Here is a 115,997-nt window from a genome sequence, read left to right as displayed (position 1 = left end):
AGCAGCTCGAAACTTGCAGCGCGCTGCTCAAGCACAAAGGGCGCACGAAAATAACACACACACACAGGACGAGCGCGAACTAATAACTGTCACATTTGTTACTTTGGTATATAACAAATTAACGAAACGGCCGCAAGAGCCCCAAGACCGTGGCATGTAAATCATGCTGTTCACGACATGCATGTCATGATTTATGTTATTACCTGTAATTTATGTTAGTAATATGGTCATGTTATGTCATACCAATTTTGGTATACATCCCATCAAAGAAACGACCAGGAGAGCTCAAAGTCGTAGGCGGCTAGATAGATAGATAGATAGATAGATAGATAGATAGATAGATAGATAGATAGATAGATAGATAGATAGATAGATAGATAGATAGATAGATAGATAGATAGATAGATAGATACGCTCAAAGTCGCAGAAGTTCGCTAAGAAATGCTTCGCATTTAAAAAAGCGGCTGAGGTCTCGGTCCTTGGGATGACTTTTATATTTTTCTATCATACGGAGCGCGCGCTTTTGCAAGATATATATTCTATCGTAATTGGTCTTAGTTGTTGTTCCCCATACAAGCATTCCGTACAGAGGTTTGGAGTAAAACATGCTATAATACAATGATTTACATAACCATGAAGGAAGAAGGAAAGCGATCTTACTCAAGCACCCTACAGAACGAGCTATATATATGCCAAGAGACTATTTACGTGCGGTGTCCATGATGAGTGCTCGTGAAACCAGACTCCCAGGAATTTTTGTGTGCTGACTTGTTCGAGTCGCTGATCGTAAAACCAATTTACTGTGTTATCACTGATGCGCTTGTTAATGGGCCTGAACATAATAAATTGAGTTTTTTGTTTGTTTAATTTTAATTTGTTTTTTGTTAGCCAACCTGAAAGTTTCGAGAGGTATGTATTTGAGGAAGCTTCTACTTCCTGAATGGTGGAGCCTGTAAAAAATATACTTGTGTCGTCAGCAAACACTAATTTCGGGTGTATACTGAACCTTTGTAATATCATTTATATTGAAAAGGAAAAGCACGGGGCCTAAAATGGACCCCTGTGGAACTCCTTTCTTTACGCTTAAATACTCGTATTTTTTCACTGTCTATGCTAACACATTGTTGTCTGCATGAGAAGTAGCTTTTAAATAAATAAAAAAACTACTCCACAATTCCATAGCGGCTAATTTCAACGGTAAAATATCATGGTCAACAGAATAGAACGCTTTACTCAAGTCAAGGAAGACACCTAACGTGAACATTTATTTTCAATATTTTCTATTATGCGGCTTTTTACGCCAATTAGTGCCTCTTCCGTTGTTTTATTTTTGCGAAAACCATATTGATGCGGTGATAAGATATTGTATTTCTCAAGATATTTCATAAGGCGCGTATTTATAGATTTTTCATAAATTTTTGAGAAGACAGGTAATACGGATATCGGACGATAGTTAATTAATGCACTAGTGTTGCCACCTTTATGAATGAGTGCAACTTTGGCCACCTTAATTTTTGTTGGGAAGATTTCAATCAGAAAGGAATAATTTATAAGATATGCTAATACGAGGCTAAGTATAGATGCGACGGCCTTAACTAGAGCCATCTTTACGTCATCATAACCACTCGCAATTAACGTTTGCCCTTCGTTCTTTTATATATCGGTAGAATTCCTCTGGTAATACTTCGTGAGAGTTCATGACGCTACTGGTTTCATTTTCATATTGTGTTGTCACTTCATCACTAAGAGCCACATTTACAAAGTATTGGTTAATTGCGTTCGCCAGTTCCTTGCCCTCTAGAATGATATTGTTGACTTTTACTTGTTTAGGTGTATTAGATGTTGCTGTTCTCCCAGTCAAGGAATTAACTTGTTTCCATATTTTTGCCAGTTCTGATTTCATACGCGAGAAGATCGCTTCATAATAGGCAAAGCTTAGCCTTCCTAGTGTCACTATTTAGCTTGTTGCGGAATTGCTTGAATTCACGCAGTATTGCAGTATCTCTAGTAGCAAGAAACCTGTGAAAAACGTGTTTTTCTGCTTGATTCGTTTCAAGAGGTCGCTGTTTATCCATGGTTTTTTTTCTGTTCTTGCCCTTTCGTGTTCTGATCTGTTGTATCGGGAAAGCAATATAGTAGCACTCAAGGAAGATAACTGGGAAAGTATTATATGCGCTATCTGAATTGAATTGCACATACACAGGTGACCAGTCAGCATGTTCAATTAATTCGGCAAACTCAAGCAGTGATTTGTCATTCATACATCTATACCACGCGAGATTTGGGCGTTTAATTTTATGCAACAGGTTTTGTGTAGAAATGTAGATAGGTAGGTGGTCACTTAGGTCTGAGCACAGTACGCCCGAGGTGTAATCGCAGCTATTTAGGCTTGTTATACAGACGTCAAGTGGCGTGGAGCTATTGTGGGTAATACGTGTAGGATATATAATGGCATTCTGACATCCATATGATGCTACAAGGTTCTTCAAATCAAGCGCCTACAACTCTTCACTCATCATACTGATATTCACATCACCTACGATAAAATATGTTTTTTTTTTATCTCGTTAAAACAATTCAAGAGTTGTTCCATATGACTGAGAAAATGCCGCTTATAGCCAGTTGAGGGTCTATATACCACGGCAAGTAAAAAAGAATTTGTTTCTATTTCTAGGCACTCTATGTCACCATTACTCACAGACAGATCATCAAGCATTTGAAAACAATATCGCTGCCGGAGGTATATAGCCAATCCTCCACCTCTTCCTGCGCCATCCAAGCGTGCTATATTATTATTAGTGAACTCGGGAGACATGTCAGTAGTACACAGCCATGTCTCTGTAAACAATATTGCATCGATGTCCGCGTGAAAAGAACTCAAAAATACGTCAAATGCTTCATTCTTGTTCCTATAATACTTCTTATATTTTGATGTAGTGTGGTAAAGGAGGCATCATTAATTATTGGTATTGTTGTTTCTATAGTCGACATGGTGAACTCAGAAAAACTCTTATCTAGAAAAAAAAATCCGCCTTTCCTTTCTCTTTCCCTTCCCCTTTCTTTACATAATGAGATCTAAATCGATTGTGCTTGTTATCCGGATTACATCAGACGTTTCATCTTTGCGCGCAAGAGTTCTTCCTCCACTAGACCATACAAATTTCCATTTTGCAGATGTTTTTTTGCTATGGCTGCGCCAAGATGTTGCTTGTTCTGTCGCGTCAGGTGCTCGTTAACATAAATAACACTTTCCGTTCCCTCGTAACCGAGGTGACTAGAAAGGATCCTCTGTTTCTTATCTTTTGCGAGCACCGCATTACGTTTGTTTGCACGGGGGGGGGGGGGGGGAGGCTTCAACTACATCCCCCTTCCCGAAATTCTTACGTTTTGTAGTGTATAGATACACGCACGAACATACATAAAGGACAGATGAAACTCCTCCCGCCCCCGTGCCCTCTCCCCCCCCCCCCCCAAAAAAAAAAACATCTCGCCCTGAGGCATATTTCACAAGCACAGCAGGTAATAAGTGTGCCAGCTGTACCTCTTTGGTGCCACAGGAAAAATAAGTGGCGTTCTTTTCTAGGAATATTGGCATGTGGATGGATTGATTACACAATCTCATGCTTGAGGAGCAGATGCTTATACAATCTACTGTATGATGATGTTATGTGGCATACACCTGATGCACAAGTGTTCGTTAGAAATAAGCGCCAGCTGCAAGTTCAGCGCCAGTCGTGTTGTGACTGGTTCTTTCGTCTTCGTCGTTCGCGCGTTTTATGAACACTGTTGTGAGCAGCCTTCGTTTATTGTGTCAACGCCCAACCTTCATTTCTCCACCATTAGCCAACGTGTGTCAACACAAGCCAGTGCTAGAGTGTGCGAGTAAATAGGGTAGTTGAATTGGGTCAGAAATGATCGTACATCGTGCCCCGTCATTGGCGCAGCAAGAAGAAGGGTTCACCCCCCCCCCTTCCCCTGCCAACATAAAGGTTGGTCGACCCCCTCCCCCCCCCCCCCACCAGTAAAGTTTCTTGCTTTACTCCTGTTCCCCGTTACAAAATACAATACAAAATGGGGGTGGAAGAGGGTAATGAGGATACTTCATTAAAAAAAAAAGAAACGTGAAATACATGCGACAAGTCTGTCACTGGCGAAGAGAGGATGGCGGATAGAAGGTCGGCGTTGCCGGGGGGGAGGGGGGCGCCCTGTCCCCCGGAGAAATTTAGGGGGTGGGAGGGTTAACAACTTAACATTACTGTCTGTATACCTACCTGCGATACATTAGTGGTGCAGGTGGGCCCCCAGGCCCTTCTCACATTCTGTCTGTATACCTTTACGCAGTACATGCCGTAACTGGTAACGTATAGATAATAGAGTAGCTCTAGCTCGGGCCACCAAGTGCCCCTGTAGTCCAACGTTACTAGAACAAACTCAGTTTAAAAGCTCCGCCGGAGAGGCGGTCCGCGTGGTGGTCGCGAGAACTAGTGGCGCTGAGGTCACGTCTAGCTCCCGCGGCTGGCGCTTGTTGTGATCGGCGCCGCCGATGTACGAGCGCACGTGGGTTACAGCGTCGTCTGCGCTTTGTTAGCTCGCCGTCGGTGATGATGTACTGGGCAGAATTCACGGAAGATTCACGGTTTACCGATGAACCTCCGCAGCTTCGCCCACTCATCATCATTCACTCCGTGGATATGCTGTGATTTTTTTTTTTTTGCGACTGTTCTTGACCAGGCTTAGCGTCTTGTACGAAGACACGTGCATGATGTAACGAGGGCGAACAGATTCACAGTGCGGTATGCCGACTTGCTTTGCGCCGGGCTGCAAGAGCGGCTACCGCAACGACGACTCCGCTTCACGACACTTCTTCGGACCTGCAAAAGTCCCTACGCCATTCAAGCTTTGCATCGCAAAGATAGAAGGCTTACTGCGAAATGCAAGGTCTGTGACGTTTATTTTGAGAGTGACGACATTGTAAAGCACTATCGTCGTGTGGTTGCGGGACAAGAAGTTTTGATCCCACGTGGAAAGTGGGAACTCGCGCCACGTGCCGTGCCGCGCTTGTTCCCAGCACTTCCACCCCACATTTCAAAGGCAAAATGTTAGGGGTTTAGGCGCAAATCCCCCCCAAAACGCACGGCGTCCCGCGAAAGCCCAGTGCCCAATTTGGAGGAGCCGCCAGAAATGGAACAGCAAAACGAAAGGCTACTGAGACTGAGAGTTGCATCACACTATAACATTCGATCAGTTGTCAGCTGTCGCTATGCCTTCAAAGCAGTGAATTTTCGAGAGGTTTTTATGACGAGGTATTGAACAAGATGTGCGGAATATTTTACACTCGCCGGCTCGGGAACGGGCTGCTCAGCGCAAAACCTTGACACGGTACACATAGCAAAGACGAGGACCAGCGCTGGTCCTCGTCTTTTCTATGTGTACCGTGTCAAATTTTTGCGCTGAGCAGTTTAATGAAGGAATACCAACTAGCCCAATACCACACTTTGCTTCGAGAACGGAGACTTGCTTGTGCAAAAGATAATTGTAGTTGACGAGCAGTTTAACTGCGTAGTGAACGGCTACAGCACGAAACGCAAACGGCTGTCGTACAGTGTAAAGTGCTGCGGGCATGGAACATCTGCTCGTTGAAGTTGAAAAACTGAAGTTGAATACTGACGACTCTTCTAGCGACAGAGTACGCGCGAATAACTGCTCGGGGCTCACATCACGGCCGATCTGTTCGAATTGTTTAAGGCACCGTAGAAGGATGCCACGTAGAAAGATGAGACACTGAAAATACAACTATCCGCTGAAAAGATTGCTCAGAGACGACATCTGCTCGATGTAATCGCGCACTGAGATTTCATTTACCGAGTTCTCGTAAAATTTTCCGCTTTTGGGTCAGTATCTCTAACCGTCGCGAAAACGTGTCTTGTAAACATTGCAAAGCATTGGTGATGTTTTTCGAGAAAGTTTTTTTCAATAAATTGTAGAAACATGAGTACTGTTTTTCTAGAACGTTTTTGTATCTCGAGTAAGTACGCTTCTTTGTGCACTATAAAGGCTTTTACAAACGTGTTGGGTTGTTCTTGGTCTAGATAAGACGGCAGCGGCTAAAATCGTAGTGGTAGATTTAAAAATTACTCTGAAAACCCTCATTCGCTTAGAAACTCCTATGCTTGGAAGTTAAGCGCAATGTAGACAGCTCAAATATTGTCACAGGGTCGTGACGTCGACGAAGGCAGCAGTCAGCAGGTCCGAGATGAAAGTCTTTATTTGGCCGAACTTGTGGCCGGGAAACTGAAAGTCAAACTACAGCAATACACTGATAGCGGCGAACAGAGCGTCGACCGTCGATCAACTGACAAGCGGTCAAGCGCGTCGGCTTTTATACAGGCGCTATCGAACTTTTCAGCGATATCGCTGGTGGCGGCGGTATCTCTCGACAAAGCTGGAACATTCGCGTGCGGCGCGCAGTCTTAACAAAACGATCTACTAAAATCGCGAAGCTTCTCGAACACTGCTTCGCGGACAGCGTCAAGCGTTGATAAGTCTTTGCTGGTCAAACCCAAATACATCAAAATAAAACAAGAAGTGGGCGTGGCAATATAGACCGAACATCGATTCTTAGCCAATCAATGAACAACGCACGCGGGCCAATGCATACAGACGACCTTATGCATATCCACCTAAGTATCCACCTAACTAGTATAATAAGAAAGTTGCCGCGCAGTTGCCGCGAGCAACTGCGCGGCGGACCGCATCGTTATGCCGTGGCAGCAGACGACGCGCCGATAGTGGCGCAAGACGGAACTGCAGCGCCGCTAGTTCTCGCGACCGCCGTTCGGACCACCCTCCTCCGCTGGCGGAGATACGGAGCTGTGAAACTGAGTTTGTTCTAGTAACGTTGCTGTAGTCCGTGCCTATTGCGTGCATCCTTATCATATGGCTGTTTTGGACCGGAAAACTGCAGGATATCTAATTCTGATTTAACAACGCGCCCAGCAGTTCATCGTACATATCAAAGCGCAATTGCCAGACATTTGCGCAATACAGCGCGGAAGCACCGCCACACATATCTGCCATAGAGTAATATAAAAAAGGTTAAGAGAGGACACTCCCGTAGGCCCCTGCGGCTGATTTGGGTTCGCAGCGCACCAAACGGATGTGGGGAATCCTAACAGCCGCCTCAGAGATCAGAAATCGCAAAAAAAAATTAAAAATGCGAATCTCAGAGGCCATTATTTAGCTATAGGTAAAATTACACGGCCCCCGAGACCACTTTTGTTCGTGTGATTGTCTCGGGGGTTATATATATATATATTTTTTTTCTTTTAACGCGTTACTTGCATGCATAAGTAGCTTCGTGTAAGCCACACCGCCAGAGCGGCGAGCACACAATGCCATTGTTTATGCAGACATGACAATCGTTGGGAGAGACGAAACATTTATTTCAAGTCACATTCTCACTAAGCACATACAAAAGATGGGTGCACTGCACAATGCAAGACAGCTGCCACATGTTGAGAAATTGCACAGTAGGAATAAATAGGCGATATTTAGAAAATTCTTACAATACAATAAATGTGCAGAAGACAGCATTAGCATCACAGAGGAAAAGGGTACTTCAGAGAGAAAAGGGGCCACTCGATTTAAGCGAATGAAGAATATGTATGACCATCCAAACACTAACTAGCTGAACGGCAAAATAGTGCGAAAGATACGGACATACTTTGATAGTTAGCTAATGACAACCACAACTTCAAAATTACATCTTGGAAAGGTGCAAAGGGCTACCTGTCGTCTCGCGGAATCCTGAACCACTTAGTCGTTGCACCACGCAGCGCAGCAGTAGCTGCCGTAGTACTTGACTCCGGACGGCATGACCTGGAAAAAGAGAAAAAAGTTTACCGTATTTTCTCTGGCCTTCGCGCAAATTGTCTCCGACGCACTTCTCAGCGCCCTTTCGCGAAAAACAGTCTCAAGCAGTTGCCGCAGTGAACACAAAGCAACCTTCGGTGCATGAACTACTGAGGCAGTATTTAACGAGAATATTACGTCGTAGCCACGGCCAACGAACACAGTTCTCATTTCTCAAGTTCTCTCTTATTCGGCTCTTAACATAGGCGTCAAGCAAACTGTGAATACCACAAATAACGATTCTAAGCACAACTGCACTCTTTCACACGTTTGCACACCCATGCAGTGAATTAGAACTGCGTGTAACGGCATTGAATGCACAAAGAAAACCTTACGACGCAAGCGGCGACTCATTTTTGGCGCCAAGAAACGATTTCTTCGCTAACGTGCTGCACAGCATTTCAAGTTGCTATTTCTTAATGCAAAGCAGTTCACGAGCATCATACGCGAAGCGTGAAGCAGAAAGAAGCTTTCGGCGCTAAAACACAAAGTGCGTCAAATGTCAACTTAAAGCTGGGCAGGGTTCTGTTTGGTGTCGCAGAAGTCTGTTGACAGACTGAGGAGCGCGAAGCGGCTCGTGGGTCGCGCCCCAGTGACACGGGCACACCACGGACGCTGGCAAAATACTGAGGAGGGCGAAGCGGCTCGTGGGTTACGTGCGCCCCAATGACACGGGCATACCACGGACGCTGGCAAAATACTGAGGAGGGCGAAGCGGCTCGTGGGTTACGTGCTCCACAGTGACACGGGCATACCACTGACTTCTGCGACACCAAACAGAACCCTGCCTAAAGCTGTAGCGACAAATACATTGCAAAGTAATGAAGGGAAAAAAGAACCTAATGAAGGCGTTCTTACCAAGCAGCCGCCAAACAGAGTGAGTTCCCGGCAGACGATCCCAGCGAATTTCACATGCGTCGCCGCTCATGCCGCGTCGTCTTGCCATGCCGGCAATCCCTGACCATATATGGTCATGACAGCTACCAATCGATGATTTCGAACTGTCCAATCGCAGATGATAAAGACGGATTTAGAGCCGCACTACGAGCCAGCGGAAGCCACTGCCGCAGCCACATAGTCTGACAAAGACAAGTAGATGTATCGTGAACCAGAAAAGGTACTGCAGTGGATAACTAGTACGCGCGTTCTCTTGGAAACAGGGAGTGACGTGCTGCCGTCTAACGGCTGGCGTGAAGCTGCGTAGCTCCGCCGCTTATAGGCTCGTGTGTCCACTCTTGTCATTTTCTGTTACTCTATGTATCTGCCTCCAAGAGCACAGCCGGCGGACGCGGCAGAGAAGGAGGCAGCGGCGGCACGGGAGGAACGCTTGTGGCATGTGTTTCTGCCTTGTTTGTTTCTGAAGCGTTTCTTACGTCACGAAGAAGAAACGCCATTGGATGAGAGAGCGCAAGTGGGGGAGTGGAGAGGGGTTTCTTTTCGCCGTCTGCCTCTACGATTCCTGTTTCGCGCCACTGAGACGCTGAATGTGAGAGCAGCGCGTGACAAACTCCGCGACGAAACCGCCGGCAAGCGAAAACACGCGAGGCTGATTTTCGATGCAGGACACCGCAAAATTGTCGAACTGAAACGCACGAGACCTTGAGCGATAGATCACGACAGTATACGGTTTCTGAGAGGGAGCACCGGATGCTTTCGGTTGGAGTTAGAAGGTCACCGAACCCGCCTCAAGCCGCGCCGAACGAGGCACACTTTGTTTCGTGACGGCCCAGTATCATACACTTTAGTGCGTGCGCTTGGAGACCACTTAAGTTCATGTTACAAGTGAACCTCGGCCTAAGGAGTACAAGTCTGCCGTATTTCGGTAAGTCACGCTGCCTTCCTATACTGTCGCGTCCTGCTTTCTTGGCCTTGATTTGTAAACATTTTTCTCACGCGAGAGCATTTTCATATTATTTACGCATAGCATATTAGCAAGTGAGGTCCGTAGTACAACACAAAGCCGCCATCAACGAGGCCAACAAGACGCCATCACATTGCTGCGCGCGCACTTACTGGAGGAATCAAATAAATCAGAACGGTACTAAATCGTGTGAAAATGTTGTTCGCGCTATTAGCAACCGGTACAATTGGCTATATGTTTGTTTTATTTTTGTATTGGTGCAGAATTTTCTGAGCGAGCATAACAGAAAAGTGCGCGAGTGTTGTTCTATATGTCTTTGTGTAGTTATGTGCTTGTTCGTTACTTTGCGACGGTTACTAGTATTACGCAAGCGCCATCTCTTGGCCCGGTGCATCACGAACCCCAAAACCGGGATACGAGCGTTAGACGCATTCGTCCGTGCCTATACATTTGAAGGTAACCAGGAATTCCCATTGCTCATTATATTATGGCTCCTTCCCCCACTCTTTGGAATGGAGCGACAAAATTAAGGCTCATAAGAAAGGAATAACACTTCTTATGTCGATGATGATGTTCATTTAAAAAAAGAAAGCATTTGGCCAGCTCAAAATGACGTGAAGTCATTATGTCATTGTTTGTGCACCGTCGTCATGCAATACACATTTGCGGACACGCGAATCCTCAGAAATGTCTCGAAAGACCACACCGCACAGCTGTTCGAAAGACCAAATAGCACAGCTGTTGCGACCACACGGCCAATGAGAGAACTCTGACCACAAGCTCTTCGTCACGACGTGGAGCCGCCGATGGGCTGACTATGGCGTAGTCGACCAGCGCCAGGGAGCCAATTTACGGACGGGGGGGGTGGTTTAGCAAGACTTGTGTTTGGGCAAGTTGGTTCATACATGATACGGACATACGAGCGCTATGGGACGGGGACATAGACAAGAGGTACACAGGACAGGCGCTCACTTTCAACTGAGGTTTATTGAGCAGACATGTAAAATTTATACAAGCAACCAGCTAGGGCGATAACAATTGTGAATCATCCACCCGATAACAAAAGAGCACCTGTCCTGTGTACCTCTTGTCTATGTCCCCGTCCCATAGCGCTCGTATGTCCGTATCATGGGGGGGGTGGTGGTTCAGCGCCCCCCCCCCCCCCCGGTAAATTTTCATGTTTTCTTTCGTATATATACACGCACACATACAAACGTACGCACGAACACATAAAGTATGTTTGAACCCCCCCCCCCCCCCCCCTCGAAAAAATTTTTTGCCTACGCCCCTGACCAGCGCTATTCGCTTTGAATAGATGGCTTGCATTGACGTCACTGAAAGCGCCATGTTGGAGCACCAGCATGTGGGGACGCGACGTTTCCGGTGTCATGTTAATGTTATCAAAACATCACATGCAGGTTTTTTTATCATTCACGCACAGAGACGTTCCTGCTGCGTCGTTTTCACATAGACGCAACTTGTTTGTCATCAAAGAAGCCATCGTGGAGTCCCAGTTACTTTCAGAAGCTGCGTCCATGACGTCACGTGCAAGCGGGGTGTGGAAGCTCTAGATTTCAAACTCAAAGTGAATGCAAACAGCAGCAGAACCAACGCGCTATTTTAGATTCTATGTACACTGTCGTCCACCTTTAGGGTAAAAGGCTCGACGTGCCCGCAATCCGCGGAGCCCAAATGCATCCGGCGCGGCTGCGCATCGAATCGAAGCGGCGAAGGCGCACACGAGCGCGCCGCTGTAGCTCTACTACATCCTAGCAAGAGTGGCGCCACGGCCATGGTGACTAATGGTGACTACTACGGAGCGGCGCGCTCCAGCGATGTAGCACCGTAGCAGAGCAGACGTGAAGCGGATCCCATGGCGGGACCCCGTGGGTCCGTGTGCGCATGCGCCGCTACACTTCGCATGTGGCCGTGTAGACAAGTGTAGAGTCGTAGAGTGGACTGGTGCTCCGCGGAGCGCGGTCGCACTTAGCCGTGTTAACGACACTGTGCATACAGAGAAGTTAAAGGGACACTAAAGGCAAATGTTAAGTCGACGTTCATTGTTGAAATAGCGTCCCAGGAACCTCGTAGTGCATGTTTCGTGCCGAGGAAATGCTTATTTTGAATGAAAAGCTCGTTTTAGTGGTCCGCACAGCGTTAGCGCAATTCAAATCGCGCGCCTGGAAAGGCCTCCTGACGTAGCATTTACCTTGTCCAACGCTGCCCGCCTTTACTGCCCGGCAGCCGACGATGTGGTTTTTGCTCTGAAGGGAACATTGCACAATATCACATAGACACGGTATTTTGTCGAACTTTCCGTTTGAGCGACTTTCGTGAGCGTGCAAGGCACACGCAGCAGTACGCGATAACGAAACTACCACTTAGACGCGACCGCGCGAGCGGAGCGCAGCCCTGCGAAAACGGAACTCTTGTACAACCCGCGCCATTCTCCACTGTAACGTCACGTTCTTTTTTTCATGAATCAAACAGAAACGCACAAGCAGCATTTTATTACGTCTTGCAATGCTCGGAATGTTCTTTTTTATCATAAGTAGATTAATACTAGTGATAATTTGTATACTCGGGACTCTTGATGTCATCGGGCTCGTTCCAAAACGTTCCACTGGTGGCGCATATAGTGTCCTACATTTACCTTAATTTCTCGATTACTGGAGCACTGCTATTGATAATATTCACGTTTTAGACGTTCTGAAACATTGATCTTTCACTCTGTCATAAATTTTTATTTGCCTTTAGTATCCCCTTAAAAGTGCCCTGATGTCCTCTTCGCCCGCCGCTCCGTACAGAGTGGAGACAACCGCGATGTCTACTATGGTGTCCGCCATTTTCACGCCTGCTCCGATATAGGGACCAGTGTTGCGGAATGGGCGCCTCCATTCCATTCCAATTACATTCTGGGGAATTAGAACTTACCACAATTTCATTCCTTTCAATTCCTCGGAATGAAAAAAAAAGCCCATTCCCACTCCGGGAATGGCCGGACAGCTCAATTCCATTCCTGTAATTCCTCAATATAGGAAAGGTACCTTGATAGTTTTATCGAGTTAAGAATGAACATAAGGCTGATGTTATCAGATGCATTAAGGACTGGAAAAGTGCAAAACACGTTACCAAGGTCCAGTGATAGTAGCTTGGTGACATATCTCCTGCATTACAACCACTCTGCTAATTCCCATAGGGGCAGTTCTCCCGCTACCTATAGCATTTGCTTGGTCAGCAAGTTTGAACGAATGGTAAAAATAACATTGTTTAAGCTTATTTGTGTGAATGCTAAAATGACGACACAGTGTATTTTTATGCTGACAAAAGTAGTGTTTAAAAAGACTAAGCAGTTTTGTCATGCGTCTGGAGCGCCTAGACAGGGGCACAGTATTGCAAAAGAGGGGGGGGGGGGGGGGGAGTATGAGCATTACCGCCCTTGTAACGCATACGGAGCCTCGATAACGGCGACGGCATATGTGCGCCTCCAGTGTCCGTATATTTGCTGTCACAATAAAATTGTTTATTGTGAAAGCAAAGAGCACGTAACGTTTAATGATCAATTTTGTACTGAAGCAGCACGTAGTAAGCTATTTCTTTTTTATGATTACAGAGAAACAAGTTTTATTTATCTTTGAAAACTGCGCCGATGTACAATTTTACGAAACGTAAAAAGTAACAAGCGGTCTCTGAAGTTGGAAGGTAGATGACAAGGTCGGCGTTCACTCTGCGACTGTTTGTCGCCTCTTTGTTTCTTTTGTCATTTGGTTATGCCGTGCATGTGAGTGGACCTTTATTCTAGAATACAATACGCTTGAATGAGATGCGTTTATAGAGGTTTTGTTTTATAGAAGCCTTATTTGTGCAGCCGTATCTACGTTTGAAGCCAAGCCTCGCTGAACACAAGCCTCGCAGACATGTATACCGTCATTCCCTTGACGGCCCAGCGTCCCTCAAGAAATTCGCATAGACGGTGGCGCGAGATTTTATTCTGGATACTATTATGAGGAACTCTATGCCTCACGGCGACGGCAACGGCAAAACCCCGCCAAGGTTGTCTACATCCCTGCTATCGCAATGAAATGTTGAGGTTATCTGCAAGACCTGCATTTTAATATTACGAAACGAGATCTTGTTATGGTGGTTACTGGGATATTGTTATTGGTTAAGACACAAGCGAAAAAAAATTTTGGCGAAGCTTGCACTAAGCCGCGAAAAGCTTGAAGCAGCGAAACTGTACGATACTGAAGACTAATCTGGTTGCTTCTAGGTTGTTTCTAGGCCTTAGCTAGGTGATGCAGGTTCTAGGTTGCTTCTAGGTTGTTGATAGGCTTTAGCTAGGTGATGCTAGGTTGTTTCTACGTTGATTTTCAGCGCACAAAGGTTCGAGTTAAACCACAGACAGTCACAGACACGACACGAATGTCCTAACTCCCGAAACTCGCGCTGAAACCAAGTGTTCACACCTCTCATAGATGTACGGGGTACGTCGTCGTTGGCGTAGGCCTTCTATGGCTTCGGGCTCTTCTCACAGCCGCCGTTGTCTTTCCTGTTCCCTAGTGTTCTCTCTTTGTACTTACTCGGGATCTTCGGCTCACCACCATCGCTTCGCAGCCATTTGCTGGGCTAAATGTTGCCTTCTTCATTTTTAATGGACCAGTGGTGAGTGGTGATGATGGTGAATGGTGATGCAGAAACCTGCATCACAGAAATTGGGATTTACCCAATTTTTGTGGCACATACCAGTTTATGATGATGATAGTTTTTTGGTTCGCCGGACAAGAAACGATTTGCTAAACAGCTTCGCTTTTCAAAGGCAGTGTCTTGTTTAACAAAGCAGATTACGCCCAATATATCAGTCGATGTTTATATATTATTCTGAGGCCCAAAACAGCCGTTCAAGGCAGCGCTCAAATTCTTGAAGACATCAGACTTGCACACCAGTGGCTATAGACCAATGGCTATATCATGGCAGTGAGGTGTGTAACTTTGCGCGTGCGTGCTCTTCCCCTCTCTCGTTCTCTCTACTTCTGTATTTAAAGCTAGCCATCCGTTTCTCCAGTGTAGGGTAGCATACTAACATCTCTGCCTTTCCTTCCTTTTCTGTTCCTTCCTTCCTATACCATTCGCTGCGTATGCAGGGGCGCCGTCATGTCGGACCGAGTTGACAGCGGTCAGCCGCTGAACATCCTCAACGTGGACGGTCGCAGCCTGGAGCTGGACGAGCACGGCCTGGCGCGCCTCCTACTGGACGAACGCGTGAAGGACAAGCCCGTGGTGGTGATTGCGGTGGCCGGGGCCTTCCGCAAGGGCAAGTCCTTTCTGCTATGTTTCTTGATCCGCTACCTGAGAAGCGAGGGACGGGCGGAGTGGCTCGGCGACCCGAACGCTCCGCTGGAGGGCTTCGGTTGGCGAGGAGGCAGCGAGCGTCACACTACGGGCATCCTGATGTGGAACGAGGTTTTCCTGGTGAGAATGAAAGGATACCACAACCTATTTATTACAAGAGCCAACGTAGAAGCTACCAAAACTTGAAAGGAAGTTTATGAAATGCTCGGCCGCTACTATATTCGGTAGATTTGCATCAGTGCGTCTTATACAACACATGCCTGTCAACACATAGCGATGGTCTCGTTCTAGCAGACTTAATGCTTTCAGGTAGTATGCGAGGGATTATTGGTCAGCTGCCAGCTCGTAAAAAGATCACGTGCTACGTCACGCCAAAAGGCAGAAAAACAGTGTTCCACACTCGCCGCCATGGCTGCGATCGGCGCTGACTAACACTTCTAGGTTTAAATGCACATATATACCCATAAAGTGGACGAGAGGATGACCGCCGCCGTAGGTCAGTGGTAGAGCATCGGACGCGTTATTCGAAGGTCGCAGGTTCGGTCCCTGCCGGCGGCAAGTTATCTTTTTGTCCACTTTACTTTCTTCACATTTATATCCTAATTACTAGAAATAACACCCCCTATACTTTCCTAGGCATTATTGTCTGTTAGTTCTAATTAATGCCTGTCTCTAGGTAAGATAAGACAATATAAGGATGAATTATGTGGTTGTGTGTCGAACAGCAGCGTTCACGTACATTCATTGGCCATTGGAAAACCAACCTCCGCCTTGAGGAGCATCGTGGACAGAGTGCTTTCCATATATCTCGCTTGGGTTTGGTTGTTGCTGTGCTGATGATTTTGGGGCTAGTCCTTATTCTTTATGAAATAACTTCCTGATTATTTCAGAACAGTCACTTTCCTCAGACGGCCGAAATGTCGCGCATGTAGTAATGTGTACGGCCATGCAGACGTGACATCCCATTGAATCTGATGGTAGTGATGTAACGACTTCACGGCCGTACACACTTGTGGTAACGTCATAGGCCGGCAAACTTACTCATGAGTCGACTCACCAGACTCACTCAGACTCGGATCGGGCCGTGAGTACGGGTGAGTAATATTTTGGTGAGTTTGAGTCGGAGCGAGTACAGTTGAGGAAAATTTTATGGAGCCTGAGTCCGAGTGAGTCCGGTTGAGGAAAATATTGGTGAGTCCGAGTCCGAGTGAGCACTATGCGCAAAATATATATCTTGAGTTAGTCTGAGTGAGCTCCACCTGTTATTGCCGACATATGGTTCTATGTACTCATCTTCAGCATTATTATCAGCCTCCCACCGCGAACTCTTTCAAGGGAAGTTCTTGATGAAAATATCTCGTGTGAGTCGCTTCTTTGACAAAAATGCCCTTACTGGACTGAAACCACTGATAACTCGTATTTGAAGGTACAATATCAAGAGGTGTATCGTGGAGTACCGATTATGAGAGATATTCGCGTGAAAGAGCACTGCCACCATAGTCGAAAAAGCTAATTTTACGCTAACGGACTCATGAGTCGACTCACTCAGGCTCACGCAGACTCACGCCAAGCCGTGAGTCTGAGTGAGCCGAGTGAGCAATGTTACGGTGAGTTTGTGTTCGAGTGAGTCCGGTTGAGAAAAAGCTTAGCGAGTCTGAGTCCTAGTGGATCCGCTTGAGAAAAAGTTTGGTGAGTCTGAGTCCGAGTGAGCCCTCAGCAGGGGCGTAGCCAGAAATTTTTTTCGGGGGGGGGGGGGGTTCAACCTTACTTTATGTATGTTCGTGCGTGCGTTTGTATGTGTGCGTGTATATATACGCAAGCAAAACTGAAAAATTTCGAGGGGGGGAGGGTTGAACCCCCTTCTCCCCCCCTTGGCTACGCCCCTGGCCCTCAGAGCAAAATATATTTCTTGAGTGAATCTGAGTGAGCTCCAGTTTCTTGCAGACCTACGGGTAACGTGCCTACCTTATATGTTGGCTGCAGCTTTCCTGCGCATTAATGCTCTTAGTATGCGCAGCCCTGCTGATGACAAATTGTTGAACAGCGAGCGTTTTACCCAGTGCACTTGTCTTCATCAAGACAGTTTGTGGCTTGACGAAGGCAATTCCACTTCTCGAACCGCTTTCTCCTGCGATATTCTCTGTTAAATGATTCATCATGCCTTCAAATATTCATTTTCCCCTGAACATCTGTCCTTTTTGTAATGTCCTCTGAATGTGGTTTTCCTGCTTCTTTCGCTGTCCTGAAACTTAAGTGCGGAGCACTTTTGGTGGTCTTGCTGTTGTCGTCTCATGTCTCGTGTGGTAGCTTGGCGTGACGCTCAGTGCTAAACAGCTCTTCGCATAGAATAGCGATGTATAGTATAGTACAGCAAGGGGGTGGGAAAGGGAAGTCAGGATGAAGAGAAGTGATGTGAGGGTGAGGAGGAGGGAAAGGGGGAGAGGAGAGAGCGCCACTGCATCACAAATTAAGGTTTCTTTTCCCGCCATGGACGCCGAGCAGCCTGCACGTTTGGAATGCAAGTGCGCGCTTGCCCATGAACGACAAAGGACAGGTGAATCACTGCTCCGCACTTCCGACAGCTTTTACGTTGAGTGGAACTACAATGATTTTTTTGTTTCAAAGGTTTCCATTAGGCGTATAGGCGTATACTATAGTCCAGGGGTCGACAACCTTTTGAGGGAGGTCGAAGTTGCATAAAGGCGACACGGTGGGGGCTGCACGGCAACTAAAAGGGGTGGGCTTTGCAGGTAATGAGAAAAATTGGCGAATTGAGAATAACGTGCCCAAATTGAACAGAAATCGTGTTTGTTTTGAGCACGCATATCACAAGGTTGCAATTTACACACGAAGGTTACAAGCAAAAATAAACTCTTTCAATACGGCTTTTGGTGCTGAACATTCTTAGCTAACTCGCAAATATCTGCATCAATGTTGCTCACCGACAGACGCAGAAAGCCGTGGAAGTGTCCATCGGTTGGTCGGGAACGCAAGTTTGATTTGCTCTTAAGTTGTTAAGGTTTAGTTCCCCAACAGTCGTGTCCACGAAGAAACGGCATGTCGAAAACAAAACTCGAGCCAATTCACCGTCGCTCTCACTCGCGTACAACGAGGAAAGTCTCCCATTGTGTTGGGGGAGAGGAGCAACCCTTGGCATGGAGATTTCGGGATGTAGGTCCTTCCCTGGAATAGTGTTTACGTAAAGAGTGCCTCTTCCCCCTTGTTTGGACATCTGCAATGAAAGTGATGAGGTCATCTGGCTAAGTGTGAAGATGGGGGACAATGGTAACTGGAAACAATCTTTCTTTGTTCCTGTCGAATCCCATCTAAAGACAAAACTGCCATGTCGGCCGTCAAGTGAGAAGCGACAAGGGGTGGGGGGGGGAGAGGATTGTGATGTGGTGCTGGGGGCGCAGGCCTAACGCGGCCCGCGGGCCGCTGGTTACCGACCCCTGATATAGTCTAAGACAGTACAAAAAAGGCGCATGGCACATATAAAAACAAGGCTGCTTCGAGAATAAGGTCCAGTTTAAGAACCGAGAATCTAGCATATGTGGCAAGCGATTCCCTTAATGCAATTCAAGAGGGCGTCTCTGCCAACGAGCCGTTGCCCCGAGGTGGGTCTCACGCACTTGCTGTTGCCCCCGGTACAGCCGCGGCAAGTGTGTCACGTTCACTTCATTGATAGAAATGGTATAAAGCAGACAATCGGGCGTTGGCGCACTCAAATTGTGTCTCATAAATTGCGCAGGTAAAGACATCTCAGGGGAATGAGCTGGCAGTGTTACTGATGGACACCCAAGGGACCTTCGACTGCGAGTCAGCGAGTGTAGTACATGCCTCTATATTTGCACTCAGTGCCATGATAAGCTCCGTGCTCGTTTACAACGTCTCCCAAAACATCCAGCAAAACGACCTCCAGCATCTGAAAGATTTCATCGAATACGGCATGATGACGATGTCTGAGCAGCAGCAGCAGCAGCAGCCCACAACGGCAGAGGTAAGTTCTCTTTTCACACGTTACAGTTGAAACTCGATTTAGTGAAGTGATGACCAAGCTCGAACTACTTCGTTAAATCAGGAAGCTCGTAAAATTAAGAAACATATTGTTCGGTCATTCAAAATATATAATTGTAACGTAGCGGCCCCCGAAGGCTATCGCTGCATATTATTTGCCACTAACAGACGCCTGCGCGTCTAGAAAGTCCGCGAGGATATCCCGGACAGCTTCCAAAGACCGGGCGATGCAGGGAGGTTGATGTTCACGTGACATTATGACACGCTGCCGATGAGCAAAGACGGGGAGAACGAATGCAGTGATTGTGCGAGCAGGCAGCGAAAGAAATGTACTAAGTGGAAAGCTGGGCAAATTGGTCAAGTTGTAAAACAGCGCAAGGACAACGGACGGTAGAAAAGAGACAGGCAGTGCCTGTCCTGTTCTCTTGTCTACCGCCCCTTGTCCTTTGCGCTGTTTTACATCGTGAAAGAGAATGAAAATTGGGAGGAGCCAATCAGTGACATCTTTCGCACAAACCACTACATAACGAATGTTCCGGAACCACCGTGTTCCTGTGGGAGAATTTGCAAGGACAAAAGCCACCACCACATTCAGCGCCATTTGGCACGTAAAAACGCTATACAGACTTTTTAAGTCCGTTGTGCCTTCCATTGGCCCTGCAGGCGGCCTCGTCAAAGTAAAACCAGAGTTGTAAAACTAAGGTTGTGACTAGGGCGGCTAGATGTTTTACCGCGATAGCATTACAGCGCACGCCTGGTGAAAAACGCGTCTGTGTAAAAATATAAAGAAACTACTGCAATTTTCGCTCATTTACTTCCGCGAAGGCATCGTTAAATGGAGTTAAGTGCCATGACAGCTTCGTTAATTCGAGTGATTAAACCCCATTGGACAGAGGTCAACACATTTGTATAGAACGCTAGGATGGCGCTCTCCAGACTGCATGATTCGAATTTGTAGGCGCAAAGAAGACACGGACGAGAAGGGAGACACACACACAGGGCGCCTGTGTGTGTGTGCGCCCAGTTGCTCACCCTCACATCCAGACTGCAATGACAACGTATTCCGATTGCTTGATAATAGCTCTAATTATAGCATGCGTGGCCGCTAAGGATGAGTACTCAAGCGTGGGCTATCCCGAAGTACTTATCCGTATACACTGTGCCGGAGCGTGCCAGCGCTCTAGACGAGTGTGTTGACCTCTATACCTGCTGGGGAATGGGAATTTTGTCACTAGATAAGGAAGTTCGTAAAATCGGCTTTTGTTAGATCGTGTTTTAACTGTGTGTTCCTGTAATGGAGCGCTGGCCACCCGTTATACTAGCGGTTGGCGGGTGGCCAGCGCTCCATTACAGCAACATACAATTATATAACGAGTGGCGCTGGCCACCCGTTACCAAGTTTGGGCGCTACGAACAAACAAGCATGGCCCTTACATTGTGATCACGTACGCAAATTCTAATGCACCTGTGCGACTCGGGAAAAGGCAAAATTTAGAAAGGAAGGCCGCGAGAAAAGAGAGAGAGAGGAAAAAAGGACGCACGCACCTATGCATACGTCGCAGGCACTCGTTGAAATCTCCACGGCCCATTTGTTTGTGGCAAGCGGCCAGTCTGAACACTTGCGTATACGTCCGAATGCTCAGACGGGGAGCGGATCGTCACTGACCATACCACGAGAGTTCGATTTATTGTCCAATGCAAGTGGAGCTGTGTCAAGAATCAAAAGAGAAAGAGAAAAATTTTAGCAATGTGGGAATAACTTTAACCACGTGGGGTTCTATAACATGGGCATTTTTGCCAATAGTACGAAGTTGGGCATGTTGATAACGCATAACTAATCACGTAGCGCAAAATTTGACACAGGACAAGATAAGGAACAACACTCTCATATTTTTAAACATAGCCTTCACTTTTCACCAAGACCACAACTGATGGGCGTACCAGCCTAGGCGCAACAAACCTCTGCTTCCGTACCACTCCGACCACACAAAAGTCATTAAAAGAGGTATTGTAAACTTGTGCTCGCAATGCTTTACAAAAGTCCTGCCCACATCTAATGGCCGCTAGTTTTAAAAAAGCAAGCAGAGCGGCTTTCGAATGCCGGTTACCCCTCTCACATACAGGTTTCAATCGTGGAAGGCTTGGTCAAGAAGCTTCAATTCTCGGAACAAGCTCTCCCGCATGTTGAGCGAGTAAGGCCTCAGATGCTTGCTGTAGTTCCGTATCTACATCGAGTCTCCCACAGCTTGAAAAAAAGTTGGGGAGCGGGCCAATGAGAACGTGGTTTTTTCTGCCCCGAAAGAGCTGTCGTACTTGTGCACTAACTATGTCTCAAATGCAAAACGAGGTTGTTCAAAAAGCACAAAATCCCGTTCGTCACGAGTACAGCAAATGTAATCTATCAGATACACGCGGCAAGTAGTACATATGACAAACTGGCTGCTGTATTAATGACCGGCTCCGGCAATGCGCTTGTAACGTCAAGAATGGTCGCGATGGGTTCTTGGCATTGCACTGCGGCACGTGTGGCTGCAAACCGCTCTTGCATGACACCGTTATCGTTGAAAAAAAAAACAGAAATAAAACGACAAGAGAAATGATCGAGGCTGAGAGCATTTGTAGATTAGGGCTGAACTGCGTCAGCACTCCCTCTCTCGGGCTTTGTCAAAAAGAATTGTCTTTCCTGAGAATCTTCGCGCACGGCAGTTGTGGGCTTCTTGAATGATTTGTTTGTTTTTCGCATTTCGCATATGTGTGCGCTCTCGAAATAAACCTTGCTGGAAGTAAGCGCTCGTCTTCGTTCCTTCTCTTGAACTGTGTCAAATTTCGCGCTACGTGATCAGTTAGGCATTTTTGCATTTCGCCTCCGTAGAAACGGGGCCGACATGGCCGGGAAACGAACCCGCGTCCTCGAGGTCAGCAGTGGAACACCTCAAATGCAAGGCTAGCACGTGCGGGCTGGTGGAGCTGCCATAATTCTTGTTACCGCATGCACTGGATGACGCCACACTTTCGTGTGCATTAACATCTGTGGGAAACTCTAAGGTTTCCATTTATCAGTGTTTGAGTTTGGTTAATCCAACTCCAAGTGAAAAGCTTAGCATGGTTTCTCACTACAGTCGGCTCGAAACTCTGTGATGTGCAGGTGGGTTCTACGCGGCCCTTCCAGAGCTTGATGTTTCTGGTGCGCGACTGGCAATTTGAGATGCCGTACGGCTTGGCGGGTGGTCAACAACTCTTGGAAAAGCGCCTCAAGGGCCCACCAAATCAAGACAGGGAACTGCGGCAGCTGCGGAGGAAACTATCCAAGTGCTTCAGGAAGATGCACTGCTTTCTCATGCCTCACCCTGGCTTAACGGTAAATGTTAGGGGCATTTTCTCTTGCATCACGCAGCAAAGATGCACAGAGGTCCTTATTTGGTTGTTTATCAGGAAAGGGTCTTTGTCATGCCTAATTTCGCGCCTATTTCGTGGTCCGCCAGAATCCTGCTGGCGGGAGGTTTCAGTTTTTAATGAATGTTTTTTTTTATTTCGAAAGCCTGCTCTTAGGCATAGTAGCCTTTGATAAATCGTTAAGACGACTCGAGCGCTTTCCTCTTGGAATCGTCTAAGCGATAGTGTAAGAGACCCTCAGGTTATTTCTGAAACCTCCTTGGTTATGTGGCGACGCAGTAGGCTGCACTTTTCTTTCTTTTGTAAAGTGGCCACGCAGAAGGGAACATCGGGGCAGCGCAAATAACGAGAACACAACAAAGGAAGAAACACAGGACGGCTTTGGTCTGTGTTTCTTCCTGCCTTGTGTCCCGGTTTTCTTTAACACGATCGCATTAAAGAGCTTGTTTCGCTGAAATTCCGGCGCCGGCGTCGATGTCGGCGCCATTGGTTGTGAGCGAAAAATCAGCGTTGTCCGCGAGCGAAAATTCGAAATTAATGTAAATAAATAAACAATAAAAATCTAACCTGGGACTTCTGCGTGGCAAGCAGGCCTTATACCGCAGAGCCACCCAGTGCTTCAAACTGTTCCGGAGAAAAATCCTATACGAATCTCATGTAGCGCGAGGAGCCTCCATAACGGATGTAATATTGCGTTCCTGATGCCCAGGCGTCAAAGCATGTGAATTACGCCACGAGTGGCTAGTTTAAAGGGTCACCAGTTACACAATGCACAGGCATAATTAGTCATCATTGTCGGCAACAGCTTTAACAAAGTGTGCAGCTGCGCGTGTTGCCTTACGGACGCGTAGTGGGCACTTCGCCAATTTGCAAAAGGAACAATTATGGCGTTGTGTGCACTTCGCGACTGTATGTGCAGTAGGCTTTCTAGGACAGTTTGACGCGGCCAGTTTTACGTGCACAGACGTTCGTTTCCTTCCGGCACGGTTGAGGTTCCCACTGAGAACCGAAGCCAGGCTGTAGCGAGGCTGTAGATTGAGAAGGCGATGCGAACGAGTAGTAGTGTTTATTGTGGAAATTACGCTTGATTCTGTAGCCCAATAGGGAGCATGGCGCAGCGTCAGGGGAAGGGGAGGTGGGAAATAAAGAGGAGAGCAGAAGAGAGAAAGAGAGAAGGATTAACAGCCAGGGTCTCGTCCATTCATGGGGGAGGCCAGTTGGGAAAGGGAGTGTCCAGGAAGCAAGTTGCGGGCGCTTAACGGTAGGCGGCGATTCCGGTCGTCCCCACAAACTCCAAGAGGCTGTGGAGAGCCCGGAGGTTGAGAGGCGAATGGAACAGGAAGTCATTGGTAGTCGTAGCAGGGAGGCCGCGTTGCCTGTAGCCAGTAGAGAGCCTTGAGCGTTCCTGCGCCAACGCTGGGCAAGCACAGAGAAGGTGCTCAAGACGCAACGTTCGCAGGCTGGTGAGGGGGAGCGTCCCTTGGCGTACAAGCGCGCCGCTGTTCACACACAGTCCGTGCGGAGGCGAACCGGTTCCCGATTAGATTACACTGTCGCGCTCTACTCTTGAAAGCGAAAGTCAAGGCTCCTCCACGTTCTTCCGCTGTCCTTTCAAGACGATTGACCTGTACCGACTCGTCGTAATAGAGCGGAGGCGTGACGCGCGCGGGAGTCGCGTCTCGTTTTTGGTCCGGCTCGTGGCCTCAGGGATCTGTTACGGCAGCGCAAAGGCGCGCCGTGCTGATCGCACACACCTCTTTTTTATTTAGCGGCCGTGGCACGGCGCTGCCAGTGCGCACAGCGCTGCCAGTGCTGATCGCGGATGCCAGTTCAAACGCGGCTACATGCATATAAAGTGAAGCAAAACTTCGTCCCAGTGTTGCATCAACAAATGGTGTGCATGCGTGGGTGTTACGCGAGGACGGGGTTGGGTATATAATTTTCTTATGCTGCAGTAAAACTTGCACTTATGACCAAGCGCCCTCCCATGCCGTGTCAGCGCTTAGATTTTTTTTTCGAAGTATGTACACACATATAGGTTCTAAAAGGCGCACTGAATCATCTGGATTTTTTTTACACCGAAGCTGTCTAGTGCTATGATCAAGGAGTACATGTAGGCAAGAATCATGGTGGTAACAACTCTGGCAGAACCACCATGTTGTTTTGGAGCATGCTGGTGCGCGCTATGACATACACCTTGAATATATCGTCCGAGTCCGTTTTACATTACGAGGAACTTCGAAGCGTCCAGAAGCGCGAGTGGGCGTTCGGCGTCGAGGCAATTCGACCGACGACGATCGAGCAAGAGAAGCCACACGCACGCGCGACGCCTAGCGCCGTCGGAACGCATCCGCAGCTTCGCTGGTCTTCTTTATTCACAAAAGCAGATGAGATACCTACAATGGCGTTGGCAGGTCTTCTCATCACGCCACTGACTCGCGACGTCTTCAGAGGAGCAGAGTGCCAAATTTAATTTGCCCTTTCTAAACTCTCCTTCCGGTCGTACAGGTGGCGCAGGAGGGGTTTGACGGCCGCCTCTCGGACATTGGCGAGACATTCAAGCTGCATCTTTCTGAATTTGTCCGGCTGTTATTGGAGCCAGACAATCTGCAGCCAAAAAAAATCAACGGACGAGAAATAACGTGCCTGGAGCTGTTGTCTTACATCAAGGTAAGTTCGCTCAGCTTCCTCTTTTGTGTATATATGTGGGTTTTTGACTGTAGGCGTTATTTGTGTGTATATGTGATCATTGTTTATACCATAGTCAACACAGGCCCCTGGAGTAATCACGCCAGGCGATAAACAGGGCTAGCACACTGAGCGTGAAACAGCGCGCCGAGGCGGGGCAGCCAACGAAAAGGAGCACACATGCACATATGTGTCAGCTCTCCTTCCGTTGCCCTTTCACAAAAAGAAATATGTTTCCTCGAAGTCTGAGTGCAAGAGTACCGGTGAAAAACCTGACAGTGAGGGCGTTTCGCTTTGCTGGTGCTGTGACGTCACATATATTTTCCTATTTATTGCTTGTCTAGTGATAATAAACTCAGCCGTTAGTCAGCGCTGTGTATGTGTGCTCCTTTTCGTTTTCTGTCCCGTCTCGGCGCGCTGTTTCACGCTCAGTATGTACCAACTGGCCCGCCAACAACCAGGGCTAGCGTTGCTGGGAATATCATTAAAGTTTGTTATCTCTCTCTCGTATACCCCCGCTTTAAGAGCAACTTATTTTTGCAGGTTTACGTGGGCGCAACCAAGAGAGGCCTGCTTGACGATCCGTCACAAATGCTAGAGGTTAGTGCTCCTGGTTTTATGCAGCAAGAAGAACCCTTCTTCCGAATTTTCCCTGACTTCCTCTATATACGAAACATATCAGCAATAGCTCACGTGTGTAGGCAAATAATTCCACTTTCATTGAATTTTCTTTGTTTTTTTTTCAGGCGACCCATGCGGGAAGTTGCCGCGCAGCCATGGACAAATCTCTAGACTTCTACACAACCAGTATGCTATCAGTGAGTGAGTTGTGTCTTTAAGGTGTGAAACCTGAACAAGTTCGTATTTTGTTCGCTCGCCTTGGTGTCATTTTTTCTGGCCAGAAAAGATATTTCACTGTGATATATCCGTATGTGGTGCTGCTAGTAAGGAACTCCACGCTGTTAGAAATATGGGAAAAAAATTAAGCAAATTAGTTTGCGTACGCTCGAACGCACGTTAATGTTAGTGGTTAACATTAGCATTAGCTAATGGCTAAAACTCATAGACGGTTAATCTATTAACGGTGTATGAGTCATGCATGCAACGTGGTACAAGCTATTAGGTAGCGCAAACACAATGCACAATAAGACAAACGAACGACAGATAGAGCTCGTGTCGTTTGTTTCCTTGTTCTGGTTCATGTGTGCGCTGTTCTAAACCTTCTAGCATGAACCACACCCAACTACCAACTCGCAGATGGTATTAAAAATAACTGCCGCCCAATACAGTCAGGCCATGGGGCTTTGTGAGGCAGCGCCAAAGAAAGTTTTTTGCACTGATCCCGACATTAGCCAGTAGCTACCGAAATATGTTGAACGCTTTAAAAACAACGCTGATTTGGAACTGTAGGGAAGGATTTACACGCTTACACCTGCCTGCTTTTGCTGGTGTAACAAGGTGACATGTCCTCGACCGATCGATCAATCACTGAAAACTCCCACCGAAAAGGGAACAATTCTTGCCCACTCCTACTGCAGAGGAAATGTAAATATAAATTGAAGACTGGAAGTATAGTAAAAGGGAATGAATGAATGAATGAATGAATGAATGAATGAATGAATGAATGAATGAATGAATGAATGAAATACTAAATGAGTTTCTCCAGCGCTTGCGCCGGATGGATGTGGTTCTCACTAAACAAGAACTCACATGCTGCTCTCGCTGCCTGGCCCTTGCATACGAGTCGCATCTGGTCTTCCAGGGCGGGGCTGGACAGAGGACAGCAACATCTCCAATCGCTCTCTAAGGGATGTGATAGAGTGGTCATGTTGGTGGAACCTGCATTCTCCTTTCATGTGTTGGTGTGTTCCTGACACACGGGGCACTACTGCCCGTGCTGACTCGGGTACATGCAGTTGAGTATGACGACTGAATCGAAGCCATTTAACCACTCCCCAAGAACATGAGCCGAGCGCACAGCTGCGGCAGACGGGCGGCCAGAGCAAAGACTTACAACAGTAAAAATAATTTTTGGGATATTACGTACCAAAATCGCGGTACGATTATTAGGCGTGCCATATAGTGGAGGGCTCCGGAAATTTCGACCACCTGGAGTTCTTTAACGTGCACCTAAATCTAAGTACACAGGCCTATAGCATTCCACCTCCATCGAAATGTGGCCACCGCGGCTGGGGGTTCGATTCCGCGACCTTCAGATCAGCCGTAACCACTTTGCCACTTTAACACCGTAGCCACTTTACCACTGCGGCGGCCGCATTGAATTGGGAGTGGCATGCATAGAACTCCCGCAGGCTTCGATTTAGGTGCACGTCAAAGAACACCAGGTGGTCATAATCCGTAGCCCCTAATGACGGCGCGCCTCATAATACGTTTTCTGCGCGTAAAACAAAAGGAAAATTGTATCGTAAGTACGAAAAGACGAACAGGACGGACTGTCCACACATCCATGTCGGCATAAACATCCACACACCAACAAATTGCCCAGAAATTTCGAGCAGGCTTGACGAAGCTCGTCTGCTTCCAGCACATGGCATCATCGACACGGGCATGTTACGAATGTGTCGCCTCCTCCCCGTGTTCCTGATCGTGGCTTGCGTTCATAGTGCTAGAGTGCTGTTGCGGAAGTCAAGGGTTGATGACCACGTTCAGAGTGACGTGATAGATAGCAGTAGTGGTACATGTATTGTACCATTCATGCAAGCACAGCTAACCATGCTCTAAAGAAGGAAAATGAATTTGCGCATTGTCTGCGCACTGTATGCATGGCCTACAAATGGGAACCGTGGTTTCATGAGTCAGATATTCTTGGCATGTGCGAGCATCAGACGGCTCATGAATTATCAGAAGCCTTTCATGCAAAGAAGTTTGATACGGACGCGACACGTCTGTACACCTGCACAATTTAGAGATTAGATTCGTTGCAAGCTAGTTGTCCCGCAGTTGTCATTCTGCGCATGAGTTTCTGTAAGCATTCAGTCACGGTTTTGCACCTCAAATAAATCACTGGGAGCGCCGCCCGTATTGTCGTGCTTGCATCTATTTTGCAGATTTGTATCTTTTAACGGCAATTGATTTAACAGATACGCAGGGACAGGATGTAGCGCATTAACACCTGTCGCATGTTCGCAGCTGTGGCAGAACTCCCCTGACGACGACGCCGACCGCGAAACCATGCGGCGTTACCACAATGAACTTCGTAAAGTGGCAGTTGAGCAGTACTCGGCAGCACCAAAGATGGGCGGAGAGTTGCCGGCACAGCTGTACTTGCACAAACTCAAAGAGGCAGGTTGCTTTCACTTCATATTAACACGAGAGCGTTTCATGCCGCGTCCCGCTAAGAATTTGCTGATGTCATTTTTATTAGGCAGTTGTTCGTGGAGGCCGTATATGTCGGTGGAGGCAGATGTAGAAAACAGGCGTGCTCCATTACTGCCGTCATTTACGTGACGGAAATGATGTAAGTAAAAGGGCAAGTTAGTTTTCAACATCCGCGCGAGATGTCTCTTTACTGTCTTTCGGTCCGCACTTTCGGTATTTACTTCAAGAGTAGTAATTAAAACTGCACAAGCCTAGCTGAAAATTGCCTGTAGAAAAGATTGGACATAAATAATCGTCAACGCTGGAGAAATTGTGGACATGGTATTTTTCGATGCCTGACGTCATCGCAACTAGCTATGCTGGTGCGTGACGTCACCAGATTTGGTACTGTAGCCTAACGACACGCCGATGTCGATGTCATAGGTGCGCCACGTTAAAAATGGTTTCAAAATCAAAATAAAATATTTCATCAGCATTTGCTGAACTTCACGCGGGCTGAGAATTGTCTCTGTATACAGGGTATTCGTGTGGCAGAGTAACTTCAGCTTTGAAAATTGATGTTCATACCTCTTCAAAGGATTTCACGTCCCAAAGGAACTCAGGCTGCGAGGGAAAGCGGTGTGTAGGGGTTCTGATAATTTCGACCACCTGGGGTATTTTAAAATGCACTGACATCTCACAAGACACGGCCCCTAGCATCACGCCTCCGTCGAAATGTGACCACTGCGATCGGAATCGAAACCCCCTCTTCAGTGTCTGCAGCCGGTTACCGTAACCACTGGGCCACTGCGGTGCCTAGTCTTAGCTTATGGGCTCTCAGCGGCGCTCTTTGTCAAAAACGAACCTCATTGGGCTGGACTGGTAATGTCTAGGTCTTCTACCAGAGCATCTTATGAAGATAGAACACCAAAAACTGTCTTTGCGTTTATGAAAACTGTTAGTTCCGGCAAGCCGAGGTAGCTATTGCATATTTCAAGCTGTGGATGCTTGGTTCCCAGTTTAGTTGGGTTCTTTTTCCCACAGAAATTCACCGATTATTGTTGTGAGACGCTTTGCAACGTGTTCTGGAACTACGTCATTTCAGAAAATGGACGTTACTTTCGACGTTTACTGCGAGTATCTGAAAGAAAAAAAGAAGACATTCGTCAACGCCGCAGTCTTCAAGCACGTGGCATTTAAAGTTGCCCACGGATTCCTCACCACCGGTCTGGCGGCTGCTGCCATCGCTTTGGCCGTGGTGGAGCTGCCCGTTGTGGCCATCGCACTCGGAGCCTTTGGAGCAGCGTCCCTGTCCGGGCACTTAGTCCAAGTGATTGTGGAAATGGAGCTTGCCAAACGCAAGGTGATCATCATCATCATCATGATAATTATAATTATTCGCAACAGCACTGGTGTCGGACTCGCAGAGTTTCTGGCTATAATATTAGCTTGAGGAAACTGTGGCACCACTGTCGGTGCCGGTCCTCGTTAGGCATCCGATAATGTTGCAGTAATTAATAGTTACATCTTGGTGCATAGTTAAAAGAAGTGAATCTAATAGAAGGCGTGGTCGGCAGAAACGTATGATTAGCAGCGTGTTCCTTTCAGAGAAAGGAGAGGCATGAGAACTCAAAGGCGGCTGCGGAAGCAGCCAAACGCAGGGGCTTTGGTGGCGCTGACATCGAGGAATTTGACGACGAGGTACCGCTGGTAAGTAGTGAACGTGCTACAGCAATCTGCAAGATTGAGCTTTTATTGGAGTCTCTAAATGTAGGATTTTTGTACTGGGTGAAGGGAGAGGGGAGGGGCACCCACGACAAAGTACATTCCTTAGAATGGGGGGTGGGGGACTGGGACATGCAGGATGGTGGGACCTTATGTACGTGCGTTTTTGACTGTTGCTCGTGGAGAGGCACGGGAGGAGAATCGAAAATTGTGTGTGCCCGTGTATCCGTATCTTTCGCTGTGCTTGTGGCCTTGTGTGCTGACTTAATGTAGTTTGTATAGTTTAGTTTAATCATTCTAGAACTGGCAGATATATAATTGTCCTCGCATCAGTTTTAATTTCCGATTTACGTTACGTAAAGCATAAAACGAACACTCATGTCCGCAGGGATGAAATTGAATAAGGTCGGACAAGACAGGGCTTATTGGAGACCATTGGAGACCACGGTCATGCGACCAACAAAGAAGCTTTCTTGAGTTACCATGGTTACTGTTGAAAGCAGCATCCCTGTGTGCGTAAAGAAGCCATCTACTCATGTTCCGAGGAACTGGCAGTGGTATCGCTTTTGTTGGAATATGCTACGATCTAGTAAGTAGCAACTTGTGTTTGTCAAAGTGATGGTCTACGCCAGTGCGATTAGCGGCATTGTATATGCAAAACGATAACATCACCAGCTGCTGCGTAATTACTATGCCGACCAACAAGTAACGTGTACTTAACTAGGACTGCCGTATTCACCGAGTGATGGATTCATGTTTGAAGTTTGACCGTCTCTTGTGCGCAGTTTGCTGCCGAAGACGACACTGGCAGCGTGCTGTCCTTGGAACTAGCCGAGTCCGCGGCGACATCGCCTGAACCACCTGTTACAGTTACCGATGGAGCGGTAAGTCCGGGAATAATCTCATCTCGCTCCTGTCAACATCGCCTTGCCCCTCGACTCAACACGTCTCGAAAAGTGAGATACCTCTACCTGAAGCATCAGATGCTTGGGAAGGAGGCACGTAGCCGGGGGGGGGGGGGGGGTACTTGTGGCCTCGTATCGCCCCACTCCCCCGTGTAAACTTGATGGTGGAGGGGTGTTCCCTAGCAGGGATCCCGCCATCCCACAGCACAAAGAAACGAGAAATTTGTGAACAGCTGCTCACCATGTGCAAGACTGAGCAGTTATTTTTGTGTCCATGTTCACGGAGTAAAGCTGTTTCCTTTTTTATTAATGATATTTATTGAAACGAATCGTCCGTAAAAAAATAATATAATGTTGGGAAAATTTATATCAGAACTATAGATATAAAACTATTAATAAAATAGTATTTGAAAAGTTCATAATTTACATACTACGATTTTTAGCGAAAATGATTAAGCAAGAAGGGAGTGCTTTTCTTAAATAAATAGTCAAGGCCTTCAACTAGCTTTTGGCTACGGGTCCGACAGGTGTCTGTTATCTGTACATGTAATATGAAGTAAACATTATGATATGATTTTGATTGGATTTGAAGTGCCCCCTCCCCCCGCGAAAGGAATTCCTGGCTGCGGGCCTGGTGGGAAGCCGGCGCACATGAAGCAACCCGTCATCTAGGCTCACTCAGCCTTTGCGGCCACCGCGGATTACAAACAGGGTATAGAGACGGTTTTTTAAGCTAGCTCGCCCAGAAAACCACTTTGACGGAATTGAAATCCCTCGATTCCGCAACCTGTCTTGTTGGCGTGCTACGAGGATTGTGTGGTTAGGCTAGGTGGTTTAATGCACGAAAGGTGAGATTACTGACCGATGTGTTTTTATTACTATTCCTAGAGCACTTAGACCACCCAAGTTACACCAAACGTTGCAAAATCAAAGGATTCTAATAAGAGCGCTGGTAAGCTGAATACTTTGTCAACAGCATGCTGTTTATTTGCAGGAAACGACACGGGGTAACCGTTCATCGACGGCTGCAGGAGCCTCAAACGGGAGAGATGGCTCGGACGACTGCATACCACTTGTCAGTACCCAGCTTGTTTACTACGGAAATCTTCAAGGTGTAGTTAGGTAGCGCAAATCGTCAAGAAGTAGCTAGGTAAATACTGTTCCAGCGATGCGTTTATGAAGGGAAAGCCTACGCTCTCCCATAGTAGAATATATAGTACTTTGAATCGTTCACCTTTTTGTTCTAAAAAAGGTAGATTTCTGAAAAAAATGCTTTCCTAGGCGCATTGCTAGACCTACATCTTTCCCTTCTATGTGTATCGGTCCTGCAAGTGTGGCCGTTCATCGGGCATGCATTCCACTCTCCTGGTTTCAAAAGGTTTAGTGATCTCGCAAAGGGATCATTTCTTATGACCACGATTTGTGGACATGTGCACGTAGCGCCATCTCTCTCCGGTGGTAGCGGCGCCCTGCCATAACTGAATTGCAATAGGTGAAAAAAAATCATATCTGAAGAAAAAAACTAGTTATCAAAAAGGACTCTCGGTTCTATACACGCCCTGGAAAATTCTGGTAGAATTGCAGTATGACACTGCAAAGCGAGTGGTTTTCCAGAATATCTTATGTTTGACGATGCGGCCCCATGTGTTTCTAAGAGGCGGTGTTCAAATTTTGAGGAAAAACCACGACTTTGTAGTGCGATACAGCAATTTTGAAGGCTGTTCCAGTGGGTCTATGCTATATGTAAAAATGGAAATCGTTTTTGATAACTAGCTTTTTTCGTCAGCTGAGATTCTCTTCCACCTCTTTGCCATTCAGGTGCGAAAGGGGCCGCAGCCGACACAGAGAGATGACGTCATGTACAGACGTCCAAAAATCCTGGAAATGACCCATATATATTCAGTTGTAAATGTAACAATTCGCAATAATTATGCCTATAAATCAACACTTATTATTTTTGTGCAACTGGAATAATATTTAAAGGAGTTATAGAAATTAAACCATGATGGACACCACGAGAACATAACAACCGACAACCGCTTCATCAATCATTGGCGAAACATCCAACCATGATGGTTGGATCCATGGGCCATTTCATCGGTCGCTGCCAGACTTTCTGCAAGAATACAATTTGTTCGTGTATCTAGGACACCACATTTTACTATACCTAAGGGAAAACTATCGAAATAAAACTATCTATCACACTATCACCGATGGAAAGGTAGGGATGTTCACCAGAACATCCATCTGGTTTGATCGAAAAGAATTGGGGCAGCTACGTTCTAGTGCTGCGAAGGCTGAGGAAACAGCAGAGTTGGTGGCTTTCCACTCCTCCTTTCCTTCCACCTCACCCTTACACAACTCCTCGGCGCCGTCACTTCCCTTTCCCACCCCTTGATATAATATACCATAGAAGGCTCTGCTATGCTTTACTCCCCTCATTTTCCTTCTCCTGCTATAACTCCTCCCCACCCTCACGTTCCTTTCCCACCCCTTTGCTATAATATACATGGCTATGCCATGCCTTACCTCCTCCCCTCACTTCTCTTTCCCACCACTTTGTTTTGTTACTATACAGGGCTATGCTGTGCTTTACCCTCACGTCACTCATCCTCACTTGCCTTTCCCACCATTTGCTTTACCGTACTATACATGGCTATGTTGTTATACCCTCTCTACATCCTCCTTTTCATCCCCCTCACTTCCCTTTCCCACCCCTTGCGATACTATCTATGCCTGGCTCTGCTATGCTTCCACTTTGCTTCGCACAGAGAGCACTCGATCACTGCTGTTCACAGCACAGGATGCCATTACTCGCCATCGCTTTTAGACTGATTTCCACGTGTTGATCTGGCGATAGTGTAGGTGAACGTAACCGCCATATAGTGCCTGTAGAAACCATCATTTTATCCATGGGAAGGTTGTAACCTTTATTAACCGTTTATCTGTGGCTTTCATTGTGCTCGCAGTTTGATTCGTGAACTCTTTGAAATTATTGTACATCAGCTATACATTGATCAGACTTGTAGAGAGACATAATCGCTTGCGCAGCTTCATGCCTCAGACGACACGGACAGCGTGCAGTCCGCGGATTTCCCCGACTTTGAAAGAGTGTCACTCGGCCCATCTGTTATGGTTTGCGACGATACGGTGAGTCCATAAACCACACCAGAGTGAAACAAACTTCTCAACAGGCTAAACATACCGTAGTACCCAGCTAATAATTAACGAATGGTACTCGCTGAAGTCCATACTAGCGCCTTTACTGCTACGAGAAGTAAAAACAGACATCAAAACTGCAGAATTTTAAGACATACATTTATATTGCAAATAAACATGTCATACCAGAAATGCCATTACATGTTCGAATGCTATTATAAAAAAATAGCAAAAGTTGTATTGTATCATCTCAATTTGTAGGCCTAAAGTACAGCGCTGTGCTATCTCTGCAGTGTGGTGATGAATTGGCTAGTAATCAGTGGCTACAGACTTTAATACCGCTGTCGGGGAATGTATTGCTGCAGCTCAGCCATCGCGGCCACCACCATCGGTAGCACGTGGCATTTTCCCCGACTCGGAGCGCCCTCAGCGGGAAGTAGGGTCGTACAAATAGTGCGTTTTGAGACCGAATACAATACAAACGGAAGAAGTGAATCTAACGGAATACTTTGAGAATATTAAACACAAGTGTCACAATTATATAATGCGACATTTACGTTCTACGGTGTTCATAGTGTTAGAATTAAAAGCACGAATGGAACGTCAGCAAAAAATGAGAACATATTTTGCATGTACAAAAATTTTCAATGCCATGGAGTAAGCGTTTTGTAGCTGGTTAGTTACGGCTTCCCACACGAAGTAGATTTCCAGAATACGCAAGCTGCCATGTTTTCTGCCATCGGGGATGAAATTTATTGTGCCGTTTCACAAAATCTCTATTTATTGTGACGACGCTTCCATATTTAAAAATTGCTACGCTACGGGAAACATATTCGTATTTACGAATAGCGGCTATACGATTACGAATATGACACACCAGGGCGGAAGAAGTCGTGCTTAGGATTCTTCTGGCAGGTGTGGCTCTTACACTGGCTGTCATCTCAACGTGGAACTGGTCGCATTTAGCACTGGGCGCTACATGTCCGTACTGCTCTATTGCAGTGATGCAAACCAGCTTATATATGGACATGCCAAGGGTTACAGTCGGAACGCTCCCGTCACCGCCTGGAAGGCAGACTTCGCTACGGTGACTTGACCAGTTAGGACCGCTGGATACACGATAACAGATTCCACAACACACTGCCTCACTTCATACAAGACATCGGTCCGACAGCGCACACCTAGAGTCTAATTCCCGACTTTTGCATTTCAGGCAGCGACCGAAGCGACAAACGCAATGGCGTTTGCTCGGGCTATTAAACATTACAGTGACGGAATGCAACAGGTAAGGAGCTGAAACGCATGGACAATGAATATACATCGGTGACGCCGACATATTTTACAATTGCATGGGAAGTGCTGGTTGTTTTTATTAAGACGAAAGTCTTATATGTTTCATGAGACCCTGACCTTGAAAGATAACTGCGGCGATGACACGAAATGGCCACAAACTATATCACGTCACTACGCGGACGTTCGTCAGCAGCCGGGAGCACAGTTAACGCACCGGTTTCTGGCAAAGACAGCGTGACTTCTGTTCGTACACAGCGCGGCCGTTAGGCACGGTAGTTTTTGAAAAAACACAAAACGTATTAAATTCATTATTTTCCGCTAGTTTGTACCCACAAACATCGAAGCTGTGCCAACCTCTCGCAGAACTCAAGCTTTCATTTGAGCTAGAAGTTTCGGCAGCAAAAGTTTTGTTTCGTCACCCTTTAAGGAGCGCGCTATCATTGTTATCAGCTGCAGAACTATTCAACTACTTGCGAGTGTTACACCATATCGGCAGCTTCAGAATAGTTATTATATTTGAGGCAATCTCACAGTATGCGAATATGTTCCCGGTTTCTGATAAAAGTCTATATGCAATTTGTATAGTTTATTTTGCCGCCAACCTGGCTACACAATACGTTATTGTGAAGTCCTCACAATTTTTTGTATGTTCACGATCTTTTGCATGTTTTCTCTTTGTCAAGTTATTCAGCGTTTTACTTAATGCCATAACACTATAATGCTGTACGAACTGACTGACTGGCCTCGCTGCACTGATGCACTTCAGGGCCTACGTAGCCCAGGGCTCTTTTTAAGAATAAACGGATAAATCTTTTTGTGAATAAAGCAGCGATGTTGTTTTGTGCGTAGGTGTGCGGCGATTCAATTCCCCGCCTCAGCGAGGAGGACCTGCAAAAATACCACGACCTACTTCAAGTGTATGCCCACGAGATCTTAATGAGAGGCTGCTCTTCCGCCGGCAAAAGAGTGCTACCACATTTTGTTGATAGGCTCACGAATGTAAGTTCCTCCCTGCGGCAACGCGAATGTTTATCGTCTGCATTTTTGTAAGGCTTTGTTGTTGCCCCGGAGTTCACGTAAGTTTTCAAGGAGGCGCACGCACGCGCGCACACACACACACACACACACACACACACACACACACACACACACACACACACACACACACACACACACACACACACACACACACACACACACACACACACACACACACACACGTGTGTGTGTGTGTGTTATATATATATATATATAAAGAAGTGTGCGCTAAACACGAATACCAGAAAATGAACATACACGCGTCTAAAAAACGAAGTTCGTTTTATATATATATATATATATATATATATATATATATGGTGATTTGCACGCTTTTGCGCCCGCCTCTTACAGCTCGCCTTCTTTATCCCTGTAAATTGTGTTTTCTGTGTTACTTTCTGTGTACACCGGCGTAAATTCATGCGAGCCGCGCCTGGGCATTTAATGAATGTTTTAGCATAAATATTTTTATAGAAGTGCATGACTGTTTAGTATGCTGGTTACTTCGATTATCTTATAAACAAACCACAAAAAAGTGCCTCAGACTCGGATGTTTCCATTTGCAGGAGATCGAGGAGCAGTTGAAGAACTTCGTAAACCAGAACCGAGAAAAAACGACCGTGATGACTTAGACTCAATGCCGTTCCGCGACCAATCTGGAGGGCTCAGCGGGGGAGAAACACGCTAGCTTACAACCTAAGAATGAACACAAGCTCCGCCTCCGGAACTGCGGCGCGCCTGCCACTCATCTGTGCAAGTGAAGCTGGTTTCCGTTGAAACCATAAGTGGTTTCCGTTGTAACCATAAGTAACATAAGTAATGCAGATACTGCGCATTCAAATAATTCAAAGTGCGTCGTCCGTGCTTAAAATATTATGTTTCCCTGAGCAGCGATGTCGGAATCTTTGCTGAAGTTTGCAAGGAAGTTCGAGCTTTTCGACCGAAAACCAGTGATACGAACATGCTTCTGTATGGAAAAATAGCCTACCTGAAAATACGGGAAGGTGCTTGACGTCACGGAAATGAGGAAATACAATTGTATGGGGCAAGTGTTTCTCTGTGTGGGAGAGCGAAGGATACGGGCGGAGCTTACATGTATTCCTAAGGTGTAATCGACTGTACTCTTTTCAGACTCAGGGAAACGTTAAACAGCTGCAGCTGGTCCGTGTTATACTGGACTCGCACACTGTGGTGTGCTACATACTCATGCCGTGGTATCTGCACGTAAAACTCAATAAGTTATTCAGTTAATCTTAAGAAGCGATAAAAATAGGCCGTATGTGCTTTCGCTCTCGCCACAGTAACCAACTGTTGTGCAAAACTCATCAACATGGACAAAACAGTTTTATCAAGACAAGACTCAAACCAAACGTTTTTATCAGACGCGACGACTATTGTCCGATGCTCAATACTGAACCGAGCTTAGGCTACAGATGAAGGCTCAAGCAAGGACTCTTTTGTCACATCTCACTTGATTTACTCACGACTTGCTATTTAAGGACACCGGAAGCTTTTGTGAAGTGTCGCTGCCCCTGGGCTACTGATAATTTGCCTAGTCGACTGATAACGATCGTTTTCACAAGCCTTTGCCTCGTGTTGTCTTGTTTACTTTGCTCTGGATTATTTTTTATCATACGTGACTGCTGCTGAGTATACCCATCAATAAATCATTTTGCAGCGAGCGCCTGCATAGAAAAGCTTTAGTAAATGTGTCGTTGCTTTCCTGCGGAGTTTGTGTATTCGTAACAGGATGAAGCGGCTTTCTTTTGATGGTTGTTACTTTCCGCTACATGCAAAAGTTGTCCTAGAAGCGCTTGTATCGTTTCCCACACGTTATTTCTCACTTTTCATGGCGCAATGAATGCGAATTCCGAGTACACCAAGAACGGCTTCAAGACGCTCGCCTTCAAGACGGTAATGATCACCAATGGAACCCATGGATTCTTGTAGAACGCAGTCGTTTGTCCAAAGTCTGATTTTAGATGAGGCAAATCAATAATGTATAGTAAAAATAATGAAGGATCTATATGGATCCCTGATGAACACCAGACGTGGCGTCCTTGAAAGTTGATTCACGCCGAGTTAAAAGACACAAACTGTGCGCCACAACGAATAAATAATACGAGGGTTATTGAGAATGGCGTGTAGTTCTAGCAATAGCTTAGAATGAACCACACAGTCAGAATGTATAGAGAAATCAATATAAATGGCATCCACTTGATTACCTATATCTAAGTTATAAGCGACGTCATGAAGAAAATTTACTAATTGGGTTGCAGTGCTATAACCACGATGGGAACCATGGTGATCTGATGTTGGGAGATCATTGGAGTCAAGGCATTCGATTATATGTTTGTGAACAATGTGTTCTAGCCCCTTAAAGGAATGAGGTAAAAGAGATATCGGCCGGTAATTAGAGAGAAGGCGTTTATCGCTTCATTCCTACAAAGGAAGTACTTTGGCCTCATGGCTTGAGCGTAATGTCAGGCTCAGTCCATGATACTCGGTCCGCAACCGCTGTATAGACTCCGTAATAAAAACCTTCTTTCGTTCTTTGTTGTCCCCTTTCTCTCTGCTTGCTAAAAGGAGGAAACCAGAAAAAAAAGACATAGCAGTCAGGCCTTGCCAATGGCTTCATCATACGGTTACTTGTGACGAGAGCCTGTCAGTGTGTGGGACATGCCGAAAAAAACTATCCCCACTCGTCCACACACCATATGCACTTCGAATGTTGTGTATATATTGACACTCACTGCAGCTATAGGTATATTGGAACACGCGAAACACTGGCCGTTTGTATTGGAACAAACGGCCAGTGTTTGGCCGACAGGGCTAGACAACACAATAATGATATGTGGGAAAGTTAGAAAGAATAGATAGATAGATAGATAGATAGATAGATAGATAGATAGATAGATAGATAGATAGATAGATAGATAGATAGATAGATAGATAGATAGATAGATAGATAGATAGATAGATAGATAGATAGATAGATAGATAGAAACGCTCAAGTGTCTTGGGTTCGCTAAGAAATGCTTCACATTAAAAAAAAAACATTTTTGCCAAGGAATTTTCCTTCTTTCTATTTCTTTCTCTCTCGCTCTCTTTCTCTCTCCCTGTACCCGTTCTCTAGCCCATAAAGTTATTGCATGCCTCACCGGACAAATCGGCGCATGTCTTCTGGTAGCGAAGAAGAAGGCGATGACGAAGATGGCATGTGCCGGTTAATGATGATGATAATTTTCTATCTACGACACACGGCCAACCTCTACCTTAACAGCTCGGCTGTTAAGAAAATTGGGGGAGCTACGCGGTGCGAAGACAGAAGAAACAGCGGAGCTTGTGGCGTTCCCCTCTCCTGGGAACGTTCAGGGATGGGGGGTTCGGGCTAGAGTCACTGCGTGTGCTACCTAAAGGCGGCACATGCAGTGGCTGGTAGGCCGTACGGTAACTCTAGCTCGGGCCACCGAGTGGCCCCGCAGTCGGTGCCCAAGGCCTGGGCTCAGCGCTTTGGCAACTAGGTCCACTCATGAACGGCGGCTAGTAGCCCTTGAGCCTAGAGCTGTGCACGGGCCGTATTTCCGAGGCCGAGACCGGCCCGGCCCGGGCTGACTTTGTCGAAGGCTCGCCCGAGCCCGACGGCAAAGGGCTGCGAGCCCGCCCGGCCTGGCGTGCTGGAAGACAATTCCCGCTCATTCTCTATGTTACCCTCTCCATTTACGACTGCTACAACCATTCTTCGTGCATGCGGATATTTCGCCGCGTCCTCAGTGTTTGCGTATCTAGTTCCGAAGGCCTTTACCCTCACCGCACGCCTTTGCGCCTCGTTCTCCGGGTGCAAGTTTCTGGAAAACGGTAGAACTTTTAGCCTTTCGCGTATTTCTCACGGTATATCGAGCTTGATTTGCGTTGCATAGCCTATATAGAGGTAGTCAAGTATCCTCCTGTCAGTAGGAGCCTGTGCTAGTCGTTCATACTGGGCCGTTCAGCGGAACTGTTATGCTTAGGTAGAGCCCATCCGTGACACTACCAGTATCACGGATGGGCTCTAGCTTTCTAGCGCGTGCAACGCAATAAATCGGCCGGCGCGCGCTCTGTTCGCCCTCTTCTTCATCTTCTGCTTCGCTCGACGAACACGTGCACCCGGCGCGCGCTCTCCCGCTGCACCGATTTGCCCGGCGTGGGAGACAATAACTCGAATATGAGCGAGAGAACGAGTACAGAGAGAGAGACAAAAACATAGAAAGAATGAGAAAGAGAAAAATAGAAAGAAAGAAATGGAACGAGGAGAAAAAAATATAGACAGACAGAGAAGGAAATAGAGAGAGAAAGAGAGAGAGAGAAAAGCTGAGAGCTAGGCAGAAAGAAAGATAGAAAAAGGAATAGAGAGAGAGAAAGCGATGGAAAGAAAGATGAGGCGAGAAAGAGAGAAAGGAAGGGGAGAAAGTGAAAGAAAGAAAGAGCGATAGAAAGAGCAAGAAAGAGATAGAAAGAAAGAGACAGACAGAAAAAGAAAGAAATATAAGGAAACAGAGACAATCAAGAAATAGAAAAATAGAGAGAGAGAGAGAAAGAAAGGGTAAAATTAAGAGAAACAAGGAAGGCCGCCCAGCTTCGTCGTTCTTTCAGGCTTATCACCACTACACTCTAAGAAAAAAAAGAGTATGCGTGACTCTTTTCGGAGAGTTCTGACTTGCCACGTATACGACTCTCTTTAAATAGTCACGGTGACTCTCTTGGTGGGTCAGGGTCAGCTCGCTCTAGGAGAGTCCCCTGATCCTCTAGGAAGAGTGCAAAGACTCTCATCGGGAGGATCACGGTACCACTTATAGGGAGTCAGACGACTCTTGCCGGTAACGCTCCTAGGGGGGTCAAGGGACCCACACCAAAGCATCAAGCGACTCCACAAGTATTTTAAGCTACTCATTTGATCCTTGCTCTACTTTTGCGCGACTACTGTTTAAAATAGTGGAGTATTCATTTTAAGCAAGTCCAATAATACTTGCCGTTCTGCCCAGCGACTGTAAAAAAAGAATAGTTCAGTTTTAGCATTATTTTAATAAAACTCGTCAAAACAACACATATTTTCCAGCAAAGTTATATAGAAAGCGCGAAAAGATGGTCTGTGATTTCCAATTAAGAAGTTTGGGTATTCTTCATTTACATGCTTCTATGAGTAGAGCCAACTAAAATGTGTGACTGGTGTGCATAGTGCCATATAGTGCAAAATTAACTGCAGAAATAGGCATCATGTTTCAATCTTTATTCCTCATGATTAAGAATAAATAAAAAAATGGTGACGGCTGGAGGCATCAGACTTGTGGCTTGCTAGGTTGTCGCTCCTGTTCAGCGTGAGCACCGTGAAAAACGGTATCTGAAAAGCAGAACGTGATATTATGATGAGAAAATGAAATTGCAGTAAAGGTTAGCGAAACCTACAAAATAAGTGGTTCACATAGACACAATGAAAGCTCACAACAAAACAACAAATGCAAACACGCATGGTAAGGAGCCAAGTTTTTTGCCGTTATCGTGTAAAACACAACTTGCAAATAGTACCTTTTGTAACACGTCACTTTGCGACAAACTTGTAGCACAAGATGATGTGAGCCTCTTTTAAACAACAAACGAAATTGGTTTAGGCTCCTTTGCGTGGGTGCCACTCACCTCTTTTCCGACGTCGTCTTGTCCAACCAAAAGAAATGTAGGACCGACTGCCTTGTTGACACGGCGAACGCCGCTGTTGATTTTCCCATCGCGAGCGGTGAGGCGCCAGACCAACGGGGCACCTTCGTTTCCCCGAGTGTGGCTGTCAACTGGAGTGAAGAGGCGGCAGAAGTGATCCGGGATTCTGGGAATAACCAAAACACACACATTATTTGTATTTAAAATCACCCTTTGTTCAACACACCGTTATTGTACACACCTCTGCCACGAGTGTTTCGTTCAAATTTCGCAACGAAAACAAATTTTCACGTAAAAGGCAGCGGGAACCTCGTGTCGCAATACGCACTGGCTATACACGAATGAAAGCACTTATTTTCTGAGAAATCGCTTCAAAATTTGGTTTCAGAATAAACACGGTTTTGCGCCGGCTTATCCCGACACCCAAGCACATCCTCCGGCAGTCAGGGGCACGCCGTGAGCGGTTACTGACCGCATGTTTTACAAACGTAACCCATACTCAGATAAACACATGCGAGTACGCGGGCCCGAACGACACCCAGCGCGTGCGGACGCCGTCTACGTCGAGATCAGACATGTCACATGCTAGAATTAGCACACATAACTCCCACAATCACGTACACTCACTTGATTCTGTTATAGCGTCATCGCAGATGTTGGCAAACCATGAAAATAGCGAACAGTAACGAAGGAAAAAAAGTGCACGGCGGCGGGCGCAACGGGCGCCGTCGAAAGTCTCTAGCATTTTCAAAAGCCTTACCGGCGAGGCGTGTTCAACTTGAATGACTACCGAGTACGTTCTGCAAGCCACCGTACTATATCTGCACCTCAAACTACCGTCTTTAAGCCAACAAAAACCATTATATATAGCGCGTGTGAGCGTTCTGTACACAGGCTTTCTTTTTTTTCACGTTCCCACGCGAAGAAGCACGCTGTACACACAAGGTCGATGGAAATGTTATTATGAAGTAGACTAAAGTGCATCTCAAAACGACATCTTGCAACTTCAGTAGTGCTGACACAACGTGCGATCAGCAAGAAATGATCCTCGATAATTGTTTGCATCGCTCACTTTATGGGAGCTTGAACAGCAACGCGCATAACGGTGGCAACTCGTTAACTGACAGCTTTAGTTGGGCATCCGCAACAGCCCCGCGGACACAGGCTGCTGTTGGAAATGGCTGGCAGATAACTTCCGCAGAGCTGCTGCAGACGCCCAGCTAAAGCTGTATAATTAGTGCCTACGAAAGCAGTACACTCACCGTTAACTGGCGCCCGTTGTCCGTATCCGCACCTCCATGAATATTCCGCCCTCCAAGCGTCACTTCGTGCACGGAGCCGACCACCGAAGACGCGCATGAACATGAAACTGATGAAACTTCAAGACACGCAAGCCGGACTGTCAACGCAACCACGCAAGGCATTCCAATAGACGAGGACACTGAGACTGAGTGAGACCAGTGAGACGACTGAGAGAGAAGCCAGAAGCGGCGCGCCACCCCGGCGCCAACCCCGTCTCCGTCGGCGAGCAACGCGCCACAACGGCGCCAAAGGGCAAGCGCGCGATATGTATGGCGTATCGGCGGCTCTTTCATGACGGAAGCCATTCGAAACGCGCTTCAGGAGCGTCCAGTGACTCCTTGCAAAATGTTAACTCTTTTTCTCTGCCTGTACCTTCCAAAAGGGGTCACATGGACGCCCGAAGAGGGTCACGGTTCTATGACCCTCTTTTGACTCTTTTTTTTCTTAGAGTGTAGTGCAAAGCTGCCCTCTTTTTTTTTTTTTTTGGCACGCAGCGCTACAGGACGTCTGATTTCGACTTAACAACGCGCTCCGCAGTTCGTCTCACATATCAAAGAAGAATTTCAGGACATTGCGCAGTACAGCGCGGAAGCACCGCCACACATATCTGCCTCCAAAAGCACAGCCGGCGGACGCGGCCGAGGAGGCGGCGGCGGCGGCAGGGCACGCGCTCGCGAGGAATGCTTGTGGCATGTGTTGCTGCCTTGCTTGTTTCTGGAGCTTTTCTTACGTCACGAAGGAGCAACGCCATTGGATGAGAGAAGGCAAGTGGGGGAGCGGAGGTCTTTCGCTTCGCCGTCTGCCTCTCTCATTCCAGTTTCGCGCCACCATGGCGCTGAATGTGAAAGTAGCGTGTGACATTATTTTATGTAATGACCTGTCGTTTATGTTCGTCATACAGTCATGGCATGCCAACTTTCGTATACAGTAAAACCTCGGTTATACGATCACGGCTCGTACGAATTTCGGGGTGATACGAATTTTTGTGTGGTCCCGGCCAAGGCCTATTAGTATGCATTGTATTGAAGTACGGTTGTTGCTAACCGATCTGCACTCCGCGACGTTTGATACGAACGTTCACTAGAGCACAGGTACGAACAGGTGCTACCCGCGCTGTCGCGGAAGACGCGGCAGTCACGCGCGGGTGCGTGCATGCGCGCTGCGCGACCATCAACGGTGCGTCGTTGCCTCCGAGGTAGTGTACGCGAATCTTGGAGGCCTTTAGGCGCCTTCGCGTTTAGATTAGAGATGACGTTGACGTCACGCTTTTTTTTCCGACGCGTTGACGCGTGCTCCTGTGCTCGAGGCAGCAGCGCCTTTGCACTGTGTTAACACGTGCGTGTCGCGTCGATGCAAGCCATGTCCCCGCAATCAGACGTTCTATGAAACAAGACTAACACTTGGGCTGCGGGTCTGTCATGAAGTCCCATTAAAGGTGGACGAAGACCCCAAGAGACGCAGCGGAGGGTCTTGGCGAAGGAGCCTGGCTGCTATCTATCGTGTGCAAAGCGCTTCTTAAGTCACTTTCGCCGCAATACTGTGGTGTCATGCAGAAAAGCGTAGTAAGATTAGGAAGGGACTACTGGCGGTCACGGGGCACAACACATTTGGTTCATTAATTACACACGCGCATGCACCGCATATTTATGAGTACAAGTATGGTCGCTGACGTCTAAAAACTTTACTGGCAATCATTCAGAGCTGTTGATGACGTCGCTGCGGCCCTGAGAAACACTAAATCAAAACGCATTGCAACTTTCTTTTGTCGCATAGTAATTTTCCATGTTTTTTGGTGATATGAGTTTCGGATCATACGAATATTTTCGGTAACCCCGCTATATTCGTAACACCGAGGTTTTACTGTATATCAATTTCGTGAAACGGCTGCGAAAGCACCAAGACCGCGTCATGTATATCATGACGAAAATGACATGCGTTACATGATTTTAATGTAATGACCTGTCGTTTATGTTCGTCGTACACTCGTGCCATGCCAATTTTGGCATATATCAGGATAATGAAACGGCCGCTAAAGCACCAAGACCGTCTCATGTACGACATGTAGATCACGAGGAACTTGACATGAATGAGATGAATTTTATGTAATGACCTGCCGCTTATGTTCGTCGTAAACTCAGTTCACGCCACTTTTGCGATATATAAAGCTAATGAAACGGTCGCGAAGGCACCAAGACCGCGTCATGTAGACCATTAGGAATGTGACATCCATTACATGATTTTGACGTAATGACTTGTCGTTCATGTTCGTCTTACACTGATGTCATGCCATGCCAATTTTGGTATATATCAAGCTATGAAGCGGCCGCGAGAGCACCAAGGACGTGTCATGTAGATCATGACGAACATGACATGCATGACATGATTTTTATGTAATGAACTTTAATTTATGTTCGTCATCCACTCATGTGGATCATGTCTTGCCAATTTTCGCGCGCATCAATTTAATGAAACGGCCGTGTCATGTAGATTATGACGAACATGACATGCATGATACGAATTTTATGTAATCACCTGTCGTTTATATTTGCACTACACTCATGTCATGCCACGCCAATACTGGCATATATCATCAAGCTAACGAAACGTCGCGAGAGCTCAAAGACGTAGGCGGCCACATGATGAATAGATACGCTCAGAGCGATTTTGGCCCGCGAAGAAATGCTTCGCATTTGAAAACATCCGCTGAACAGTAGACGAAAAAGTTTGCACCGTAGAACACCGGCAACGGGGAAGGAAGCAGGAAGAGTTCCAATCTTGCTCTATCACTCTCTCTCTTACACACACAGAGAGAGAGAGAGAGAGAGAGAGAGAGAGAGAGATGTGCCCTATAAAGTAGACGACAGGACGACCGCTGCCGTAACTGAATTAGTAGAACATCGGACGCGCTGTTCGAAGGTTGCAGGTGTCGTCCCAGCCGGCGGCAAGTTGTCTTTTCGCCCACTTTAATTTATTCACATTTATATCATCATTACTACAATTAACGATCCCTATACTTTCCTTGGCTTCGTTGAGTGCTGGTTCTCATTAAGGCTGTGTCTAACAAAGAAAATACGAGCAGCTGAAATCCACTCTCCCTCTCTGGCTGTGTGTGTTTGCATATATATATATATCCACTCTGCTTGCAGGTTGTTTGGTGCTCATACGATAGGCCGGCGGATGCCGGAGGCGGATGCTGTATTTCTATTTCCTCTGCAAATGAGGAACAGTGCTTCAGTTTTTTCCCGGCTTGGCTCAAGGAGTTGCCCTCCTATTGCACGTCACGAGACCCATTACAAGTACCACATTACAGGAAGTAAGGGGCAGCGGAGACTGAAGGTGCTGACCATGCCACAGCGATGGCAACGCAATCTACAGAAGTCGAGTGGGCGCCTCAGAGCGGAGGAGGTTTGTGAAAGGGCTCATGCTTCTTTTCCGAATCTAGTGTTTGGAGCGTGCACCGTGACGGCCGTGCCGGGCATCGCAGCGCGGTGAGCGTACGAACCAACCGAAAGGAGCGTGCCTACCACTTGCTGCTGTCGGTGATAGGACTGTGTGTATAGGAAGGACAGCTACCCGTTTGCTGCTTCGTAAGAGCACAGCCTGGCTGGAGCCGAGGTGCTGCTAATACTTCAGCGATGGAGGGCCCGTGTTTCCATGCCGGCTGGGTTAGCATAACTGTCCGGCGTATCTGAACGTCTAGATCCCGTGGTGGCCAACCGGTCGTCACTCCGAGAGAAGACATCAAGAGGCATTTGATTTGAAAGAAGATGTCCTGGTAAGTCTTGAAACCTTTTTTTTCTTTTTACCTCGACTGCGATTAACATCTAAGGTGCAAGTTCCAGCGCCTATGACTTAGCAATGGTCCGCCGTAGTAGGGAAGTGGTTACGGTGCTCGGCTGCTGAACCGCAGGTCGCGGGTTCGACTCCGGCCACGGCAATCGCATTTCGGTGGAGGCGGAATGCCAGAGGCCCGTGTACTGTGCTATGTCAAGGCACGTTACAGAACACGAAGTGGTCGTAGTTTCGGCATATGAAACCCCAGAAATGAACTTACTTAGCAAAGCATTAAGCTAGAAATGTTGCTATATCCGTTTAGAAACGTTTCCTATCGGTTATACGATAAATAGCGATGTTTTTAGTTATCTGTGGTGTTTACGAGAATATGGAAACATTTAGAGCAGATGATTTACTAGTTTTTGTGCGTAGTGCTGAGGGGGCATTAAGGTAGTTCATATTTCCAGCCAATTAACAGTGAGCGGATCTGCTATATCTTGTCAAAAATTCTATGGTTGTGTATATATGCCTCTTATTTTAGTGTTGTTAGCAATTACAGAATTATTCATTGGACCGTCATAACTTCCAAAGTAGTGAAGCTCATTGTCTCATAGCGCTTGCAACATTTATTGCTAAATAGCTGCTGTTAAGTCCATAGAAAAATTTATATTTAATATGTACCTACAAATGGTGCAGTCACTATGATCTTCCTCTCGATCTTTGCATTCAATAAGTATCCTTTGGTCAAACTGAAACATCTATTTTTCCAAAACACTTTGTGAGGTTCTCTAGAAAAAGATTCTGAAATCGACATCACTTTCAGATACCCTGCAGTTACGAAGCGCATCGCTTCTTATTTAACAAGAAGTGAGCCACGAAAGAAGGGGCAGTTATGGCGGGGCCCATTGTTATTAAGCACAACCATACGAACCCAAGAATGAGTGGGAAAGGGAAAATTTCAGAGAGTGAAATGGGCCAGGTATGGCCATGTCGGAATACGGTCAAATTGAGGAAACGCAAGAGCACGTGTTACATCTACCTTATTCAACGAATTGGCGTTTGCTTATGACATCAAGATGACAAATATTTAAATGCTGCATTTACCAGAATATTACGATGATATACCGGTTTACGCGACTCAAGGAGGGCATCGAAGGGAGTGATATGCGCGGGGCTATCACGTTTGTATAAACAAGCGGCAATGAACGAAGAACATGAATGCGCGCATAGCTTCGGCCACGCATCTACACAGGAAATCATGCATGACCATGCAAAAATAAGTGAGTAATTGAGTGTGTTGGCGGATATTCACTTCTGTAGACATTTTCGCGGTATATGAAAAAACACGAAATCAATGCTTTGGTTACCTCTTCTCTCCATGGTCCATTAAATGCATGAAGTTACTGAAATTTTAAGAGTACTGATATTCTTAAGAGGATTCCGCCTAACACCACTTGAGTCTGATCACTGCAAAATCATTAAAAATTGGACGCTCGTTTGTTCGAAGAGTGCCTTTGGCCAATTCCACCAGATTTATACGATTATAATGTCCGTTAGTTAAAATTATGGGCCGGTGCCGAAGACAATGCAGCCAACAGAGCCTCTTACCGAGTCACGTTATTTCAACTACCGTATATGCTTGCCTATTACCTGCAATTGTTAGTATGGGTTGATGTTGGCTGAATTATGAATATGTCGGCTATCGTTAGCTTTATTATGACTAATGTTGCCTAAGGCTGGTGGATTTTGAGCTAAATACAGCTAAATGATTGCTGATGATGGCTATTTGTTGTTATAGTACCAACATTATCTTCATTCAATCTCAAATAAACTATTGCGTTATCTACCACTACTTTAAGCGAAGTGAGCTTGCGCGTGAAGTTATGAGTTACGTAAGTTTCTTGAAGTCTTTCAGGCAAGGCGTGTATATAAAATACACAAACCTCACATTCATCTCTGATCGTGCTCCCTACCTTTTCTTTATTTTTCAGGTAGCCTATAAGGAACACCATTTTTACAGGCAGGTGCAGAAATGCCAATGGAAAATCAAAACCGGAAAAGTAAAAGGCAAGTTTTGATATATGAACGAAACGGCGCCTATGGTAGACTGATTGTATTCGACTAAGGTACATATACTCTTGTACAGACTCCAAGGGTTGGTTGCCAGCGGCGAATTCTTTTTCTTTTTATAAGCTATTAATACTTACCTTTGTCCTCAGCATATCAACTTCTAGTCGTACTTGAATAATTTCTCTGTTTAAGTCTTCAGTCATTCTCTGCGACTCCACACCACAATTGCCGAAGATCATTGTGCCATATGCAATCGTTAGGCGGATGAGATATTGCAGTAGAACTGAACGTCGGGGAGTTAGTTACTATTCAGTGTGAAATTTCAGCGCGCACTAAAAACAGCGGAGGGGACAAACGCGGACAAACGTTTGTCCCCTTCGTGTCCTTGTCTCCTGTGCGCACTGAAATTTCACCATTAATGCTGAGATTTTCTTTCGCTGTGTGTTCCCACTCCAGCCGTTGGAATGGTTCTTCTAGGCATGCAGTGAATAGCATTGGATAGATCGCATCTCCTTTTCTCTCCCCGTTTTCGCTATAGCTATTTTATTGTTCCTTTTGTGGAGAAGCAGGGTGTACATGGCGGAATATTTGTAGATGTTAACTAAGGCGTTTGCATGTGTTTCGCGTACTCCTTGGTGACCGAACGATTCTAAGACTGCCTATATTTTTTTATGAGTCAAATGGCTTTTCGTAGAATATGAAATCTATGAAAAGACATTTTTGTAAGTAGAATATTTCTAGAATACCTGATTGATCACGTGATTGATACTTACTGATCCTGATTGATACCTGACTGATCAATGATGATGAAATGAACTTTATTTGGTCCTGGAGAACCCCGATCAGACAACCCCCGAAGGGTGGTCCACCGCAGTTGCTGGCCGCGCCCACGCCGGTACTGGAAGACCATGGCCCTCCGCCCGTTCGCAGGCCTCCTGGACTGCCGACAGCTGGACTGAGAGCTCGCGGCTTTTAAGAGCCTTCTCCAAGTCCTTCAGAATACCTGATTGATGACGTACATTCCATTGTAGACTACACCTTCCTACAACAGGCTCTACGTTGCTGAACCTCCAGTGTTTCTCTTATACTTTTTGAAGTTAACTTCGTAATCATCTTGTATAGCACTGAATGTAAGCCGATGGCTCTGTAATTTTACAAGTATTTAACATCTCAGTTATTGCGTATTAATATAATGCCATTTTTTAGCTCACTGGCACATTTGAAGTTTCACCTGACTTAATGCTCCTCGATAATTTCCACCACTGACCTGCGCCAGACGATGGCGTCTGCATTATCTGAGCTTATTGTTGCAAATATGGGGAGTGAGATGACAATGACACATACTCTGGTACGGCGAGACATGAAGCGCTCAGTGTTACTCAGTCCCAATGTCCATACAAGGCCAGAAGTCAAGGAAAAATGGAGGCTTGAAGAGATGAGAAATTATCGAATAAAGAATGTCGCTCAAGCCGACGTTTCAACAATATGATTAGCCTCGATCAGGACATGAAGTGCTTTCCGCCAGGAAGGAATGCAGTTTCTCTCATGACGATGGCAAGTCCCCTTATCGAAACGTTGGCTCCAGCGACATTCCTTGTTCGGTGATTTTCCACCATTCCTGGCCTCATCTGCATTTTGCTGGTGTGCGCCGGGAAATCAGCGGCAGTCAGTCAGTAGTACGTGCAGTTGGAAAACTGCGGTCGGTTAACCTTTATGACTTCTGTATCTCTTTTTCGAAACTGTCTCAGCCTACCCTGTGCCGTCGTCGTCGTCACAGTAGGAGTAGCAGTAGCCACGCAGGTCACGTGACCAGGGGGGAGAGGGATTGAAAAAATAAATAAAACTAAATGATGATCATGATCGAAATGATGATGGTGTTAAATTATGACGATGATGAAGCTCGAAACGATGATGATGATGCTCGCAATGTGTAAACGCGCGTATTTCAAATCAAGTGGTGGATTTACGACACCGCGTGATCTCGCTAGCCAATCAAATATGCGCTTACGCGCTTACAGCATCGCTGTCCGACGGTATTAACGGCGTGGAACTAGCCGAAAATTTTTTTACACGCACCTTCTGCGACTTGTGCAGGGGCTCCGTCTCGGATGGAGTTGGCAGCGGCCACGAGCTGCAAATCGTCCGCACCAGTGACGAGTGCATCGAACTTGACGAGAGTGCGTTGAAGCGCCTCCTGCTGGATGAACGTGTCAAGGACAAGCCCGTGGCGGTTGTATCTGTGGCCGGCGCCTTTCGCACGGGCAAGTCATTCCTGCTGGGATTCTTTCTCCGGTACTTACAGAATTCGAATCGAAGCTCCTGGCTTGGAGATGAGAATTCCCCTCTGCGAGGCTTCAAGTGGCGCGATGGATGCGAACGGCACACAACGGGCATTCTGGTGTGGAACGAAGTGTTTCTGGTGAGAAGGACGCACTGTTGATCTTACGTTCAAACACATACACGAGCCCCGTTCAAAACCTTTACTGACAACAGCTTTTTTTTTTTCATAACGTATAACGTAAGTTTGGGCATGTTGGTATTACATTTCCCCATCTAGTGTACAACACAAGACAACGACGAAGTGAAAGCCGACGAAGACAAGCGTTGGCTTCCGAAAAAATTATGTTCAGAGCGTCACTCTCATATATATGGGGATGGATTCGCGAAGGCTTTTACTCATCCCCGTATATATGAGTGAAACACCCTGAAAAGAAATTTGTTGGGAGTAACGGTCTATCTGCCGATTATTACCATGGACATGTGCCTCGAAGGCGCAGAAGACAACAAAAGCGTTACTGACGTACTTAATGTCAACAGGTCTGCGCTTGATGTGTTGCCTCAAGTGTGGCTGTGATTCTGTTCATCCTTCTCTTTTCGCCTCTTTATCCCTCTACCCCAGTGCAGGGTAGCAAACCGGAGGTGCGTCTGGTTAACCTTCCTGCCTTCCTTTGCTTCTCTCTCTCTCTATAGCTCATTGCTTTGTGTAGTGCACTAGACGCTGAAATTTTTATTTCAATGTAGATAAAAGGTTACAGAGAACCGACTCTGGCTGCTACCCAAAGCGGCAATTAGCATGATTTGTGTCGCTCGAAATACCGGCATACGACTCCGGCATATCGGTATAAGAGATTTTATAAATACTGGATAGCGCAGCTTTAACGCAGGACAGAGAAAAATCACTAACGCACAGGGCAAGCTCGACTCCGTGGTACACGTAAAACGCCAATCATGTGTTCTGACGGTGGTCTAGTGGTTGTGGTGCTCGACTGCTGACCCGAAGGTCGCAGGATCGAACCCCGATCGCGGCGGCCGCATATCGACGGAGGCGAAATGCTAGAGGCCCACGTACTCAGATATAGGTGCACCTTAAAGAACACCAGATGGTCGAAATTTCCGGAGCCCTCTACTACGGCGTTCCTCATAATCATATCGTGCTTTTGGGACGTTAACCCCCACCATTATTGCATTAGGCACCTGTTCTGAGGCCGATTGAAAGACGCCATCTAAGAATACAAAAGTTTCACAATGCATGCAACGAGGACGAGCACAGAAGAGGCACACACAGCGCTGAACTTACACCTGGCTTTTTATTTTCCTGCCACGGCAATGTACCGGGTGTCCCAGCTATCTTTAGCCAAGGGTTAAAAAATACAATATTAGACGCAGGCGACTGAGATCAGTTGCAAATTGTTGACAGCCACCTCGCACGCTACATACATTTTTTTGTTTTGCAATTAATTAGTTTGTTAATTAGGATTATTTAACTAAATTGCTAAATATTGACTTTAGGCAAGAAATGCGACTTACAAAGTTCGAGAGCGTCTTCAGAAACCCCCATTGCATTATTTGCGATAAAGAAGGTCTCACGTATACCATTTTTTCCAAGCTGCAAAGAAAGCCCGCAAATTACAAAAAGAACCATGTGACTAGTACATTCTCGCGCAGCGAACATGCTGCGTTCAGCCGCGGTTTGAGCGAACGAAATCAGCTGCAGCCACGACTCGCCGGCTCCATTGCAGCGGTAGGCCGATGAGTTGACAGTGGTTTCTTGACCCGCGTCAGCCATTTGGCGCGCCTGACGGTGCAAGTTGTAGCGCGCGCGGGCCAAGAAACCACCGTTAATATTCCACTATCTTGTCACAGTGAATATGTCGGTCAGACCGGAAGGTGCCTTAGTGAACGTCTTAAGGAACACAGGTAGTACAATGTATGTAGGGCTATCAGTGAGCATGTGGGAATTCATTGTCGGGATTGCGGGTGCTGGCCTCTTTTCAATCACACACATGTGCTCGCAAGAAACAAAAATAGGACAGCCCGAGAAATCATAGAAGCCCGGGAAATTTTGAAACGCGATAAAAAGTGCATCAGTGTTGCGTCGCTTGCTCTTTCGAGCAAGGAAAGTGAATTTTTATCGCAAAACATGTGATATCGATGATGGGTTGCTGTTTCCTTTGACTGACTTTTGTATACCTTGTCTGCTCTGTCCTTTTTTTTTCCTGTGAAAATGCGCATATAGGTATATTGCCGTGGCAGAAAAAGCCAGTTGTTTAGTTCAGCGCTGTGTGTGTCTCTTCTTTGCTCGTCCTCGTTGCATGCGCTGTGAGACCTTTGGTTTATGCGGCACCAACTATCCCAACGCTCAACCTCAGCAAGCCATCTAAGAAGTTGCTAAGTGTATTGTGCCAAAGATTATTATTCTCACATAATATGAAAACCTTGTCACCGTATCCAGGTAGCACAATTATGCAGAACGTTTTTCGTACGTATATATAGAGAAGTCGAAAGCGCACGCGCTTCTAGCCCGGCTGGCGCCTTTGCAGGTCAAGACATCTCAAGGCCAGGAGATCGCTGTGCTCTTGATGGACACACAAGGAATGCACGACGATCACTCGACAATCAAGGAATCGGCCACCATCTTCGCCCTGAGCACCATGATGAGCTCGGTGCTGGTCTACAACCTCTCTCAAAACATTCAAGAAAGCGACCTGCAATATTTACAGCTCTTTGCCGACTACGGCCGGCTTGCGCAGCAGGTACGTATTGAATGCGAACAGCCTCTCACTTTTCTATGTTACAAAAAGATGCTACAAATACCGTGTTTTCTCGCGTATAACCCACACAAGAAGTACAGTAAATTCGGAGCTAAACTTGGGATGTAGGTGGCCGCACGGCAACGCTTCACGGCACGAAAGAAAGGTGGCTTCAAGGACAAGCCCGTGGCGTGTTCTTTGTCAGTCCTTGTGTTGTTTTGCGCTACAATTTTTCTACACATGGCTTCAAGACAACGCAGAAAAAGTGGAAATGTCAGCTAAGGCTGGAACTCACAATTGGCAAGGACGGGGTAGTGATACTAGTGACTGAAACAAAGCGAAAATAAAGCTTTTGCGATGTTCGAGCTACTTACTGTTCACCTAGTAAATAAAAGGGATACGCCAGGAGACGCACAAATGGCCATGGGGAGCAACAAGATGTGGGTCCTCTATACTGATTGACATTTCTTGGGAATAAAGGGAAGCTACGGGGGCGGAGCTTCTGCACATGTACTCCTGCTTACGCGATGAACAATTTGTAAACAGGGGGTGTGGGCTGGAGCCGATGTTTCGACAAGCGAACTTTTCTTCAAGGCTGCAGCTTTGAAGAATACAAGTTCGACAAGAAGACAAGTGGATATATACGCGATGTAGTACTGTGGTGCGCGTTTCGTGCCGCTGCGCGGCATTTGTGGGCGAAATTTGTCGCATGTTTCTGAGGCGAGTTGGCGGGAAACGGACGCCCACCTGAATACGCAAACGACTTTTAAGGATTGAGGTACACGTGTAAAAGGCACGACGTTCTCACATGCGCTAAAACGCAAAATGGCAACGTTTAAAGTTAAACAAGAGAAAAACTTGGAGCACACTAGAGGCCTGCAAGCGTAGAACGCGGTATAGCGTAATCGGGGCCGTTTCGCATCGCTTTCTAATTCGCTAGCCAGGCTTCACATCTCGGTGGACACCGCAGCCGTGTCACGAGGAAAGGTACATCTTGGCGCGTAACATTGGCCGTTTGAAGCTCTCATAGAATGCATGCCTACTGCAAGTGCCGCGTCCTCATGCGAATCGCTTCCTGTAGAAAATAATAACGTTTTCTTGTATTTCTCACGCAAAAACACAGACGCGATTGTGAAACTACATATAACAGTTATAGCAATTTGGCTTGCAGCCTTCGCTTCACTGCCAAGAAAAGTCCGCGAGTGTAATATGTGTTGTAAAATGAGATAAATATGAGTTGGGTGTCAGTGCTTGTGTCCATCTGTCTTCATCGGCTTTCTGGTGCTACAAGGTCATAGACATCTAAGTGACGTTTCAATTGTCTTTCTGATGCAGCAAAGGGCCGGCAAGCCTTTCCAAAAGCTACTATTTTTGGTGCGGGACTGGTATCACCTAAGGGACGCAGAATACGGCGTTGACGGTGGGCGGGAGATCCTGAAGCGACGTCTGCAGATATCGGAGCACCAGCCCAAGCAGCTTCAGGAGCTGAGGCAGTACATCGACTCGAGTTTCACCGAGATGGACTGCTTCCTGTTGCCGCATCCTGGCACAAAGGTACGCAGTCGGCTGGCTTTACTTAAGGCTCGTCCACTCCTGCGCCTAGCACAGGTCACGCGACCACGTTAGTCTCAAAGCGACTGGTCGCAAACAGTCGCAGATTGCCGCTGTGGTCGTCAGGCGACTGGCTTTGCTCAGTCGCTTGCTGCTAGATTTGTCACTCGCGCAACAGCAGTCGCAAACCTCTGAACCTATCAGATGAGCAGGAAGACGGCGGTAGCTTATGTTACGGGGCAATGGCAATGTGAACAGACGCGAATTCGGTGTGACGACTGGTATAGATCGCACGCAGGTGTGAAGATTGGTCGCGTATAGATCGAGTCGATTTTTAATAGCCAGTCGCAAATGGTCGCGCGACTGATGCTAGTGGCCTGTGTGAATGGGCTTTTACAGCTCGCTGTGGAAGCTGCGGTGCTAGAGGTGCTCAGATGGCACTGGTCGGACAAGCGTGCCATTAGTTGATTGGTTTCCTAGAACTATTGGAGGTCGCCGATTACGTGGAAAGCTGTATGACGTGCGCAGCGTCTATTGCGCCGGTACTGGTTGCAACCGCCGAAGCTTGACTGTATATGGCGGTTGTTTTTACACGATATGATGTACTAATTACGTTTTCTGCACTTTCTCCACTTCTAGTAATGAATCTTTTATGGCAATATTAACGCTAAAGTTATCAAAGAATCGCTAATAGCCTTAGTACAAACTGGCTTAGTGTTTTCCTTCAGTGTTCCTTTCGGTGAGTCACAGAGCGCATACCAGCGCCCTTTCAAACCAACTACGGAAACACTGACCAAAAACTCGCGCGCGTCTCGTGTTCGGCAGCATGCTCAGGAGCTCCAGCATAGATCTACGATGTTGCAAATGTAAAATTTCAGGCGATCATACTTTCTAAGTCAAAAGTACAGCATCGCCAGTGCCTCCAGTGGCTGCTCTAGGTCCCATATGGACTGAAACCGTACAGACTCGTTCTGAATACAGGTGGCGACGGGTACATCGTTTGATGGGCGCCTTTCGGAAATCGACGAGGACTTCAAGAAACAACTGCAGGACTTGGTTCCTTCACTGCTAGCTCCGGACAACCTGACCGTCAAGAAGATAAACGGCGAGGAACTCACCTGCGGAGAGTTTCACATCTATATGAAAGTAAAGTACCTTGCTAACATGCAAGTCCGCATGTCCTGACGCCTTTCGGGTTTACAGGCATACGTCGACGTCTTCAATGGAGGCGAACTTCCTGAGCCAATGTCGGTGCTACAGGTGAGCACAGCGAAGTGTTAAATAATGGTTTGTAGACAATTCATTCACTGCACTGAGCCTGCATCGAGATAATATTGCATTTTTAATACCATGAAGCCATTGCCTTTCTTAGTCTTGTATGGCAGCATGCTTTAGTGTGGTACGTTCCTAATCTTTGACGAAAAATATGGGCTGATCTAACAGTCACTCACCGAGTCTCGTGAGTCCAACTACGGTATTTACTTTTGTACTACAGGCGATTACTTGCATTATCCACAACTGGCTTATGCTGGATAGTGTTGAATAAATGAAGGCATCTACTAGATACACATTGAATCAGGTCACAAATGATCATTGAGGTTATCGTGCTTCTCACAACTTGCACGATTACAGAAGGTTGGTAGAGCAGGCCTAGGAAGGCAGGGGATTAAATACGAGATAGCGGGCCTTAACGTTTTTCCTATTTCAGGCGACTGCGAGAGCGAACAACTTAGCGGCGGTGTTCAAAGCACTGAAGCTGTACACGACAAGAATGACCCAAGTAAGTTGAGCCTACAGAGGTAGGAAAAAGCCCTTGTAAAATACAGGAACTTCTTGGCGTGTAACGCAGCGGTGCAAGGGAGAGAGGATAAGCGCGAAAAGGCTCAGGGCCTACCACAACGAAGAGCGGGAAAACGCCCTCACGAGGTTCCAGAACATCGCCAAGATGGGAGGCGATCTATTCTCGCAGCCGTACTTGGAGAAGCTTAAACAGGTACGTTCGCTGCTATCCTACAGGTCTGACACACAAACCACCCCGCACACCCAAGTGCTACAACTTAGAGGTAGCATTTTATAAGGCAAACGTCTTAGTTGGAAACCTAATCAAACGCAAAAATTGACCATCGGTGGCGTCAAGTGATGCAAAAATTTCCCACGTAATGACGTCATCATATGACGTCATCATGCCATGATGATGTCACATGGTGACTACACGTCGATGTCACATGATGTCTTCATCACACAGCATCGTCGCTTTGTCAGAGGTGCGCTGATCACGGAGGCAGTGCAAAAAGAGGTGAGGCGCAGAAAGCTTTTGGAGGTTGGCGGGAGACGATCAATGCATGGATTGAGGAGAAAAAGAAGATGGCTTTCGCCTTCGAGTCGTCTTAAACGAATGCATAAGGGACCCCGTGAGTTTTTCCAGAGATGTAGTACAGCGGTGGAATGTAGAATGGGTCCTGCGTAAACAACCTTTCAATTTTTTTTTCACTATAAAACAGAGTTGTTTTGTGTACCTCCCGCGGTGCACTTAGTTCGGCTTCCCCCAGCCCCACCCTTCCCCTACTGTCGACGCCCGCTGGGCCGCACCCTCCTCCCATGGCTAATGGTAAATCTATGCCCCTGCTCTCGGATATGTGTCGGCAAGCAGTCCAGGGTGCTTTTTCAGCGATTGGCTGCTGCACCTTGCAGGAAATCGACGAGTGGTTCCAGGACTTTGCGAGTCGAGTGGCGCTGAAATCGTGCCTGGAGTCGAATCGTTGCAAGAAGACGCAGCTTGGTGGTGCAATGATCATGACAGTCGGCGCAGGAGTTTCCCTGGCGGCTGGGGCCCACGTTGCAGTTCCCGTCGTTCTCGTGTGCGGGGTTCTTGGACTACTGCTAAGCCTCGCGGTGACCGGATTCAAAGGCTGCACGAGTGATCCGAAAGAGGAGAGCCGCGTGAGTATATCGCTTCACCTTTCCTATTCATCGCCATAGGCGGCCATACGAGGGGGGCAGGGGTGGGGGCGGCCGCACCCCCCCCCCTCTTCAGATTAGGGGGGCGCCAAGTCTGCCCCACAGCTTTACTTAGTAGGACTTGTCCCGTCATTGTTTGAAGTGCAAGTTCACCAAGGTGGCAATCTGGGCACGCTGGTCGCCCATTTTTAAGAACCGTAAAAGGCCTGTGTGTGTGCCTTCTTTGTGTTGCTGTTTCTAGTGCACTTTCATCGTTCTTAAAAATAATGTTCAAGGTTAGGACCATGCAAGCTTTTGACGATAATGGCGGCCGACCGCCGATTATGCATTGCAAGAGCTGTTTACTTCCAATTTTTAACCCCATAAGGCAGGGGACTAAAGGCAGGCCGTTGTTCGAAGCACGTCATCGCTTAGTTTTCCTTTTTGCATCCTCTACGAAGCTTGTTTTCTTTCGAACTCGAACAACGGGGGACGGTGGGGGGAGGGTGATGCAGTGAGACTTTGCTCCCTCCCACATTAATGAGGAACCCTGCGCATGCCTATGTTCATCGCCCTGTGAATGGCAAACTCATAAGTCATCGTAGCAAGGGGCTACGTGCCGAGAGTTGGACGTAATCTCGTTTGTTAGGGGAATAACATGGGCGAAGAAACAAACAGATCGTTGTGAACAACAGAAGCATTGGAGACAATCATTGTGAACCAGACTCTCGTGCGGTAGACGAAACCTTTATAAATGAATAAATTTCTACTTGTGTTCGCGCCGTGTGTTTCTTCGTCTATCATCGCCCTTTGAATGCCTAACTTACAAGTCGCCGCAGCAAAGAGCTACGAGTGCGCTATTGCAGTTCTTACCAGGGGTGGATACCAAGGGCACCCCCGCTAATGAGACATGTGCCCACATCTTCCTTGTGTTATGCCCCTCTCCTACATAACACCAGTCCCCAAAAAAGAACAAGTGAGTCAATAAGCGAAGCTATCGCAAAGCAGATCAGCGCTCAAAAATTCAACGGCGAAGACATTAACTGAAATGACACTACGCGAAGGAGGACTCCAAACAAGAAGTTTATTCGTGAAAAAAAAAAAAGGAACAAGACCAATACTTCACAACCGAACAAGAGTGCGTAAAGATAAAAGTCTGCGACCGCACAAGTGGGAGAAAGAAACATAAACCTGGCCATGGAGAAGAGGGCACTAACATAGAAAATTACAATGAAATTGCAATAAACAGAGAAAAAAAACACACTAAAACCAAAATATTTGTTCAATAGTCGATAAAATCGAACACAATCTTTTGTACTGAACGTACGCACCTTGCCTAAGTTTTGCTGTTTTTGTGGTATTTCGTTCCAGGAGATGAATGAAAGGGTTTGCCTAGTGGAAGTCCACGACGAGTTGCTTGACGGACGTCAGAAAAGTCCCGCTGAGGTAAGCTACTTCCTAGTAAAGGCGTGCCACGTTCTACGCAATGCAAAGCTACATAGAGATACTTTAGGAACACATGTTTTGACAACGATAATTCTTGTCGAAACGTTGGCTGTTGAGAGTCGAAGGTCGCGGGATCGGATCCTAGCCACATTCCAATGGAGGCACGAGGCTAGAGGCCCGTGTGCTTAAATTTCGGTGCACGTTAAAGAACCCTAGGTGGTCGAAATTTGCGGAGCCCTGTAGCATGGCGTCTTTCATAATCATATCGTGGCTTCTGGATGTAAAATCTCTACTATTATTATTATCATTGGCTCTTGACGTACTGTTTGTATAAACCAGTGCCCATCACTTCAAGTTGCTATTTTCCGCTGTACTAAAATCTTGCTCGTACGCAGAACAAAAAAAGAAAAGCGGTGGCATGTTACACTATCTGTAACATTTGAAGGCGAAAGTCTGCTGAACACTTGGTAATACATTAAGTTGTACATTTGGGGACCAGACGTAAGAAGACGCAGTTTGAGAAACACGCATCAAATTAAGTCAACGTTCTCAGTCGATTACGTTGTTCCCTGTTCGAGATATTTCGTCATTTCTTATGCCCTGCCGCTTTGCGCTGTTAATACGGAATTCGTGTACACACGTACCAGTACAAGCGTGTGAGCTTCTGCTGTTCTTCATAGGGATAACCGCGAGTAGAGTGGTTAAAAATGGCTGCATAGATCTTGTCGCAGCTTCCCAGCATCGCTCAATGGGCATCAAACTAATAATAGCATTGTTTTCTTGTAGGCGACCGGGAACCTAAGGAGAAGGCAAGCCGCGGCTGCAGCCAGCGACATCCATACGATCGATCTGGTAAGTCATTGAGGGTGAATCGAACGTCTTAAACAGGTCTTGAAAAAATGCGTAAGTCTTAACTTGTAACTTAACTTGTAATTCTTAACGTCCTACGAAACTGACTACTTGAGCGCTTTTCATGTGTCCTTTATTTAGCGCAATGGTCTTGGTTCTTCTATGTGAATTACCAGTTTCTCGTGTCGTAAATGCAGGAGGTCGTCGAGCCGCCAGAAAACAACGCTGCAAAGCGGAAAGGCAAAAAGAAGAACTTCCTCAAGCGTTTCTTCACCAAGAAGCGCAGGAATTCGCGCGGACCAACTGAACTCGACCGGCTGAAGCGATGCTGAACCATGCTACAGTCGGTTACAGACTAAGAATCAATGTGCGTTCCGCCCACGGCCGTCGCTGCCCCACCCAGACAGAATTTGCATAAATGTCTAATCGAGCTGCAATTGCTTATCCACGTGATGTGAAGCACCTCGTGTATTTTAGGTAGGTGACATTCCCATACTGGCACAAGTTGGTGTCTCTAGTCTTCGGTCGAAAACTTGAAATTCCTGGCAAAGGTTCCGACTTCACTGCTGCAACCAAACGTAATATTTTACCGAGGGACAACGAACATTTCCTTCATAATATGCGTATTCACATTAGCGGCGAAAATGTTACTTATGGTAAGAACGGAAACCACCATTGCAAGCACGACTCCCTTGCGCCGATGATTGATGGGCGCGCCGCAGTACTGGGGACGGAGCTCGCATATATTCTCAGGTTGTAACCGACCAATAGACTTGGTGTGAAGATGAGTGCGCGTGCTGTTTTGAATCAACGAGAAGACCGAAACAATATTCATCGTTAGTGCCATCAGACTCTACAATACCCAGTACTCTACATGGAACTGCATCTCTGTGTGCCTTGAACGATTGAATTTTTTTTTACCCAATTTTCCGTCACCACAATATTCGTATTGTTTTGTTTTATTTTGTCCTACTGCAGTTTCTGAGCAGCCAGACAGACTCAGCGACTAATTACAGTTCTGTTGTGCCCCTTTTCTCTTTCTTGTCTCTTTGTAGCACATATCCTTTTACCACCAGTGTTGGGTAGCGAATCGGACACTCGTTCGGTTGACTTCACTAGCTTTCGACCCCTTTGCTTTCTTTCTCTCTGTCTCTCTCTCTTGTGTTGTTGCTATTTATCATAAATATATGGCCCAAGCCAATGTTCCTTCAACGCAGCGTGTTTCATTGACGATGTACCTGATTGTATAATAAGTAAATAAATAAGTAAATAAGTAGTCACTGGCTATATATCAGGGGTTGGGACACATACAGACGCACCGAATGTAAGTTGCAACTCGGCAGATGTGATTAAAATAGCGGCAAAACAACGCGGTGTCGCCGACATAAGAACAAGTGGGTGAACAGAACAAACTTGCGATCACTGTTATTTCGTAAACCAATTTAACACCCACCGATCTCACCGTGCAGGCTTGGGATCCCTTTGACCACGTGTGCCGTGTGGCAGCTGACATTGAGCGCGACTGTATACATACCCTTAAGCCTCGACGACTGTTTCACAGAGCTTGAACAGCCCCTGTTAACATCCTGCTTGTTAGCCACGTTGCTGTGACCGCTTACAACAGCACGTGCTTGAAACTGAATGGTTTCCTTATTTATTCTTTTACGCAGTTATTTGTCTTTAGTACCAGTTGATTACCGCCTCCTACATATAACTCGGCTTCAGATGGTTCCGGGGCATGACCAAAAAAATGCCCAACCGCTCCCACAACGACGTCCATGGTTTCTATATTTTCCATGGGTTCCATAGGTTATTCAGATCTTTGCCTAGTGGCGTAAGTGTGGGTGGCATAGGGAGGGTAGGTGTCACAGGCGGTACAGGTGGTACAGTTGGCGCAGTTGGTATATGTGGTAAAGGGAGCCCAGGTGGTACAAATGGAAAAAGCAGCAGAGGCGGCCAAATTGATGGTCGAGTCCATGGTGGTTGCGGTGTCGGCGGCGGTTCTACACGCTCCCATGAGAGTACAACGAAGTTCTCTGGCGTGCACGTTGGATCGTAAATGCGGTACTTTGGTACTGTTCCGCAGAGTTCATCGTAGATGAACTCGCAACCCTCGGCTTGCTGACGCAACGAGTCGCTACTACGCCAGTAGGTGCACCCGTAACCTGCGTGGAACACACGTACCCAACATATTTCTTCCACATGGTGGGCTTTGCGCGGAATGCTGTGTGACAGCTAGAAACAACTTGACAGCGCTGCGGATCCCACTTGAATATGCAGCAAACTTTTTTAATGTTGTATCAGCACTAGTAGCGACAGAAAAGCTCTCAACAAACAAAATACAATTTATCAGTCAACACCCGACGCAATGATTTAGAGAAATATTACGTCCAGGTAAAGAGCGAAGCACAAGATAATTACAGGAAGTTGTATACTTGTGCAGCGTAAAAAAGTGCCAGGGCTGCGCGGAACACGCAGCACAGTCACAGCGTAAGCTGGAGGAGCGGCCTGCATGTGACGCGTTGTAAGCTCTTTTAAGGGGCCTACCGGAAGTACATCTGCGAGGAACCCCTAAGCCAGAGGTCTCAAATACGCGGCCGGTCCGCGGACGTCTCGCTAGCGGCGGGTCGCACGCATGACTGTCTTCATCCCATATATTTTTATTTTCTTAAGTATGTTCATGAGCTACGGAGACGTGACTGCTCTGAAACATTTTTTAACAGCGAAGATGTTTGAGCTGGCCATTTTGTGCGGTCTATGAGAAAACTATTATGATCAACGGGTACGTGCCATAGAAATTGGGCAAATGCCACTGCTCACCACGGGTTCACTAAGAGAGAGGGAAAGATTGATAGAAGTAATGGGAATAAAGACATAAAAAGATAGAAAGTCAGAGAAAGGTATAGAAAGAGAGAAAGAGGAGCACTACGTATGTGCAAGAATCTTAAAGGGACACTGAAGAGAAAAACAATCTTTTCTGTTATCTCACAATTATATCTTTCCTAATTCTAAAATCCCCACGCTCGCTGCGACAAGGCTCTTCGTAAGCGAGAAAACGCGCAAAAAGAAAATGCGAGTGGCGGCGCCACCTTGAAATTCGCGCAACAGACGCCGTGAAGTCCTAGATTTCGACGGCGTCAGATAGGGTCTACGTAGCTCCTGATCGGTAAAAATGAAGTACATTGACCTTTCAGGAGGCCATAGACTTAACATACCGAGTTTCAGGAAATTCCGTTCTGCAAATGTCCCCAAAATACGACAAATCCGTGCCGTCACGCGCGGGGATTTGGGCGCGAAATTTAAAAACCGAACTTTGACCTTGTTTTTTTCCTGTATTAGTAAAGTTATCATGGCGAAATTAATGATATTAGAGTTCTCGGAACACAATTTATCAATTCAAACCAATTCAGTGTTTCACTTTAGTGTCCCTTTAAAAACTGAGCACAGTCCAAGCCCGGCCCGGCCCGCGCCCGCCACCTTAAACCCGAGCCAGACACTAAGCCCGAAGCTTCAGACCCGAGCCCGGCCCGGGCCCGCCGTGAAAGCTACTTTACATGGCCCGGCCGGGCTCGTGTTTTTGGGTAAGCCCGAGCCCGTGCAGGGCTCTAGGCCCTACTCCAAGGACGACGTGCCTGTAGATCTACGAGAGGTGCGAACGCTCGGTTCTGGAGTTTGCACATCCGTGTCGTGACTAACGTAGCTAAAGCCTAGCACCAACCTAGAAGCAACCAGATTAGTTTCACTCTTTCATGTCTTGCGCGACATAGTGCAAGCTTCGCGATTTTTTTCGTGCGGCAGCTCTTGTTGTCACCCCATGTTAAAACATAACCGTGGAACAAAAACCCTGTTTCAGAACCGGCGCCCACACTTGGGTCATTCTGGAGATCAATATGCATATGTTCCTCGACGTCAAATTCCTTTCAGAAATGACCCATACATAACATACGGGAAAGGCCTAAAGATGGCAACGTTGCTGACATTTTAATGTTCATTTGTGTTGTCTCACAGATGTAAGAAACGAAAAGAAATAAAATACGGCTGCTTCAATTTCGGTTCTTATGGTGGAAGGGACGAACTAAGATGGCCATGCAAATAGCAAGGATAGTTTCAAGGTTTATTTTATATGACCATAACTCACCTCTATTTGCATAAGGGTGCCTCAGGACGACGCACTTTTGACAGTCTCTATAGATGACGTGTACTTGTACAGTGGCGTTTACTGCAACGGAAATGTGATGTTTGTATTGAATCAAAGAGGGCTCATTAACACAGGGCTACACGATGTTGTATCGCTTCTTAAGATACCATTTGGGGCGGATAAAAACGAGCATCTTTTTGTATGTTGTAATATTTCTTAAAAATCGGAGCTGTTTAGGCTTTTCGTAGCGCCGGGAAGTGCGTACAGAAATTACTGTCATGAACGCGCTCTCTTCGTCCTCTTCTGCTTCGCTCCCACAACACGTGCGCCCATTTGTCCGGCGTGGGATGCAATAACTCTGACGGCGACAGAACGAGCACAGAGAGAGAGAGAGAGAGAGAAGAAAGAACTACTTGAACATGTTTAACTTAGCGCAACGACGACGAGGACACAAGAGGAGACAAACCACAGCGCTGACTCGCAACTGAATGTTTTATTAGAAGACATGAACGAAAAAAGGGGCACTTCAACCCTCACACCCATGTGACACACAAAACATTCTCTTGTGTCCTCGTCGCCGTTGCGCAGGGGCGTAGCCAAGGGGGGGTTGGGGGTGTTCAACCCCCCCCCCCCCCGAAATTTTTCAGTTTTGCTTGCGCATATATACACGCACACATACAAACACACGCACGAACATACATAATGTATGGTTGAACCCCCCCCCCCCCCGAAAAAAATTTCTGGCTACGCCCCTGCCGTTGCGCGAAGTTAAACATGTTCAAGTATTATCACCAACTGGCCCAACTATCAGTTCTTCTAAAGAAAGAACTACACTGAGAGAGAAAGAGATAGAAAGAAACGTACACAAAAAAGAGAAAACAGAAAGACAAATAAAGATAGAAAGGTAATCAAAAAAGAGAAAGAAATAAACAGAGAAAGAGAGAAAGGAAGAATGAGAGAGAGAGAGAAAAAAAAGCATACCATAGCCACGTATAGTATAGTATAGGAGGTGGGAAAGGGAAGTGAGGGGAAAGAGTAGGGAGAAGAGAAGAGAGGGCCAGGCATAGAATAGCCATGCATAACATAGAATAGCAAGGGGTAGCCATGTACACTATAGTAAATGAATCTGTAGGTAAGGGAAGTTAGGGTGACGAAGAGGGAAAGGAGGTGGGGAAAGAGTGATACATAGCATAGTCATATGTGTCGTATCGTATAGCATGGAGTGGGAAAAGGCGGTGAGGGTAAAGGAGAAGGGAAAGGAGAAAAGAACGCCACCAGATCCGCTGATTCATCAGTATTTGCCCCACTAGCGTGTGGCTGCCTTAATTTTTTGTTTGTTCCTGCGCTTTCGTGAATCTGGCCCCAGACCTCTACAAAAATAAAAAAAAAAATAAAAACAAGAAAACGCGCCTGCGGATTATACATGGCGCGTATAAGCGCCGCCTCATGCGATTTTACAATCTTATGGCGTGCGTAATCAGACTGCATAGTTTAGGTTGTTTTGAGCCTATCATGCATTAACGGACCGACCATGTAAAGTTGATAAAAGTGGAATAGTCTCAGCAAGCAGTTATAGACCTACAGAGCACGCGTTCTTAATCTTTATTACACTGCCTACTCACATTTTCCAGCTTTAATAAATATTAGGTTCTCGGCTGTGTAGTTGGACGATGAACCAAGGCCGACCACTTGGCTTCTGGAATATACAACGCGTGGTTATAAGGCGTTCCTGCGTCTTTTAAAATGCGCAGCGTTTTGGATTAACATTTACAGGCATGCGCTCGGGTAGATTTTTATGCAACCGTGCATTAACCATGATGTGCTGACCATAGGCGTGCGCCGAGGAGGGGGAGAGAGGCTGGAGGGGCGCCCCTCTCTCCCGCTGATAATCGAAGAAGGGCGCCAACTCTGTCCCTTACTTTTACTCATTCGGACCTGTGCCGCCATTGTTTAGAATGCATGATTATATTCGTGCAGGTTTTTGATGATAGTCGCGGCCGAGGACGCCTCATTTCGTTCCAAAACTTAATTTCCGACCTTTACACCCGGAAAGCCGGGGACCATAGATTGGCTGTTGTGAGAGGCATGTCATGGCTTCGTTTTCATTATTGCATCCATTGCGAAGCTTGTATTTTTTCAGATTCGACCAATAATTCAAATTTGGGGAGGAGGTCGCTGCGCTGAGACAATGAATTCACTGAAGCGTGCGGGACTGCACCACAAGTCAGAGGCGTCCGAACAAGCCCGGCTTGTGCAAATGCCTTCCTTGGCTTGATTGCCTGTTAGTTCTCATTATTATTGTGTCTAAAAAAAAACAAAAAACGAGCCCTTAAAATTCCCCTTCTTTTGTTCACTCATAGCAAGGCTCTCGTTCTGGCCAACGTCATGCCTTCAGGTAGTATGCGAGGGATTATTGGTCAGCAGCCAGGTCGTAAAAAGATCACGTGCTACGTGACTCGAGCAGGCAGAAAAATAGTGTTACATACTCGCTGTCATGGCTACGAGCGGCGCTGAATAACACTCCCAGGTTTAAATGCACGGATATACCCGATAAAGTGGACGGGAGGATGACCGCCGCCGTAGCTCAAATGGTAGGGCATCGGACGCGTTATTCGAAGATTGAAGGTTCCGTCCCTGTCGGCGGCAAGTTATCGTTTCGTCCACTTTATTTTTTTTTAATTCCTCACATTTATATCACGATTACAACAACTAACATACCTCATACTTTCCTTGCCTTGATTGTTAGATCTTTTATAATGTTGTGTTTAAAGAAAAGAGTGTCCTTGAAATTCCCCTTCTTTCGTTCAGAAGATAAACAACTCATTTGTTTTAAGCCTCAGAGAGATCTATAATTAAAGACGTAATTAACGTAACTTCATTTATTGCGTACAGAATCATTCCCGTTACACTTTTTTTCTAAGTTGCCTTTATGGACATTTCAGGGCCAACAGTAACGTCACCATACATGATTTATATAAATGGAATAATAAAAGTAATTGGTGCAGCTTGTTATACATTAAATGACGATGCCATATTGGACTAGCTGGCAGCTCATGCTCGGTGGCGACAACCTCAGCCTTGAGCTAGCGACGACGGACTTGGATGAGGACGAGCACTCTTTTGTCAATCTGTCCGCCGCCCTTTCTTTAGTGCTAAGGCTGTCGCCGCTTGTATTTAATGAACGTTTTCTCACCTCTTTAATAACCGAAGCTCCCGTAGCACATTCTTTTTTTAATATTAGACACTCGACCTTATATTATCTAGAAATGCATTGAGATTTATTCAAAGAATAATAAACTGAAGTATATGTTCTTGTAGTGTACTGACTGTTCACTTAACGTGAAGTTAAACCGAAAAAACTGAAAGTGAACATAATAAACTGAAATAGAAGCTAAAAATAAACGCTCAGTAAATAACTTTTTCTTTAAGAGTTACTGACCTGAAAGGCGAAAAAGTGAAAAAAAAAATGCCACGCATTTACTGAAATCACTTACGGGACGCTTCCGCCTGTGTCCGAGATAGTCTTCACGGTGTTGTCCACGTTGAGCTCGAGGTAATGAAACTTGATGCATTTTACGCCACCGAAGTACAAGTCTTCGTAGAAATTTCTGTACACGAGCGTCCACTCCGTCTTGTTTAGTAAACACTGAGAACAGGATGGCTATTATTAAGTCATGAAAGGCGTTTGGTATTTTTAATGGACGTGTTAAAGAAATTTATAATTCAGCTCCATAGTGGTATCGAGTGTTGTGACGCGCAATGTTCGGTATGCGAGGTCACGCTACTGGGAACATGTAGTTAATCAAAAGGAGATGGCAGATTGTTGGGAAATTTTCCCCTTTTAGAATAATCTCAACGCGGTTTTAAACTGCGCGAAGAGGACAGGACAAAAACAGGAACAGGTGCGCACACACACAAGTGAATCTGCGCTTGCGTGCGCGTACGTGCCCCTGTTCTCGTCACGTCTTCATCGCGCAGTTTAAAACCGTGTTGAAGCCATGAACCGACTAGCCCAACAACGTACCTTGCTTGGGATAATTTAGCCTCCTTCCGCATTGTGGCAGGAATCTCTGCTGCATTCAGAGTCTGTACGCATCGAGTTGCCGATTAGTTTGCTCTAGCTTTGGGATTTGCTAGCCTTCTGGTCAGAAAAAAAGAATCGGGCGAAAATCGATTGACTAAAATTTTTCTACATGAAGGGAATCTGTACAAAATATGAGCCAGGGTAGCTGGGTATGGACTGGGCAACTTAACTTTGGAGTCTTTTCGCCCTTACCGACATTGACATTAATGCGACTCGCAGCCTGTAGAGTCGTCGTTGATCACGATAGCCAATCAGCGCGATGCGTGGCAAGAAAAGAATAAATTAGACTGAAATACAGCCTAAATTACGAATCCTTTTCCTTCGTATGTGCCCTCGGCAACTGCGGAACCGCTTTCGTTAATGATACGTTAAACATAACAATTAACTGGAACTCTCTCTAACGAACAATTCTAACATACAGCGTTTTCGTTCATACGGCCCCATGTTGTCTCTGGCTATTTAGCGTGCACGGCGAACATGCTGGACATCAACAAGGTGACGACAGCTTTGAACCGTAACCGCAAGCCTTGAGTGCATGATAAATGGAACGGCACAAGTATTCACATAAACTTACTGTTATTGTTAAGCACGATCGAGTTACTGACACCTTCTGATGACACCCTGAGGATACGAACACCAGTGAGACAAATTAATTACAAGCTCTTTATGTTCGTTTCGATATTTTCCTGTGGCCTCCAAAATAACACGCAACTATTTTAAATGCGAAGCATTTCTTAGCGAACCTTTCACAATTTGGGCGTTTCTATCTATCTATCTATCTATCTATCTATCTAGCCGCCTACGTCTGGGTGTTCTCATGATCGCCCCCTTAACTTGGTGTAGACCAAACTTGGCATGGGAGAGTAAGATGATTTGACGAATATGACTGTCGGGTCATGACATGAATAACGTGAAAATCATCTCGCGCACGTCGTCAAACGCTTTCCTCCAGACACGTGTGGCACATACCCGTTTACCACGGGCCGCGGTGTACGGGTATGCGCCACTGGTGATTGACAGTTTATACCCAGGAATGGCGATAACAGACATTGGTAATTAAATGGGACACCATTAAGAAAAACCGACGTCGCCAGCGTTGACGCGACGAATGGAAAGAATGAAAATTAGGATCCCAGCAGGAATCGAACTCAAGCATTCTGCGTGGCAATCAGGTATTCTACCACAGAGCCACACCAGATCTTCAAACTGGTTTCGAAAAACAGCCTATGCAGGCGTAATGTCGGTGCAACGTGAATTGTGGTTGTGGTGCTGGCTATCTAATTTTGCAAGAAAGCAATAAACACTACATGATACTCCTACGATACAGGTGTCATATCAGATTAACGTCGGTGGTTCCAGTGTTCGCTCCGCTTTTACAGCAGTTTAATAAACATTACATTTGTATTCCTACGATTCAGCAAGCTATATTGAAGCATTGCACGAGCCCGGAGGAATACATAATAACGAACGTTACGTATGATATTCACATCATCGCGCCGTAAAGTGCACTTAGTCCACCAGAACGACGCAGTGTCCTCTTAATTTCTTACGAGGCTGGGCGATGGCCTCATGCTGACCGAGGATGATGCCAGATTGATTGACAGCCGCTCTGTAGACTAGGCTACGTAGGCCACATGTGCCCAGGTAGTCTACAAATAAGACAAGCGCCATTCACTGATCTTCGTCCACGGAGCACTATCCAGGCCTACCAGCTTCGAAGGCCTATATCGACAGACAATTTGTCGACGAAATGACCGAGGCATCCACGAATTCAAACAGCTGTAGTATACCACATACTTCACTACACATGGACCCCTCGTCACCGCGATCACGACCGGATCCGATAACAAGTCATGGCCAGCTGCTGGGGCTCACTGATCACGATGATAATGACCTTGTTCAAGAACTGTCAAGAACCTCTTCCATACAAGCACACGGATTCGTAAAACGTGCGTGCGTTCTCCATCATAAGGGACAAGTATAAGCATTATATATCAGCTTACCGCTTCTAGTGGTAATACCCACGTTGCCGTTGGCAGCGTTACCCAACTGTAAACAACTGGTTATATAACACATGTGCGGCTCTTCAACATATATGTGCGCGTATAAAAGTTATACAAATCTTTAGCGTCATTTTGTAACGTTTCGCTCTGTAGAAAGATTACGCCACAGTCACCTTCCCGCCGCATGCTTCGCTTAACATCGACTTCCACGGTACGTGGGATCTGCCGAATCTTTTTTGCATGCATGGACTCCATTCGCCTCCCCTGTCTCACCTTCCGATTCGGCTAACGTCAATTTTTGTTCCAACCCACGTGACATGACAAAAATAAAGCTTTAGTTTCCTTACGTTCAGCTCGAAATGAAATTCAGGATTGACCACGCTCATAATAGATATTTGTTCACTTGACGGTCCATGGGATTCTTAACACTCATTCAACAACACCACAGTTCAAAAGAATCTAGCTTTCGTTTTTCCACATTTTTGCAAGGCTAGCAACTCGCGCGAGAAAAAAAAAAAAACAGTGCGTTAAATAAATCTGCTTCACCATGCTCAGATCCTGGTAGCGCTGAAGGGTGGAATCCATTTCAGGGTAGAAGGGCACGTCGGCCAACACATCAATAATTCGCGCGCACAAAAAAGCGTACAACGCCAAAAACAACATTCTATGTCCTCTCTCGTGCAGCATCTCGAGCAAAGGCATCTCTGAACTGCTTTTTAACCGAATACCTCAGCGGAAGATCCAGAAGTTCCGTGTCCGTCGCAGGTCTGATTCACTGGATCAGTTCATTATTAACCCACGCATACGTCGATAGTGTATAGAATATTCCGGTTTTTATGCAGGTGACTAAGCGCTTCCCACATGAGTGTATGCGACAGCTGTTATTGTGCGGCGGCAAACTCTGCAAGTGCCGGGGACTGTGGTTAGTGCCCCCAGCTTCCTCATGTTTCGTGACGTTTCATTTGCGTCAGGTTGAAACTGGCGATTTCAATGCCCGTTGCAGGCACGAGGCAACTAAATATTTTTATGGCGGTGCACTATCAATGTTAGAACCAGATTTATAGTGTACTAAAACTAGTTAAAGATTGCCTCGGACGCTGCCTTTGATACTTTGACAAATTATGCACAGGCATCTTTGCCCATACTATGACTAGACATAATAATGACCTGGTCGTACTAAAACAAACCAACAAAAACTGGCCTGAGACAAGTCAAAGCGTGGAGCAATGGTAAGTAGGCGCAGGAGGCTTTTGTGAATGTGCTGCTCTAGTGTTCTCAAACTTCATTGCTGGCATGCAAGAGAACGGTGTGCAGCGCCCTCATGTATGCATTTTGCACATTTTTCTGTAACACGAATATCATGGTCTACGGAGCCGAAATGTTATTCGCAACAAACATTACCAGGTCAGGTGCAGGGCATGCATGTGCTATAACCTGACTTTACGGCAACGGATTCCACGAAGTCCTAATTTTCAATGGATTGATCCACAGCGTCAAATTAGCCTCTGTCGGCCCGTGACAACTGCCGCGTTTACTAGCTCAGAAAGGACGTTCATTTGGGACTGTTCACTGCTACGAGCAGAAAGGCAATATAAATTGCAAATTCACTGTACACAAAAATAGCGTTAACGTCTTGAGCGAAGGCTGACGAACTTTCGCTGCTGAGAGAGAAAGGTAAAGGAACGACGGAGGTTAACCGATAAAGATCTCCAGTTGGCTACTCTGTGCTGGGGAAGGGAAAAGGGGGTTCGAAAAAATGAAAGAGGAGAGAGAACGTAACTGCACTACAAAGTCATGACAACCACGCTGTCTAAGTACTACGCGCCAACACTGTTGGTGAACGTTCACAGTGTGAACGGCATGAAATGCTATGCAAGGTTCTTCATCACTCACTCATATCCTAGCGTTAGCTTTCGCATCATAAGTGGACTAAGCTGAGTCACTTAATGACTTGTTGCGTCGAATAAACAACAAGGTGACGTGAAATAGCTTGAGGACACAGTGCTGTCTTGAGAACATGAATAAAAAAGATGCCTTATGGTGCAGACGGCGATTTAACGTTTATGTTTATAGCTCTCCCCTTTATGTTTATAGCTCTCATGGGAGCATGTGTGTTGCGAGGTACGATATTTTAGTACAAGAAGTGCTCGTAGTATCACGACGCTGTTTTCATCGTCATTTTTATTTTAAGTGCGGACGACGACATCCGGCTGTTAATCGGGTTCAGTAAACTCACTGGCTCAAAAAAAGAAAAAGAAAAAAAGAAAGGCCGTGAACTGCACCGTAGTGCAGTTATTGTTTTTCGCTCTCGTATAAACACACTCCGCCATCGTTTTTAGGGCGAGCTCATACAAAGACAACTATAATATGTTTTGTGCGTTTGCCAATAAAAGCGGGGGGCTCTGTTCGTAATCCACAGGGCGCCTTGCAAAGCCTCTGCTTTTAGTGCGACTTAATATTTCAAAATTACATACGAAATACTGCAAGATCCACGTTGTCGAACGTTCATTTATAGCTGCGCTGTTCTAATCGCCATGAATAATTTTAAGCATGAAATGCTTTTAGCTCCTGTTCGGCGCCTTCAAGTGGCTTTGAGCGAAAAGCCAGCGCCGTTATCCGGACACTCAAACGAGATCATCCGGGAATTGTTGCGAGAACGAAACGAGACATCCTGGCAATCAGCCCAAAAATGAAGCGGAAAAACGCGGTTTTCGGTAGTCAACTCTTCGTACAAGACAGCATTTCATACACTACATGCCACCCAAACAAGTCACAAGACATCTTGCTTCAGAGTTATTAATGTTTGTTCACACTATAACTGAAGTTGTAACTTCTTGTACGCTGAAATGTCACTTGTCATTTACAACAGCGATGTTCCAAAATCAAATAGGGCACCATACACTTGCTCTTTTAAACGCAAACGCCAAGCCTCTTTTGAATGCCCGCGGTGGGCGAGCCAGCGCCTCCTCTATCTTTAAAATAGAGGAGGCGCTGTGCTAGTAAACGGCACGCTGCCAGAGGTAATCTTGGAGGTCGCGGTATCACGGCACGAGCGGAAAATCCCAAGATTTATCTCGCACAGTGAGGAAAATAATGACGTCCATATGGACGAGTGCACGGCGTAGTGTAGTTTGGCGGAGTGTGACCTTGCGAATACGCATAAGATTGTGGCTGGTATAATCTCCAACCAATCTGCTCTCAATTACGGGAGAAGCTGCCATTTTTTTTCCAGTTTGTTCTCCATGGGGTGAATTTTCTCATGCTTATGCAAAATATGTTCCCCATTAGCGACGGTATCTGAAGAAGGTTCGATATTTGCATTTGCACTGTGCAACAGTTAATATACTTCCGTGGCTTGTGTGACGTTCTTTATAGAATCTCGCAATAGGACAAATGCATAATTTAACTGCTTTATGAAACTGATACCAACCATTTTCGTACTACCGAAACATGAAAAACGAAGCATGGCTCATCAGCGAAGTGACTACTCCGTGACACCGGCGCCAGATGATTATCGACAAATGACAAACTATAGTCCAAGGTTGTAAACTTTACATCCAATTACGTCATGCATACTTCCACGTGAGTTGTTGGCCTCTGGCGTAAAGAACGACCTTTTGCATCACAGGCATTTTGCAAACTTAAAAGCGAGACTTTCTGCAAAATGCTAGTGGGGGCCAAAATAGGGTTCCTACGGAAAATGGCTGTCACGACATGTGCTGCGATTGTTTTATGCGATAACGTGATATCAGACAGCCAAGTAGCAACGAGTACAGGACGGCTTCCGCGAAATTCTATTCGCGCCAGAAGCTCAGCCTGCTGGCACCTCACTTTTTTTTTCATCTGAGGGTGTCTTAGTCGACTCTGTGCCAGCGCAGGCTAGTTACGGAAGTAAAGAAGGACATTTCTTATCACTGCATTGGCGCCAGTGTGAGTGTACGCCCGTTTTTGGTTCCACTACAATTTTGTACAAAAACAGAAGCAAGAAAGTACGTGAACTTGTTGAGGCTGCACACATCTCTAAACTGTCGCAAGCATGTGTCAGTTAGGCGTCGGTGACACTCCATGATAAGGAATTTGCATATCTTGGAATAAGATGAGACATGTGGCATGCGTTGCTTTGGTTTTTGAGCGAGGGAAGAGGCAAATGTTCTTTGCGCATGCACCGTTTCGGCGGTGCGATGTTTATATGTTTTCCCATGATTAAAGAAGCTCAGTTGAAAGTCAGCGCCTGTTCGTGTCTTTTCTTCCTGTGTGCGTCGTCTTGATTTTTGCGCTGTTTACTCCCACGGACATTTTCTTGTTGAGATGGGGTCTGAACCCGGACCCTCGTGGTCCAAAGGGAAGTGTCATAACCACTGGTCTATACACCTACGCTTACCGAACATGCATTTATGGGTGCCTAAGAGGGTCATGTTGATGATAGGGAGCGCACAATTCGCAGAATTCTAGCTGCGCTAGCGGCAAATCACGTGACGAAAGGCGTTCACCGAAACGCCATCGCCCGTGCGGGATAGTCCGGTGATCTCAAGTTGACCAATCATGTGTAAGCACACGAATTTCAAATCTAGCGGCGGATTTACGCCACCACGTGATCTCGCTAGACAATCACATACACTTGCAGCTTTGCAGTCAGATGGTTGGCACGGCATGGAACTGGCTGAATTTCTTAAAAATAAAACGTTACGAAATAAATCTACCAGTGTCAGTTGTCAATGTGAAGCGAAAAACATTTAGGCGATACCTCGGTAACTCATTCATTCCCACTTTAGACACATTTTATGCAACGTACTACCACACCTCCCAGTTATGACATATATTTCGAGCACAGCTGCGCCGACAGTATAGTGACACAAACGCCACAAAAACAGCAGATAGTGGGTGACGTCACAGCGGAGGTTAGATCGTTCAACCATTCGAAAGCCGTCGTCCTAGCTAAATAAGAGTTATTCGCATTTAAAAGCGTTGCGCTACCATGATTCGAGTGCAACTGCGCATAAGCTGCGTACCTGATCAGCGTTTAGATTGAAAACTGCGATGGCAACGGTCACATTTATTGTAGTCGAAGACATGAGTCTTTTTCTCAAAAGTAACAAGCTGAACCGCCGCTGTGGTCTAATGGTTATGGTGCTTGACTGCTCACCCTAAGGTCGTGGCATCGAATCCCGGCCGCAGCGGCCGCATTTTCGATGGAGGCGAAATTCTAGGGGCCCGTGTACTTTAGGCGCACGTTAAAGAACACCAAATGGTCAAATTTCTGGAGCCCTCCACTACGGCGTCTCTCATAATGATGTCGTGGTTTTGGGGCGTAAAACCCCAAAAAATAATAAAATAAAAGTAGCAAGCTGGACACTAAGACGGGAGTGTCGGGAAACAAACATGGAATAATAATTGCTGAGGTTTTACGTGCCTGAACCACGATGTGATTACGAGGCACGCCGTAGCGGGGAACTCCGGACGTGACTGAGGTACTGCAAGGCGCGCGTCTGCGGGACCTCAATAAAGTTTTGCAACCAACCAATCAACCTAGGGCTCTTTAACGTACCCCTAAAAGTAAGCATATGGGTACCCTTTGCATTTCGTGCTCATCGAAATGAGGCCGCCGTGGCCGGGAACCGAACACACGCCCTCGAGCTTACCAGCGCCGACGGCTCACCTTACGTGATAATCTATCACGGCGCGTCAAACAAAGATGGAGGGCCTGCATGGTAGCAAATGCGGTACATGTGACCTTTTGCCGCGGAGACGGCTACCAAAGAACCGCACTCACCAGTAAGGAACTCTGCCGACGCTGTCGGCCGGCTTCCCAGTACTTCCGCTGGTCATGACGCAGTGGCGGCACCCCGCCTGATTGTCCCCGCCTCTTGAACACCGAGGAGTTCAAAAATGGCGATACCACAGGCTTGCTTTCTGGTGCGACGGCAAACACACAAACGCGCACACAGACATTATCTCGCACACGAAGGTTTCGGCTTTCTGTCTTTCTGCTCACGAAACACTCCCGCATGTGCCCGCGCACGCAAGATCACGTGACCAACTCCTTCTTACTTAGCCTGGGTGAGGCCATCCAGCCTCGCGCAGTACATAGATAAATGGCGAATGCCGTAGCCAAGAGCTTCACTCGACTCAATGGGGAAGGGGGAAGAGGGCAGCGTTTTTACTGTGCAGATTGTGCTCTGTATGCTACTGGGTTAAAAAAAAAACAAATCGAAACTGCAACGAGAAAGCTGCCGCCTCACGATTTGCTCGACCTCCACGCTCGGGCGTGTGGTTGTCAGGCAAAGTTTAATAGAACAATCACTTCAGGTCGCTGTATACGGATAAGCTCACCCGTCTACTTGTGGAGGCTGAGCATACCGACGCACTTGGCGATATCTGCGTAAGCTAGCCAAGCGTTGGCTATCACCCGAAGAGTTAGATTTCCTTCGTAAACGCTGACAGTCTGTTACGCTGTGGTTAGGTGTGCTTTCCTCGCACATTTTCCTTTGTGCATCGACGTGGTCTTCGTTTCCTGTGGCGTATCTTCTATATGTAGTCCGCTGAGGTTTCGAAAGAATAACGATTGTGTGTGTCTTCCTCGTGCCTTTACCCGTCCGTGTCTCGAGTTGGCGCCGCTGCAACTACGGTGTTCCTCATGATCAACCAACGAGCCCACACCGCGGCTGTCGGGGAGACGAGGACTATATTTGCAGCTATATTTATAGTTCATTCATAATAACAATAGTTATGATTGCTTTTAACTGCGGAGCAGTTTAAGGGCCTCCCTGTCGCCGTCTCATGTCTCGCGCAGGCGCGCCACGCAGGTCCCACGTTTGATACACATTAGCGAAGCAGGCTGCACGTTTGGAACGCCAGCGTTTGCCTGCTCGTGAACGTCAGCGTCGCCGAGAGGCTGTCCGAGCCAGCGAAACGCCAGCGTCGAGAGTTATATAAGCACCGCGCTCGGAGCAGCAAGCAGTAGAAACGAGACCATAGAACAGAAAATAGATCACCGCGAAACAAGTGAGGTGATAACAAGAAAAGGATATAAAATATCAAATACTCACTTGAACAGAAGAGGAAACAAGAAAGAGAAGATAAACACAAGGGAAGCAGAGGCGAATCAGTGTTCCGCAGTTCGTCCAGCTTTCACCCGGTGTGGAACTGAAGGTGCTAAGAACAGCGCGAACATAAAGCACGGTACGAGGAAGGAACACACACGACGACACGAGCGCTGACTGTAAACTCTTGCATACTGTGGCAGGACAGAGCAGAAAACGGGACGAAAGAGCAGACAGGACACAGCGCTGACTGTCATCTTGTTTCTCAGTCAGCGCTGTGTCCCGCGCGCTTTGTGTCCCGTTTTCTGCGCGGTTCTGCCCCAGTGTTCATGAACCAACTAGCCCACCTAAGAACCCTTGTGTAATGTCTTGCGTTTGCCACGTAAAAATACCGACACGAACCACCAGCAAGAATGAGAAAGAAAAGGCGGTTAAGCGATATCCATTGGACGACTCAGCCTTGTGCTGATTGCCAACGATCTAAAAGCGCAAGCTCTTTGCTTGATAGTTCCAGAGATGCCACGCTCACACACTTGTGTGTGAACTGGCTCTGATTCTTTTTATTTATTCGTAATGAGGCGCCCGCATACCTCGCCCATTAAGCGTGTCTCGTCCACTGGTTGCACCTATGCGAAGATGCATTGGCATTGAATCGATAATTATATTTTTCTTTGTGCTATCGTATGAAATAGCATACAGAAGTACACATCAAAGGTTGGCGAAATGCGCGACAGTTACAGCAATTTCAGGGGCTTCCATGGGTTTGGCAGAGAGGGTAACGTGAGCGGCGGCAGGAGATCTTTGAGGAACTTCCCCAGTTGGCTTAGTAGCGGCCACTACAATTGCTTAGGTGGAAGCCACGGGACTATGACGAAGGTCTCTGGCGTGCACGTTGAGTTGTACGTCCGGTACTTCTGCACAGTGCCGCATAGCTCATCGTAAATGAACTCGCAGCCTTCGGCTTGCTCCTTCATCGTGTCGCAGCGGCGCCAGTATGTGCATCCGTAACCTGCGAGCCGAAAATGATTAAGTCCGGAAAGGTGACGGCGTTTGAGCTTGCGCAATTTAACGCGAGAACAAATTAAGGCACCTGCAAAGTAGGACAAAAAAGGAAGGAAACACGAATTCGTCCAGTAGTAGCGGTGCTCCTCTTATCTTCATGGCAAAAGCAGCGCAAGAAGATGGCAGCACGAAAAGAAGAACGACACAGGACAGGCGCTATCCTGTGTCCTTCTTCTTCTGGTGTTGCCGTCTTCTTGCGCTGCTTTTGCCACGAAGATAAACCCTATATCCCACCTTTGCACGCTGTTGCAGTTCCTCTTATTCTCTCAAAGTGAGGAAGGGCGAGATACAAAATGTGATTCTGTAAACTGTGTTAGCCACCCTTGGTAAGGATGGTTTTGGTGGTGCGCGGCTGTACTCCGTGGAAGCTGTGGTCTATGGAATAAAGCTTACGTGCGAAAAGACGCAATCATCGACAACCAGAGGGATGTTTATCTGCACCCAAGCAAGGACCAATCAAGCAGGTCTTTCAGGACAGGACTCTTTTTTGGAATTCAAATAACTTTCGTAATCAAGGGGAATGATCGTTTCGTGGCTTCACTGCAAAACAAAAATGCTTCACCTAAAAGCGCAACATGTGCCGTCGCGGGTGCAGGCCATGCGGCGTTCTGAATCTAAGCTGGTGTTTAACAGTGAGCTACGGTGCCTTACTGGTAAAATAAAGCAAGATACACAGGGAATTTGAAACACACCATACTTCCCGGAACTTGCGAGGAACTTGTTATCACAACGAAAATTGTCCGCGCTAAAAGATCGCCCCGGCGACAAGACAATTCTTTAACGCGTTTTCTCTTACTTTTAGGAGAATGAGGAAGCTGTCTTGGAAGCTTACCAAACGTAACCGGAAGTAGAGAGTGCGTATTACCGCGCTTCATCATAGCAGAACGGAAATAGATGACAGCTTAAACAAAGGCCATTTCTTCAACGAGTTTTACGATTCCATTTCCTTATCAAATTAGCCAAGCAAAATTCCCGCCTCCGTCTGCCAACGGATGTTTTGACAGTTTTCAGGATTCCGATATTGATAATAGCGGCATTAAATTTCTCCTTGAGTGTTTCAGGAAAGCATGAGGTCCAGATGGTGGGAAAAGTCGTTTTGTGAAATTGTTTGCATCGTTCATCGAAACCTTTCTCAGGGTAACGTACTCAGTCTTTGAGCACGTGGAGCTCTCCAAACTAATTGAATGCTACGGGCGTTGTGCCAGTGCATAAGTCATAAGCCAGCACATAAGTATCTCTGAAAAGTCTTACCATGCTGCTGAGGGGGACAGCGCAAAAAAACGGGACGGAGAAAGATTGAACACACGACACAAGCGCTGTCCCCCTCAGTATCATGTACCAACTGGCCCTTCAAGAAACCCTTCTTACCATGCGCCTTAAACAAGGTGCAAGTGTTTTTGAACAAGGGCTTGCAGCCACAATCTCGGCAACGAATGCCCAAATGACCCGAGAAGAGGACAAAAGAAATTGTGGTGGCCTATGAGATTGCGAGATTAGAAGAAATGTGCGTTAGCCAACCTTCCCTATATACCGCTTTCTGAAAAAGAGTTACAATATCTTGTTTTGTCACGGTAACATAATTTTTTCTATGTCGTGTTAGCACTCTGTACACGTGCTCGGTTCAGCGATATGACCCACTGAATGTTCTTTTGTTTCTGTTGTTTCCGCTCGCTCGGTGTATATTTATCGGTTCGTGCGCAAATAAAACACCAGTTGAAAGTACAGCGCTGCATCCTTGTCGGTTTTCTTCTCCGTCCTTGTCTAGTCGCTCTTACTCACTCTTCATGAATACAAATCACCTAGCGCACAAACGTGTTTTAGCTAGTTGGTCACTTAATCTGGCACTGCAATTGTTCAAAGCAATGCTCTCTTTTCTTTATCCAAGCATTGTGCAGGATAGTCCATGCATAGCTTTTCACGGCGGAGTTGTACGTCATAAGAAGTTTTTATTACCGGCGCTATCAGGCGTGATACGAAACAACTGCTAAAAATTAATTTCTGCAATACCGCTAATACATAGTGATGCTGACTTGCAGAAATTTCCTTGCAGTTAAAGCTACAGACTCGAAGTGTTATATCAGTGAACTTTACAAACTACATTGGTCAACTGTGGTGTCTGTAGGGACCACTCAATTTGGCACGGGTCGCGGGATCGAATGCCGACTGTGACGGCCGCATTTCGATGAAGGCGAAATGCTTACTTAGATTTACTTAAATTTAGGTGCACATTAAAGAACACCAGATGATCAAAATTTTCTGAGCTCTCCACTAGGGCGTCCGTCATTATGATATCGTGGTTTTGGGACGCAAAATCAGAACAATTATTATATTATCAATTTGGCGCGAATATCTGAGCTCATACATAGAAGAGGGGGAGAAAATAAAACATGGTATTTTCGTTGACAGTTTGGCGAGGAGAATCAAGATTGTCGCGCATTAGATTTGCCGAGATATGTTTACGTAACGAATGCATCATCTTCGGTAGAAATACTTGAAGTACTGTGCATAAAAACTTTCTCAACTCACCGTCATTAGCGTAGGGGTGTCGCAGAACAAGACACCTTCCGCAGTCTCTATATATGACGTGAACTTCCACCGTGCCTTTTTCTAAAAAAGAAGTTGCAGCGTATTGCGATTAAGTTAAAAAATAGCCACATAACTGTAAGAAGCAAAGAGTCTTCCATATCGCATGAACTTCTGTAATGCGGTCTAAAAGGCCAAACAAATATTAAAATATGAAGAGGTGATTTTCCTGCTGTCACTAATGTGAAACTCGGTCATTACGTTTTCACGCTGGCGGGAAGATGCTTATTGGAGAGGAATGGCGGAATCTAGGCGCGTAGATTTCCTCAAATTTTTTGAGGCAACCTCATGTTTTCAAGTATTCAAGGTGAGCCCTTTATCGGTCAAGTGTGTTCCTATAGTCGGGTACAACTTTAGAAGGCAGCGGCATTTTCCCCTCAAAGGCGGATGCGCACGAGCCTCCACCAATAGGCGCGCACTTCAGGTGACGTCATGAGCCGGACGGCCAGTGACCCCGCCGACGGAGAACTATTTCTTTAGTCGCGGAGGCAATTGGCTGCTGCCCTTTGGTCATCTGGGCGAGGCCTCTCCTGTCTTCTAAAGTTGTACCCGACTATAGTTATATATTTAAGGATTTGTTCACCTGCTGATTATATTAGGAGAAAAAAAACCTGCTTTAATTTTTCTGCGGTATATTCCACCTTATGGGCACATTGAACAAGTTGTGAAGACCTCTTATGATAGCACACAGTTGCTAGGGAATTTGTGTCGGCTATGTTACGATCGTTACTTACTTGTGTCAGGTCTCGAGCGAATCAAATTCTTGGCTATGTAGCCCAACGTTACTAGAACAAACTCAGTTTCACAGCTCCGTATCTCCGCCAGCGGAGGAGGGTGGTCCGAACGGCGGTCGCGAGAACTAGCGGCGCTGCAGTTCCGTCTTGCGCCACTATCGGCGCGTCGTCTGCTGCCACGGCATAACGATGCGGTCCGCCGCGCAGTTGCTCGCGGCAACTGCGCGGCAACTTTCTTATTATACTAGTTAGGTGGATACTTAGGTGGATATGCATAAGGTCGTCTGTATGCATTGGCCCGCGTGCGTTGTTCATTGATTGGCTAAGAATCGATGTTCGGTCTATATTGCCACGCCCACTTCTTGTTTTATTTTGATGTATTTGGGTTTGACCAGCAAAGACTTATCAACGCTTGACGCTGTCCGCGAAGCAGTGTTCGAGAAGCTTCGCGATTTTAGTAGATCGTTTTGTTAAGACTGCGCGCCGCACGCGAATGTTCCAGCTTTGTCGAGAGATACCGCCGCCACCAGCGATATCGCTGAAAAGTTCGATAGCGCCTGTATAAAAGCCGACGCGCTTGACCGCTTGTCAGTTGATCGACGGTCGACGCTCTGTTCGCCGCTATCAGTGTATTGCTGTAGTTTGACTTTCAGTTTCCCGGCCACAAGTTCGGCCAAATAAAGACTTTCATCTCGGACCTGCTGACTGCTGCCTTCGTCGACGTCACGACCCTGTGACAATATTTGAGCTGTCTACATTGCGCTTAACTTCCAAGCATAGGAGTTTCTAAGCGAATGAGGGTTTTCAGAGTAATTTTTAAATCTACCACTACGATTTTAGCCGCTGCCGTCTTATCTAGACCAAGAACAACCCAACACGTTTGTAAAAGCCTTTATAGTGCACAAAGAAGCGTACTTACTCGAGATACAAAAACGTTCTAGAAAAACAGTACTCATGTTTCTACAATTTATTGAAAAAAACTTTCTCGAAAAACATCACCAATGCTTTGCAATGTTTACAAGACACGTTTTCGCGACGGTTAGAGATACTGACCCAAAAGCGGAAAATTTTACGAGAACTCGGTAAATGAAATCTCAGTGCGCGATTACATCGAGCAGATGTCGTCTCTGAGCAATCTTTTCAGCGGATAGTTGTATTTTCAGTGTCTCATCTTTCTACGTGGCATCCTTCTACGGTGCCTTAAACAATTCGAACAGATCGGCCGTGATGTGAGCCCCGAGCAGTTATTCGCGCGTACTCTGTCGCTAGAAGAGTCGTCAGTATTCAACTTCAGTTTTTCAACTTCAACGAGCAGATGTTCCATGCCCGCAGCACTTTACACTGTACGACAGCCGTTTGCGTTTCGTGCTGTAGCCGTTCACTACGCAGTTAAACTGCTCGTCAACTACAATTATCTTTTGCACAAGCAAGTCTCCGTTCTCGAAGCAAAGTGTGGTATTGGGCTAGTTGGTATTCCTTCATTAAACTGCTCAGCGCAAAAATTTGACACGGTACACATAGAAAAGACGAGGACCAGCGCTGGTCCTCGTCTTTGCTATGTGTACCGTGTCAAGGTTTTGCGCTGAGCAGCCCGTTCCCGAGCCGGCGAGTGTAAAATATTCCGCACATCTTGTTCAATACCTCGTCATAAAACCTCTCGAAAATTCACTGCTTTGAAGGCATAGCGACAGCTGACAACTGATCGAATGTTATAGTGTGATGCAACTCTCAGTCTCAGTAGCCTTTCGTTTTGCTGTTCCATTTCTGGCGGCTCCTCCAAATTGGGCACTGGGCTTTCGCGGGACGCCGTGCGTTTTGGGGGGGATTTGCGCCTAAACCCCTAACATTTTGCCTTTGAAATGTGGGGTGGAAGTGCTGGGAACAAGCGCGGCACGGCACGTGGCGCGAGTTCCCACTTTCCACGTGGGATCAAAACTTCTTGTCCCGCAACCACACGACGATAGTGCTTTACAATGTCGTCACTCTCAAAATAAACGTCACAGACCTTGCATTTCGCAGTAAGCCTTCTATCTTTGCGATGCAAAGCTTGAATGGCGTAGGGACTTTTGCAGGTCCGAAGAAGTGTCGTGAAGCGGAGTCGTCGTTGCGGTAGCCGCTCTTGCAGCCCGGCGCAAAGCAAGTCGGCATACCGCACTGTGAATCTGTTCGCCCTCGTTACATCATGCACGTGTCTTCGTACAAGACGCTAAGCCTGGTCAAGAACAGTCGCAAAAAAAAAAAAATCACAGCATATCCACGGAGTGAATGATGATGAGTGGGCGAAGCTGCGGAGGTTCATCGGTAAACCGTGAATCTTCCGTGAATTCTGCCCAGTACATCATCACCGACGGCGAGCTAACAAAGCGCAGACGACGCTGTAACCCACGTGCGCTCGTACATCGGCGGCGCCGATCACAACAAGCGCCAGCCGCGGGAGCTAGACGTGACTGCAGCGCCACTAGTTCTCGCGACCACCACGCGGACCGCCTCTCCGGCGGAGCTTTTAAACTGAGTTTGTTCTAGTAACGTTGATGTAGCCTAGTGATGATTTAAGGACAATGTCCTCGCTTCTGCAAAAAATACACTTCGGTTACAACGCATTGATACTATCTTAATATGCGAGCGATTTGTGTGCACACTTAAGTGATAGGGAAATATATTCAACCTTTATTCGGTTGCACTACAAACTGAATGAGCATCTCGCGGTGAAACCGATAGCTATTTTTCGCAGCACAAATATAACCGTCCGAAAAATATTGCAAAAGCGTGCGTTTGCATGATACACTCAACACCATGCCGGTGAGCTGTCGAATGTATTTTTTTTTTTCTCTTTGCATCAAGTGAGAGAAGCCCGACTGTCTTGAAATGCCGACTGTGCAGAAGGTTCTTAAGTAGACCTTAGCGGGCATTATGAAAAAGATCACATGGTCCCTTAACATTTGCCTAAGACGAATAGAAGACTGAAGCCGTCTTCATTATCTTTTGAGTCGATAGCATTGATCCCTCCCGAATGTTCCGCACCCAACGTGGTTTCGCATGCACTGCCTCCGGGATCGGAGTAATGGAAGTTTTCTGCACCTTGCATGTTTTTGCAGTGACTCCATCATCGGCTCACCTTTGACCAAGCGACGATGCCATGTGATGACGCCATCATGTGACGTCACGCGATGCGACGTCGTAGTGACGTCACGATGACGTCACGAACGTTGGAGACCTGTGACGTCATGACCATAGAATGACGTCATCGCGTGATGATGAATTTTAGCATCACTCGTGTTGACGCCGCCGATGTCGACGCAGGCTGTCACTTTTCATGTTTGATGAGGCATCTAACCTTAATGAGAGTACACGTTATTGAGAGCGCTAGATGAACTGCTTAGCGCATTACTTTCGCTTTAAACGATTAAATTCTGAAAAAGTCGTTTTGTTAAGCGCCTCTCTGTGGCTAAGATAGGCGCGTTGCCCCAGTTAATCTGACAGTGATCGGCGTACTGCGCATGCTCAGCAAGGGCATTAATCAGTGGCGAACGACGTTTTGGTATCTGTATGGATCGCGAGAGAGAGTTAACTTTATTTTGTCCAGAATTTTAACGGAGCTTATCCTGCGGCCAGTGGCCCTCGGATCCTGGCGGCGCTTTCGACCAGATGGATAGCCCAGCGTCATTTCGTGTTTGCTCTGGTGAATTGTTTCTAATTATCTTAATAGAACATGCTGGGCTACTTGGTTCATACTGCACAAAAGGTAATGACGCAACGCAAGGCGAAGGCCTCTTGTACACCTTGTTTCCTCACCTTGCGTTGCGTCATTACCTTTTGCACAGTTTCTAACTAACTTCTAATAATTTTTCTAGGCCAGAAAATCGATAACGTCACTTCGTACAAAAAGGCAAGGGATCCGCCATATATCCCGCGGAGCTTATAGCATGAAAAAGTTGTGGTTATCGCGTGCGGCTCTTACGAGTTGAAGGTTCCGCTTTTATCCGAACGGATCGACGCAAACCAGTCTTTGAAATGTCGGAGATCACGAAACGTGGCACACTGGACACTTCCGAAGTGCTCGTCATCGTAATAATTTCTGTACACAAGGCTCCACTCCGTCTTGTCAAGCTGACACTGCAAACGAAGAAATTAATACGAGAAGCAATTCACGGAATAGGTCCGACTCGTAAGACACTGTTTAGAGATTGTCTTTTTACACCATAGGGTGGCCGAGGGTCAACAATTGAGTTGGACGTTGCGCTCGTCCACGCACACTGGTTTGATGGCTGCACCTTGCAACAGCTCATTTGGAAGGCCGACGAGCAGTGGCTTACCCAGAAATCTTTCTCGGGGGGAGTGGGGGAGTAGGAAGGGGGTTAAATTATACTTTTTGTATGGTCGGGCGTGCGTTTGTATGTGTGCGTGTATATGTACACATCAGACCCGTAGCCAGGAAATTTTTTCGGTGGGGGGGGGGGGGGGGGCTTGCTGAAGACCTTGACTATTTGAGAAAAACGCCTATTTTCATGATTTATTTTCGATAAAACACCATGTGTCATCAAAATTTAGGGATGGGGGGGGGGGGGGTCCCCCATCGCCAGTGCACACGAGATACGAGTTAACAAGAACTAAGTGAACGAGTTTCGCATGAAACTCCAATCAAACATACTTGTGACAGGAAGTTATACATCTCTCTCTCTCTTGCACATACCCTGCTGCTCATGTAAACAACCAATTGTAAACACCGTATATAGCAGGGGTCTTGAACTCACTTCAGCCAGTGGGCGCAGCCACGGAATTTAGAGTCACGCTAGCACCGGGTCAGCAGGTAGAAGCGGGGGGGGGGGGGGGTTAGTTTGTACGAATTGTCGGCAAACATTCCCATTTGAAAGAAATCCTATCCCATATCTCATATAAGGGTCATTTCTGAAGGAGATTTGGCGCCAGGATTCCAACAACATGTCAATACCGATCACCAAAATGATAAACGTTGTACGCCGATTCTGCAATATAGTTTTTATTTCACGGTTATGTTTCTACACATGGTGACCACATGGGGCGCCTCACGGAAACAATGGTTTAGACCAGTCATGCCTGTGTTGCTCATGAGCATACTTATTGAGAGAAAAAAAAAAAGATGTGGGGCCCAGTTGGTCGGCATTTCCGGAGCCTTCCACTGCGGTGTCCCTCGTAATCATATCGTGGTTTCGGGACGTTAAACCCCAGCAATTACTATTATTAGAGCTGATGATGTTGATGGTGATGATGGTGTCCCTTCTCATATCGCTCGTACCCACACTAGGGGATTGACCCAAAATTGTTCATATGAAATTTTATACATTTGGCGCAATAACTAATGATTGAAACGAAAAGAAAAGCAGGCAAAGAACGTTCTTCTACTTGCGGCTCGAGCCATGCGGCTATTCATCTTTAGCCAAGGCCGGTCGGAAGCGAGAAGGAAAAGGTCGTGCTGCAGACGTCATGTGCATTCTTTTACCACTTTCAGTTTTCATTTACATCGCGTTTTCTCCGTCTCTTTCGATGATGCATAGAGTTTAGTGCTGCTTTATTTAATATTTTTCGCTCATTCCCCGTTATAATTGAAGTGCGGCCGATCTCCCTCGTGGGTGTTAGCCAGTTTCCCCTAGGCGAGAAAACAAAACAAAACATGTGTGCCGTGAATTATGTGTCGGGATGACTGCAAAACGGCTGTCCCCAAAACTTCATCATCATCATCATCATCATCATCATCATCATCATCAGCCTGTCTACGCCCACTGCAGGGCAAAGGCCTCTCCCATGTTCCGCCAATCAACCCGGTCCTGTGCTTTCTGCTGCCACGTAATACCTGCAAACTTCTTAATCTCATCTACCCACCTAATTTTCTGTCTCCCCCTCACGCGTTTGCCATCTCTTGGAATCCAGTCAGTTACCCTTAATGACCACCGGTTATCCTGCCGACGTGCTACGTGCCCGGCCCATATCCATTTCTTCTTCTTTATTTCAACTATGATGTCATTAACCCCCGTTTGTTCCCTGACCCACTCTGCTCTCTGTCTCTTAAGGTTACACCTATCATTTTCCTTTCCATCGCTCGCTGCGTCGTCCTCAATTTAAGTTGAACCCTCTTTGTAAGTCTCCAGGTTTCTGATCCGTAGGTAAGTACCGGTAAGATGCAGCTGTTATATACCTTCCTCTTGAGGGATAGTGGTAGATTACCATTCATGATTTGATAATGCTTGCCGAATGACCCCCAACCCATCCTTATTCTTCTAGTTATTTCACTCTCATGGTTCGGCTCCGCGGTTACTACCTGTCCTAAGTAGACGTACTCCTTTACAACTTCCAGTGTCTCGCCACCTATCGCAAAGCGCTGTTCTCTACCAAGATTGTTCCACATTACTTTAGTTTTATGCATATTAATTTTCAGACCTAATCTTCTACTTTCCGTATCCAGTTCAGTAATCATGAGCTGCAATTCGTCTCCCGCGTTACTCATCAATGCAATGTCATCAGCGAATCGTAGGTTACTGAGATACTCTCCATTGACTCTTATCCCTAGCTCTTCCCAATCTAGGGCCCTGAAAACCTCCTGTAAACACGCGGTGAATAACATTGGAGAGATCGTGTCTCCCTGCCGTACGCCCTTCTTTATTGGGATTCTGTCGCTTTCTTTATGGAGGACTATAGTGGCTGTGGATCCGCTGTAGATTTCTTCCATTATGTTTATATAGGCTTCGTCGATGCCTTGATTCCGCAGTGCCTGCATGACTGCTGATGTCTCCACCGAATCAAATGCCTTCTCGTAATCTATGAAGGCTATGTATAGGGGTTGGTTGTATTCCGCGCATTTCTCTATCACCTGATTGATAGTATGAATATGGTCTATTGTTGAGAATCCTGTACGAAATCCTGCCTGGTCCCTTGGTTGATTGAACTCCAATGTCGTATTAATTCTGTTAGCAATTACTTTTGTAAATAGCTTGTAGACAACCGACAGTAAGCTTATGGGCCTGTAATTTTTCAGGTCTTTGACGTCCCCTTTCTTATAGATCAAGATGATGTTGGCATTCTTCCAAGATTCTGGTATCCTCCCCGTCGAGAGGCACTTCGTATACAGGGTGGCCAGTTTCTCTAACATAATCTCTCCACCGTCTTTCAACAGGTCTGATGTTACCTGATCCTCACCAGCTGCTTTGCCTCTTTGCATTCCCTTTAGGGCTTTCTTTACTTCTCCTGTCAATACTGGTGGGATGTCAGATTCCTCTGCGCTATTACTCCTTCTTACGTTATCATCCTGAATGGCTCGGCTGCTGTACAGATCTCTGTAGAACTCTTCCGCTACCTCAACTATTCTATCCATATTGTTTGTGACCTTGCCTTCCTTATCCCTTAATGCATACATCTGATTTTTGCCTATGCACAGTTTTGTCTTCATAGCTTTGAGGCTTCTTCCGTTCTTTAGAGCATGCTTAATTCTCTCCATATTATACTTTCTTATGTCGGCTACTTTACGCCTATTGATTAACTTCGAAAGCTCCGCCAGCTCTATTTTGTCTGTTGCATTTGAGGCTTTCATAGCTTGACGTTTCTTAATGAGGTTTTTCGTCTCTTGGGATAGCTTACCAGTGTCCTGTCTAACAACTGTACACCCGACTTCCACTGCACACTCCTTGATGATACTAGTCAGATTATCATTCACTGCGTCAACGCTAAGGTCGGTTTCCTCGGTTAAAGCCGCGTACCTATTCTGAAGTGAAACTCTGAATTCCTCAACTTTCCCTCTCAGAGCTAGTTCATTAATCGGCTTCCTGCGTATCAGTTTCTGCCGTTCCTTCCTCACGTCAAGTTGAATTCTAGATCTTACCATTCTATGGTCACTGCATCGGATCTTGTTAACTACTTCCACATCCTGTACAATGCCCGGGTGGCAGCACATTATGAAGTCTATTTCATTTTTAGTTTCGCCATTAGGACTCCTCCACGTCCACTTACGAGTAGCCCGTTTTCTGTAGAAGGTATTCAAGATGCGTAAATTATTGCGTTCTGCAAACTCTACTAGTAACTCCCCTCTGGCGTTTCTAGAGCCGATGCCATATTCCCCAACTGCATGATCTCCAGCCTGCTTCTTGCCTACCTTTGCATTAAAGTCGCCCATCAGTACAGTATACTGTGTCTTTACCTTACTCATTGCTGATTCTACGTCTTCGTAGAAGCGTTCAACCATTTGATCATCATGGCTGGATGTAGGCGCGTAGGCCTGTACCACCTTCATCTTGTACCTCTTATTAAACTTAATTACGATACATATCACCCTCTCATTAATGCTATAGTATTCCTCTATATTGCCAGCTATATCTTTATGAATAAGGAACCCCACTCCTAGTTCTCTTCTGTCAGCTAAGCCACGATAGCATAGGACGTGTCCGTTCTTCAGCACTGTATAACCCTCGGCCCTCAGTCCCCAAAACTTACATAGTGCCAAAAAATTGAAGATGGCGCACTGATGGCGGGGCCACAAAATGTGCCAAGTGCACACATCACAGAAGAAACTTTAAGATGTAGCTACGCAGAGCAGAGAGCAAGTTAAATGCAAATGTACGTACCGTGCTGAGATCCTGATAGCGCTGGAGGCTGACACGTGTTTCAGGGTAGGAGCGGGACTTGGCCAACGCTTGAAGTATTTGCGCGACCAGCACTATGAACAAGGAAGGCGGCATCCTGTATCTTCCAGTGGGCCACTACGCGCGAACAGCATTGCGAACTCTCTTAAACCACGTAGAAACAGGAAGTTTTAAATATTCTAGCCTGTTGTTCTGAGGAACGCCCCGAGAGTCAGTTTAATACACTCGATGAAGGCAATATTCGGTACTCCATCGAATAATTGAGCTTCGTGAGATTTTGCAGCCAGGGATTACTGTACGAGCACACGAGAAAGCCGGATGTGTAATACTGTGCCTCCATAAAACTTTACGATCGTGTATCCTGCGGCTGGTGCCCCTTTTGATATATGTCAAACTATGTCCTGTTGTGTCTGTATTGTCGGCGTTATGGGCTCGACGTGCCCGGAGTTTCTCATGGTTGATTGATTTGCAAGGCTTAAGCGCTAAAATAGCCCTGGGTTCACGTGAGACTTGGTTATTTAAGAGAGGACGATGCACTTTCCACATCGTGTCTTATGCGGTGAATTCGGTGATGTATTCAGAAATTCATCTGGACAAGATCGAAGTTGTACGCGAAAAGTAAGGCGTCGTTTCGGAGCCTGCAAAATAAAAGTTCTACGCGCGCGAGCTTCAGTTCCGCCGTGTTCCATGAAGGGCCCGCGGTAATGAGGAAGAGCGACATACCGTGGCATTTCTTCAAGGCATATTGCGGGCTAAGTAGCATAGGCATGGGGAGGGTTATCTATTTCGGGGGGGGGGGGGGGAGGGGGTGTCATCGCAGCACCCCCCTCACCTCCCCATTATGGTCGAGTCCGAAAGAAAAGAGGCTTCTCAATGGATGCAAGCTTCGTGGGAGTAAAGATGGGAAGTATAAACCGTTCTTAGAATGCAAAGTCAGCAGTACTCGGCCGCCAGTATCGCCAAAAGACTTGGAGGCCGCTTGAGCTTCGCCTTCAAGACTAGAACGCGACAGCGTAATCGGGCCCCGTGCTCATCGCCTTCAGCGGTGCCGCACGGAAAGGAACGCTTGTTCGCCTAAGATTGGCTGTTTCAAACAATCCTAGAATGCCTACTTACTGTATGTACAGTTGCGAAGTACCCAGTACAGCATAATGTTTTGTTTTCGTAATTGGCGAAGTACCTCCTACGCGTCCGTAAGGCGCCACGCGCACCTGCGCAACAGCACACTTTGTAATGGTGGGCAGCTTTAAACCACCCACTCATTGAGCAATTCACATGACTTGACGCCTGGTGCGAGTCTACGATACTGCCGCGCAATACAACATGCGTTCAGGAGACTCCTCCCACTACACGACGTTCTTGTAGCGTTTTTTTTTTACGAAGCAGTATTCTATAGCACTGGCGTGGCTCCGTGGTAAAGCACCTGCTTTCCACGCAGAAGGCCTGAGTTCGATTCTCACCCAGGCCCAACACTTCTATTGTTTATTTATCTTCACCTATCTAGAATTTTCGCTCACGGACAACGCCGACTTTTCCCTCTAAACTAACGACCTCGACAGCGACGCCGACACCGGCATTTCTGTTAAACGACCTTTTCAACGCTGTCGCGTTAAAACGTCCATGGCCATAACCATGCACTATAAACAATGACGTGTCGTGTCCGACTGAGTAAAGGCACAGGGCAGACGTGGCGCCCCTACGATGATTTGGGGGAATAGAGTTGCACCCCCCCCCCCAGACCCCCCTCTGCGCACGCCCACGCTAAGCAGTACATGTCACGATAAATCCACCTCCTGCAACACCACACCCCCGAGAGCGACCAGCCACGCAGCAGAGAATTGTGGCTTTGCTTTGACCATCCGGGGGGTTCCTCAACGTGCCCCGCAATCTGGGTATGCACAACCATACTTGCATTTTGCCCTCGTCATGAATCGAACGTGCAACCTTGAATTTTGCAGCAGAACGCCATATTCACGAAGTAACGGCTACGGGTGGGTGTTATTTCCAGTGAGACGTGACATTCTCTGACAAATACCAGCGCCACTGTAAGGACAAGTACCGACGAAGCGACACTGCGCTGAAGTACGATGATTGGCTGAGCGCAATATGTCGACGAAATAATCCTTCACGTATTTAGCTTTAGCTGTTGCGGTCGATCGCGAATTATATAACGCCAAATTTGATGTTTTGGCTATTTATTGCTCTTCGCGTCAATATATGTAAGGGAAGCAAGGGAGGCGTGACATTATGCTTCGCAAACAATTAGGCGACGTTCTTTGATAGCCATTCGGAGTCGGACATTTGAACAGCTCTACTTCAGCTGGCAGCTATTTTATGCAGGTGTTCGGAATCTCCCTACCACCCCATTGCTCCCTGTAGATGTAGTTTGACAGGCAGACCCGTGTGAATGCAGCAACATATTTTCTCAATAGAGAATATTTATTGTGAATTAGTTCTGCGGAATCCCGCAAGGTGGCGGAGGGATTATGAAAGGGTAATTGAGAACCAGCCGTTTGTAGCACGAAGCCAGAAGCAAATCCAGACGGATTTCTCAAAAAGCAAACATTCTAGTTGAAGACACATTAGTCCTGGACTAGGGATCGAACCCGGGATCAATGCCTTTCCGGGACGGTCGCTCTACCAATGGAGCTAACCAGGGTGCTAGCAATTGGCGGCGCGAGGGCGCATTAGTCGACTCGAAATCACAGAGTATTGCAAATGAGTTTTACGAAATCTCGCAAGGTGTCGGAGGGTTTATGAAACGGATAATTGACAACCACCCGTTTCTAGCACGAAGCCACAAGTAATGAATGTTCTACAAGCGGGTGGTTGTCAATTATTCCATTCAAAGAATAATTTTGTGATAGAATTTTAACCATCGTGTCTTTTGACGTCGTGTTTCTGACACTCGCGTGGCTTGTTCTAAAGTGAAATCGCCAAGTATTTTGTTTCTACCGAACCATTAAATAAAGTGTTAGCCCTGAGTTAGAAAAAAGACAGGTCAGTAAATACCAGTATACGTAACTTCGTTTCGCTAGTAGGTATAACCAGAGACACAAATGATAGATCATAGCTACACGTAATTAAGGAGGAGGATGTTTATTCTCCAATAAAAAAATTCAGGCATTGCTTTTGTATCCACAATAAAAATTGTCAGACCATGCTGTGTTATAAATCACGATTCCAGACGGTGTTGTCGGCAAATGCCTTTCCTGCAAGTCTGAAAAATAGAAAATTAAGAAGGCATTATTTTTCTCTAAAGAGGAAGTTATTGAAATTAAGAACTGCGTTTTGTATGCGAACTATTGCTAGAGGATCGTAAGATAAGACGAAGGGTTAAAATTACAGTTCTAGTTTTCAACTTGAGTAATGACATGCGAAATCATTAATCATGCCGAGTTTTCAGTTTACTTTTGAAGATATCTTCGCGGAACGTAAGGTAGTTTCGCATAATAAAAAATGACAGATAGTCACACAATGACGTAGGTTTGAAATGGTCAGCAGTGTTTAACAAGGAACGTTGGTTCATCTGATATTTGAACACAGATGGCAAAGCAGCGTTATCATTTGAATGCAAGTTGGGCAGCAGTGCTAACTGCTTTCTTGTTATCCGGGTGTGGTCACAATTAGAGGAATCATTAAGGTAATGATTTACACGCAGGTAGTCGAGCTCGGCCTTGCATTGTACCCAAACCCACAGCCAGGGAAGTCATCATAATCATGTACACCATGGAAAGTCATCAGATTTAGGCAAATTTCTCACCGTAATGTGCGCTCTGTATGGAAATTCCAACTTTCATGTGGTGTTTTGTTGCAAAGAATAGCCCCCGCCCCCTAAATATGAGCACAATTTCGATGATGAGAGTTACCTTTCCACGTGCACATTGCATTCCATTAGGAACAAGTACTTTTTGACACAATCCAGCACCGTAGGATGATCGTAGGCAACAACGCATTCTGCACTTGCTGAGCTCGTCTGGTCGCTGCGGAACAGAAATGAATGCTATTTTAAGACGAAAGACTTTGATGCCTCATCAAACGCGAAAATTGACCGGCGTCCCAAGTCGGCCGAGTCAATACGAGTGACACAAAAAAATTCTCATTATCAGGTGATAATGTCCCCATATGACGTCACATATGGCGATATGACGATCGACAAATGACATTATGACCATGTGACGGTCGACAAAACCTGTGACGTCATCATGACGTCAATGTGGCTTCACATAACGTGACGTCACATGATGACCTCATCAAATGACATCATTGATTGGTCAATGGTGAGCCGATTCCGGAAGCAGAGCAAAACAAGCTGAGGTGCAGAAAGCTTACAATGCGTTCGATACTGAAGGCATTACGAAACTACGCTAGTGGCACAAAGCTTTCAGAGAGGGAGTTTCAATACACCGACTTAGAAGTAAAAGAAGATGGGTTTCGCCTTCGAATCTACTGAGGCGTATGTATACGAACCCTGTGAGTTTTTATACCCAGGCATCGCATTCATTTTGTTGACACAGACATCAATGCCTGGCTAGGCTTATGCATCCGTCTTCGAATCCTATTGTTTGTCTCTTAAGATTATTAAGGCCAAAAGTGACCGTCGGCGTCAACACGAGTGATGTAAAAAATCATCATCATGCGATGACGTCACCCTATGACGTCTTCATGGCCTCACAAGTCGCCAAACGTGCGACGTCATCATGATCTCATCACAAGATATCGTCGCGTGGTCACACGTGGGCCGATCTCGGAGACCCTGCAAAACAACGTGAGATGTATAGAGCTACCAATGCCTCCGATCCCGGACGCAGTGCAAAACCACGTTGGGTGCACAAGGCGCTCGGCGGGAGGGTCATCATAACCGGCTGACACGAAAAAGAAGACGATGCCTTTCGTCCTCGAGTCGTGTTAGTCAAATGCAAAAGGGACCGTGTGCCTTTTTTATCGTAACTTGGTAGAATGGCAGTGTCAGTTTGGTGCGGTTATGAACAGCCCATTCACTTGTGAGAATCGACATATTAGCACAGCTCAAAATGAACGAGGACAGATGAAAGGACACAACACAGCGCCCGTGTTGTGTCCTTTCATCTGTCCTCGTACATTTTGCGCTGTGCAAATATGTCGATCCTAAATCACCAACTAGCCCAAGCTACCGTTTTATCCGTTGTGAGGACTCCCCATGCCCTTTCAGCTCGTTGCTAAATTGTCGTCACGTTTAAGTACCAGTAGCACGGTGCAGAACGCCACTTGTCCACTGGCTAACCTCATCACACTTAATAGAACTCCAGCAATGCGTGAAAAAAAAAAAAAAACCTTTCCCGAAATGCTAGAACAAAGACGAGAATAAGTGAGAGAACGAATGCGTGAATAAAGGCCCATGCAGTTTTGCGTTGGGGCGAACTGAAATTTTTGAAAAGCGCTCTTCCATCATTGTTAGGGCGAAAGCTTTAGATGCCTCATCAAGTGCGAAAATTGACCGTCAGCGTCACCGGCGCCAACACGAGTGACGAAAAAAAATGCCCCCACCTCCCCGAAGGGAATCGTGAGGATATGCGAATGCATTTCTTGCGCCGAGAGTACACGGCGTAGTAATTTTAATGGCGTAAAGCTGGACACATCGACGCGCTCAAGTGTCTCCCTTTTGGGCGCCTCTTTCAACGAACGCTTCCTACGTGCGTTCGTAATCACCTCAGGGATGTTGCCACCGCCTTCAATGCAGCACAAACGCGTTTAGAACGCGCTGTTTTCAGGCTGTGCCAAGGCAGCACAAACGCTACAAACGCGTTTAAAACGCACTGCATTGAGGCGGTGGCGCAGGGAGGAGAGAGAGTGAACGGCGAAGCACTGCACCTACCCTCTCCTAAACTCTCTCCACACACGCGGGAGCTCCGCCGAGCTCCCGCGATGCGAGCGCCCTCACACGGCAGAGCGCGCTCCTCCTCTCCACTCACTCTCCGTTACTATGCCCGCACTACCTGCTCCGGTTGCTAGGGGCGAGGATAAGCGCGCGCGCCCGCAGCTGTTGCTATGGGAGAGGGAGTCAGAGCGGAGAGGCGCGCGGACACCGACCGACGCCTGACATAACCCGACTAAGAAATGCATTCGCATTTAAAAATATTAAATGTTGGGGTTTAACGTCCCAAGACCACGATCTGATTATGAGGGACGCTGTAGTGGAAAGCTCTGGAAATTTTGACCACCTGGGGTTCTTTAACGTGCACCTAAATCTAAGCACACGGACCTCAAGCATTTTCGCCTCTATCGACAATGCGACCGCCGAGACGGGGATTCGATCCCGCGACATTTGGGTCAGCAGTCGAGCGCCATAACCACTAGACCGCCATGACGGGTTGATGAAAAAAAATGATCACGTGATGACACCCCTAAATGACGTTATCATGACGTCACATGATGATGTCATATGACGCCGTCGCTTGGTCAAAGGTGGGGCGAACACGGACGAAGTGCGAAACCAGGTGAGATGCAGAAAGCTTGCAGCACGTGCCTCGGATCCTGGAGGCAGTGCGAAACCACATTGGTGCAGAAAACTCTCCGAGGGGGCGAGTGGGGGCGGGGGTGAGGATCAACACACTGACTGATAACAAAAAAGTTTGCTTTCGCCTTCGAGTGGTCTTCGGCGATTTCATAAGCGACCTTGTGAGTTTTCTGTGACGGGTACAGCGATGTACAGTATCTGACGCGAAATATGGACCGGCTCTAGATGCAGTCCAGTCGAACAGAGCGTCTCACTAAGACACGTGATTGCGTCTACCGTATTTACTGGCATGCTCCTAGCACTCGTTAGCGCTCCAGTCAACGTTAGCACGATTGCTATGTTGTTGACTAATATTAGCTGCTAGATGCGATAGCAACATCATTATCTTCATTCAGTATCAATCCAATGGTTGGGTCGTCTTTTAGTTTGCTTTTTACAAAGTTGGCCCCGCAGTACACGAGATGCTAAATTATGCCATCGTCTAGAAGGATGCCGGCACGATCTGAAGGTTTCTTTTAACACAAGACAGGTATACAATGACATAAATTACAACAAGCCACGCTCAAGCATGACAGAGGGCTGTTCACTATCACCCACGATATGGCGCAAAGGGCGCACATTAAAGGGTGCCCGTGTTTCGTCGGAGTGTGGCTGCGCGCCTCCGGCTGCGTACTTTGACCTACAGGGGGTGGTCGCCTGCCTTAACTCTTGAGGGGGTTTCAACGGGCAGCTCACAGTTTTGTGCATTCAGATATGTCACGTACGGCAAGTACGTGAAGTCGACGGACGACACAGGAACAAGAAAACGTACTTTATTCGGAGCGAACTTGTGCCCCCCCCCCCCCTCATCGAAAAACCAAGATCGCTCAACGGCTTCGCCGCAAGCGTGCCTGTTGTGGCGAGCGACCGTTTACAGTAAAGAAGAAAGAATGAATGCCGTTCACTGCCCGCAGCTCGTTTTTAAGACAGTGGCATGAGACCATTCACCGCCCACCTACCGTCTATCGCGGAATTCGATAAGACGTGCACGTCATCATTTAGGACAGCTACCCTGAGCGAATGTGAAAAACGCGAGGAAAAGCGACAGCCCTTATCGCGCGATAAACCGCTGAACGATACGCACGTGGCAATATGTTTTCACCGAAAGTTTGCGTTGAAGCCATGGACCGCACGAAGGTCACTTCGCTAGCTGTAGCGGCCGTGTTTGCTAAGGGAGTGAGCTGCTATAGACTTTCTTTGCTCGACATTCTAAGTTGTTGCTATCGGATTCATTTTTAATGTCACATTTCATTGTCTGTACGTTTGCGAATGTGAAGGCTGCTGCTTAACGTACCAGGAGGGGCACTCCTCGTCCTTTGTCGGCCAGTAGACCACTGCAGTAGTCTTCAGCTGTGATGACTTGACCGGGAAGTATGTTGCGTCGTGTTGTCATACTTAATGGCGACGTTTCTGCTAAGCACTTGTCGGATACGATACTGTAAACGAATTTAGAAAAGCCCAGGGAGAGTTGATTCAAGATTGAGCGCCGTAGGACAACACATTGGTTCACGGAAAATCTATTGGCAGCGCTTGCAATCATGGCTGATGATGTGTCTTTTTTTGTTTTGTTTAGACGATCTCGCGTAAACTACTTTCACGCGCTGCTTTGTTACAAGGGTCGTCTGTGTTTGTTGCAGTGGCTTAACTACGGATGCTTGGGAACCAGCTACATTGCTAATGCAAGTATCTGTTCCCATGCAATGGAAGACTTGGTTATCAGCCTTTTTTTGCCGTTCGAATTTCCATTTAGGCTGGTTGTACGTGCAAGCTGTCTCGTAGTATTAGGCTTACGTCGCGTTAACTGCGCTGTGAAATTTGGTGTCTATGAGGCTTGTTAAGTTTATGTTTATTAAACACACTCAAGCTGCGGCACTGTTCCGTTTCGTTTGACGCCCTTGTCTCCTTTGTAAAGCGCGGAATACAATTTGAATTAGCTGATAATATTAATTAGGGCTCATTATACCTATGGTTCGGTAGCTATTTGGCATTATTGCAATTCTTAATCTGCAACACGCGTAGCATTACGATGCAATTTTGATTGTGCTGTGTTATGACAGCATTCTCGGTCCTAGGGAGGGTGAGAGCGTTTCTTCGTTGAGACAGCATTTTTTCTCCACGAACCTCCTTTCCTTAACGCGGTATTTGATCGAGCAGACTGGAATTCTGAATTTGGGCAGCCTTCAGCGCAGTTAGTATATTATACTTAAAAAAATGCCATGTAGACTATGTTGGCTTTTAACTTCTACTGTCTACATCGTAGGCACATTTGCATGTTCAGGTTTTATTCGTTTTTTGTTCTCCTGTGCTTTGCATATTATTTATTATGAGCTGAAAGCTGCCGCCAACGATATTTTTTCACCAAAAATACAACAAAAAAAAGTGGGCAGCTTGCACTTGTGGGGCAAGGCTGGGGAAACAGTGGAGTCAACCTAACTTTTCCTGAGCTTAACTAAGTTTTGCAAAGGTTTAGCCAGGTTTTGCTGGTTTTACGAAGTAATGCGAAGATTTATCGCAGTATTCGAGAGTTTTAGCTAGGTACTTCAAAGATTTTTCCCAGTGTTGCAATGTTTTAACTGGGTAATGCGAAGTTTTCCAGGATTGAGCTAGGTATTGCCATGTTTCGGCGGAGTTTAGCTAGGCACCGCAAATGCATTGTGGGAACTTGGCTGGGTACGAGCGACATGGCTAGGAGAAGCAGAGTGACGTCACGGCTCGGCACGGCTGCAAGAAGCGTAGTCACGGCTTGACACAGCTAGAAGAAACAGCGCTAGTGACGTCATGGCTAGACACCTGTGCGAAGCCCGGCGAAGTCAGACGCAGACAAGCCAGGTGCTTGCTAGGCAACGTGCAGTGACGTCATAGCTAGGTCTATGCGAACGTCTTGCATAGGAACGGCCGGCTTAAACAGTAAGGTTGTCAAAAATGCCGAAGTACCTAAACATTAAAAAATGACAGCACCTGATTAGCCCCCGTATCTGAGCCTTGGTGCAAGGTGAGAGCTGGTATTTCTTGAGGCCACCGTCCACGTAGCTCATGAGGTATCCTTGATCCCAAGGACACGGCTTGCCGCCCTTGTTATTTGGAATCGACGGGTCACCGATGCCTCCATCGTGAGACGAGCCCAAGCTGCGAAACCGTAATGGTTCACCGATCGAGTACAAGTGACGGGTATTCAAATTGAATTGAAGTAACTTGAACAGAAGAGCACCAAGTTGGGCCAGTTGGCTGACGTTCTTTCCGTAAAGGTTTTAAATGAGCTAAGGCAAGGTCAATAGAGGTATATAAAACAGCAAATGCTGTGTTTTCTTCTGTTCTCGTTTTTTAGCGCAGTTAAAACTATTACGGAATAACTACAGAATAACTATTAAGAATAGTGAAACACACAGCGCGAAACAACGACGGGACACAGAAAGGAAACACACACAGCGCTGACTTACAACAGTTTATTAGATGAATTTCCTTAGCATATATACAGAAAACAGCCATACCAATGCGCATGTCAAAACAGATACGCTCCCTATCATCTTGGAAAACCCGATCGAAGAAATGCTAACTCTTTATTTGATAACATGACTGACGGTGAACTGACACATTCATCACCCAACCTATGAATCGTCTCAGCTTCGATAATCTCAATCTGTGTCCTTGTCGTTGTTTCGCGCTGTGTGTTTCACTATGCTACACCAACATGCCCAAATTCGCTCTATTGCAACTATTAAGAAATAACAGGCTTTTTGGCATAAGTTTGATGATTCCTCCCACCTTCCCCTTAGGTGTTCATTCGAACTAGATGTGCTGTGCGAACTCACCGGATACCATTCGCCAATCGCAATATTTAACATAAAGGAAACAATTGAAAGGTAATTAGTAAATTTTAGATAAACAACTATATTGATAAGTCTGATTTTAACCTTTATGGACATCTGCGACACCTGCCAGTTTAATGAAAAAACCTTCATACTGAAGAAACTCTGCGCAACTTGGCGATCCCTCAATCACGCACACATTCACACATGCATGCGCGCAAGAACACAGCCCACAAACAGCGCTGTTCGTGGGTGTGTTCTTGCGCGCATGCGTGTGTGAATGTGTGCGTGAACGAGGGATTGCCAAGTTGCGCCGAGTTTCTTCAGTATGACGAGTTACCAACTAGCCCCAAAGCAAATTCTAATAAACTGAGAACCTTGTCGCCGCGGTGGCTCAGTGGTTACGGTGCTCGGCTTCTGACACAAAGAACGCGGTTTCGATTCCGGCGACTGTGGTCGCATTTCGATGGAGGCGAAATGCTAGAGCCCCGTGTACTGTGCGATTTCAGCGCGCGTTTTTTATGGTACCGTTTTTCTTTCGTGCCGCGGAAGGCTTATCTGGTAACAGTGTCTAATCACGGAATGGTACTGCGGAAGACGCCCTGAAACATATTTTATAGTAGTTTATCAATCTGCAACGCCGAATAAGTCGTGAACGCAACAGCTGCTGCAAACATTGGTAGTTGAGCGCGATATCGATTATACGCTGGCGAAAAAATGAAGCCCTTTCAAGTAAGCCTCCTTTGCGGCGGTTAGAGTTCGCGCGCTGCGGCACGTCGCGCATGTGTGATCGCCGCGAGCATGCGCCGCTGTTCCACGCGGGTTCACGGTGCCAGTAGTGGCCGCGGAGGCAGCGCCGCATCTCAGCGTCAACGCCTTTTACCTCGTAATAAGCAGCGAATGAAGCGGACATGACTGATAGTATACAGCGTGTAATTTTAAGCACGAATGCTAAACAAGAACAAGACGTACGGCAATACTATAGTGTACTAGAATTCTAGTACACTATAGCAATACTAACGACTGCGCAGTTCCGAAACATGGCCACTAGGTGGAGCGATCTACCGGTGTTTGTTAGAGTTAATGTATATGCTACCTAAAGGTAACATATAAAGTAGCTCTTGTTAGTGTGACTTTCAACTGCAATTTGAAAATAGAAATCGTATTGTGTCCCCATGATTCATGGTCTTTCCATTTCCGTTGGAATGTTATCACACCTGCTGGCCGGTCGTCAGTCCCTCGAACGACTTTTGAATGCGTTATCTGCAATACCAAGCACGTGCGACACAGTAGCCCTGACCCCTATCAGCTGACCAAGAGCACCCGTTTACTTTAACTTGAATAACAAAAAAAAAAAAACTTTTACGCCGAAAGTAATCGAAAGTCCACCTAATTATCAATGTTCGAGTGTATTTGCGTCTCACCTCTTCTAGAATGCTGGCAGCCACGTAGCATAAATACATGCATGTCCCTTTTTATTAATCTTGGTATGGCGATGGCTTTGGCGAATCATTGTATATAGTACTACATAGTTTACAGTATACAGTACGAATAAAAAAATACGCTCACATAAATAAGGGGGTGTATTCCCTGGAGTGCGCGAAGTCGGTCGATGACTAGAAGCGTTTCTGAAAGTGCATAGAAGGAGACCAATCACCTACATGTGCGCAATCTCGTGGGCAGCGATGTGAGCTCCTCTGAAGGTGCCCGCCGTGTCTTCGCCCATGCCGACATTGAGAGAAGTGCAAAGGGATGCCAGTGTTGCGAGGCCTGCAGACAAATTAGGACGCATTCGACCAACGGCAAACGATAGAAACTCGCAGTGCTAAAGCTTCCCCACTAAAATGCCTAGAAAGCTAAACGGGTAATTCTGGAGTAACCATAGGAAGATGAGCATGGCCGGAATTTCATATATGGTGAGGGACTGTGTGTCTAATTCTCCATCCACACACATGCGTGTGCGTGTGTCATTAAAATTATATATATATATATATATATATATATATATATATATATATATATATATATATATATATAAGTTCGCTTTTGTTGCATACGTTGACTAATCAGTAATATGAAGTGCAGGTGCAGGAACGAAAATTCAGAATACATTTATTTGACTTTTCCACCAGAGACTGGCCTTTCAACCAGAGAATGCGTTTAACACATCAGCATTACCGCAAGCCCTCCGCATGTAAAATAATCTTCCTGATGATATCGTCGCTGATAATAACCTTAACACGTTTCGTCACAAACTTGAGGCGCATTTTCTCTTGATAGCGTAGAAAGGTTCTCTTATCATTTAACTTTCAAGCTTTCTTTATTTTTACGAGGCGTTACGCTTGCTTTTCATTAACGTGCTGTAATATGCTGTCGTATGTGATGTTGAATTTAGCTAACCTACTGCGTTGTTAATTTTGTTGTGCTGTCTTTTTCTTGGTTGTTATTACTCGCTTGCACTGAAATCCTGTCATTGGCAAGTTTACTCGTGGTTCTATTGTAACGCCTCTTACTCAATGCCTCCAGGCCTGTAAGGTATTATTGCGATAGCATTTATCTGGACACACTTAGCGGATTTTTGCCGTCGCCGTCATGCCCCGTATATGTTTATGTATGTGTATATACATAAAAGCCATAATAAATAAAAATAATTCAGAAGAAAGAACTTCTGAAGCGCGCCACTGGGGATTAGAACCTGCGACGCCTCGCCCCGCAGCGCGCGGCCTTAGGCAATTACGCCATGCGTCATTCGTTCGCCAGGATACTGACGGCAGAATACAAACGCACGCGGCGTTGGTGCAATGAACGCGACGCCGCACGTTGCGATATTAAAATTATGCGAGACGTGGGCCATGCTGCATCGTTGCCCGCGCTGCGTTTGCATCTTATCGCTGGCGACTCACGCTAGTTTTCCGATTTGCGGTTGTAGCACCGCGCCACTCGTGGCCAGTCGGCCAGGGAAAAAGAAGAGTGCCCCGTGGCTCGTGGTGGCGCGAGCTAGTTTGAACGCTTTGGTTCTTGTAGGCTTATGCCACAGGAGGGAAAAAACGAGACTGCTGAATCAGAATCACAGTATATATCTTACGCCGTGACCAGAATCCGGAAGCTAATATTACAGCGCAAGCGCACAAGACACCCACGAAGACAAGAAATGTACGTCACAAGCGCTGACTAGGAGCTGCTTTATTCTTTTACACGCCAATGCGTATATAAGCCTAAGGCAACCTTGCCGCACATGCGCACACAAAAAAATCACAGCATATCCACGGAGTGAATGATGATGAGTGGGCGAAGCTGCGGAGGTTCATCGGTAAACCGTGAATCTTCCGTGAATTATGCCCAGTACATCATCACCGACGTGAGATCGGGCGCGTTTATACTAAAGGTTCGATGAGTTATGACGACTTGCTGCTCACTTTAATTTTACATGTACGCTGTGAATTTTCATTGTTTAGAAAACCATTGTTTAGAAAACATCTGGCGTCTTTCGTTAAGCAGCTGGCGTCTTTTCGTTGTGCTTTAGAAACATCTGGCGTTCTTTCGTTTTGCTTTTACAAAACATCTGGCGTCTTTCGTTGGTTTATTTCATCAATCAACGGCGTTTTGAACAAAATTTTTATTGTTTAATCACGCACAGGAGAAATCTCACCAGGCACTACCTTGGAGGTAAAGAATGGCTGGTAATGGGAATGAGAGACAGAAGAAGTCGGCTTTTAGCTAACGCTGCGAATTTTTTATTGTTCAACAACGCACAGGAAAAATCTCCCACCGGCACCACCTTGGAGGTCAAAGCGTATAACTGGTTACGCACTACGACTACTACGACTACGACTACGAGGGACGAACGGGTGCCGCCTTAAGGAGCTTCGCCCCTAATAATAGCTCTCAACCAAAACGTGTAACGAGGATGACAGTGCATTAGACACTCGAAGACATGAAATAATATTTACATGGATGCAGGGATAAAGAAGTGAAGAAGTAAGAAATGGTAAGAAGGACAAAGAAGTGCGTTTGTGCTGTAATTTTAGCCTCAGGAATATGTACCAACTAGACCCAAGTGAAGTTTTATTTTAGTGACCAGAATCGACGCCAGCAGGGAACGCGAGCCGTGGCTTCACGTGTCACTGCCAAGTGCCGTCTTGGCAGTGACACGTGAAGGTAAAGTATGGCCTCCGAGATTTTCGCGAATACGATACTCGAAACGAGATTTCACATTTTACGTTACTTTTTGTAGCAATACGTCGCAACAAAAGCTAGTTTTAAGAAATAAAGGAAAACGAACACAACTATAAAAGGTGGAACTAAGAATAAAAACCCAACATCTACAGCTGCGATTCGAACCCAGGCCTTTTAAGTGGGAAGCGGGCGTTGTACCCCTGAACCACTTTGGCGGAGCCGCGCGAAACTCTTAAATTTCCACACATTACGACTACCGATCGTAGCGCCACTGGCGGATTGACCTTGTTTGGGCTTCACTTCCTGTACATTGGTGCTGCGGCTGTTCCGAGCACTCCCTGTTCTAGTACACTCTACCATGGTGGCTGAACGATCGCAGCGCCAGAGTCCCCTCTAGTTAAATTGGCAGGGTTCTGTTTGGTGTCGCATGCTGGCAGGCGCGAGTGCCAGCGTCCGTGGTGTGCCCCAAGTTGCCAGACTTCTGCGACACCAAACAGAACCCTGCCGTTAATTTTAGGAAACTCTATGGCTGTTGACACGTTTGCCAAGGTGGGCCACCGGATGCACGCGGCAACTTCCGCTGTGCTCCGTGACGGAGCGAGTTTATCTCTCGCCGGTCGATCTGGATCGGGTCGCTCCGCGCCGGATTTTGTTGGTTCGGCGCACCGCGCGAAATCTAGCAGCCAAATCAGAATCAGAATTTTATTGTTAAAGGTTGGGCAATAATACGGCTATTTAGCACAGAGTTCACCACATGGCTAAGTTCGCTGCAACTTGAGTAGTTCTTTTATACATTTATTCAAAGATTACAGGCTCTGCCCAGCACTAATTTCTTAAAAGCCTAATTGGGCAAGTAATCGGCGCAAATTCACGGCGTAAGTTTGCTTGCGATACCTCGCGCTTGAAATGCACACGGCATGAAATGTTAAGCACTCACCAAGAAGATTGCCATCAGGTTGTCCAGGGGATTCGACTAGAGCCAGGTTTTGTCTGAAAAAGAAGTTGCAATGAATGAGGTTATGGTGCCTGGTGGCCGCCGTCTGGCGGTGCAGATAAACTATGAAACTACCTTGCAACCAGTTATATTGTTACACACACACACACACACACACACACACACACACACACACACACACACACACACACACACACACACACACACACACACACACACACACACACACACACACACACACACACACACACACACACACACACACACACACACACACACACACACACACTCTCTCTAATAATAATAATAATATCTGGGGTTTAACGTCCCAAAACACACACACGTTATATATATGTATATACAGTAAGAAAACAGTATACGCTGAACCCATACAAATATGAAGAAATGAACACACACCTACAAAACAAAACAATTCGCTTACTAACGTCGCGGCCGGTGCACCGACCTTCATCACAGTGAATTCGGTTGGCATTCTTTTTAAGGATGTCGGGAAGTAAGCAGTTCTGGATGCACGTAGAGACGCCCTCTCTACCGGTTGTCGATGAGTCGCGCCACGACACTGCACGCTTTGTAAACCATTACACGGACGCTTAATCGACGCACAGGGCATATGAGTGTGAGTAGACCGGTTGTGTACGAGTCATGTGCGGCACTGTGGGCTAAGCAGAATGTGCGCGTAAGAAAAAGTGTTGCATGAAGGCTAGAGGACTATGTTCCACATTTTCATCCATTCGCAAAGCGTACAACATGAGTGGCAAACTTACTCTGTGAACACGTAAACGGCGTCAGGGTTTCTCGGCAACTTCCTTCTCACGTAGTCTATGAACTTTCCCAAGGTAGGCTTGCCGTGCAGAAAACGACCAACTTTTACTTCGTTGCTGCTAGTCTGAAAAACAAAACAAAAACAAAACAAATTCACAGTGTCACCGCAAGGGCGAAGCAATGAACGCGAAGGCAACAAATTCGAATGTTATATGAAGTACGTAAGGCTAGGTGCTAGCGCCCTTAGGATCCGATCTCGCGTAACTCCACAAAACGCTAGCGTAACGGAATACGGCCGCTCCAGGGAACGAAACAGTTTCCGGGCTGCCTGTCACCGCAACGTGAAATCCGTGGTGTTTGCACAGCACGTATAAGGGTGCGCGCGCCAGTGCCCTCTTGATCGAAGTTAGCAGTTGCTGCCTGAGCCACGCAGCTCCCCACTTCACGTCGGTAAGCAGACGAAGTGAGACACAAACTACGTAGACGGGCGCCAGTGCCTTCATCGTTGGCTTAGCGCAGTACGATTTCGTTTCAACTCACGAACCAACTAGCTTAGCAAAAAGTTTTGTTAAATATGTGCCCTACAATCCACTTTTTTGGCAAAACACCTATGCAGTTTCGAAATAGGCCTTGCTTCAGTACAGCCTTCCTCCAATATTTTGTCAAATTGGCCGTGTTCGAGGACACATACAAGGGTATACTATTTAATGTCGCCCCTGGAGCTTCATGTTTCTTGGTCACCTTTTGTCGATTCCCTATCCCCCTTCAGACACTCTAGGCAGCGAAAACAAGAGAGAGGGGAAAAAAGTACACACAATTTTCTGAAGCTTAACCGGCGTCCGTGCTAAGATGTACTGGTTATCTCAAGCTCTATGAGGTATTCAATCTTTTCCGTTTCAGGAAGACATACACGCCGCCGAAGGGTTGATACCTTCGACACAGCTTTCTTTTTTTTAAAAGACGTCCCGCGTCTTGCATCTATTGAGACTTGATATGCAATTTTAGATAGCAACGCCTTTCATGATTAAGCAGTATGTTTCTAGCGTTTCGCTACGTTGATATATTCAGCATCCACGCTTACCTTGCACCGTGAGATTCCCACAATTTTGGTCTTTAGTTTTGGTTCCTGCATCCCTTCATACCAAATGTTGACCTGAAAAAATTCAATTCGTGCGTTTAAGTGTACAAGATGCCACGACAGCGCACTTGTGCTTTGACACTGCCCTTATATCTGGAGTACCTAATGCACGGTATACATGGTTTTCCAGCTATAACGCTGCACGATTTATAAAAAAAAAGAGGAAAGGCGTTACACGAAGCAAACCTATAGTCGATTGCAACCTAAAACTAAGTATAAGCACCGCCCACGAAGCCGCACTGTCCTTTTCTTGCTTGCCTTCGTGATAGTTCGCAAAAAAAGTTGGCGAAGCTTGCACTGAGCCGCGCAAGGCTTCAAACAGCGAAACTGGACGATTCTGAAGACTAATCTTGTCGCTTCTCGGTTGTTTCTAGGCCTTAGATAGGTAATGCATGTTCTAGGTTGCTTCTGGGTCGTTGCTAGGCTTTAGCTAGGTTGTTTCTACGCTGATTCTCAGCGCAGAGAGGTTCGACTTGAACCACACACAGTCACAGACACGACACGGTTGTCCGAACTCCTGAGACAAACTCGCGCTGAAACCAAGCGTTCGCATCTCTCATAGATCTACGGGCACGTCGTCGTTGGCGTAGGCCTTCCGTCGCTTCGGGTCTTCTCGCAGCCGCCGTTGCCTTTCCCATTCCCTAATGTTCTCTCGTTGTACGTCCGCGGGCTCTTCGGCTTACTGGCGTCGCTTCGCAGCCATTTGTTGGGCTAACTGTTGCCTTCTTCATTTTTAGTGACCAGTGGTGAGTAGTGTGTTTTACCAAATTTCTGTGGCACATACACGTTTATGATGAAGATGATTCTCTGGGTCTACTCACAAGGAACGATTTGCTAAACGGTTTCGCTGTTAAAAAATCGGCGAACGTGCTGATGCTCAGATGATATGCATGGCGTATCCTAGCGATGCAGTGAACACGTGCCGCATTGCAGCTTGCAGCTGCCGAAATGATGGTCCGCGATAAACACACCAAGTGCCTGCCGCTTCGGTATACTTCAATAGGGCCCAAGCCAGTAGCCAGGAATTTCTTTCGGGGGGGGGGGGGGGGGCACTTGCTGCAATCCTTGACTATTTGACAAAAACACCTATTTTTGTTATTTATTTTGGGTAAGAATACCTACTTCACCAGAATTTCGTGGGTGGGGGGGGGGGGGAGGGGCCCCCAGGGCCCCCACCCCCTCCCTGGCTACGGGCCTGATAGAGCCACAGTCACGATCCTCTATTGCATCGAAAGAAGACTGGCGAAAGTGACGCTGAGGTACGTACGAATAACAGTACGGAAGACTATATCTTGGAAGAAACAAAGATGACAAGAAAATCCGGATGGCGGCAGCCGGTGCAGCAGTGCCTCGCCTATCGTCTCAGCAAACGACCCGATATTGCATTTTTGATTGGTTCTTCTTAACCTTTACGTACTGGAAAAGGGCTGCCGCGATTAGACGCGTATTTTTACGCGCGGACAGAGGTACATTTTACTATTTATTCGTAGGTTGTCACCGAGTATAGTACATTAGTTCCTAGTACAGTGGATTAGCCGCTACTGTTTTTTCGTTAATGGGGTTTAATGAATTACTCATAATCATATTTTAATCTGGAACGAATAGTTAATTTGTCTCGAGATTCTAATAGTTTGGTATCTCCAAACGTTGATCCACTGCGCTACTTGAGGCATCCAGAAGTCCAGCGTGTATACCTTATTTAGGAAGGTCTGCTAGCCGTTCCTACAGTTGACAAGCCATTTTCATTAATGAAAGCAAGAAGTATAAGCTGTTAACTGAATAGTCATACCGCGTCGAAAAAATATGCCACATTACGTATACGTAAAAAGTTAAAAAGAAAACAAACAAACAACAACTTACTGCGTTCATCAGTACCGCCAAGTAGGCGATGAGCTCCTTATCTGTCGAGAACAGTTTTTGGTGGCGGCGATCGGATATTAGGTAGATTTCAGCGACGTACTCATCGGGAAGCTTTCGCCTCGGAGGAAGCCGGTCTGAAACGCAGTGCCGGGTGTTGCAGATAAGGGCTCTTTTTTGCAGACGAACTGGCATTTGGGCAAGTTGCATGTATGCATAGTTAAACATGTTGAGTGGTTTCAGCGCGCAACGAACGATGTGTTTGTGTCCTTTCTTTGCCTCTGTCCCCGCTCAATGCACGATGAAATCACTCGACATGTTAAAGGTCTTTTTTACTGTCGGTAATCTCGCCAGTTCACATTTCACGTACGCGCACGTTCTTCCTATCATTCGTATCATCCTGAAAATGCTTTTTTTTACTCATGCCCGCATCTGCACCCTGACAATACGAATTACAAAAAAAAAAAGACATAATGTCCCACGCTTCCGCGCTTCTACCTTCTTCTTTTGTTCCTATAGGCTAAAGTTACCGAAGTGAAAATGACAACAAATGTTATCATTGGGACAACAGAAATTGCTGTCGTTAAAAAAAGATTTCTCTGTAGTTACTATAAATTCCTGACGCAACGACAGATTCCCAAGTTAACATAAAAGTGAACAAGACCTTACCCGACTTTTTCTGTCCTCTGAACACGGGAATGTTTATATTGAGGTCTCGAAAAGCGAGATCTGGAAAGAAAGCCGCATTGGGCAAAACGTCAACTACAGGAGCAAAGACGCCAATCTGTCTGGCTATGACAGCTTTCGACTCGAGACGACGTAAATTGTATCTTGCGAGTCTCACTTCTTTCGCAGCGCATGTCGTGGTTACAGAAATTACGAAACGGAAGCGACGTTCCTAGATACGGGCACGAAATGTCTTATACGTGGTTTGATGGACATGGAAACAGGATGCTATCACCCTTCACATTCCGGCTGACATTTTTGTTCCTGCTGCCAACTAGTATTTCGAAGCCGCCATTGCCAATTCCCTCTGTTACAATCACGTTTATGAAGACGCTCCGTTCAATTTAGAGTGTATAAATAAATAAATAAATAAATAAATAAATAAATAAATAAATAAATAAATAAATAAATATTAGCTGAATACAAGCACAATACTTTGGAGCAAGCGCTGCGTAACAAACAAGCTTTATTTATTATTAATTAATTAATTAATTAATTAATACTGTCGATACCATGAGTGATCATAACAGGTACTATATGCGCACAGTTATGTCACAATATAACAGCGAAAAATTAGCATAGTTTACATTTCACATAGTATACATTGTCAATTAGCAAAGACCGCAATATGTTAGGTATAAATAATGAAGTGAGGTATAATGTTAGCAATAATGTTACGAAAAAAAATGAACAAAAGAAACATACATAATAAAGAACTGATACACGTGTTTAAAAAGATATGAACAGCCTATCAGAAAGCTGGTTTAATTGCTAACCATTCCTGTGGTCTGTTCCTTGAATTCGGTAGATCCTGTGGAGTACTGCAGCATCTTCCGAGCGTTCGACCGACAACAGAGGTGCAATTCTCCAGCTTGGGCTGAGCATGCCCTCCTGAAATGGACGGGATAGTTCTATAGAACTGAACCTGACCAAGCGAGCGCAAATCTCGTAGGCCATGCGTGTGGAAAATCAGTTCTTGTGAAGCCTACAAGGTCATGTTCCCGAAAGGAATGACCTTAGTCTTTTGCTGGCAACTTAACAAGCTTACCACTTTTACTGCCCGGCCATCTCGGTGTAGCATAATCGACGATTGGTGTTGACTGTCATGGTAAAGGTTCTCTTCTAAACTGGTTCCATTCCACTGAAAAGTTGCAAAGCGAGGTTTCACAATATATTGACAAGACGTAGTACCGGGAGCAATTGGATGATGTCGCATTTAGCAAATAGCAGGCATTGCCTGTTAGTTGCAACCAGACTTCTAACGTTTAGTCACCAGTTCTCTGTCATTGCAACTCTTGTGTGCACAAAATTGCTTCCAGATTTTTATTGTTTCCAAGGTGTACACATCATGTTTTCTAGGTCCTTCTCAGAGCATCTCTGCAAGGCGCGCTCTCCCCTTGCCCTCATTGGCGTAGCCAGAAGGGGGGGGGGGGCTCAATCCCCCCTTCCCGTCTCTCCGAAATTTTCCAATTTCGGATGTGCATATATACACGCACACACACAAACGTACGCATGAGCATACATAAAAGATGGTCGAACCCGCCCCCCTCACTTAAAAATTTCTGGCCACGCCCCTTCTTGCTCCATACACCTGTGCAGAGTACCCAGCGAGACAGGTCATGTAGTCAACCCCCCCCCCCCCCCCAATCACTCACACCAATTACTTACCCCTTCTAAGCTGCAGTAGCTGTGTTCTCGTATACAATACTACAAACAATAACAATAAAATAAAAAAAAATCAAGTAACATAACAAATCTATGGCACTGATTTCACCGGTCATGTTCTGCATGACAACCTGTTCGTGCTCGTGATGCTATTCTACTTTTGCAAAATAGTTTTCAGTGTTTTTGCCCTTGCACTATGAACTTGATTTAACTACTTAATAATTTAGTCACTTTTCGTTGTTTTTCATGCACACTAAGAAAAAAAACATGGCTGATCCCTCCGTCACAGGAATCGGCATAACACGAAAGTGAAACGCGTCTTCACAGAAGTAGTGCTTATCGTGTAGTGATATATGAGAGCTTCCACAATGTCTCTTAGTGTTTGGCAGCTACAGCACCGTTTCGCATAGATGCACCCATGTTGACGCCTAGTGGCATGTCTCCATCGCGACGACTAATGCCCATGATCATGATTAAACCGTTGTGGTAGCGTAAGTTGTGAACATATATTTGGAATCAGCGAATTGTGAATCGCGCGTAGAGATAACACTAACAAGCTCATAATCAACACTGGTACCCGATATGCACTTCTTCAAAACATCGTCAATTAAGGAGAGAAGCGGCACGGTGTGCGCTTTCTAGTAATGGGTTATCGACGCCTGTGTTCATGTGTACACTACCACACTGCGCTTCAGCAACATGGGAGGCAGAGGTTAGTAGCTTGAGCCGCAAAAGCGTGCGTCCCGCTGGCCTCCACCAAAGCACGACATTCGCCCGTCGAAATCGCGTCCTTTTTGCAACGCGTATTGCAGCAGTTTTGTTAGTCGGTGTTTTAAAACCTCCTTGGTCGGTGCTCTCGCAATCGAAGCTGTCGGCGGCGGAGAAACCCCGTTGGTGCATGTGGAACTTGCACTAATCCGATGAGACGGCGCAGGCTAACACGAAGCGAAATTCAAAGAACGTAACGGCGTCTAGGTTCCCTCAGCGACGCCAGCGCGGCAAGTGTCCCTCGCGGGTATCGAGACGCTTTAACCATGACGTCCGATATCACGCGCAATCTCGGAGTAAGCGCTAGTAAATGTCGATCGTGACGCATTACTTCTTTTTACCTCTCACAGGCGGCGGCACCGCCCTGCTCCGCCCCGCCTACCTACACCGCCAACAGAGAGCACCGTGCGAGAGAGAATGTGTGAAAGATATAAGGCGCGTTCGTGGAGTGCCCGTCATCTGCTAAGTTGGCTTAGTTGGTTGAGCGTCGGGCGCTTACCGGCGCGGCCGTAAGGTCGTGACTTCGATTCCCAGCGGCGGATCTTTTTCTTAAGTTTTTTCTTTCTCACCTGTTGGCGTCCATTTTATCAACGTCATAACCGTGACGGAAGTACTTGGTGGACCCCGGCATAAAACACTTTCGTGTTAAAAAAAGAATCCTTTGAGTCTTTTTTGTGAGTTCTGATTTGCCCCAACTACTACCTTTAAAGAAGGTAGTAGTTGAGGGGAAGATGGGGCACGGGGTGTCGCTGGCTCCAGCAACGCCCCATGTTCCAAGAATTTTTCATGTGTCGCAGGGACTGTGAAAAGGAGACAAAGACGGGCCACCCGCTTCTGAAAATATCTAGGATTTTGTATGGACACGAGGACCGTAATATGCGGGAGCTTTTTGACACATATGCGATAATGAAAACACGTGGATGCGTCAGCGATCCATCTGTGGGGCTTGCTGACTGTGAGGTGCAATATCTAGACGCTGGATTGTGATTGAAGCGTTCATGTGACCATCTTTGGACAATGAGCTCATGGTCTATATTTATGTTCACTGTATATATGCGATCTTTCACTCAATAAAACTTTAGTAGTGAATCTGCATACGTGCTGTCTTCTATTCTTCTGTTGTCCTTGTTATAGCGTGGTTAAAATCCATTACGAAACAAACGGCAACCAACTAGCCCAACTTGGTGCTATTCTGTCCAAAGAGGCACATGAACTCTCTTTGGAGATCATAATACTCTCTCCGAAGAGTTGTGGGACCTAAAAGAGAGTTAATGTCTCTCTTTAAAGAGAGTCGTATACGTAGCAAGTAAGGACCCCCTTTTTTGTTAGGGTGTGGCTAACACTTTGGGCCAGAGGTGCTACTTAGTCACCAGAGTAAAGACGACGAAGAAGTGTAGGCATGTGCTCTTACCAGTGTGTATTCAATTTCATCACCGTCGCTCGTATCCAGGAAGAGGTCATGTGCCAGTACCGAGCTCTTCTTCAAGTGCAGAGTCGTGTCCTTAATTCGCAGCAGGAGCTCTCCACTTTCGCTCCTTTCCTGAAGTAGCTCCGGGTATATTAATTCTTCCTCAAATGGATCTGAAGGAAGGAATAGAAGGTTAGCTAATTGCTGCGGTGTCCACTATGTTTTTTGTTTGTTTGTTTATTCATACACTGTGAACTCCAAATGGGGCTTTTACACCAGTGGAAATAAATACAATTACACAAGAAAACATACAATATTTTGTTACAAGTCGAGCAAGCAAAGACAAGCAAGTACACTTTCATTGTGCGCATTGGAAATAGAAGCCAATAAAAGAAAAACTGCAGGGTAGTACAGTTTATCACAAGTCGAAATATGCGCCGATATTGCGCACATCAGAAGAAGAAAATAAATGCCTTGAGGCATTCGCATCAGATAAAATAAGAGACTCCTAAGCTGTGGTAAAAGCAGTGATGGAGGAAGACGACGAATGGACTTGGTAGTTCGTTCCATTCTATGATTGCCCTCGGAAAAAGTGCTGAATTTGAGTGAGTCATTCCGTGTGACTGGCG

The 115,997-nt window shown here is 46.4% G+C and overlaps 4 protein-coding genes and 1 long non-coding RNA gene across 8 annotated transcripts; 2 read left to right on the top strand and 3 right to left on the bottom strand.

Moving 5' to 3' along the window:
* The first annotated feature begins 9,345 nt into the window (after positions 1-9,345).
* Positions 9,346-37,328, top strand: LOC119401371 (atlastin-1). Of its 4 annotated transcripts, none has more exons than XM_049418752.1 (16): positions 9,346-9,737; positions 14,914-15,241; positions 18,873-19,121; positions 22,284-22,496; positions 25,040-25,201; positions 25,763-25,819; positions 25,966-26,037; positions 28,370-28,522; positions 29,643-29,900; positions 30,146-30,247; positions 31,048-31,146; positions 32,162-32,242; positions 34,219-34,317; positions 35,540-35,611; positions 36,469-36,618; positions 37,224-37,328. In XM_049418752.1, the coding sequence occupies exons 1-16, from the start codon at positions 9,685-9,687 to the stop codon at positions 37,287-37,289; spliced, it is 2,214 nt and encodes a 737-aa protein (XP_049274709.1). In that variant the 5' UTR covers positions 9,346-9,684; the 3' UTR covers positions 37,290-37,328. The 4 variants fall into 4 exon arrangements, with proteins under 4 accessions (XP_049274709.1, XP_049274710.1, XP_049274711.1 ...); XM_037668106.2 differs by having other exon boundaries at positions 9,347-9,733; XM_049418753.1 differs by lacking the exon at positions 25,763-25,819.
* Positions 37,329-41,927: 4,599 nt separating this feature from the next.
* Positions 41,928-44,128, bottom strand: LOC125759700 (uncharacterized). The gene is made up of 3 exons (XR_007417321.1): positions 43,608-44,128; positions 42,328-42,511; positions 41,928-42,034 (listed from the first exon to the last, which is right to left on the bottom strand). It is a non-coding gene; the product is annotated as an uncharacterized LOC125759700 (long non-coding RNA).
* A 6,678-nt stretch (positions 44,129-50,806) lies between these two features.
* Positions 50,807-62,580, top strand: LOC119402545 (atlastin-2-like). Its single transcript, XM_049418698.1, has 12 exons — positions 50,807-50,813; positions 51,510-51,910; positions 54,312-54,524; positions 55,857-56,075; positions 57,054-57,218; positions 57,276-57,332; positions 57,781-57,852; positions 57,922-58,065; positions 58,764-59,012; positions 60,381-60,455; positions 61,242-61,307; positions 61,502-62,580. Exons 1-12 carry the CDS (start codon positions 50,807-50,809, stop codon positions 61,634-61,636), a joined length of 1,803 nt encoding a protein of 600 aa, XP_049274655.1. The 3' UTR covers positions 61,637-62,580.
* Positions 62,581-62,790: 210 nt separating this feature from the next.
* Positions 62,791-72,173, bottom strand: LOC119401372 (uncharacterized). The gene is made up of 5 exons (XM_037668109.1): positions 72,076-72,173; positions 68,937-69,088; positions 67,065-67,138; positions 65,443-65,523; positions 62,791-63,469 (listed from the first exon to the last, which is right to left on the bottom strand). Exons 1-5 carry the CDS (start codon positions 72,112-72,114, stop codon positions 63,090-63,092), a joined length of 726 nt encoding a protein of 241 aa, XP_037524037.1. The 5' UTR covers positions 72,115-72,173; the 3' UTR covers positions 62,791-63,089.
* Positions 72,174-94,668: 22,495 nt separating this feature from the next.
* LOC119402601 (venom metalloproteinase antarease-like TpachMP_B) lies at positions 94,669-110,996 on the bottom strand. The gene is made up of 8 exons (XM_049418697.1): positions 110,805-110,996; positions 108,888-108,959; positions 107,809-107,930; positions 107,006-107,058; positions 103,554-103,662; positions 101,045-101,212; positions 99,381-99,522; positions 94,669-94,771 (listed from the first exon to the last, which is right to left on the bottom strand). The coding sequence occupies exons 1-8, from the start codon at positions 110,994-110,996 to the stop codon at positions 94,727-94,729; spliced, it is 903 nt and encodes a 300-aa protein (XP_049274654.1). The 3' UTR covers positions 94,669-94,726.
* Positions 110,997-115,997: the final 5,001 nt, after the last annotated feature.

Source organism: Rhipicephalus sanguineus, chromosome 8 (genome assembly GCF_013339695.2).
Source record: "Rhipicephalus sanguineus isolate Rsan-2018 chromosome 8, BIME_Rsan_1.4, whole genome shotgun sequence".
Taxonomy (NCBI): domain Eukaryota; kingdom Metazoa; phylum Arthropoda; class Arachnida; order Ixodida; family Ixodidae; genus Rhipicephalus; species Rhipicephalus sanguineus.
Note: the sequence above shows the minus strand (reverse complement) of the source record. Positions and strands in the feature narration are given on the sequence as shown.

Excerpts from the sequence above, each read along its gene's own strand:
- LOC119401371 (XM_049418752.1), top strand. The coding sequence starts at position 9,685 with ATGTTACAAGTGAACCTCGGCCTAAGGAGTACAAGTCTGCCGTATTTC. Across the intron at positions 19,122-22,283 it reads AGCAGCCCACAACGGCAGAG|GTGGGTTCTACGCGGCCCTT; the intron begins GTAAGTTCTCTT and ends TGTGATGTGCAG. Across the intron at positions 25,820-25,965 it reads ATCCGTCACAAATGCTAGAG|GCGACCCATGCGGGAAGTTG; the intron begins GTTAGTGCTCCT and ends TTTTTTTTTCAG.
- LOC119402545 (XM_049418698.1), top strand. Across the intron at positions 57,219-57,275 it reads AGTTTCACATCTATATGAAA|GCATACGTCGACGTCTTCAA; the intron begins GTAAAGTACCTT and ends TCGGGTTTACAG. Across the intron at positions 60,456-61,241 it reads GTCAGAAAAGTCCCGCTGAG|GCGACCGGGAACCTAAGGAG; the intron begins GTAAGCTACTTC and ends GTTTTCTTGTAG.
- LOC119401372 (XM_037668109.1), bottom strand. The coding sequence starts at position 72,114 with ATGGATTCCACCCTTCAGCGCTACCAGGATCTGAGCATG. Across the intron at positions 69,089-72,075 it reads GCTACCAGGATCTGAGCATG|TGTTTACTAAACAAGACGGA; the intron begins GTGAAGCAGATT and ends TCCTGTTCTCAG. Across the intron at positions 65,524-67,064 it reads ATTTATTAAAGCTGGAAAAT|TAAACGCCACTGTACAAGTA; the intron begins GTGAGTAGGCAG and ends TTTCCGTTGCAG.
- LOC119402601 (XM_049418697.1), bottom strand. The coding sequence starts at position 110,996 with ATGCCAGTTCGTCTGCAAAAAAGAGCCCTTATCTGCAACACCCGGCAC. Across the intron at positions 107,931-108,887 it reads TGGGAATCTCACGGTGCAAG|ACTAGCAGCAACGAAGTAAA; the intron begins GTAAGCGTGGAT and ends TTTGTTTTTCAG. Across the intron at positions 107,059-107,808 it reads GCCGTTTACGTGTTCACAGA|ACAAAACCTGGCTCTAGTCG; the intron begins GTAAGTTTGCCA and ends CTTCTTTTTCAG.